The sequence below is a fragment of the Dipodomys merriami genome, unplaced genomic scaffold, assembly GCF_024711535.1.
Source record: "Dipodomys merriami isolate MVZ:Mamm:240054 unplaced genomic scaffold, mDipMer1.0.p SCAF_35, whole genome shotgun sequence".
Taxonomy (NCBI): domain Eukaryota; kingdom Metazoa; phylum Chordata; class Mammalia; order Rodentia; family Heteromyidae; genus Dipodomys; species Dipodomys merriami.
The window spans coordinates 3,310,504-3,454,682 of record NW_027205048.1 but is presented as its reverse complement, the minus strand read 5'-3'; the positions used below and the strand labels follow the sequence as shown (position 1 = coordinate 3,454,682).

At 40.4% G+C, this 144,179-nt stretch overlaps 1 protein-coding gene and 1 long non-coding RNA gene across 15 annotated transcripts; one reads left to right on the top strand and one right to left on the bottom strand.

Annotated features, from left to right (window-relative positions):
- Positions 1-31,837: 31,837 nt before the first annotated feature.
- Positions 31,838-121,138, bottom strand: Add3 (adducin 3). 14 transcript variants are annotated; one of them, XM_069987953.1, is made up of 15 exons: positions 120,824-121,138; positions 62,783-63,006; positions 52,146-52,284; positions 49,036-49,187; positions 48,070-48,150; positions 46,394-46,543; positions 45,823-45,966; positions 45,607-45,705; positions 43,861-44,043; positions 42,957-43,214; positions 41,813-41,932; positions 41,304-41,390; positions 37,237-37,351; positions 34,706-34,801; positions 31,838-34,030 (listed from the first exon to the last, which is right to left on the bottom strand). In XM_069987953.1, exons 2-15 carry the CDS (start codon positions 62,975-62,977, stop codon positions 33,738-33,740), a joined length of 2,112 nt encoding a protein of 703 aa, XP_069844054.1. In that variant the 5' UTR covers positions 62,978-63,006; positions 120,824-121,138; the 3' UTR covers positions 31,838-33,737. The 14 variants fall into 14 exon arrangements, with proteins under 14 accessions (XP_069844054.1, XP_069844041.1, XP_069844053.1 ...); XM_069987940.1 differs by having other exon boundaries at positions 37,228-37,351; positions 120,824-121,137; XM_069987952.1 differs by lacking the exon at positions 120,824-121,138 and adding an exon at positions 120,191-120,208 and having other exon boundaries at positions 37,228-37,351.
- LOC138803864 (uncharacterized) lies at positions 50,092-59,766 on the top strand. The gene is made up of 3 exons (XR_011365079.1): positions 50,092-50,339; positions 58,863-58,915; positions 59,625-59,766. It is a non-coding gene; the product is annotated as an uncharacterized lncRNA (long non-coding RNA).
- Positions 121,139-144,179: the final 23,041 nt, after the last annotated feature.

Genomic DNA, 144,179 nt, shown 5'->3' with positions numbered 1-144,179 from the left:
GTTATCTTCTTTATTTCACAAAGTAACTGCGTGGGACGGGCACTGATGACGAATGTTCCTTTGCCACAGACAAACGGAGACTTAAAGAGATGCACCCCCACTTCTGTGGACCCAGGACCTGAGCTCCTAGCCCTGTCACTGAGAGGACACGGTGAGTCCCAGAGGTGTGAACTCTCCTGTCCTTTATCCTGCCATCCTCTGTAAATGGAGGTTTTCAGGGCCTCATTTCCTCCTGAGTAAAGAGAGAGCAGTTACTCCCACCAATGCAAGAGTAGGGGAGTGGGGAAGGCCCAACTGCCAAGCTGAAGAACACAAACGCTAAAGAGCTGGCCACAAAACTGGGTTCTGTGTACAGCACTGAGTTCTCTGGGCTTGAAAATTCAACCCACCAACCAACAAAACCAGAAACTAGCCAGGTGCTAGTTAACAGGCTCCAGCTTGTAATTCCAAGCTACTCGGGAGGCAAAGAGCTAGAGAATTGTGGTTGGGGGCCAGTAGCAAGCAGGTGGTCCTGAGTTCAAAATCTAGTACTACCACAAAGTCAGATCGAAAGGCCAGGCACCTGTGGCTCATGCCTGTAATCCTATCTACTCAGGAGGCTGAGATCTGAGAATTGAGGTTCAAAGCCTCCGATCTCCAATTAACCACCAGAAAAGCCAGAAGTGGCGCTATGGCTCAAATGGTAGAGCGCTCGCCTTGAGCTGAAGAGCTGAGGGACAGCGCCCAGGCCCAGAGTTCAAGCCCCACAACTGACAAAACAAAACAGACAACAAATAAAAAGCAAAAGTGATATTTCAAGTTCTTCCTATTGTACCTGAGAGGCTGAAGGGAACAAACAGCCGCTCTTGGAGAGGGTGGGGTGGGCTGGGTGGGGTGAAGGGGCCATCACAAAAGATGGTAGGAAGTAGGGGTGTGCCCTAGAGCCGGGGAGGCCAGCACAAGACTGCTTTCTTCTTGTTAGTACTCCTCCGGCAGCAGACATTAATGGCAGACAATGTCCAATACCATGCTAAGCACTTTCATCTACACTGCATAAGGACACCACCCCCCACCTTGACCACCTGGGAAGTAGATGCCTGCGATTAATTACTGTCCCCACATGACAGCTAGGAAGTGAAGTTGAGTGATGTTGAGTAACTGGTGGGGTGCGGCAGAGCCAGCGGCTGGAAGGACTTAGGTCCCCCTCTACCCAACATCTGGCTCCCCAGTTGACACTCTTAGCCTGAACCCCAGCTACTCAGCAGCTCTGGAGAGGCAATGGCGAATTCCCCATCCCAAGAGGATTCAAGAGGTGCTGTAACTGCTCTGGCCATAGGCACGGGCCTGGGATGCGCCCCCCACTTCTGCTTCCTCAAGCCCTGCCCCTCCACAGCGGTGGCCGAGTCTCCACCCAGGACCCCAGGGTCTGCGAGCCAGCCTGGGCACCCTGGCTCCAGGGAGTCCTTCCCAGAGAGGATGGGTGCCCCATGTCCCTGTCAGGGCTCTCCCAACTCCTGTGTGGCCTGAGATCTGGAGATTCTATTTTTAGGCAGATCTGTCCTGAGCCACTGTGTCAGACTTTCTGGCACCTTCTGACGGCTCCGGGGCACCTGAGCTGTCTTTAGAACCGCCCCGATGCCCCAGAGATACCTGGATGGTGCTGGGAGAAGCCCAGGGAGAGGGTGGGGAGCGCCGGGGTAATGAGTGGAAGGGGAGGGGCTGTGTTTATTGCTGCCGAGGGGTGGGGTTCATTCTTCCACTCTGAGGCCCACATCTGGAGAGGGAGGGCTGTTCCCTGACTGCTAGGTGGATGGTGGATGGAAGGGAGGCGTCACGGGGCTTGAGGGGAGCAGGTGGAGAAGCAGGTGGAGGTCTTGTTTACTAGCTTGACAGGGAACACATGCTGAGCCTTTGCTGAGGGTGGTTTGTGCCAGACACCAAACCCAGCACTCCGGATGGAGCCCCTCCATCAATCCTCGTGCCTGTGCCATGAACTTTGTACCCCGTGGCTCTCAGTCCACAAATGAGTTCACAGGCTTCTGCAGGTGACATTGACTTGTCCCATGTCAGTGCAAGAAGCATCAGATATCATTCATTGATGGTGATGCTAATCGCAGCAACCACATTACACTGCTCTGAGGGAGGTCAGCCTTTCCTTAACCTTATTTTAGATTAGTGTGTGTGTGTGTGTGTGTGTGTGTGCGCGCGCGCGCATGCATGCGCGCGCACATGCCAGTCCTGGGTCTTGAACTCAGGGCCTAGGAACTGTCCCCTAGCCTCTTTGTGCTCAAAGCTAGCACTCTACCACTTGCGCCACAGTGCCACTTGTGGCTTTTTCTGAGTAGTTTATTAGAGATAAGAGTCTCACAAGCTGGGTGCTGGTAGCTCACACCTGTAATCCTAGCTACTCAGAAGGCTGAGATCTGAGGATCACGATTCAAAGCCAACCCTGGCAGGAAAGTTTATGAGACACATCTCCAAGTAATCACCAGAAAACCAGAAGTGGCACCATGGCTCAAAGTGGTAGAGCACTAGCCTTGAGCAAAACAGCTCAGGGACAGCTCCCAGGCCCTGTGTTCAAGCCCTATGATTAAATTAAAAAAAAAAAAAAAAAAAGAGTCTCTCAGACTTTTTTGCCCATGTTGGCTTTGAACTGCAATCCTCAGCTCTCAGCCTCTTGAGTAGCTAGGATTATAGGCATGAGCATTGGCACCTGGCTTATTGACTAGGTCTGAAGTAGGGTTGATTGCACTACAGAGCCCAGGCTAGCTACAGATCAAATTCTATCTCAGTTTCTGAGTTCTGGGATTACAGGCATGTGCCCTCACATGGCTCTGGATCATTGACTTTTGGGGTGGTTTTTGTTTGTTTTAGCTTTGGGGTACTGGTACCAGGATTTGAACTCAGGATCTCATGCTTTTGCGCAGCTTTTTGCCTGCAGCTGGCCCTCTATCACCAGAGCCACACCTTCAGTCTTAGATCATAGACCTATGATCTGTTGACCTATGTATATCAATTCACTGAAAGCTAGCCACAACAATTTACCCTATAGGGAAGTATTTATCAGGGTCACCGGTTCCAAAGCCACCTCTCCCCCACCCGGTACCCCTCTGGAGGAACCAGCAGCTGGCGTTGTAAGTAAAAGTCACAAAGTTCCTGATCATGTGGTCCACGGACCAACACTGCTGCCCTTCCAGCTGACGGTTTTCATCAGAAGAGCTTGGTCAGTCCTCCTGTTTGGCATGCAGAGGTGTGAGCATGGGGGCCTAGGTGGGGTCAGGGCCTCTGGCTGTGTGTGGAGCAGGAAGGCAAGGAGAGGCAGGCCTGGGGGTAGAGGGTGGGGAGCGATGCTCCTGTCTGTGGCCCCTGGTTCTGAGCAAATCCCCAGCACTCAGGAGCTGGCGCTTCCTCTCTGCCTTCACCCAGTGTTCTGAGCCTCAACTTTGAACCTGAGAGCTCTGGAGGGATATGACGTGGACTCTGATCGGAAGGACACAGACCCTGGCCCCAAGTGAACGACAGTCCAGTTGAAAAGATGGACAAGTCAACTGAGACATGTCAGTGAACCTGAGGCATTTGAACCCAGGAAATAAGGAAGCAAGGGGCAGGAAGACAGAACACCCAGGAGGGCTATGGCAAGTACCAGCCTGGGGGAACGGGGTAGGGCATAAGGTCCAGGGGGTGGGGGGAAACCTGGGAAGGAAGGGATTAACAAACCTGGGTTTCCTGGATGGAGGCATTGCCTAAGATGCAGGACTTGAAACCAGGGGAAAGCCAGGACAACATCTCTATCAGGTCAGGGCACAGGAGAGCCCCCCTCCTGAATGCTTTATGAACCCTCGACTCCGTCCATCAGCAGAAGGAAACCTTTGAAGACTTGGAGACTGCTGAATTCTCAAAACCTCCTCCTATACAAATCTTGGCAGGTCCCTTTGCAAGACACAAAGGGCCAAGTAAACAGATAAATGACACTATGATACTATGGTCAAATAGTGGGTGGGGTGGTGACTCAGTCCTCAATTGAGCTCTCAGTTTTCCAGGATGGTGACAAACCTTTTTTTTTTTTGGTTGGTTGTGGGTCTTGAACTCTGGGCCTGGGCACTGTCCCTCAGCTCTTCAGCCACAGCACCATTTCTGGTTTTCTGAGTGGTTTCTTGGAGATGAGAGTCTCATGGACCTTCCTGCCTGGGCTGGCTTTGAACTGCAATCCTCAGATCTCAGCCTCCTGAGTAGCTAGGATTACAAGTGTGAGCCACCAGTGCCTGGCTGGTGACACATCTTATATAGACTGTCTCACTGAATCCTCAGCACTTCCCCAAAAGGTGGGTTTTATTGATGAGAAAATAGGCAGGAAGGGAGGAGGCCACCTGGCCAAAGTCACACACGTGGCAAATGGCGGCTGCGCTGGGAGCTTTGCCAAGGAGCTTCATGGAGGAATTACGGAGGCCCAGGGACTGCAGGACTGGTCAACACGCAGCTCCCTCCAGGTTTACATAGCTCTCCTGCCCCACCGAGAATGAGAACCAGAACCACACCATGGCCATATGGCTGGCATGTTTTACAAAAGACAGGACCATTGCTAAAGAGAAATCACCAAGAGACAGAGCCAAAATGAACCTCAAGAGAAGGCATCGGAGCAGCCTTCCAAGTGTCCACGTGGAACTAAGAGGCTTGGGTCACAACTGCCCTATTCGCCCAGGCCAGGAAGAGAGGCTTGGGGTCAGGGAGGCTGAGCAACATTTGCAAAAGGATGAATTTCTGGAGCACATTGGATAACAAAAGGGGCCTCTGTCGTTCTCTGGGTCCAGTGAGGTGACACAGCTAATCCTAAAATCTATCCAGCAATAACACAGCCAAAGAGAGCCTCCTGTCCCCAAACTGTCCCCAGCCAGCCGCAAGGGTTCAGTTGAAAGAGGAAGGAAAGCTTTTCACACCGGCTTTTCCCAAGGATTGCCAGAGGAGCCGGTGGAGCAGTTTCCAAACTTCTCTGCTAATGCACTCATGTTTTCTATCACCACCCGGCCACGTGTGCCGGGCTGCGTGCTTCACAAAGCAACGCTTACTCGTGTTCAATATTGCGCCGCACCAAGTTATTTTCTCTTCCATCTGATTCATTTGTTTTAGAGCCGGTGGTAAGCCTAGAAATTGATTTCACTACCTACTCATGGTTTATGATCTGCAGGACACAAGGGGAAATGGAACAGGAGGTCTGAATACTTGGGATTTATATTGCAACTATAAATGTGCCTTTGAATAAGTGTTTGTTGTTTGCTTGTTTGTTTTTGTTTTTCAGAGCTGGGTTGGAACCCAGGGCTTTGCTCATGCTAGGAAAGCACGTCACCACTGAACTATCTTCTAGTCTATTTTTATTTTTACTTATTTATTTCTTATGGTCTCACAGTAGCCCCGGCTGGCCCTAAAACTTGTCTCCTCCTGTACTTTCCCAGTGCTGGGATAAAAGGCTGGTGCAGTCATGCCCAACTTGAACAATGTTTCATGTTGACTTTACCTAATCAGTATTTCTCAGTGTGGCCCGTGGGTTGCTTGTATTTTGGGAGATTTTTTTTTTTGGCAGGGGTGGAGGTGGGGTGGGGCAAGATTTTAATAGGTGTTTTCCTCCAAAGTGGTTCTGTGGTAGAGTAAGTTCAGGAAGTGACCACATCTGACACAACACACTGCATGTAGCATCTCCAGGGGTCTCAGAGGGACTTCCTTGACAGACTTGATGTGTGTGTGTGTGTGTGTGTGTGTGTGTGTGTGTGTGTGTGTGTGTGTGTGTGTGTGTGTGTGTGTGTGTGTGTGTGTGTGTGTGTGTGTGTGTGTGTGTGTGTGTGTGTGTGTGTGTGTGTGTGTGTGTGTGTGTGTGTGTGTGTGTGTGTGTGTGTGTGTGTGTCTTGTCCTGGGGCTTGAGCTCAGAGCCTGGGCACTGTTCCTGAGCCTTTCTTCTCAAGACTAACACTACCAGTTAAGCCACAGCTCCACTTCTGGCTTTTGGGGTACTTTATTGGAGATAAGAATCAAGGGCTTTTTGCCCAAGTTGGCTTTGAGCCTCTATCCTCAGATCTCAGCATCCTGAATAGCTAGGATTACAGGTGTGAGCCGCCAGCACCTGGATAATTTTGTATCTTTACCTAGCCTTTGCTAAACATTTGTGGGGGTTTTTTGTTTGTTTGTTTGTTTTGTTTTGTTTTGTTTTTTAACCACAGACCATTCGGGGAGCAGCTTCTTCTTCATGGAAACAGTCAAGAATGTTCAGTTACTCCAGAGTCAAGAAATTTCCCTGCAGAAAAAGGGATAGGCTTCTCTGGGTGCCAGCGGCTCACACCTGTAATCCTAGCTACTCAGGAGACTGAGATCTGAGGATCGTGGTTCAAAGCCAGCCCAGGCAGGAAAGTTTGTGAGACTCTTATCTCCAATTAACCACCAAAAAACCAAAGTGGTGCTATGGCTCCAAGTGGTAGAGTGCTTGCCTTGAACTGAAGAGCTCAGGGACAGCGCCCAGGCCTGGAGTTCAAGCCCCTCGACCAACAAAAAAATGTGATCTCAGCACTGATAGAAGCCTGAAGGTGGTGGGTCACCATAGCTGCTAGGAGGGAAGCAAGACCTTATTTGAAAACTTATCAGCAAAAAGCAGGAATGAAGTGTGGTTCAAGTGGGAGAGTACCAACCCAAGTTCAAACTCCAGTATTGAAAAAAATCAGAAAAAAGATTTCTGGAATCACATTCTTTATTATTTACCTGAAAACTTCTGTTCACACAAAACCTTGAATATGGATGCTTAGAGCAGCTTTCCAGAATTGCCCAAACCTGGAAGCAACCTAAGTAGCCCATAGTAGATGAGTTGAAAAACCAGCTGTGGCCATCAATGGAGTCCAGCACAGAGCTCACCTCCTCTCATTGCTAAGTAACATCAGATAGGTGGAGCGACCACACGGGGTTTATCCATCCATCAGCTGTTTGGGGCTGTTTCAATATGTGGATAAGGCTATTGTGACTCTTCATAAGGACACTTTTGTATGGACACATGCTTTCAATTCTCTTGAGTGGAATTGCTAGATCACTGAGTAAAGTTATGTTTAACTTTGAAGAACTGTCACACTTTGCCAAAGTGGCTGTGTAATGCCACATTCCCACTAGCAATGTCTGAGGGTTCATATTTCTCCATGTCCTCCCCCTGTCTGTATCTGTGGGGGGGTGTTGGGATTGAACCCAGGGCCCTGTGTATAGGCAGCAAGTGCTCTGACACTGAATCGTGCTCCAGCTCTGCTGTTACCTATTAATTTCATTATAGCCATCTCAGCCAATGCGCAATGGTTTTTCATTGTGGTTTTGATTTGTGTCTCCCTCATGGCTAATGATACTGATTGTCTTTTTATGTGCTTATTGACCGTTTTGCATGTCTTCTTTGCATAGCTTTGTGTTCACATCCTTTGCCTAATTTAAGATTGAATTATTTATATCTTTATTAAGTTAGAGTAATTGTGGACATATTCTGGATATAAACTCTGGATGAATAAGATACAAACTTTGCAGATTTTTTTTGGGGGGAGGTGGCATCAGTGTTTGAATTCGAGCCTTCACAAGTGGTCTACCACCTGACTCACATCTTCATCCCTGAATAATCTTTTTCTCACTTATGGACTGTCTTTTCACTTTCTCGTTGATGTTTATAGTCCTATCCCCCCTTTTGTGTGTGTGTTGGGGGGGGTTCTAGTACTAAGGCTTGAACTCAGGGCCTTGCGCTTTCACTTGTTTGTTTGTTTTAAATCACTCAAGGCTGACGCTCTACCAGTTGAGCCATACTTCTACTTCTGGCTTTTTGCTGATCATTTGGAGGTAAGACTCTCACAGATTTTTCCTGTTCAGGCTGGCTTTGAATCATGATCCTCAGATCTCAGCCTTCTGAGTAGCTAGGATTTACAGGCATGAACAACCAGCACCTGACTTTTTGTTGTTGTTACTGAGGTTTGAGCTCAGGACCTTGCATATGCTAGACAGGTACCATTTTTTGCACTATTATTTTGAGATAGAGTTTTGCTTTTAGCCTCGGTCTGCATCTGGACTGTGATTCTCTTTTAGCTTTCCATCATAGCTGGGATGATAGGCTTGTGCTGCCAAACCCAGCTATTCGTTCAAAAGGTCTCTTAAATGTTTTGCCTGGCTGGCCTTGAATCTCCATAGTCTCAGCCTCCTGAGTAACTAGGATTACAGGGATGAGCCACCATGTCCAACTAAGGCTTTTACTTTTGATATGTCCAGTTGACGTATCTTTTCCTATGGCGATCGTGTGTGTGTGTGTGTGTGTGTGTGTGTGTGTGTGTGTGTGTGTGTGTGTGTGTGTGTGTGTGTGTGTGTGTGTGTGAAACCAAAGCCAAGTCCAAGATCACAAATACGGATTCCTATGTTTTCTTAGTGATAGCTTTTTTTTTTTTTGGTCCTGGGGCTTGAACTCTGGGCCTGGGCACTGCCCTTGAGCTCTTTAGCTCAAGACAAGCGTTTACCACTTGAACCACAGTGCCACTTCAGGTTTTCTGGTGGTTAATTGGAGATAAGAGTCTTATGGACTTTCCTGCCTGGGCTGGCTTTAAAACTCGATCCTCAGATTTCAGCCTCCTGAGTATCTAGGATTATAGGCATGAGCCACCAGCACCCGGCTGTGATAACTCTTATATTTGGGTCTCGAGTTAATTTTTATATGTGGTGAAAAGTGACAGGTCTAGTTCCATTCTTTTGCATTTGGCTTTCTATTTATCCCAAATCATTTGCTGAAATAACTCTTCTTTTCCTTCATAACCATCGATTGAGCAAGAGTTTGAGGGCTACCTCTGGCTCTTTCAATTCAACTCCCCTGACCTTTATGTTTACCCATAAGCCAGTACTACGCTGCCTAGTTGCTGTCATTTTAATAAGGTTGTTTTTTATTTTGTTGGTGGTGGTGGTTGTGGGGCTTGAACTTTGGGTGCTGTCTCTGAGCTTTTCTGCTCAAGGCTAGCACTCTACCACTTCTGGTTTTCTGGTGGTTAATTGAAGATAAGAGTCTCATGGACTTTCCTGCCATCCTGCCTGGATGTCTTTGAACTGCAATCCTCAGATCTTAGCCTCCTGAGTAGCTAGGATTACAGATGTTATACCTGTGCCCAGCCCATTTCGATAAGTTTTAAAGTTGGGAAACTGAATCATCTGACTTTTCTCTTTAAAGTTGTTTTAGCTATTCTGGCTTCTTTGTATTTCTATGTTAATTTTTAGGAAGAGTTTAATAACTTTTGTAAATAATCCCATGGAAATTTTGGTAGATACTGCATTGAATCTGTAGATCAACTGGGGAAAACATAAGTGTTTTTCCATTTATTGACATCTTCTTTAATTTCTTCCATTATGACTATGCCAACATTTTCTAGTTTTCAATGTGCAAATCATGTACCTTTTGCTAAAATAATTCCTTAGTATTCTATCTTTTTCATACTATTTAAATGAAATTGTTTTGTGCAATTCTATTTTTGGACATGTTATTGCTTATGTATGGAAATACAATTGATTTTTGTATATAGATTTTGTTTGCTGAAACTTTGCTGAGCTCAGTTACCAGTTCTAAGAGACTTTTTTTGTTTGTTTGTTTGGTGGGTGAGGGGGAACTTCTTAAAATTTTCTATGTAAAAGAACATCTATCAATAGAAAGATACTTCTTCCTTTTTTATCTGAATGCCTTTTATTTTCCTTTTGCTGTTTAATATACCTCTTTCCAATCTCCAACACAATATTGCATAGAAGTGACAAGAGTAAACATCATGATTTTAAGGGAAAGGCTTTCAATTTTTTTAACCATTATTTATTATTTTAGCTGTTTATTAGATACTTCTAAGTTTTCTAGGAGCCATAATAAAAAAGGAAAAATAAAAATATGATTTTACTAAGAGATTAAACTTAACCCAATATGTAAAACACCATCACTTAAACATATAATTATTATCAACATTATTATTATTTTTATTATTTTCCTAGTCCTGGGGATTGAACTCAGGGCGTGGGAACTGTCCCTGAGCTTCTTTTGCTCAAGGCTAGCACTATACCACTTGAGCCACAGCACCACTTCTGGCTTTATCTGCTTATGTAGTACTGAGGAATCAAACCCAGGGCTTCATGCATGCTGGGCAAGCACTCTACTACTAAGCCACATTCCCAGCTCAACCATTATTAATAATATTTTGCTTTGTTTACATGCTAAGCCTTTGGAATCTGGTATGTATTTTATATTTTTCAGCATATCTCAATTCAGAGTAACCTAATGTTAAGTTGCCACTAAATTGGACAGCAGAGATCAAGAATATGTATGGCTTAAAGCAGTAAGAGCTAATATTTACTGAGCACTTAACCACAGGCAAGCTCTCTTCTAAGGTTTTTGCATCTATTTACTCAATCTTAACAACAAACATGAGGAAACTAAGGCATGAGGAAGTGGCATTACTTGTCCCAATTGCTCAGGTGACAGATTCCAGAGCTCTAACTCAATTTCAGTCTACTTTATTTCTACAGATTGTCCTATTCAGGACATTTCATATACATGGAATCATAGAATATACTCCTTTGTGACATCTTTTCATTTAGCATAATACTTTCAAGGCTCCCCCTGTTTTAGAATATATCTGTACTTATTTACTGTCATTGCCAAATAATATTCCATAGATGCACATTTATTTTTAATTTTCAGTGGTTGGACATCTGGGTCATTTTTACTTTTTTCTGGCATTGTGTATAATGCTACTAGGACCATTTCTGAGCAATTTATTTATTTTTATCTATTTTTGTTGTGGTGATACTGGTGCTGTACCACTTGAGCCATGTTTCCAACACTATTTTTTGCTGGATGATTGGAGATGGAACCTATTAAACTTTTCTGTCCTGAGTAGCCTTGAATCAATATCCTTCAGATCTTCCTGAGTAGATTTAGATTACAAGCCTGGGCCACCAGCACTCAGTTATATATACTATATGTCTCACACACACACACACACACACACACACACACACACACACACACACACATATTATATATATATATATATATATATATATATATATACATATGTATTTTTAAGGTGGAGTCTCATTATGTTATCTAGGCTAGCCTTGAACTTGAGAACCTCTTGTCTCAGCCCCCAAGTGTTGGAATTACAGGTGTGTAATCATGGGTGTAATTATAGTGCCACCACACCTGGCACTGGAACAAGGTTTTATGTGGACATAAATTTCCATGCATCTTGGGCAGATAAGCAGTAGAACTCCTAGCTCGTAGAGTATCCCATAGTTAACAACTTGAGGAACTGCTTCACTATTTTCCAAAGTGGCTGTTCCCACTCCCACTGCCACGAGCAGTGTGTGAGGTTTCCGCTCATCCATATCACTGTCAACAGTCATTACTGTCTGTCATTTTCTTCACAGCCATCCTAGGTAATGGCTGTGAACCCTCCCACAGCTTGAACTTTTAACTGTTATTCAACGCAGAAGGCACTGAATGAATGAATGAATGACAACATTCCCTTCTTGTCTGTCAGATGGGGGTTCTGGATAATAGAACAAAATAGCCCCTGGGCCACTGAAGCAGAAGAGGAGGGTGCTTTCTCTCTGCTCTCCTGGCTGTTGGAGGCACATGAGTTGGTGTGTAAGCAGTCAGTCTTTGGAGAACTGCTCTAGAAAGGCCAGGCTACGGTGTGGGAGGGCACAGTCTTTCTTGGCACTGATGCCAAGTGGATTGAACAAAAATGAGCAAGACTTTTGGAGCCCTCACCCCTTGTGTCTGAACTCTCACAGGCCATACCTCGCTCAGTCTTCATACCCAGGCCATGAGAAGGTGGCTCTTATTACCTCTCCTTGACAGGTGAAGAAATGGAGTCTGAAGAGAGGAAGTCAAACAGAGGGAAAGGTTGATGGTGGCAGGGCTGTTGGGACAGTTCTGAGTTGGCAGCTGACCTGACTCTTGCTGTATCATGAGATACTGTCTTCAGCGTGCCTCTGCCCAGTCTGGTACCCAGTCTGGCATGCTCGCACCGCACCGAGGAGCTTGCCGGCCCTCCCAGGGACTCAGAATCAGCGAATGGCCTGAGCACCTGAGGAGCAGCAGTAGAAGCTTCCAGGTGCAGGACCTCATTTTAATGCATTTGCAATGAGGAAACCAAAGCTCCAAGACATTCACTTGCCTAAAATCACACAGCAAATAATTGCAAGGCTGAATTTTGTTTTTGACTCCCTACTAGGCTGTGAATGATTGCATTCCCTCAGAACACTCCCCTGCCAAAGTGATGATCTTGGGGGGTGGGGGGAGAGGAATACAGGGCTAGTGCTTCTTCTAATAGAAAGCATGAGAGCCCCTGTACATTCCATTATATGAGGACACTGAAAACAGCTATCTCCCAGGTAGGAGACCAGCCCCCACCAGACACTGTATCTTGGGCTTAGATTCTCCCAGCCTCCAGTCATAATCTTCTGGGGTTGAGTGAGGGGCTCCGTGAAGTGAGGCCTTGGGTCCAATTCCCAGCACCACAAAAATAAACCAAATAAAATGATCAGCCAGGCTCTGGTAGCTCATGCCTGGAATCCTAGCTACTTAGGAGGCTGAGAGTTCAGGATCATGGTTCAAAGCCAGCCAGGGCAGGAAAGTCCATGAGACTCTTATTTCCAACAAACTACCAAAAAAGAAAAAATACTGGAAATATTACTGTGGCTCAGTTGGTAGAGTGCTAGCTCAGGGACCGTGGCCAGGACCTGAGGTCAAGCCCCAGGACCAGCACCATAATAAAAAATCTATCTCAACAAAGAAGGGGATTTCTATGGGTTACTCAGTGTATAGTATTTTGTTATGGCAGCCAGAGCAGATTCAGGTTCTCCCTCTTTATCTTCTGTCAGTGATCATTCATTTGGTGCCCAATTTGGTGGGTTCCTTTGAGGGTCTGATGAAAGCTGTCTCAGCTTATATGGGATCATCCAGGGAGGGGGGCAGGAGGCTCATTCCCAGTGCTCCTCATTTATGGGCACCCTCTGCCCCTGGCCATGACCTTCTTTCTTCTTCTTCCTTCTTTCCTCCTCCTCTTCCTCCTTCTTCTCTTTCCTTTTCCTCCCCCTCCTTCTTCTTTTCTTTTTCCTCCTCTTCCCCTTCCTCCTTTTTGTTCTTCTTCTTCCTCCTCCTCCTCCTCCTTTTCCATCTCCTCTTCCTCCTCCTCCTCCACCCTGACCTCTCAGAGGAGCAGTAGTTTCTTAAGATCAGAGATATAGGCATCCTAGAAGAGCTGGTTCATGGCAGGCCCAGGACCTTTTTTTATTCACAGTCCCCAGGAGACCCGGAAACCATCAAAAGCCCAGGCTAGAGAACCTGGTTTCCTGCTTCTCGCCTCAATTCCCCACCACTATCACCACCATGACCACTAAAACTAAGACCAAACCCAAAGTCATTCTCCTTGTGATTTATCTCCCAGCTTCCTGTTGATCTCCAAGGTTGTTTTATTTCACAGCCCCTGACTTCTGTTCACAGCCCACAGGGCACTTCCCCAGCTTGAGAGAAAAGAGCACTGAAGAATGAAAGGCAAAGGAAAGGTGGAAGGTGCAAAACACCTCAGTGCTGACTGACCCCATCTCTTATCCTCCACCCCAAAGAACTCTGGTCCAGAGCCTTTTCACATACAGCTGGGCTCACCCAAATGACCATGTGGTTATGGTCTGAACAAACATAGCTAGCTCCTCTCCCACAATGGCAGCGGTGGGTTCAGAGGCATATTCCCCATCTAGGGGAAGGCTGGATCTTTGGGGACAGTTGAAGCGACATACCTTTTGCCTTTCTCCCTTTGCTCGCTGGCCATCCAGGGTCACAGGCACAGTTTTTTGGTTCTGCGCTCAAAGGCCTATTCTAGTAACTTCCAACTCCATCCCCTGAAGGGCTGTCCCTGGAGCTGCTTAGCAAGACCCAGCAGCGTCTCCCCTCCCAGTGTTTGCATGTGACTTCCTGGCTAGACTGAACACTTGGAGAGGCGTGGGCAATCTTCCATTCTTTTTTTAAGAAATCATATAACCAATACATGTTTGCTGTATGAAATATTAGAAAATGCAGATTGCATTCACCTCACTCCCCAAAAGGATAAAACTTAGCCATAGCATTCTCAGGCTGGGATTTGTAATTTTGAGTGACAGTTGCATTTCTGTTTTGGGAACATACACACACACACACACACACACTTGAAAACAGGATCCATTGCTGTAACTGGAATTTTGTAACTTTTTTTAACTTACTCAACGACTTCAGATGCTTTCATATCAACATTCATTTTATTAAAAATCACTGCAGAGTACTCCATCATTACTCAGTTTTCTTAGCCACTCTCCTAATTTGGGGTCTTTAGTAAACATCTAGGTTTTTTTTTCCCCCAAAGCTTTATTGAGATATAACTCATAGGCTAATTCTTCCTCCTCTTCCTCTTCCTCCTTCTCCTCATCCTCTTCCTCCTCTTACTACTCCTCCTTCTCTTCTTCCTCCTCCTTTTTTTTGGTGGTACTGGGGTTTGAACTTGCTTAGCTAGAACTCTACCACTTGAGCCATGTCTCCAGTTCTGCTTTTTGCTGGTTATTTTGGAGATGAAGTCTTACAGACTTTTCTGCAAGGGGCTGGCCTTGAATCATGAGTCTCTGGATCTCAATCTTCTGAATAGCTAGAAATACAGGCATGAGCCACTGGAGTCCAGCAATACTCATTATTGTTCACTAGATTCTCTCTTTCATTCAAGACTGGGACTTGAACTATGTATCTGATGTTTTTGCTCATGGGCTGGCACTCTTATCAGCTGAGCCATACCTCCTCCAACCCCAGTCACTAATTTTTAACCCTATATAGCACCCTTGAGTATAAATCTGTTTGATCATGCACTTACCCAAACATACCTTTTGTTTCTCTGAGATTCATCTACATTTTCTTCCCCCAAGCTCCGAGCCACACTTGGAGTGGAGTAGGAAGTGATGGAGCTGAATGACAGTGATGACTACAGAAGAGCCTGGGTTTGGGGACAGGATGGATCTAGGGGTTAATCACCTAGATGCAGTTTTATCACCCAAGGGGGGACGATCATGAGATTGTGCAAGTAAACTGCCTACACATGCATGCCTGGAACATACCAGGTTCCCTCTGAGCTAGGAAGCCAGAAAGCTGGCTCCTGGATGAAGCTGGGTGAGGACTTGCAAACCCAGAAATGAACTACAACAATGGACCTGGACGAGGGAGAGCATGCAGCACGCGCAGCCCAGGTGAAGTCAAACCCAGGAGCAGACGGGGCCCTGATCACCAATGGACTCCTTGCCTGCAAAAGGAAGTTGAATTTCACCTGCCTTTGAAGTCACAGGCCATGCAGCTGCAGTGACAGAGCCACTATGTGCATTTTAAAGAGCTCCCTCTCTTTGTGGAGAGGCTCCACAGAAAGGCCAGACAGGGAGCAGGCCAGCCAGTGAGGGGGTCAATGGTGGAAATGAATTCAGGGGGAAAATGCACTTAGACTAAAGTGGTGCCAATGCAGTTGGGAAAAGCTAAGACGCAGGATGTGAGCTCAGTGAGGGAGTTCTGGTCTGCTATGCTCCGGGAGCTCCACTCTGGGAAGGGAGGGCAGGTCCTCCTTCATTCAACCCTTGCAACTCTGTGAGCAGGTATCCACTTTCTCAGATACAGATCGCAGAAAGTGACTTGTCCAAAGTCATCAACGGCAGGGTAAAAGCTGGAAACCAGGTCCACCTGCACTCTTTGATCTTGCTTGCTCTCTGGGAAGGATTTAGCTGCACCATAAAGTCGGGGCCTACATTTGGAAACACACAGAGAGTAGGTGGAAATACAGAGCATCGACTCTTGCATCCGTGCTTGCTGGGTAAGTTCTCTACCACTTGAGCCCCAATCCTTTTGCTATTAGATTGTTTTTGTTTTTCAGACAAAAGAGTCTCAGACTAACTTTGCCTTGGGCTGGCCTGGAACCATGATCCTCCTGAGTACCTAGAATTACAGGCATGTAGCACCATGCCCCGGCATGGTGATACAAGGCAACTGTTTTTCAGGGAAAAGAGCCTTGGCATGCTAGGTCAGGCTGCAACTGAGAAGGCCTTGCCAAAGAACCAAGGAAGAAGAGTGGAGAAGACTTTGCCAACAGGAATTGGTGTGCTGCTGGTCCTTTCTCTTCCTCAGAGCACTGGGCATGATAAGAAACTTTGAAACCAGGAGCAGGTTGACCAGTTGGCCATGTTAGGGGAGAAGATGGTCCCTACACATCTTCTGGGGGTTCAGAGGCCCTCCTGTGCCCGGAGCCTGTATATGTCCCCCAGGCTTGGGGCCAGGCTGGCGGAGATCTAGCTCCCCAAGCAGCCTCGGGCTCTCCTTGAGCTCTGGGACCAGCAGGGCAGTGGAAAACAACAACAAACAAACCAAGACAAAAACCCTTAGGAGCTGGTTGGCTGATAAGTCTACCTCTCCCCCAGAGCACACTGGGAGTTCTCTCCTAGAGCCTGGGGGTGGGGGACACTGGGCCCCAGCTGCCAAGCTCACACAGAAGGGGGAACCCCATTTCCAGTCGCCCCCCTTCCCTCCCTCCTTCCCCAGGCCTCACCTCCCAAAGCTCCTCACATGGGCAGAGCTTTTTGTCCACAAGCCCCTGCTCACAGATGGGGACATGGCGGGGAGCCATCTGGTCTTCTTCCATAGACCCTCACCCGCCCCCACATTCCCAGGGCCTCAATCCGCCTTGTCCCCAGGACCCCCCCCCCCACTTCTTCTCTGCGCAGTCTTTATCTGTCAATACCCTGCACGTAGCTAGCCAAGCATGCGAGGCCCCTGCCCCAGGCCCCCAGGTCCCCCAGGTCCCCAGGTCCCCAGGTCCCCCAGTCCCCCGAGGCCCCCAGGCCCCCAGGTCCCCCAGGCCCCCAGGTCCCCCAGCCCCCCAGGCCCCCCAGGTCCCTCAGGCCCCCCAGGTCCCCCAGGCCCCCCAGATCCCCAGGCCCCCAGGCCCCCAGGTCCCCCAGGCCCCCAGATCCCCAGGCCCCCCAGATCCCCAGGTCCCCAGGCCCCCCAGGGCCCCAGCTCCCCCAGGCCCCCCAGGTCCCCCAGGCCCCCCAGGTCCCCCAGGCCCCCCAGGTCCCCAGGACCCCAGGTCCCCCAGGTCCCCAGGCCCCGAGGTCCCCGCGGCCTGTGGTGACCTCCCGGCCGCAGGTGGAGGCCCCGCGGGGCGGCCAGCGGCGTGGCCCCGGGTGTCCCGGGCACACACCTTCCCCTCGCTCGGGCAGGTCGCCCGGGTCGGCCTCGGAGAAGGAAGAGGGAGGAAAGGGTGGAAGTGGAAGAGGAAGGAGAAGGGGCGGAGGTGCGGCCAACGGAGGGGGGGGGGGGACGGGGGGGATGGGTGGGGACGCGGGGGTGGGGACGGGGGGGGACGGGGTCCCCCTCCCGCAGGGCCCCACGGACCCCTCCCTGAGAAGCTCCTGCTTCCGGGAGTGACGCAGCCCCAGGCCCTTGGCACCCACCTGCTCCATCCCCGGCCTCCCACGCCGGCGGGTCTGGAGGCTGGCCCCTCTCCACCTGAGCTCGGAGACCACCGCGTTGCCCCGGCCCCGGGCCACACCGCCCGTCCACGGCAGGGCCAGTGGCTCCAAAGTTCACCGCTTTCTCGTCCGCCTCCGCAGGGCCTCCCCGCTCCGCTCCGGGGCAGGGCCTGAGCCCGCTCGCCCGGCGCCGCGCGCCCTCTCCCCAGGCCCGGCTCTGCCGTCCCGGCGCGCGCGATGCACGCGGCCCCGGAGCTCTTCGGGACGCCGGGCTCGCGGCGGGGTCACGTGACAGCAGCTGCCAGGGCCTCGAGCCAGGCCGGCGGCCGTGGTCAGGGGAGGAGGGCGCGGGCGGGGTGCGGTGGTCAGAGGGAGGAGGGCGCGGGCGGGGTGCGGTGGTCAGAGGGAGGAGGGCGCGGGTAGGGGTGCGGGCGGCCGTGGTCAGGGCGCGGGTGGAGTGCGGGGGCCATGGTCAGGGCGCAGGCGGGGTGCGGGGGCTATGGTCAGGTCGCAGATGGGGTGCGGGGGGCCATGGTCAGGTCGCAGGTGGGGTGCGGGGGGCCGTGGTCAGGTCGCAGATGGGGTGCGGGGGGTCGTGGTCAGGTCGCAGATGGGGTGCGGGGGCTGTGGTCAGGTCGCAGATGGGGTGCGGGGGGCCGTGGTCAGGTCGCAGATGGGGTGCGGGGGGGCCGTGATCAGGTCGTAGATGGGGTGCGGGGGGCCCGTGGTCAGGTCGCAGGTGGGGTGCGGGGGGGCCGTGATCAGGTCGCAGATGGGGTGCGGGGGGCCGTGGTCATGGCGCAGGTGGGGTGCGGGGGGCCGTGGTCATGGCGCGGGTGGGGTGTGGGGGGCCGTGGTCAGGGGGAGGAGGGCAGGGGGAGGAGGGCGCGGGTAGGGTGCGGGAGCCCGTGGTCAGGGGGCAGTAGGGTGCAGGCGAGGGCGCAGGCGGGGTGCGGGGGGCCGTGGTCAGGTCGCAGATGGGGTGCGGGGGTCCGTGGTCAGGTCGAAGATGGGGTGCGGGGGTCGTGGTCAGGGGAGGAGGGCGCGGGCGAGGGTGCGGGGGTCCGTGGTCAGGGCGCAGGTGGGATGCGGGGTCCGTGGTCAGGGCGCGGGCGGGCCGTGGTCAGGGGGGAGGAGGGTGCGGGCGGGGTGCGGGGGGGCCGTGGTCAGGGGGAGGAGGGCTCATGGGGAGGAGGGCGCGGGTGGGGGTGCGGGGGGCTGTGGTCAGGGCGTAGGTGGGGTGCGGGGGGGCCGTGGTCAGGGGGAGGAGGGCGCAGGGGGAGGAGGGCGCGGTGGGGGTGCGGGGGGGCCGTGGTCAGGGGGAGAAGGGCGCAGGGGGAGGAGGGCGCAGGGGGAGGAGGGCACAGGGGGAGGATGGCGCAGGCGGGGTGCGGGGGGGGGGGGCCGTGGTCAGGGGGAGGAGGGCGCAGGGGGAGGAGGGTGCGGGCGAGCTACATGCTGGTCCCAAGTCCTGCGGGGACTTTTCTCGGAGACACAGGGCTCAGAACGCTGACTCCGACTTGCCAGTTACAGCAGTGGGGTGGGTTGCGCAGCCTCCACACACACAGGGAAACGGGGGCAGTTTTGTGTGTGTGAAGGGGGCGCAGAGACAGAGTGCGAGTATGGGGCTTGAACTGACATGGCCCTGAACGCGGATGCTCGAGGCCAGCGCTCTAGCGCTTGAGCCGCAGTTCCACTTCCAGCTTTTTGGTGTTTTATTGGAGGTAGGAATCTCACAGCCTTTCTGGCCGGGGCTCCCTTCAAACTGCGATCTTCAGATCTCAGCCTCCTGAGAAGCTAGGATTACAGGCGTGGGCCCCAGTGCCTGGCTAGGGGTAGGCAGTTTGGGCATCCTGCATGCTGCCTTCACCATGGCAGGTGCACCGTATGTGCTGGGAGACATAATCATTCTCATACTCACCACCATTAGGCTAGCTTCTCCAGGATCCACACATCACACTCCTGGAGACCCAGGGAGCCATGCAGTGGGGTCATGAGGCAAGCGTTTCCACCTGCTCATGACAGGGGCTGGCACCGACTCACACTGCTCTCCAGGCAGGAGGTGGACCATCTTTGCTCTGTTCATCACTGTCAAATGTCCTGGGGGCTTAAACCTGCACACAGGCACAACTTGGAGATTCACCTCCAGATGTTGGCCTTAAAACCAGCCAGCAGGGCTGGGAATGTGGCTTAGTGGTAGAGCGCTTGCCTAGCATGCATGAAACCCTGGGTTTGATTCCTCAGTACCACATAAACAGGAAAAAAAAAAAGCCGGAAGTGGCGCTGTGGCTCAAGTGATAGAGTGCTAGCCTTGAGCAAAAGAAGCTCAGGCACAGTGCCCAAGCCCTGAGTTCAAGCCCCAGGACTGGCAAAAAAGAAAAAGAAAAACCCAGCAAGCAGGTCTGAAGGGAAGGTGTGCAGCCAGCAAAGCATTCATGGGCTTGGTCCCTCCCAGAGTCCCCCTCCTTACAAGTTCTGGTGTGTGAGATGCTGTCTAAAACACATATTTCTCTAACTTGGCCAAAAATGATCCAGACCTCCTAGAGGAGGTGGCCCTGCTTGTTGATAACCTAGTATGTGTTACTCCGACAAGGTTGATGAGCACTGAGAGAAGAGTGGAGGACCAAGCAGAGTGGGGGCAGAGGCAGCAATGAATGGGCTCCAAACTCACAAACCACACCCAGAAAAAACTCCAGGCTGTTAACTAGATCTTCGTCTTTGGCAAACCTTGGGATGCCAGAAGTCTCGATACTTACCCCAAGTATTTCATCATTCTGGTTTTTCAACCACAAATGGCGAGTTTCCCTGAAAGGGATTCCAGTAAGCTGACCTCCACCATTTCCATTTTCACCAAGATGGTTTTACTGTGCTTCTAGACAAGACCCCTCACCAAGTGGCTCATCCAGCTCAAGGTTTGACAATAACTCTAGACCCTCAAACTGGTAAACCAAGGAGAATTCTCAGGGTAAGGAAATGGGCCTCAGGACCTGAGACTGCCAGTGGAGAATTCTAGTGATTTTTTTTTCCTAGATAGGAGCACCCAGCAGAACGAACAGGATTGGCCAAAGAATCTATCAGAAAAGTTGGTTTCAAGAGGAATGGCTCTGCCAGTGCCAAGGAAGGAAGTAGGGGAAGGAGAGGAGGAAATTCACACACTTGGCCCATAGCCATCGGCTACTCAACCTGCCACTTCCAAAAGCTGACCTGTCCTAGGTCAGGTTCCATAGCCCAGTGAGACACCTCCGGAGGAAGGCATTCAAGTGACACTGGACATCAGGAAGAACAGTGGAGGGAGAAATCTATATTTGGAAGAGGACACAGAGTTGGGCGGGTGGTTCCCTGGCCTTATCAGGTGCCCACAGTCTAGCATAGCACCGGGCAGATGGGCTGTCCTGTCTCCACCCTGCTGGACTTGGCTCAGTCCCCATGAAGAGGGAGGACTTTGCCTTACATACCCCTGGGTTTCGTGTCATTCTGATCAGTTGACCCCATTGGCGTCCATGCCATGGTCAGTTGGCTGGTTTTCAAAGGCAGGGCCTCTGAAAGGCTTTGAAAGGGGAAAGGCTGTTTGACTGGGCAAGCATGGGCCCTGGCAGAAGGCCCTGGAGGAGAACCTGAAGGGGAGCTCACACCTGTGTGATCCCAGCGTGTTTAAGACAAATGAAACAGCTCTGCTAGAATCCCTTCAACTTGGGAGTGTTAATCACATTTCTCCCTGGTGACAAAATGGCCTTGGCTTAAATAAGTCAAGGTACCAATACTTGGAAATGCCTTCCATTTCCCACTGGGTGGGCGGGGAGGGCACAGCTGGGCCCTCAGCCGGAAGCATGCTTGACATTACTGTGTGACCTGGGCAACTGCTTTCTCTTAAAGCTCCACTTTTTTTTGAAAACAGTGCTTTTATGAGATGCAGTGCAACCGTGTTTGTCAAATACTACAAGTAGGACATAGAAGGCATTCGCTCCGAAGCAGTGTCTCCTCTTTATTCATTCACGCTCATTATGTATTCCTTTGACTAGTTTCATCTCAACAGACTCAATTTCAGACCCAAAAGCAACAATGACACACTCTGATGTACATTCTTTTAAGCATCTGCGTTTTGGAGTCACTTGTTACCTAGCAATAGGTGACTAATACATGCCCTATCACCTTCCAAAGAGATTTTGAATTTGTATATAGGTAAAGAAAAAACTGTTATAAAATGGAAGGCTAGTGCAAAACTTGCAAGTTGAGAGTGAAGTAATAAATAGTTGAGAGGGGAACCTGACCAGAAAACCTAGAGCAAGACAGCATAGCTGTGAGCTCCTTGGAAGCTGGGCAAAAATAGGAAGCAACATGATGGGCCATACTAACCTGTTTTTGGGGTGTGTGTGTATGTGTATTTAGCTCTGCACAAGGACAGACACTTGACATGTGGGCCTGTAGATAAACAGTGTCACACAGCATGGTGGATGGTATCTTGCAGACAGACATTCTACCCACTGTGGGCCACACTTGCATGTGTGGAAAGGTAACCACAGCCTTACACAAGGCTGGCTTATAACGATGCACCTCCTGATAGTTTTCAGGAACTCTTAGTATCATAACAATGCAAGCATGCCCTGCATTAAAGTTGTTAAGCTTTTAACGTAGATTCTAGATAAGAAAAAAAGTTCAAAAGGCTATAGTGAAGTCTCCATGCCACCCACAGGCTGCTTTTCTTTCCCTGTGTTCATAACCCTGTGTGACTGACTTCTGCAATATATTTCCAGTGCTATACTGTATGTGTGCAAGCAAGTTAACAAACCTGTGTCCCCCTTCATTACACCAAAGGGCATTTCCTTGCACAATGCCATTTATTATTCAATATTAATGTGACTTAAAACATCTTCCTTTAGGGATCATATCTTTTACGTTTTTGAAATTATTTTTTTTTAATATTGAGGATTTAACCTAGGACCTTGCACATGTTGGCTAAGTACTTTAGTGCTTGAGTCACAATCCCCGGACGGTTTGCATTTTGCTTTTGAGGATAGGGTTTCATTAAGGTTTCCTGGGCTGGCCTCGAGTTTGAGATCACCTCTTGCCTCTGCCTCCCAAGTAGCTGTGATTGCAGGCATGTACCACCAAGCCTGGCTCATAATTTTCGGTTTTCTGAATTTCTAGTATTTTATTGTTCAGTGTGAGTCAAGTAAATTAAAAACACTTGTAATAGCACCACCAAGAAATTGTCATTGTTCAAATACACGCTGTTTGGGTGTGTTTACGTTTTGCCTCTCCTTTGTAAGTGTGGCTGTGTATAATATGATTAATTTTTCAAAATAAAATTGGCACTGAACTGTAGGAAAAAGTTTACATTTTTTTCTGCCCACTTACTTTTACATACTCCACCCTTGCCTGTATGTATTATATTGTGAATATACGCAGAGTTTTCTTAAGAAGCCCATTTATTTGCAGAGTGTCCCGTGCAGCCCAGGACTGATACTGAATCCTCCTTACTACCTTTTCTGAGAACATTTCGCTCAAACCTGTCACCAGTGCATGTTCAAGATGGATCCCTGAAATCATGAAGCATCACTTAAGATTTTCTTAGATTTCCAACGTGAAAAGGCTGGGGTCACTAAGCTCCCTGATGTCCAACTCTTATGTGACAATGTTCAGCCTTCCAGAAGGCAAAGAGCCAGGAAATTAGTCCTTTCCAGCAAGAACCCCAAGGTGGCTCCGATAGGAAGCATGCCAGGCTCCATGACTCCATGAAGACCTCCAATGGGAAGTATCTTAGAGCCTCCTCCCCTCCCTCGTTCCTTTGCAGTGTCCTTGGGAAGATTCAGCACGAGCCATTGTCTCATCTACCCCACAAACACGCCAAACCTCTTAACAAGGAAAAGGGGAAGTACAGCAATCTGTTCATCACTCCTCTTCTGTCCTTCTTTTCCAAAGACGGGAGAACTTGTCACAGTTGTACAAATATGTTTAGAAAGAATAGGAATGATAGCATTGTAAATGGGCCACAGCAAAAATGATGAGCCACCCATAGTTTAATTCTTTCCTGGCAGATCAAAGTGGTAAAACTAACAATACCAATGCCAAGGGCTATGGAGACAGCTCCCTGCTAAGTTTGTGTATATTATCATCTTGCTTAATTCTTATAGCTGCTCTAAAATGTTAGTACAATTATAACCATTTTCTAGAAAAACGAAGGGCAAGGAATTAATGCTCAGATCTCTAGGACTCCAGACAATAAATTCCTAACTTTTGAACTATGATGATGCTTTATTATTGACCAAAGGAAAAGTAATGGAATAATTTCAGATGTAGAGATTTCAGGCTACGATTGGTAACATTGCTTGATAGTAGATAGCATACCAGGTGCCATGGTTAGAGTATCCTATCACCAAATTGACTGAGTAGGGAAGAAAACGTTAACTCAGTATAGTGGGATGCTTTATTCAACTTATGCCAGCCATCCCCAGAAATCCATGGTGAATTAAGATGATGAGTAACATAGCTGATATCCTAGGGAATCAAAGACAGTATAAAGATAAGCTCACATTCTAATGCTTGATTTTGTTTATTTATTTATTTTTGGGTCCGGTCCTGGGGCCTGAACTCTGGGCCTGGGCACTATCCCTCAGCTCTTCAGCTCAAGGCTAGCTCTCTACCACTTAAGCCACAGCACCACTTACGGCTTTTTTCTTTTTGCTTATGTGGTGCTGAGGAATCAAACCCAGGGCCTCATGCATTCAAGGCAAGCGCTCTACCCCTGAGCCACCTTCCCAGCCCCTAATGCTTGATTTTGAACCCTAGTAGCTTTGCTACTTACTAAATTGTGTTTCCTTGGATGACTTCACTATGTTTCAGTTTTCTCCTCTAAAACATGATGATAGCATCTCTACTGGAGGTTTGTTGTATTGAATTCATACATCCACTTAAGGTACTTGGTGCTCAGTATTAATTCTAGCTACCACATTTTACCCATAGAGTTACAGTATGCCAATGATCACAATCAACAGGAGCAGTTAAATAACTATTCAAGCCCTCAGTTAAATAATTATTGAAGATCCAAATGGACAACGTGTGAGTAAAACCCCACAATGTAGATCAGGATGTAGGCCGCACATCACTCTTCTGTAGGAGACTCAAGACCAGTCAGTACCTAATCTATCCTTTGCACACTTCCAAATTGTCTTTGGCTATTGGAGAGTACATTGTATACTTGACCAATAATCTCTCCACTCTGGATGAGTGAATGGCAGTGAGGTGCTCAGGCAGGTTGTCCTGGGCAAGTGTTTATTCACCCACCTAGAAAACGAGAGAGAGGAGCAAGAGAGAGAGAGAGAGAGAGAGAGAGAGAGAGAGAGAGAGAGAGAGAGAGAGAGAGAGAGAGAGAGAGAGAGAGAGAGACAGAGACAGAGACAGAGAGACAGAGAGACAGAGAGACAGAGAGACAGAGAGACAGACAGAGACAGAGACAGAGACAGAGACAGAGACAGAGACAGAGACAGAGACAGAGAGACAGAGAGTGAGCATGGTTGAGGACAAAGGATGAACAAGGTACAGTCTCTGTTTTCCCAGAGTGTGCAGTCATGGAGAGGAGGTAGAATCACAATCAATAATGTGAAGTGCGATCCTGAAGGGCTATTGGAGTTGGGCAAAGGAAGTCATTTCACTGGAAGGAAATATCCCCCACAAGTCAGGTAAGGTAGAAAAACGTGTCTGGAGGGCTGGGAAGGAGTTTGGTAGGTTTCCAGCCTCTGTGGTTAGGGGCAGATGGGTGTAAGGGAGGTCCTGCTTGCCAAGGATAGGCTCTGTTTTGGGCACTCAATTGATGGTGACAGATTGGAGCTCCTCCAAGGTACCATTTCAAGGGGGCCCAGTCTCTGCTAACAGGCTGGAGGAGGGAATGGAGAGATCATTATCTGGCAAACATAGCAAGACATTTCAGAAGCCTCTGACTCAGTAGCCGAGGCTATTACTGCCACTAGAGGGTCGTAGAAGCCAAATCACATGGAATCTAAGCTGTTCTGATGGGATAAAACCATAGGCCCACCCCTTCCATGGAGGGAGGTCTTCCTCTATTCATTGGTCTTCCTCTATTCAACCAGTGCTCTTTAGGGGCTGCAGGGAAGAACCATCACTAGAGCTTAAGCTGCTTGCAGCAGGCCAAAGTAGGCTGCAAGGAGCACAGGACCATGCTCACAGCCAAGGTTTTGGTAGGGCTTGGCCCTTGCCTGTTAGTCTTTGCTAGTTCTTCTAGGTAGGTGGCACTGTAGCACTCTTATGTGGCTAGGCCTATCACACAGGCTGCTTCCATTGTGAAAGGCAGGACTGGCCCTTCCTGTCTTTGCAGAACTCTTCTCCAATGGCTTGATCACTTGACCTGCTCATCTGGCTGTGGTCTCCAGAACCAGTCCTGATGAAGTTATAAGACCGAAGGCAGATCTAACTTCTGGCCCGAAGACTCACATCAAGCCAAGTCTGGCAGTAGGCCTGTCAGGACTTTGTCATGCCCCTGAGCACTGCTTCTTGTGTCCTAGACTCTCGGCAGTATCGTACACCTCAGTTCTGACGACAAGATCCCCACGTGCCACATTCCTCATGTGAGCCCTTCCTTGAGTAACTGCTAGACTTAGGCCCCTTGAGCCTGAGGTTCTGCTTGATCTTGCCATCAGCCCACAGGAAGCAGAGGAAACGCTGCTCTTGAAGCTTGGTCTGTGGCTGGGGCTCCTCCATATCCTACATGAATCCTACCTGGCTTCTGCAGTCCAGCTTTCTTGTTGCACTTTCCTCCTCGGGACTTGTGCTTCCCCTCTCCATACAGCACTTTCCTGGACTGCTTTCTCTGGACTTCCACATTCTCTGGGTTCCATGCTTGGTTCACTTGAGCCCTGTACTAACCTGCTAACCTCTTCAGCTCAAGCGGTTCCCCAACACCTGACTTTGCTCAGTGAGTGGGAAGAATTCCAGAGCTTGCCCCACCCAGCTTGCCCTGCTCTGCGGTTAACCTAGCCATGCTCATCCTGGCTTTGGCAAGTATACGTGCAAGGACTCTTGCTCAATATTAATCTGAAAGGTCAAAGTGGACTTAGAACCCAATGCACAATGCTTTCTTATACATAATGCTAAAGTATAGAGCTACTTGAGGTATTTTAAAGCAATATATTTTAAAAGGAATATATTTTAAACTAAAACAGCCTCAAAGGCTTACCCATAGGAAAAATCATGCAATAAGGGCTTCACCCCTCCCTAAAACCCCACTCTCCCCAGTAGAGAATAGTTGGGATGCACTGTTGGGTGTCTTAGCCTCAGATGACCTTCACTGCAGTTGAAACTATTGAAGCCAGCCCTTCCAAAATAGAAACCACATAGGAAGTAATGTTTAACCTTACTTGTTAGTCTAGTAAACACCTTTGGAAGAGTTCTCCTGTGCTTGCCAACGAGTTGTCTGCATCCACATGTTCTCTCATAAAACTGGGGCGGCCATCTATTCTGAAGTCAAAGTCTACCATGCCAGTCACACGGCAGTCCCCCCTCCCTGCATTACTCAACAGGAAAAGGGTGAGTTATTGCGTGCAGCAACTACTTCCTCCATAGCTCCTGCTTGGTGAGAACCTTCAGAAACGATTGCTGTAGGAAAAAAATAGCACTAGTTCAGATCCTTACCAACTAGAAAGGAAAATGCTCCTATTTCAACGAATAGAGCCTGGCAGTACTGTAGCTCCAGGCGGGGGACTGTCACTACTTTTTTCTTTCTTTCTTTCTTAAAGCCAGAAAAGATAATTAAGTTAAGAGTACCCAAGGGAAATCCTCAGAGCCTACCTCTTAACTCCTGTATTTTATAACATAACCCCTCCTCATTTCCATCCCCATCTGTCAGGGTATCTGTTACAAGTGCTTTGGGAAACGTGGGATTTTTTTCCTTAAAAATTTCACGTTAACGGGGCTGGGAGGGTGGCCCAGTGGTAAGAGTGCTTGCCCCTCATGCATGAGGCCCTGGGTTTGATCCTCAGCACCACATAAACAGAAAAGGCCGGAAGTGGCACAAGTGGTAGACTACTAGCCTTGAGCTGAAGAGCTCAAGGACAGTGCCCAGGCATACAGTTCAAGCCCCAAGACAAAAAAAAAAAAAAAAAAAATCACGTTATCAACCTGAGGGACACTGTTAGGTCCAAGAAATTCAACTGTTAACACTCCAAAGTGTATGTATGTATTTTTAATTTCCATATGGCTCACATATTTACTGGCTTTATTGGCCTTTTGAGGGGCAGAGTTTAATGATGCCATTTCAAAAACCATTTTAACAAATCATAGAATCATTTCATTGAGATTTAGTATTCACCAGCATATATCCAATTCAATAACTAGAACCAACACTGATTTTAAGGCATAGTATTTTGCCTAGTGACATTTCATTATTTGGGACTGAAAAGAAGGGATTTTCCTACCACTATGAGCAAAGTCAAGGCTGGCTCTGAAGAATGACAAAATCTAGGAAGAAAACCTAGAAGCAAAAACTGTCTTAATTACCTTTACTGCAGCTTCAGTATTAAGACTTAATCAGAAATTATATAGGCCTTAAAAATAATTGTGAATAGCTGGGCCTTGTTGCTCACGCCTGTAATCCTAGCTACTCAGGAGGCTGAGATCTGAGGATCTCGGTTCAAAGCCAGCTCCAGCAGGAAAAGCCATAAAACTCTTTATCTCCATTAAACCACCAGAAAACCAGAAGTGGTGCTGTTGCTCAAGTGGTAGATTGCTCGCCTTGAGCTGAAGAGCTGAGGGAAAGCGCCCAGGCCCAGAGTTCAAGCCCCATGACCGACAAAAAAAAAAAAAAAAAAAGTGGATGGTATACACACACACACACACACACACACACACACACAATCTACACACACACACACACACAATCTACACACACACACACACACACACAATCTATTTTCCTGCCAGGTACAAGATTTCTTTTTTGGAACCAGAATACCAAAATGTGCCACTTTGTCATTTAAAAATTTTGTTACAAGAGTACAGAAATCATCATCATGATTAACTTGAGAGAATATTCAAAAGACTCTTATGGAAAGTCTAACAATTATTAAAAATAACATTGTCTTGCTCTTGCAATGAGTTTCTCTTCTATCTTCTCATTGTAAAGTTCAAAGTGTTCATTTGCAGGAAAACAACTAATATTTAGAAAACTGTACTTATTCCTAGGGTTCTGATATAGTGTATTTTCAAGAGAAACAATAGTACAATAGAAAACTGTATGATGCTTGAATTCTGGCTCAGCTCCTACTGACGGTTGGTCAAGTCATCCTTTCTGAAAGATTCTTTACAAGTGGGAACAAGATAACTTTGCTGTAAGGACCAAATAAAATAATTTAGTATCTAAATGGGTGCCAATGACTCATAAGTTTAATCTTATCTACTTGGGAGGCTAAGAATGGAGTATCACAGTTCCATGACAGCCCAGGAAAGTTTTCAAGATCCCTTCTCAATCATAGGTATAAGGCTGCATACCTGGCGTCCTAAGGTATTTGGGAGGCTGAGAATGCAGGGATCAGGGTTCCAGGCCAACCAAGTCCTTGAGACCCTATCTTCAGAGGCACTCTGGATGCAGTAGCACACAATGGAAGTGTAGCTCCTGCCTAGCAAGTGCAAGGCCCCACGATCAAACCCCAGTAATGAAAAACAAATCAACGACATTCAACTGGCAACTTTAGACTGCACCTAACAATGGGTAATCAGAATAAAGCTCTAAATCCAAACTCAGATATTCTGAAGTTCCCTCAATTAACTAAAATTAAACTGCATCCACTATTGCCCCCTAATGGTCATTCCTTAGAAGTGAAACCCTTTTGGTAAATGTTTATAGTTTTTTTCTACTTGAAGTTACTCCAAACTTGTTCTTGTTCTGCTTATTCTAGCCTATACATTTGGTTTTTCTCCAAGAACAACTAGTCTAATTACATTCATTTTAAAAAGGTAGCTCCAGTCATTATTTTAAAACTACTTGTATGACTGGACAGGTGAAATGGCTGCCTTTTCGGGCTTTAAAAACTCCCTTGCTTCTAATATGGGAAGTCAAAAAGACAAAGAGCTTCTTCTGTCTCATAAGCAAGGGCACAAACACCTTGCTCTCCAGATACATGGTACAGTCAAGAGCTAGTTCTCCAACCAAAAAGACTTTTTGTCACCATAGCTTATCATGGCTTCTCAACTTCTTCATGTGATTTGTTGGGGAAAATTCTTTCAAATCAGCCAATGCTTTATCCCAGATATACTTATATGAAAATGTCAGTTCACCATGGCTAGACAAACTCAGGGAATTGCTTCTGCCTAAAGTTAACCACCCTTTCTCCCCCCCAAAACCCCAAACCATATACTGGAACCATACCAAGACTAGCACAGATGGGTACTAGTAATTTTGAATCTATGGGAAGAACACTAGCACGTCCCTTTCCATCTTCTATAAACTTTAGTTGCATCATTTACAAAATGGGGACACTCTGTTGGCACGATGGGGATGCCAAATGAGTAATATATGAGAGTACTTAGCTGAGAAGTATTTAGCATAATCTCTGCTACAGAAACCATCAAAAAAGATCGTCATTACCAACTAGCTCCTTAGTCAAAAAGAAGTCAAGGAGGCCTTTTATTACCACTCTCAGACATGAAACTTCTGTGGACTCAAGTCTATAAGTTTCTGAGACCACAATTTTCAGTGTGTTCTTTCTCCAGAGGTACTGTGGCAGTCACACAGGTGATATTTGTATTGTGAAATGGGACCCACTAGAACCACAAAGAGGAGAATAATCCACAGTGAGGAGACTAAGCAACAAATGAAATGTCTTCCATGTTCTGGTTATTTCACAAAAATGGTACCAACAGTCTAAGAAATGAATACAAGTACTGGAAGCACATTGGATTGTTAGCCTCTCATGCCCTCTAGTGGCTAAAAGACATTTTACAAAATTCCAGTACACACACACACACACACACACACACACACACACACACACACACACACACACACACACACACACACACACACACACACACACACACACACACACACACACACACACACCACCTCTTAGTTAAAAAAATTAATCACATTGCTTTTATGTGTGTTTGTTTTCAGCCTATGTTTAAAAAAGAGGAGCCAGTGTTAAAAGAAATAGATGCTGTCATAATTTTGTACATTTAGTTCTATTTCCTGTTGAATGACAATACTGATCTATAAAGAAAAAGGTAACAGCAGCTTCTCTTCAAGCTATATTAACTCTCAAATGAGAAACTGAGGGCAAGGGTCATTGTTGCTTTAGAGAACTGGATTTTCACATGAGCATCTTTCTGACACAACAATTTTTTTTTCAACCACAGGCTTATTTACAAGCCAAGGTAACAATGGATGGTGCCCAAAACTATGAATCTATTCTTCTCTGCCCAGGTCCTTCATTTCTGTAATAGGTAACTTTAGTTGACTAACCAGAACCCTCAATTAACACGATTTCCTCCTCTTGTACTCTAACCATCTATTTTTAGGACAAAACGAAAAAAAAATCACAAGAAATTATTCATGTGAGGGAGTTAGTTTGAAAATTCCCTGAGTTATTTTAAGCATAAACAACAGAATATAAATTGCATTCACACCACGACAATCAACATATAGAAAATACATAAATAATCAGGCAAGAGCTAAAAGAAAATGAAATACTTGAAATGTTAATGTGGTGGAATGGTGAATGGTTTCTGATTCTGTTGTAATTTGTATTACTAAACTGAAACTTAAAGAGGGGACAATATAAAAACTCAGTTCATGAGCTGGGAAGGTGGCTCAGTGGTAGAACGCTTGCCTTGCATGCTTAAGGCCCTGGGTTCGATTCCTCAGCACCACATAAGCAAAAAGAAAAAAGCCGTAAGTGGTGCTGTGACTCAAGTGGTAGAGCGCTAGCCTTGAGCTGAAGAGCTGAGGGACAGTGCCCAGGCCCAGAGTTCAGGCCCACGACTGGACGCACCCCTCCAAAAAAAAAAAAAAACCTCAGTTCATATCTTCATCGGAAGCCCATACCCTATCAAGACAAAAACAGTTCTATTAGAAAGCATTTCTTCCAGTATGAACTGATCAAGAAAAGTTTCATTACACACCTATATATTATATATGTTAATATGATTAAAAATTTTAAAATATGATTTTAACTTGAGAACACATTTATAAAAATATTCCTTGTTTAGTAACATTAATCTTACTCATGTATAAGATGTACATTTCATCTAATTGAGATATAAAACAAACCATAGGCTAAGGAACCTCTCCAAAATGGAAACTATAGGATACCAATTTCGTATATTTAAAATACTGTTTATTTGTGATTTAACATTAATTAGCATAACATCTAAGAGCAATATCTGATAACATTTATACATTTCTTTTTCCACAGGACACAAAGGTTCATTGGCTCATTCATTATGCCAAAGCAAGTAAATAGAGGCATTAGCAAAAGGTGCAATAGTTTACTGTTGCATTTAAAAAATATTTATGCACATTGCATTCATTTAAGATATATATATATTTTAAAAGTTATGGAAAAGCATAGTTCACAGGTTACTGTTTCTTCATACATTGTAATACAACATAAATGATGTAGAATACAAAGCAATCCTCAAATACACAGTTAAGCAACTGAAAGTTTCCACTAAGAGAATAAAACACAGATTGCAGTAGTTAGTGAGATCTAGACCGACGTTTCCAGGATCTGTTTCAACTCTGTATCATATGCACACAGTCAAACAGACCCAGCCTGGAATACACTACAATTAATGTAAGTTTTGCATGCCAACTCACTGTCCAGAACACTTTGGATTTACCCACTGACCATTTCGGATCATCGATTTTACATTGATTTATGACATCACTTGGGAAAAGGGAAAATAACTATATTAAGTCTAGGTTTAAATTTGTATTTACATTAGGAAAAAAGTTAAAAGAAAAAGAAAACTTCGTAAGAATCAAGAAGTGGTAGTTTTCTCACTTGGTGGGATTGACATTCTGATTTTTTTTTTTAGTGCTGACTTGTAAAAATACACAAATAGAAGGATTTGACCCTCTTGAAACTCAAATAACAACTAAGACACTAGTTTTGGCAGATAAGCAGGATTTTAGAAATCTGGATGTGCTTTCAGTAAGTCACACTACATATCCTATTGTATCAAACTAGAATTCTTCTCACATCTCATCTTTTGTTCCCTTAATTACTCTCTTTCCCTTTCATTCTTTTCCTTTTCATTATGAGATGTTCTTCATTCATTAGCAATACTAAGAGAAAAATACATTGTAAGGTCCAAATATTAAGCTAGATATGCCCTTTTGATACGAAATCCCTGGATTCTTGAATTCTATTGAAGTATGCTCAGTACCAAGCAGCTTCAAATATGCTCTACTCTTTAATGATTGGCTAATATGCACATAACACTTTTATACTGAATGGTATACAAACATCTCAACATACAAAAGTTGTTTTTGCCAGAGTTAAACTAAATAACCTATGTTATGTGTACAAAATCCCCTCTTTGAAAAATAAGGGGCTTTCTAAACTAATTAAAAAAGGAAGTCCTCAAAAATTATAGTTTATTAAAATGACTTTTCTTGGCAAATAAAGTTACTTCAGGTGAGGGAATTTTATACTATGAATAAAATTCCAAACGAATCTTTTCTTAAAACTTTTTAAAAAATTATGTGCCAGTGTACACTAATGCTATAGATTCTTGACTTAAATGCTTTTAAAGCATTCTGTTAATAACCCATTAAAACAATGGGGACCCACAGGATACAGTCAAAAATCATGGTAAAAAATTATAATCTGATTACCAAGTGAAGCAGGTGTTGAGAAATAACAATTCTCAGTTGTTCACTGGCAATTTCTTTCCAGCAGTTATTATGGAGAAGGCCTGAAGTAATTCAGACAGATATCTGTTAGTGGTGAACTATATTATACTTTATGAGGATAGAGCTAACTAAAACTAGAAAATGCTTTAAAATTCAAAGCCATTTTGGAAATATAAAAAGAGATGAATTTGAAAGATTTTTCATGTTTTTCTTTTAGTAAAACCTCTTTCCAGTTCTTGAAGTCCAGTTTGCTACATACCCCAAATCTGATCTACCACTGTATATTAATGATCAACTTAAATGTTGTATTTAAATGTGCAATGTCACATTGTAGAATAATAATTACAAAAAAACTTTAGGCTTCAACTTTCTCCTTTTTTTTGTTCTTTTTCAGAAAAGAAGGAGTGCGGAATTTCTTCTTTTTCTTGGATGGTGATTTTGATGGTGAACCATCGGGTGACAGAACTTCCTCAATCTTCTCTGGTGACTTAATGGTAATTTCGATGTTCTCTATGGTCGTGCTTGTAGTTAATCTACTCACTCGCTTAGCAAGCTCATCGTCAACATCATGTAGGTCATCCTTGCCGTTTACTACCATGACAGGTACATCCATGGAGATGAAGCTCTTGGAAAACAGCTCATGGTTTTCTACAAAAGGGGAGGTATTTTTTTTTGGGGGGGGGTGGTTATTTTACTTGGTTAACGTTTTTTTGCTAATTTTAAAAACAAAAAGGTTTATTAGCAATGTACTAAGGCATTGCTTTTATTCTAATGAAATCATTATTTCAATAAACTGAATCTATCAGCATGAAGCTACCTTTCTTAAATGATATCAAGGAGAAGAAAACAAAGTTTCTATGTCTAAAAGTCAAGGCTAGATAATTCTGGTTTGATGGTATGACAGTTTAATTGTAAACCAAGTCACTATAAGTAAGAAAAGATAATATATACTTTTGTTTCGTTTTGGGCTCATTTGACAATCAAAACTGAAAACAATTTCATGCTCCTGATTGAAAGATGCATATCATAACTCATTAATTTTAATTCCACAAATTCTTATGAACTATAGAATATGCATTGTACTCATAACTGTCAGGTTGAATTTCAACCTCTTTGTACAACTAATTAAATACTAATTTAAAAGAACTATTGGTTGATGAAATCCAGATTAAAGTAAATCTATACATGTTGAGCAAAAGTAGCACCACATTAATAAAATCCATGGTATGCTTACTGTGAGTAATCATTTAGTGTCTTATATAAATACAAATAATGGGGCAGGCTCTCAAAAACACTGAACTTGACAAAAATTTCATTGAATACCTTCAAATTTTTCAGGGGCATTTTGCGGTGACTGAGTTTGAGAATGAATTTGTGAAACAGATGAAGCGTCATCTGAGAGTAATTCCTGCTCAGCGTCTGTAGGATAAGAGTTTAGTTATAAGCCATGCAAAACAAAGAAGCATGAGATTTCAGGGAGGTTAGTGAATATATCAAATGACTATATACAGAGATGATAAATTCCTCAGCTAGGATCTGAGCATGCTAATAGTTATTACATAGACCAATAATTATACATCAAAAGGAGATTAGTGTATTAAGACTCTGGCTGTTAACAGTCATTATATACATACAGGGTTAAAAAGGAAACACAGCTGTTGGCAGTCCAGGCAAATTCTATGTGTGTATTTAGCTAGTGTTAGGAAACCAAAATCAACTGAGCAATCCAACAAAGAGAATTCTGAAGCCTCATCAATGCTGCCATATTAACAAGGCAGAATGGTTCGCTAAAGTTTTGAAAATACCAAATTAATAATTGCCGTTAGAGCAATATTAGTGAGTTAATTCAGGAGGTCAGTAAATATAAAAAGAAACTACTTAAAAATTATATAAAAAAGAAGATAGTTCTAGAATACAATATTTGTTTTACCTGGCATCATTAGGCTTTCAAAAAGTAAAAATAAAAAGGGACATTTAACAAAACACCAAGTAACACAGAAAACTTCCTATTTATGTCAGAAAAGTTCAATAAGCAACTCAGAACATTTAGTGTAAGTACATTAATTTGTTAAGATGACTTGTTTTTGTGACAAAGGCACTAACACATGGATAAAAATTCTTTTTTGGTCAGTGGTGGGGCTTGAACTCTGGGCCTGGGCGCTGTCCCTCAGCTCTTCAGCTCAAGGCGAGTGCTCTACCACTTGAGCCACAATGCCACTTCTGGTTTCTGGAGTCTCACAGACTTTCCTGCCTGGGCTGGTTTTGAATCGTGATCCTCAGATCTCAGCCTCCTGAGTAGCTAGGATTACAGGTGTGAGCCACTGGCACCCAGCATGGATAAAAGTTCTTTAATGGCTTCTGCTTTATTTTGTGTAAAAATTCTAACTGTATGTTGCAGATGAACTAAAGCAGAAGCTCACACCTTCTTTTAGGGTCTCTAAAGCCATTCATTTCCACATGTATATCATATACAATTCATCTATATTTTTCATGTGATTCATGGACTGTCTGAAACTTATTCAAAGTTTCCAATTAGTATCCAATTAGCAAGGACATTTTATTAACAAGACAGTTAAAAAAAATTCAGCATCTTGTTAAATAGCCTACTCTGGTCTTGAATTTGTGATTCTCTTGCCAAGTGCAGGGTTACAAATATGTGCCACTAAGTCTAGTTCTTTATGAACAATCCTTAACTAAAATACTAATAAACTACTTATTAAGCGTTTCAAAGTCATAACAACTCAACTGCATTAGAATGCACATGCTTAAGAAAAGTCAAATCAAAATTCTGAAAGTTTGTTTTAAATGTTGACTTTGAAATTAACATACTGGTTGGTAGCTTAAGATACAAGGGATGAAGATTTTTTTTTTCATGTTAAAATCACACTTGTGAATCCGTGACAATTTCAAAATAACATGTCTGGAAGAAGCTACATATCATGAAATGTTTAAATCTATTAGTACATATGTATCTAGTTTGGCTAGTACTTCTTTGCTCATCTGGGACCTTCCTTCCTTCCTTTGCTCATCTGGGACCTTCCTTCCTTCCTTCCTTCCTTCCCTTCCCTCCCTCCCTCCCTCCCTCCCTTCCTCCTTCCTTCCTTCCTTTCTTCCTTCCTTCCTGCCTCCTCCCCCCTCTCTTTCTGTCTTGTTGTGGGGCTTGAACTCAGGGCCTGGGTGCTATCCATGAGCTTTTTACATTCAAGGCTAGCACTCTACTACTTTTTTTTTTTTTTTGGTCGGCCGTGGGGCTCGAACTCTGGGCCTGGGCACTGTCCCTCAGCTCTTCAGCTCAAGGCGAGCGCTCTACCACTTGAGCTACAGCGCCACTTCCGGTTTTCTGGTGGTTTATTGGAGATAGGAGTCTCACGGTCTCTCCTGCCCGGGTTGGCTTTGAACCGAGATCCTCAGATCTCAGCCTCCTGAGTAGCTAGGATTACAGGCGTGAGCCACCAGCGCCCGGCTAGCACTCTACTACTTTGAGTCACATCTCCACTTCCGTTTTCTGGTGGTTAACTGGAGATAAGTCTCATGAACTTTTCTGCCTGGCCTGGCTTTGAACCATAATTCTCAGACCTTAGCCTCCTGAGTTGCTAGGATTACAGGCATGAACTACCAGCACCTGGTTTAGGGTTTCCATTTTAGAAATAGCCAGCATTTAAACTGCTTTTTGAAGTTTTCTCTCCCTGTTATGTGGTAGCTCTTTGCATTTCAGCCTGACTTGAATTTGGTGATGAAATAGAACAAGTATAAAAAGGTAGTTTAAAACTCATGAATGCCTTTTATCATCCAACTTGAGGTATTCTAATGTGGTTATCCCAGAGTTAATCTAATAATTAACTAACCTTCCAGACCTTGCTGTTTCCTTTCGATTGTCTTCTTATATTCTTCAAGTTCTCCTTCTGTGAGATGACTGAATGGGTTAGGAGGAGCTGGTGGGCCATTATCATCATCTTCAAAGTGCATAGTCTTACAAAGAAAAAAACTAGATTATCCAGTTTTCTACCCATTTGCCCATCCATGCATCCATTCATCCATGCAAATACAGATACAGAGAAACATATATATATATAAAGTATGTATATATATATATATATATATATATATAAATGTTTACATGTTTGTGACTCCCTAATTCAAAGCAATTATAAGAAATGACAAAACAACATTCTTTGTTTAAATACTCAGATTTAACATTCTTGGAATCTACAGATCCAATGAATTAAAATTGCTAATTTCTCTATAAAGATGAATATGAAGATTTTATTATTTTCTGTGGTGCTGTGAATCCCAGGGCCTTCTATTCAATAAGTGATCTACATTCCCAGTCTAGTAACATTTTTGTTGTTGTTGGTGGTGGTGGAGCTTGAACTCAGAGCCTGGGAACTGTTTCTGACCCTTTTTTGCTCAAGGCTAGTGATCTACCACTTTGAGCCACAGCTCCACTTCTGGTTTTCTGGTGGTTAATTGGAGGTAAGTCACATGGACTTTCGGGCCTGGCCTGGCATTGAACCATGATCCTCAGATCTCAATCTCCTGAGTAGTTAGGAGTATAGGCGTGAGCCAACCAGTGTGTAGCTATTTATAACTTAAAAAAAGTAAGATAAGCTCTAATAAACTTCACATAAGAAATATTTTGAAAAACCAAGAACTGCTTCACTTCACCAACCTTTGTAAGACTTAGAAAAAATAAAAACTGCATTAAAAGAACATCTTTAAATTCATTTTGAAAATAAAATAGAAAATATACTAATGAGACTTTGTTATACTTGGTAGATAGAATTTATGTTCTATCTATCTTTTTGTGAGTGTGTGTCAGTCATGGGGCCTGAACTCTGGGCCTGGGGGTTGTCCCTCAGCTCTTCAGCTCAAGGAGAGAGCTGTATCACTTAAGCCACTGCGCCACTTCATTTTTTTCTGCTTATGTGGTGCTGAGGAATCAAACCAGGGCCTCATGCAAGGCAAGCACTCTACCACTAAGCCACCTTCCCAGCCCAGAATTTATGTATTTTTTATCCTTCCCCAAACTCCACTTAAATGATAATAAACACAAATTTTTATCAGCATAAATCAATTGTATAAAATGATGGTTGTGAATGATACTTTTGTGCATGCATATAACACATTTTCCTAATAGTTCCTGTCTACTTTAATTTTTCATGATCTTACATTCTTCCTTATATGGGAAGGTTTATTTCACTTAACATTATAAATGATCTTCATGAAGTTCCATCTATTCTTATAATATCATTTTTTTTCCCCCAGTCCTGGGCTCTGTCCCTGAGCTTCTTTGCTCAAGGCTAGTGCTCTATCACTTGAGTCACAGCGCTACTTCCAGCTTTTTCTGAGTAGTTTAATGGAGATAAATGTCACATGGACTTTCCTGCTAAGGCTGGCTTCCAACTGTGATGTTCCAATCTCAGCCTCCTGAGTAGCTAGAATTACAGCTGTGAGCCACCAGTGCCCCGCTTTTTCACTTTTATACCACATATTCTTCATTTATTTATTACTTGTTTAGGGGGACCTAATCTGATCTTATGACTTGGCTATAGAGAAAAGTGCTGTAATAAACATGGACATGCTGGGATCTCAATTAGTAGCTTTGTAGAAAGAGCGAAACTGTTTCTTTTCTATTTTTTATAAAATAGTTTGAGGAATTATTGAGGTACTGAGGTATTATTCTTCTTTAAAGATCTTATACAATTCAGCAGTGAATCTATCCAGTATGTTTTCTTTGATGGCAGTTTATCACTACTTTTGACTTGTTGTATATTATTGTCTTCTTGATTCAATTTTGATAGATCATATGTATCTAGAAATTTATCCATTTCCCCCAAGATTTTAATTTATTGGAATATGATTTTTCAACATATTGTTCAATGATCTGAATTTCATTGGTATCTACAGTATGATTCCCTTTTTATCTTTTACTAATTTGTGTCTTTGCTCTCTTTTAGTTTTGTTAAGGGTTTGTTGATCTTACTTCCAAAGAACAATTCTTTATTTTACTGATCATATCTATATAAATATATTAGTATAATATATATATGTATATATATATGTGTATATACACACACACACACACACACACACACACACACACACACACACACACACACACACACACACACACACACACACACACACACACACACACACACACACACACACACACACACACACACACACACACACATTAGTTTTTTGTTTGTTTGTTTTTTTGGTCCAGTCGTGGGGTCTGAACTCTGGGCCTGGGCGCTGTCCCTCAGCTCTTCAGCTCAAGGCTAGCGTGCTACCACTTGAGCCATAGCACCACTTCTGGTTTTTTCTTTTTCTGCTTATGTGGTGCTGAGGAATCGAATCCAGGGCCTCATGCATGCAAGGCAAGCGCTCTACCACTGAGCCACCTTCCCAGCCCATATATTAGTTTTAATTACAGCTTTTACCTTCCTTCTACTAGTTTTAGGGCTGTTTTTTTATTTTTCTGTAACTTTGAGATAGATCATTATTTAATCTCTCTCCCCTCTTTCTCTTTTTCCTGAAGTACTAGGGGTTGAAGCCATAGATTGGCACATAGTATCTGATTATTTTTTCAGTGTAGGAACATAGAATTATAAACTTTCCTCTTAGAAATACAGTCAGGCCGGGTGCCCATGGCTCACGCCTGTAATTCTAGCTACTCAGGAGGCTGAGATCTGAGGGTCATGGTTCATAGCCAGCCTGGGCAGGAAAATCTGTGAGATCTCCAATAAACCACCAGAAAACTGGAAGTGGCACTGTGGCTCAAGTAGTAGAATGCTAGCCTTGAGCTGAAGAGCTGAGGGAGAGAGCTCAGGCCCAGAGATAAGATCCATGACCAAAAAAGAGAGAAATACTTAACAGTCAGAAGACAAGAGTATAATACACTTCATATTTCACGGGAAAATTATTTGCACACACCCACAAATTTTTTTTTTGGTTCAGTCGTGGATCTCTGGGCCTGGGAACTGTCCCTGCATTCTTCAGCTCAAGGTGAGCGCTCTACCACTTGAGCCACAGTGTCACTTCTGGTTTTTGGTGGTTAATTGGAGATTGCCCAGGCTGGCTTTGAACTGCAATCCTTAGATCTCAGCCTCCTGAGTACCTAAGATTACAGGTATGAGCCATTAATGCCCAGCTATTATTTATTTTAAATAAACTCTTCCTTGTATTTTCTCTTTTCTGAAATTGGAAATCAATTCATAATTTATGGTTTCCTACAATATAATTTGCAGTGTTTTTCCTTTAGTGATATATAAAGTAATGATAATGAGGAGGTCTGAAATTGATAAATAACAAGAAAATGCTGTGTGTGTGTGTGTGTGTGTGTGTGTGTGTGTGTGTGTGTGTGTGAGAGAGAGAGAGAGAGAGAGAGAGAGAGAGAGAGAGAGAGAGAGAGAGAGAGAGAGAGAGAGAGAGAGAGAGAGAGACACTGTACTGGGGCTTTAATTCAGAACCTCACAATAGTACTTCTATCATTTGAGTTATACCTGGTTGGAAGTATAACTCTACATAACAAGATTCATTATGTAGCCCTGGCTGGCCTCAAATTTGCAGTCCTCCTGCTTTAGCCTCCAAAGTAGCTGAGATTACAAGTATGCATTCCTATCTCATAAAGATATAGAAACATGAAGACAATTGGTAGAAGCATTTTTTAATTGCTAGAAGCAATTTAAAAAGTGGAAAGTTCTTACCCCTAGAATTTGAGGGTGTTATTTGAAGTTTTGTGGACTATTTATTTATTTATTTTTTGGTGGTACTAGGGTTTGAATTGGGACCTCAAGCTTGCTAGTCCGGTACTTGGATTATTAATTCATTTTAATTTTAAAATAAAAAAATTCCTATTTAAAAGGAAAGAAAAGTTATGTGGCAGATAAAAAAGATGATGTTGCTTCAGACTTACAGAAGGAGGTTTATCCACAACAATTCCAGCAAGCAGCTGAGACTGTGGTCCTGCTGTTTTCAAGTCATACCTGTTTTGTTCCCGAATCTGAATTGAAACACAGTAACAAGTTCTTGGGTACAACTGTATAGATAACTTGCCTCCTTTTTGACTGAAAGCTTATTATTTGACACTTCCAAGTAAGAGTCTAATCAACTTCCACCTTTATAAAGACCCCTTTCACCATCTGTAACTCTCATTAATCCCCATTCTTCCTGGTATGTAATTTTCTGTTGTCTTACACTGTTAGTAATACCAGGACTCTTCAAGGCAAAAATCTGTTTAACACTTTTCTTTCATGTACCTTGTTCACCAAGAACAGGACTAGAATTATTTGATATAAACTAATATTACTGAATTAAGTTTTTCTGTATTCAAACTAAACTTGTTAGTAATCATATTTCATCACTAGTGATTTAAACATGCAAGAGAATAAAATGTCTCATTTGGCCACAGAGACTTTGCCTTACCTTATTTCTCTTTTCTAGAACCTCATTCGGGTTTGTATTTAAAGGAACAAACTGATTGGGATCTTCAATTTTAATAGGTGTTCCACTACTAACTTTAGAGGAGTCCTCTGCTTTCATCCACTAAAGAATAAAACATTTATTAGAATGAAGCTCTGCATCAAGGAAAGATGATTAGGTATTGAGCAAGTACAATCTCCAGGGGGACATATATTGTCAATCTTTCAAAGAATCTCGCTAAACAATATATTAGTGGTCATTTTGTATCTCACACTTGTTAGAAAATGCATTATAAAAGCATTCACTTAAAAATTATCAAATGCAGTTACAGTTCACTTGTATACTCAGTCACACTGTTAAACTTTTTCCTCTTGATAACTGAAAGTATGATGAGGAAACTATTTCAAATACAGCCTGATCTGTATGCACTCACATCCAGAGTTCTGCTTTCTGCATTGAATTACATCAGATGGCTAAGAAGTCAATGAAAAGGATTCAACTGTATCAGAGAGACTGTTTTCTAGCCTATTTTTTGTAACTTATTTACTCCACATTACAACCCTTAGAGAAGATTAACATTTAGACTAAGGAAAAACATTCTGATGCCTAAGGAATTTCTACTGATGTTACTGATTTTGAATAACTAATTTTGAATACTTAGAGAACACTTGGTATATATAGTTCTCTAAAACCAAACAAATGTGAAACAATTCTAAAGAAGGTAAAATAACCTGTTTCTATAAGATCTTGTTTGGCACAACTTCATATTGGTAGTTTTAACAGTTCTAACTCACTGCTGCAATAAGCTATATTTTAATATCATGTAGTGAACAAGAACAAAGCTTGAGTTAGACTACTGGCATTCAAAGTCTGACTCTATCATCAAAAAAGATTAGTTAGCTTTCCTGCCTGTTTTCTCATTGGTAAAGTAGGGAGAAAATAACATCTATTTTATGTTATGAGAATTAAGTAATCTAATTCATGTATAACACTTTAAACAGAGAATAAAATACAGTGGGTTTAGAACCTTGTAAATGATACCAATATTATATTCTTCTTCCCCAATAACTGAAACACAGAATATTCAGTTCATGAGTAACCAGGCAAAATATTTAGAAATAGCAAATGATGTAAAATAGTGGCATACTGTGATTTTGGTCCTGGGACTTGTTTCCCCATTCCGAGACTCCTCAGGCACATTCACTTTCATGTAAGTATTTGGGGAATTCAGCCATCTTGTTTTTTCACGCTGCTGTCTCTGTGCCATGTATTTGAGAGGAGAGAGTGGTACTGTATCATCTTCAAAGGAAAAAGCAGTCACAGTTGCTGGGATTTCCACATCACTTTTGTGTCTGGGCTTCTCTCGAATGAGAGGATGCCTATAAGCATAGCCTGTTCTGTACCCCTAAAGGAGGGAGAAACGACATTCAAAGCTATTAAACCTGTACAGCATTTGAAGTCTATTTCTTTAAACAAATGATTAAAATGATGTTTTCATTGAAAAACAAAGGTGAAAACATTCTCTTACACCCGATATAACCTCCACATAATACTGAATTTGAAATTAAGCAAATTTCAAGATCTAAGTAAAACTGACTTCAGATGGCACTGCAGCTTCCAATCACACTATTTATTGTCCCTGACAAAAGTGATTTCTATTTTGTGTTGTTGTTGATCATGGGGCCTGAACTCTGGGCCTGGGGGCTGTCCTTCAGCTCTTCAGCTTAAAGCTAGAGCTCCACCACTTGAGCCACAGCATCACTTCAGGCTTTTTCTGCTTATGTGGTGCTGAGGAATTAAACCCAGGGCCTCAAGCATGCAAGGCAAGCACTCTACCACTGAGCCACCTTCCCAGCTCCTGATTTCTACATTTCTGATCAGAAACATTACCTTCCTAAAAAAGTGTTTAAATTATATCAAAATACCTTGCTAGAGTCAAGCTCTAGTCTTGAAAGAGTAAGGAGCATGTTCTAAAACCAAAAGGAGACAGAAGTGACGTCTCTTGAATCTGAAGACATAAAACTTAAGTTTATGTTTAATTTTTTACCTACCAAATTGTCCAAAGTCCTCATCAGTCCTTCAAACTCAATCTCGCCAACCTTCCACTTCTGATGGGAACCCATATTAACACCTCCTCCTCCAGATGCTGCGATATTATGAGTGCAAGCTTTATACTTCTGAAGATCCAGTATAAGAAGATTATCTATTCCACCTGCTCCTGCTATTGCCCGTACCTGTAACCAATGGTAAAACATATAATAAAGATTCAAAATAATAAAGACTGTCATGAGTACTTTACTGTCAAAAAGGCACAATCTCAATTTGGCAAATACCCATAATGCTCGTTCTGTCTACTATCAACAAAAACAAAGTAACACTACTGTGCAAATTGGCAGCCAAGTGTCTTTTTCCTGAATGTAAAAAAGTTGCTTTCTAAAATTCTGATTCTCTTGCTGGAAAACATATTCAGATAGAGCCATACCTTAACATATTTCAAACTGAGTCACTCCCCAAATTTCAAAGTTCTTTTCTTGAAGATTTCTATGGATATCTATTTAAAGCCTTTATCGAAAGGTATAATTTGAAAGGAATAGAGATATTGCACTTCACATTTAAGAACATTTTGGCAGATGTTACAGTTTATTGTGTTAATTAAGCTTTCCATAGTCTCATTTGAAAAAAAGAACCATTATCAGAAAGAAGAAGCTAACTAAGTTAAAGTTCGTAGAAAGAGGCTGGGTATTGTGGTTCAGGCTTGTAATTCTAACACTAAGGAAGCAAAGGCAAGGCCAGCCTGGCTATATAGTGAGACCCTGTCTAGGAAAAACAAAAAACGAAAACAAAAACAAAACAAAAAAAAACCTAAAACACCTAAAAAAGATTTTTTGCTGTGCTCTTTCAAATAAATTAGTATTTGTTTCAAGAGAATCTGCTTGATTTTAAGAGGGAAATTAGGGTCTATATACCCTCACCTTCTCTGAGAAAAAAATAAAAATAAACATCCAAGCTACTATAATAAAAATACTAAGGAATTGTTGGGAACTCTATGAGTTCAAAAAACTTATATTAGCTGGGCGCCATTGGCTCATGCCTACAATCCTAGCTACTCAGGAGGCTGAAATCTGAGGATCATGGTTTGAAGCAGGAAAAGTGTTTGAGACTCTTATATCACCAAAGAAAGTACAGAAGTGAAGCTTGGTTCAAATGGTAGCGTACTAGCCTTCAGCAGAAAAGTGCAGGACAGCACTCAGGCCCCGAGTTCAAGCTCTAGGATCAGCATAAAAACAAAATCAAATACTTATGAAATTAATCCTAGCTTTAAAAAATGGCTACAACACATGTCTTTTCATGATTTGCAGCTGTTTTTATCTATTAGTACCAGTACTAGAGTGAGAAAATGGAGAAATGGAGAAAGTAAGATTAGTGGGAAAATTACATTTATAAGGTTTCAGGGTGTGTGTGTGTGTGTGTGTGTGTGTGTGTGTGTGTGTGTGTGTGTGTGTGTGTGTGTGTGTGTGTGTGTGTGTGTGTGTGTGTGTGTGTGTGTGTGTGTGTGTGTGTGTGTGTGTGTGTGTGTGTGTGTGTGTGTGTGTGTGTGTGTGTGTGTGTGTAATGCAATGCACATTTTCTTATTTTCAATTCCATACATGACTAAGTTCATGTCCCTTTTTTACTTGGATAAAGTAGAACTTTTAAAACAAAATGCTACTGATCAATAGAGCTTTGGAAATAAACATAAAATCCAACTGAATAAGCAAATAATAAAGCAGTAAGAAAGGGAGAATCATTTCTCCTACCTGAATCTCACAGGCCATCTGTACACAAAAAATATAATGAAAAGCTTCTTCAACTGTTTCTCCAAGTGCTACTACTCCATGATTTCTGAGTACCAGCACCTAAAATAGAATCCCCAGGGCAGTCACTTTACATAACTGGCATAGCTCTCATACTGTATTCATTACCAGTAGCAGCAACAAAAATTAACTCCTTAGGGTAGTAAATTTACTACGTACCTTACAACTTGGACCCAGAACTTTCTGCAGTTGAATTCTCTCCTCCTGCTCATCAAGTGACCCTTGGTAGTCATAATAAGCCACATCTCCCAGAATAAGGGATTCCTGAGAAATTGGGAGGATTCCACACTTCATCGAGGACACCTATTTGATTAGGTATATACCACAGATAACACATTTAGCTATTGCATACACTTTTATAGGAAGCTGATTCTTTACACAACTTAGGGAGCACTGCCCTGGTTAATCATATTCAACATGCAGCACACCTCCCACTTTTAATTTCTTCACTTATTCCAAGAAAAACAAAAACAAAAACAAAACTTAGGGGATGCAACACAATTTAAATGCTGTGCCAAATATTATAAAAACAAAAACTTTGCTCTAAAAATGCTGTTTTTCCAGTTGTTGCCGAGAATAGTAGCATTTGATCCCCAAAGCTATTGTACTTTTTGGGTATGCAGCAAATTTCAAACAATTCTGAATGGCAAATCTATGCCACAAATAAATGCCACAAAAACAGTATTTTCCAGAATCATTATTAATTGGTTCTGGTCCTCTGTGGACTTACAGCTGCTGTAGCAAGGGTGTGGATGTGTATCACACATTTAACATCCGGACGCATTGAATAGATTGCAGCATGGGGACTGAATCCTGTATGGTCAACTTTCAAATTAGTACTTCCCTGGTCAACCACTTCTCCTATTATGTTGACTTTCACCTGGAAAAATCAAAAACATACTCAATTGGTTCACACGTGTCAATGTTTTTTTGTGTTCTACAAGCCAATCCACAGAATTCTGGTAAAGTTTGTGTGTAAAAGGCCAGATAGTAAATATTTTAAACACAACTACCCAATTTACCACTATAGTACAAAGGCAGCCAAAAACAATTTGTAAGATAAAAGGTATAGCTTTAATCCTATAAAACTATTTACAAAATAGGACATATAAAATAAAAATACTTAGCAAGAAGTAGTTTCTACGGAACAGAATAATGTAAGCGCTTCACTGGAGGTGTGGACAAGTATACTGGCACTTGTTGAAGTGACTAGAAAACTTTCACTCCCTAACCATGAAGCAACCAGAACAATGTCTCTCCAACTGTTTTATGACATGACAGTGGCTAGGAATAGTTACGCAAAAAAGAAAATGCTAGGTCAGATTCTATGCTCGTACCAACTAAGTGATAACTACAAAATACACATAGATGGTACGTGCATGTTTTAAAAAACGTTTTAGTGCGTACAGAGTGGACATAATTCAAAAAGCTCTTTTCAAAACATGAATAGGAAGCCAGGTACTGGTGGCTCATGCCTCTAACTCTAGCTGAGAAGGCTGTTACCTAGAAGATCATGGTTTGAGGTCAGCCTGAGCAGAAACGTCCATGAGATTCAGACTCCATCTCTAAAATAACCAGCGCAAAATGAAGCCCTAAGTTCAAACCCCAGTACTAAAACAGAAATCCCAATAAACAAAAATAACAAAACAAAATCAAAACATGAACAAATTAACTGACAATTTCAAATCATTTATTAGTCTCTTCAACCATCATATTTTTCTTTTCTTTTCTTTTTTTTTCTGCTCAGTCATGGGTCTTGAACTCTGGACCTGGGCACTCACGATCCCTCAGCTCTTCATCTCAAGGTGAGCGCTCACCACTTGAGCAACAGCACCACTTCCAGTTTTCTGAATGGTTTATTGAAGGTAAGAGTCTCACAGACTTTCTTGCCTGGGCTAGCTTTGAACCGCAATCCTCAGATCTCAGCCTCCTGAGTAGCTAGGATTATAGGCGTGAGCCACTAGCGCCTGGCCCATCTTATTTTTCTTGAACGCTAAGTTTTCTTAAAAAGAAATATTATTTCCTAAACTTAATCATTTTTCTTAGTATATGTTTTTTCCATGTATGGTTTTTTTCTTGTTCCATCCTGTGCTAAAAGCTGAAAACTGAAGCTGGGCACTGGTGGCTTACAACTGTAATCCCAGCTATTCAGGAGGCTGAGATCTGAGGATCATAGTTCAAAGCCAGCCCAGGCAGGAAAGTCCCTGTGAGACTCTTATTGCAAATTAACCACTCAAAAACCAGAAGTGGAGCTGTGGCTCCAAGTGGTAGAGTGCTGGCTTCGAGCAAAGGCTGAGTTCAAGCCCCACAACTGACCAAAAAGAAAACAAAAACAAAAAAACAAAAAACCTGTCAGAAAAACACAAGGGAGGCTCAGGGAAAGTAATATAGGAATGAAAATTATACCAAATTGGAGGCTGTGGCTTCAGAAAAAGATAGGCCTCTGGGAATTATTATAATGTGGTCTTGTTCTTTACTTATTCTTACCTGGAAGAAAGAAAAAACAAGAGGGATTTACTTTAAAGCATTCATATTTGCAACGTAAGTGTAACTATAAATATATTATGATTATAGGGCATTTGGGAAAAAACAACCAAGGAAAAACTCCAGATCTACAACACGAATCTGTCCTTAAAAGTTTCCACTAACTCCTAAGTACTTACTCAAAATTTTTGATGTATTTCCCATCTATTATACTTACTTAGTGTTATTTTAGGATTTTAAGGCTGCTGTAGGATCAGCTACATTCATGAAAAACAAAGGCCAATATCAGTCAATCCAATTTGGCAATGAAATTAATGGCGATTGTCAGGAAAGAAAACAAAATTTCTTCCTAGGAAGGTATTAGGGTGGAGATGTAAAGGAAACTTAAGAAATGGGAAATAAAGGAAGACTGCTAGTCTATCATACCAGCTATTATCACATAGTATTTTAATACTTTTTCATTTTAAATAGTGTCTTGGTTCCAAGTGTGGAAAGGCAAAAACAAAATGGTAAACAGAAAAAGCATATTTAAAAGATTTAAGACCAGGGAGGAAGTTTTCCTGACTCTCTTATTTTTCTTGCCCCAAATGCTTTTTAATGCACTGTGGCTCAGAAATTTTTAACATGGAGAGAGACAATTTTGTTATAGATTTCTTCCAATATAGGTCTTACAACTGTTCTATATCACAAGAACAATACAGACTGTAAGGGGAGTAGAAAGTTGGGGCAATTGTAGCCTCTTTCTTGGAGACAAGACGAAAATTAGCAATGATCCTGGATGCTTGATTCAAGGAATGAAGTCTGAAAACTGAACTTCCAAGTAAAGGTAAGCGCACATTTGTCATTTAGTTGGGATTTTAGTAAGAAATGAGAAGCTAAAGAACTCACTGAAATATATGTATTTGCCAGGTGTGCCCATCCAAACAAATCTGCAATTCTGTACAGACTGGCAAGTTTACAACGAGTAAGTTTTTCTCCTTTCACATAGGAGGATGTATCTGCACCATGAAGGTCATTGATAGGTGTGACCATGCCAAGACCTAAAAGGGAAAAATTGTACAGAGAAATTCAAATCAAGCAATCTTTCACCTGGAAAGTAGACATCAGGAAATAAGTAGCTTGTGTTTGAAAGTATCCCAGCCTTGTAATATGATTTGAAAGTTCTTAGTGCATATTATGTTTTATTAGCTTGTCTTCTTCCAGAAAAGTTTAATGAGAGTAAAAATAAGTTTAGCTTTTCCCAATTTATACTTCTTCCTTCCTTCAAGTTCTCTTTCCCCTCCTTTCTCCACCTGGAGCTCCCTACAAAGCTCAGGCCTCCACTATGATTCTCATTTTACTTTTCTTCATGAAAATATTATGTATTCTCAGTCTCCTCACTATTATTTCTGTGTAAATTACATCTGTTCTTTATTTTGAACTAAGTACACCACTAATTACTTTGTCTGCAATTTGTCATTATGTTCTATCACTTGTTTTTTTTTTCCCCCACAAGGTCTCTCATTTTTCATAACTGAGTTCAGGACTATCTCATACACTGACCTCTGCAATATGCCCTCTCATTCTGGACTCTGTCAGTCTTCTCCGAAAAACCATCTGCATAAAGCCATAGTTGGCTAAAGTACTGCTATTAACATGAGAACATGAGTCCAGTAAGAACTTTTAAATGTGTGATCTTCTAATTTTGAAATGTTGCAAACTAATTTCAAAGGAATAATTTTAATTAAATGTAAGTCATACAAAGAAGTATAACTTCTAACACAATTTTAGAGTCAGCCATTACCCTTTTTCTTAACTCTCCCATACCCTTTGTCCAGGGACAAAGGGTAATTTCTACTTCCTGACCTCTGAACACTGAGACATAGCTTCTCTGCTGCCATTCTTTGTACAAATCCCTGCAGCTTCACATTCTTGCCCTGGAATCTAGGACACTCACAGGATAGCTTCACTTATTATTTGTTTTCTGACACGACTTCTAGAAATGTTCTCTTTGGACTTTCTTTTCTGCCTATGCCTTCTCATGTAACTATTTAATCAATGCCCACAGCTTCGAGTAGTCCTTTTCTATGTCCATCTGCCAAGTCCCTCTCTTAAGTACTCAGAGTTGCATTGCTAACTACTGCAAAGACTTGGAAACTCAAATCAAATGGAGGAAACTGAACTTTCTCTATTTCTCAAGTCAAACCAGATTGGTAAGTCTGGACTTTCTAATTTAATTTTAATTTTTTTGTGTGCCAGTTGTGGGGCTTTAACTCAGGGCCTAGCTGCTGTCCCTGAACAAGATCTTTCACTCAAGGATAGCACTCTCCCACTGTGAGCCACAGCTCCACTTCTGGTTTTCTGCTGGTTAAGTGGATATGAGAGTCTCACAGATTTTCCTGCCAGGACTGGCTTTGAATTGAGAAACTCCGATTTCAGCCTCCTGAGTAGCTAGGATTACAGGCATGAGCCACCAGGCATGGTTTCACTTTTCTTAATTTTGTAGGCTATCCATTGAATTCTTGACTGCGTTCTCCCTCCTCCTCATCTCTTCATTGGTCTACCCGTCTCTCCTTGACCTTACCCCACCACTTTTAAGTACACATTTCCTGATGTTTATTTATTTATTTTTTTGTTAGTTATGGGGCTTGAACTCGGCCTGGGCGCTGTCCCTCAGCTCTTCAGCTCAAGGCAAGTGCTCTACCACTTTAGCCACAGCGCCACTTCTGGTTTTCTAGTGGTTTATTGGAGATAAGAGTCTCACGGAGTTTCCTGCCCTGGCTGGCTTTGAACCATGATCCTCAGATCTCAGCTTCCTGAGTAGCTAGGATTACAGGTGTGAGCCACTGGTGCCCAGCTTGGTATTTATTTTTTGACCTTTGACTTTGCCTTCCTAAGGGATTACACTATTTGAGTTCTCCCTTGAATCTATAGCATTTCAGTTAATATATTTGCATTCACTTGCATACTACCCAGGGTAGTTCTACCCAGACTTCTACCCAGGACTCAGATGTACCAACATGATGGTTTCCTTCATCTTATGTATTCTTACCATTATGTCTCAAGTTCTTGGAAACTACTTAAATTAATTAAAAATCCTACATGCCGGAGCTGGGAAGGTGGCTCAGTGGTAGAGCGCTGCCTTGCAGGCCTGAGGCCCTGGGTTCAATTCCCCAGCACCACATAAGCAAAAAGAAAAAGCTGGAAGTGGCACTATGGCTCAAGTGCGCTAGCCTTGAGCTGAAGAGCTGAAGGACAGCGCCCAGGCCCAGAGTTCAGGCCCCATGACCGGACCCCTTCCCCCACCCACACCAAAAAAAAAAAAAAAATCCTACTTGCCAATCTCTTACAAAAAGGGCACAAGTGAAAGGAAAGGAAAAACCCTCACCCCTTGAATATGACCTAAAGTTGTCTCTGGCATTCTGACCTGTCTCTGCACAGGTTTCTGTAGATATCTGTATAGACTTCTGTATATATCTCATAGCAGAGGTAAGAACTTAAGATCTCTGCATCTGTAGAATGTTTAGCTCTAATTGGTACATTCACAAAAGAATGGTTGACTGAATATAACATCCAAACCCATTTTTTTTCAACAAGCTCTAATTATTCCATCCTTCAAAGCCTGAAGGAAGGAAGGCCTTTTCCACTACATTTCCTCATTCTACTTCTGATAGTAGATAGCAATCCACTCAAATTCTAAGCTCATAGCATGATGACTGTATTCTAAGAGTAGCACAAGAAAATTTCTTATGAACTATATTGTAACATTTTTCTCTATCGTTATCTCCTCTGACTAATTAAAATATATTTATCTGAATCTGAGACCATGTTATATATGATTTCATAATCCATGCAAGGTCTAGTAAGTGCCTGTATGAAAAAGAGATGATAACACTATGCTACTATGTTAAATATTAGATGTTCTAAACCTAAGGGCTGAATTTAAGCAAAATATGCTGCTAGAGAAGTACAATATTCCAAAGTAGAAGACAAAACTATACTCTACAAAACTAACATACTGAGGGGAGATGAAGAAAAGCCTGAGAAAGAATTGGCCATGATGTAATCTGCAATCTGTTGTAATGCTAGTAATCCAGTTGGGTTGTGGCCTTTCTTCATCTGTTCTTGAATAAGGCATTCCAAGTCTTCCCGAAAGGCCTGCAATACAACAAAAATAACCAATGAATACGTATATTTCACCTGGAATAGAATGGACCAAACTTGCTATGAAATAATCATTTCCTAAATATACAAATATAAAACACAAATATACAAATATAAAACACAAAAAATAGTTGGTTATCTTTTTATCACATATAACCACCATTATTTTAGTAACTTTACCATTTGTTCACCGTCATGTCAATTTCACTTCATTTCGTTTTTATTCTTTTTTGGGGGTGAGGGGGTCTAGTTGTGGGGCCTGAACTCTGGGCCTGGGCGCTGTCCCTCAGCTCTTCAGCTCAAGGCTAACGCTCTACCACTTGAGCCACAGCGCCACTTCTGGCATTTTTCTTTTTGCTTATGTGGTGCTGAGGAGTTGAACCTAGGGCCTCATGAATGCAAGGCAAGCGCTCTACCACTGAGCCACCTTCCCAGCCCTGTTTTATTCTTTTATCTATTTTTGGTTCTGGTACAAGGGCTTGAGCTCAAGACCTTGTGCTTTTGCTCAGCTTTCTTGCTTGCAGATATTGCTTAAGCCATGGCTGTAGCCAGCCAAATTTCATTTATTTTAAACACAAAGGTTCTTGTAATCTGAAAGCTAGTCAAACCCTGTTCTTCTGTTTGAGATTATAGTATGTCAGAATTTCCTGCTAGAAATTAAATTAAAAATTCCCCCCTTCACCTAAAAAGGGAGAAGGCAGAAAAATGTTTTGAAATCACTACTGGAAAGAGGTATAGATATGAACACATTGGAAATCACTGGAGAAACCTCCCTAAGAAAGGAGAAAGGAGAATCTCTTTTGAGAAAATGACAGTAGTCTTCTTTCCAAGAGTGGAAATAAGATCTATTGGGGTCCTTATTTAGATGTACTTGCAATATCTCAGAGGTCCAGAACTTTCTTTGTTTGATAACGGCCTAGGATCCCAGGATGGAAAGGGGAAATATTGTCAAGGCTAGAAAGCAACAGATGTTAGGATCAGACCTGACTTGTGCTACTCTGAGAATACAGTTGAGAGGTATCTGTGACGGTGAATGAATGAGCTTGGTGCTAAAGTTCAACTACCAGATTTCATGGAACATCCTAACTGAGCTTATTAACAAAGGAAGACTATATCCTTTCTGATGTACCATGGTGGCCTGAACTATGAGGCAAGAAAGTACAATGGTATGGATAGGTTGAATAGACTGTAGTCTCTCCCTGTGCCCCCCGCCCTAACTTTTTTGGCTGGTCCTGAGGCTTGAACTTGGCCTGGGCACTGTCCCTGTCTTTTGCTCAAGGTGAGTGCTCTATGACTTGAGCCACAGTGCCACTACTCTTTTGAGTAGTTTGTTGGAGGTAAGAGTCTCATGGACTTTCTTGCCCAGGCTGGCTTCGAATCGCAATCTTCAGATCTCAGCCTCCTGAGTAGCTAGGATTACAGGCATGAGCCACTAGCACCCAGCATTGTAGTGTATCTCTTTGTTGCAAACATAGGTGTTATGTACACAGATCATATACCACATCTTAGACATGAAAGCCACTGATAAGCTCTCAGGAAATGTATAAGCTTCTGGAGTCCTTGGGACTATTCAGGGAAAGAACATTCAAAAGGAAGATGTTATACTTTCTACTAACAAGACAGGTAGATAGTTGAGTAATTAAAAAAGTATAACGTGAACGTATTTAATTCTGAGCTCATGAGCAATTTATATGAGTTATAATTTTTGTTTCCCAAATTTAAGGTATGTTATATGTAAGTCATTAGTAACTACAGCAATTAAAAATCTAATTCTTAGAAGTATATCTAAGTCATTTACATATATGATTGAAATAGAGAAATTGTACCATAAAATATCCCCTACAAAGACATATTATATTTATCACAAAATTCCACTAATATTCAGGACCCTGTGAACATAAAAAGCTGTGTCTAAGATGGATAGATGCCTTCATGTTACAGATGAGTAACATTTATATCTTACTATGATTATGGCTAAAAGGAGAAGAATCTCCAGATATCCTCATTTTTTTTTTTATGGAAAAATTTCTGACCACATGGCAACAGGCCAATCTGTTCTTCTGAAGCTTTAGTTTCCCTTTAAAACAAAACTATTTAAATTTTCTTCAATTCAAAGAGCCTATAACCACAATTAATGATGTCTGCTATGCATAACACTCATTACATATACTACAATGGCTCTGAAAGGTAGGCACTATCTGTTTTATTAAATGCCCTGGGCTCATGTTGTTCTTCTTAGAAGAACAAGAATTTAAGGCAGCTTCCATAGGTTAAAATGATTTAAAAATAAAAATAATTAAATATAGGTAAGAAAAATCAAGCTTAAGAGAAAAGTAAGCCCAAGGAGGTAAGCTAGAGACAGAAAGAAGGTTAAGATACTAAATGACATGAATACGTATTTGTTAGACATTTGCTAAATGTGATCTTAATCTTCAAGCCAACATGAATCAAAACAACCTATGTATGGGGGGTGGAGGGGGGTATAATTGGGTGGGGGGAGGGGGGAGGCTGGGAAGGGAGGTGAAGGGTAAACAAAGGAGGAGGCTGCAATGCTTGGTAAGAAATGTATGCATTATCCTGCCCATGTAATTGTCGCCCCTCTGTACAGTATGTTCTCAAATAAAATAAAATTAAAAAAAAAGAAAAAAAAACAACCTATGTAGTGTGCTAATTTACAATGGCTTTATGATTCAAAAGCAACAGTTGCCTAAGCTAGTCACAATTATTTATTAATCAGATGAGAAATTTCCTTAGGGTGAATGACAAAGTTAAATAAGCAAAGCTGAAAATCTACTCAAGGTCATATAGCAAATGCCAGATATAAGGATACAGGTCAATTATTTTTTGTTAGTAAAAAATGCTTTTACCTCTCTATATTCTATAATATAGTAAGGACTACCCTGAAGCTTTGGGATATCTATTGTGTCATAGAGAAACAAGAAAGCCCTTCCAAAATCAATTATGAACATACTCGTGAAGACTAGGTGGCCCCTATGCAGAAATAAAAAATAATTTTCAAAGTAAATGAATTTTCCCCAGCCTTTTAAGACAATGCTTTAACTGTTAATAATAATTCTTTTTTTTTTTCTTTTGTCGGTCATGGGGCTTGAACTCTGGGCCTGGGCCCTGTCCCTCATCTCTTCAGCTCAAGGCAAGCGCTCTACCACTTGAGCCATAGCACCACTTCCAGTTTTCTGAGTGGTTTACTGGAGATAAAGAGTCTCACGGAGTTTCCTGTCCAGGCTGGCTTTGAACCGAAATCCTCTGATTTCAGCCTCCTGAGTAGCTGGGATTACAGGCGTGAGCCAGGCTTGTTAGTAATTCTTGTAGTGCAAAAGATTTAATTTTAAGAACATTTATAACTCATATTTTGTTTTACATATTTTTGAAATATTGTTCAGGTTAAGTATCCAAATAAAGAAGAATAAACTAATATAAATTCCTTCAGATGGCTTAAAAATTGTCAGTAAATTTACTAAGCTTTAAAGTATTAATAAACACTTATCTTTGTGATGAATAATCACATTTCTATAAAAATCTAGTGTTAAAACACTGTAGTTGATTCATTTGAATCTCACAACTAAGTCTTGAAACAGGCAATAATTTACTCAAGGCTGCAAAGCTATAAGTAAATGGAATAAAGATTCTAATCTAGCTTTCAATTGGGCACAAAAATTTTCCTTAGTTTTATGAGTTGAAATAAAATATAAGGCAGTAGCTATGTTGTGATCAGAAATATTGAGTAAAATTTTCGGCTACATTATAGCATTTGGTTGTTTGGTAGATAAAGCAAATACAATTATACAGCAGCAGATTATGGATAAATATGTAGCAGGCTAAATATGTGCCCTCTTGCTGGGTGGTGGCGGCTTATGACTACAATCCTTCGCTACTCAAGGGGTTGAGATCTTAGGATAGTGGTTCAAAGCCAGCCGGGGCAGAAAAGTCTGTGCAACTCTTACCCAATAAACTGCTTAGAAAAAGCCAGAAGTGGTGCTGTGTGGCTCAAGTGGTAGAGTGTTAGCCTTGAGCACAAAGAGGCTCAGGGACAGCGCCCAATCCCTGAGTTCAAGTCCCAGTACTGGCAAAAAAAAAAAAAAAAAGCTAAAAAGAGAAGTAATTTATAAGCAGGATGGTAAAATCACATGCTGAAGTTTATAAGCAGGATGGTAAAATCACATGCTGCAGTTATATTAGTCAGTAGTTTTCTGGAGTCGCCACTACAGTAGGATCAAGTTAAAGATACACAAATACATATACAAAACTGTACGAAAAACCAGGTCTTCCTTCTCTGAGAGAGAAGAGCACAGAAGAGCAAGTACATGTACAAGACACTGCTGAAAACGAACTTTACAACTTGGGGGCGGGGAGTTGGGGAGATGTGGAGGAAAGGGATTGTAGGGGATAAACAAAGGAGGAGGTAACAACGCTTGATAGGAAATGTACTCATTACCGTACTCATGTAACTGTAACCCCTCTCTACACTATTTTTAAAATAAAAAACATTAAATTATTACATTTTATGAATAACATGACAAGCTGTGTGCTACTGGGATGACATGTTCTTTAAACTCTTTAAAAAGCAAAATACAGTCTATGGAATTACAATTTTAATCTTCTAAGTATTGCCATGAAAGCATATCCTTTTTTTTTTGGTCCATCTTGGAGCTTGAACTCAGGACCTGGGTACTTTCTCTAAACTTTTTCTGCTCAGATCTCAGCCTCTTGAGTTGTTAGGATTACAGACGTGAGCTACCGGTGCCTAGTGGCTAAATACCTAAATTGGCAATTTAGATATACAGTTCTCATGAAGTAGTTGCCTATTGTGTGCTAGGCACATGCTTTATGTTATTTCATTTTATTGCCACAGGAGTGTGAAGCAAGTTTCCTATCTCACAAATAGGAAACTGATGTGCAACTTACATAATTTCCTAATGTCAAGGAGGTAATAAGTGGCAGATGAGGCAAGATTTGAATTTATATTCAAAATAAGCTCTGCATATCAATGTGTATTAAAACTTTTTTGTGTGTTGTAATGGGTTTGAATTCAGGGCCTGGGTGCTGTCCTTGAGCTTTTTTGCTCAAGGCTAGCATCTACTACTTAAGCCACAGTTGTTTCCAGGTTTTTAGGAGATAAAGAACCTCATGGACTTTCCTGCCAGGGCTGGCTTTGCATCACAATCCTTAGATCTCAGCCTCCTGAGTAGTAAGAATTACAGGCGTGAGCCACTGGCACTGGGTTCTTTTTTTTTTTTTGCTGGTCCTGGGGCTCAGCCTGGGCACTGACCCTGAGATTCTTTGTACTCAAGGCTAGTACTCTATCACTTGAGCTACAGCACCACTTCTGGCATTTTCTAAGTAGTTTATTGGAAATAAGAGTCCCATGGACTTTTCTGGCTGGCTTTGAACCACAATCCTCAGTAACTTACAGTAGGAGTACAGGTGTGAGCTACCAGAGCTACCAGCTTTATATATTTTAATACAAAATTTAAACTGAAAAATAATGGTAAAATGGGTTGAGCCTTAATTTACATCAAAATAATTTAGCATTAGGGGTCTCTATCACCTTTGTTACATAATTTTGAGGTTTTATCAGCATTACTACCCCATGCCTTTCTGCCCTACAAAGTTACCCAGCATTCTTTTTTTTTTTTTTTTTGGTCAGTTGTGGGGCTTGAACTTGGGGCCTAAGGGTTGTCCCTGAGCAATTTTTGTTCAAGATTAGCACTCTACTACTTTGAGCTACAGCACCATTTCTGGTTTTCTGATGGTTAACTGGAGATAAGAGTCTCACAGACTTTCCTGCCTAGGCTGGCTTTAAACCATGGTCCTCAGATCTCAGCCTCCTGAGTGGCTAAGATTACAGGTATGATTTAATCCTAGCTACTCAGGAGGCTGAGATCTGAGGATCGCGGTTCAAAGCCAGCCCGGGCAGGAGAGACCGTGAGACTCCTATCTCCAATAAACCACAAGAAAACCGGAAGTGGCACTGTAGCTCCAGTGGTAGAGCGCTCGCCTTGAGCTGAAGAGCTGAGGGACAGTGCCCAGGCCCAGAGTTCAAGCCCCACGACCGACAAAAAAAAAAAAAAAAAAAAAAAAAAAAAAAGATTACAGGTATGAGCCACCAGTGTCCAGCATTTGTTAATCACAACCTGTACTTCTCTCTGCTTGCTCATTCTATTTAATATAACGAAGGCAATGGCTTCTACTGTTCTCCTTCCTCCTTTTAACACCTGTCTTAAATACCACTTCTTTTTGAAGTTTCTCTTAATTACTCCAGTTACTCTTACACATCCAATTATGAACTTGTTTCACATTTTACTGAATACACTTAGGATATCTGTCATATAATTGTCATTGATAATCTATTTGTTCTTCATTGATAATCTATTTGTTCTACATGTAATATTTGATGACTGACACTATATCTTTTACATTTCCAAATTTTTCTTCAGTGTATACTTAAATTTAAGCAAAGTTCTCTCATAAGACATACAGTAAAATATAAAAATATACAATAAAATATAATACAAATGATAATAATATATAACAATAATTCTTTTTTTTGTCAGTCATAGGCTTGAACTCTGGGCCTGAGTGCTGTCCCTCAGCTCTTCAGATCAAGGTGAGTGCTCTGCCACTTGAGCCACAGCGCCACTTCCATAATAAAAATTCTGTAAGTGAAAAAATGTTTTAGGTTGGAGGCAAGATGCCTCAAAAGCCTTATTTGAATCTTTCATCCTTTCATTTTATATATTTTGTTCAATGCTGAGTGAGGTTATCAACTTTGAATTCATAAGGTACGATAAACTTCAAGTCTTAAACTCTCTATCTAAGATCAGAATTTTCAGGAGAAAGTCACAGAAAGAGGGCCAATTTGATAAAAATAAGCTAACCTGATAGAATTATTTCAGCTAATAAAATTTTTAAAAAATCAGTCATATTTTAATGTCTACCATAGGAAATTTGAGTAATACTGATCAATATCAGAAATAAATTTTAGGTATCACATCTGGATGCTCTATTTCATACTTACTAGAGAAGAAAATTGGGGCAAAAAGAAAAAAAAAAGGATTATAAGCTTGCTGCTCCCAAGGCACTCTGCAATAGTGTTATTAGATCTCTCCTAAAGTGGGATTCCGAGCATAACAAACTTACTTAGAATTTCTCCATTAAGAAATGTATTCATATCTAGTATAGGTATGAGTCAAGCGGAAAAGGTCAGATAATGTCATGTTAGGAAAATGAACCCTTAAATATGTATTTTAATGCATGTGTTTCTAACGCATTTATAAGATTATTTCTTTGTTGCTTTGTATGTCCCTCCCCCACAGTGTAACCCCCGCTTTCACTATATTTGATGTCAGTATAACATGTGGAGGAGATGGGGACAAACAAGTCGTTTAAGGATTCAGGTGGACCTGTTGCAACAATGAGAAGTACAAAATGTCATGTCAAAACCAGCTTTACAATGTCGGTGTGGGGGGGGGGTATGATTGGGTGGGGGGGAGGGGGGAGGCTGGGAAGGGAGGTAAAGGGTAAACAAAGGAGGAGGTTGCAATGCTTGGTAAGAAATGTACGCATTATCCTGCCCATGTAATTGTAACCCCTCTGTACAGTATGTTCTCAAATAAAATAAAATAAAATTAAAAAAAAAAAGAAAGCTAAAGACCTTCAGAGATTACAGCATCTAGCAATAAATTAAATCTCTTACTTTGAAAAAAAAAACAAACAACTGCCATTTATTAAAGGCTAGTCATGTCCTAAAAAAAAAAAAAAAAAGAAATGTATTCATTTGGATATACATTACAACTGGCCCTGTTGAAAGGAGAAAAAACAAATAAACCAAATTTTCTTCAGGATGGTCTTTCTTCTGTATTCAAATCTAAATATGAAGGTACAGGTTAGAATAGAACTTTTCCTGAAACTGGCATATAATAAAAATAAAAACAGAGTTATTAAAGAATATTTATATCTTAAACTTTGTAAGTGGCCAAACTGATCATGTTGATTTTGACTAATTTTTTAAAATAATTTTTTATTGAGATTAAGTGATTATATAAATTTCACAGTATTGTGGGATAGTCATACTTAAAGTCACAAAACACATTTTAACCATTACAAGGCAAAATTTTGACTAATGTTCTAATTAAGGCATGTATCACTGAGGCCTTAATTACAATTATATCTTAAAATGTTTATAACTTGAAGTCCCCCTTACTTTTGAAATAAGTTTATGGCATTAAATATTGTTCTGGTACTTAAAATGCTAGTGTGTCAAATGGCTGACGAATACTTCCTATGCCTATTCCTATGTGTCAACAAGACAGATCATTTCCTATTGTGGTAAGGTATAAGAAATCCATCAGCCATTTTCCATTTGAAGCAGTAAAGTTCAGTAGAAGCTTGTTGAATCACACTACACTGCTTGAATATTCGAAGTCCACTCAAGTTATTCATATATCTGTCCATGCATTCACATTTTGCTAAACTTCTACTATGTTCAATATTTTCTTCCAGTTATATAATTTTTAACTTTGATTAACCATCATATAATTCCAACAGCTTGTCCTGAATAATTCATTTAGAGAAAAGGTGGTAAATTATAATCTAGGGTCTCCACAGGCATTAGAAGAATACATTGATCAAAGACAATTTATGAATTCTGTCTACTGAATCCATAATCATAAGCTAGACTGGTTTATCCCATAGTACTTGATTTCTAAGAAAATTCTTTTATAAGAATTTTAACATGAAAAGAGCTGTGATTAATAGAAAGAATAAGTAATACTTCTTGCGGAAGGGCCAATAAGACAAATTACTTTTTACTTTTTTTTGGTCAGTCATGGGGCTTGAACTCTGGGCATGGGCGCTGTCCCTCAGCTCTTCAGCTCAAGGTTAGCACTCTAACACTAGTGCCACAGCACCACTTCCAGTTTTCTGAGTGGTTTATTTGAGGTAAGAGTCTAACAGCCTTTCCTGCCCGTGCTGGCTTTAAACCACGATCCTCAGATCTCAGCCTCTTGAGTAGCTAGGATTACATGTGTGAGCCATGGGTACCCAGCTTTTTTTACTTTTATTTTTAAGGTCAAAGTATAAAATATTTTGTTATCCAAATTCGTATTGAAATAAAAGTGTCTTGTGATGAGAAACTCTTCATGGGGTCTGTTGAATTAACTTGAGTAACAGAATTTGATGAATGTAAAATTTTTGTCACTGTTATTGAATAATATAAGTGGTTGAGAATGTGTGTTCTGACTTTTGTGGGGGGGAAGGGGGGGAGGATATGAAGGGGTGGGAAGGGGAAACAAAGGAGGCTGCAATGCTTGATAAGAAATGTGCTCATTATCTTACCCATGTAATTGTAACCCTTCTGTACAGTATTTTCACAATTAAAAAAAAAACAGAGCCAGTATTCAAAGTGACATTATATTAACTTAAAGTTAAATTAATGTTAAAACAAAGTTAATAAATGTTCCAAACTCACCTCCAAAAAAAAAAAGACTGTGTGTTCTGGAGTTAAAATTCTAACCCTATCATTTAACAAAGCTGCAAAACATTTAGCAAGTTATTTAATGTGTCTAAGGTTCAGTTTATTCATCTGTAAAGTAGGGCTCATCATATATGTGTAATAGGTTCCTGTCACACAGTAACTGTTTAATAAAAAATGCACTTTGCTTTTACTAGTTCCTGATTTCCTTTCTTTTCAAATAATTGAGATTTTAAATAGATGGCCTAAATTTGTAACTTATGAACATGAACTAGCAATATTTTTATGTTAATCTTTACTGTTACAGATTTGTCTAATAAAGTAGCTCCAAAATTTATAGCAGATCTACAAAATTTTAAAGAGAATTTTATTGACAGGCACACTGAAAAGTTGGGCTAAAAAGAACAAAGTCATTACAAAAGCAAAAAGAAGACTTTGGACTTTTAAAACCCTATATAAGAAGAAGGCAGATCATTACAAAGACTGGACTTCTAAAACCCTCTATAAGAAGTAGGCAGAGAGAACTGCAGAGAAAAATGAGTCTGAAAACAGACTACCTTTCAGGAAAAGGAAGGATAATTTAGACAGTAGAACTAAGAATCTGAGGCAAATCCAAAATCTTTGTTTTTCTAAGCTTCTCAGAGTAAAAAGCTACTCAAAGAAAGAAGAAAATACTCCCATGGAATATGCCTTAGTTCTTGGTTTCTATGATGTAAGCCTTTCTTCCTTTCATAGATATCAATCTGAATTGGGTATCCTTAAGTTCAGTGAAACTATCTTCTTTAATGAAACATTATATCCAGAAAACACACAAAGATGAATATTATTTAACATAAGTGTTATAAATCTTTGCAAAACAAATATATAAATTAGGTACCAATTTACCCATTAAGCAAATAGTTCACTCACTTTTTTATTTTAACCCACATAGTTGCAGGTAGCTCCCACTTCATAACCAACTTTCCATAGAAAAATTATAGGTTTATAATTATTTCAACTCACAGGACTCTGAAGAATCTGAGTAACTCGTTTCCTCTGCTCCATCATATTGAAGTCTTGTCGTAGATCAGGAGACATGTTCCTCTCTCGTATGTATTCTGGGTCATTTTCATTAATTCGATCAAAGTATCTCTCTTTGTGAGGCATGCTGGGAGGAGGAGGAGTAGTGATCACACCTTCACTGGTATCTGAACTCATGTTTCAAGTGTGTGGATTCCCCTTATTCTCTACATAATAAACACAAAGACAGGAGGATATTCATTTTAAACTCAAATTTCAAAGAAGTCATGAAGAATTCTTTTAAATTTGCTGATCAGAGTAACATGTGTAACTTATCTTTATAAAAAGTAGCTTCTAGGCCAGGCACCCCTGCGACCCTCATGCCCCTAATCCTAGGAGGATGAGATCTAGGAATTGTGGTTCAATGCCAGTTTAGAAAAGTCTGTGAAATTCTTTATCTCCAAATAACTAGCAAAAGGCTGGAAGTAGAGCTCTGACTGCTCTGCTCAAGTGATAGAGAGCCAGCGGAAAAGCTAAGGGACAGTATCCAGGCCTAAGCTCTACTACTGGCATGTACACACACACACACACACACACACACACACACACACACACACACAACTAGGCACTGGCACACACACACACACACAACTAGGCACTGGCACACACACACACACACACACACAACTAGGCACTGGCACACACACACACACACACACACACACACACACACACACACACACACACACACACACACACACACACACACACACACACACACACACACACACACACACACACACACACACACACACACACACACACGGCACTGGCTCACATCTGTAATCCTAGCTATTCAGCAGGCTAAAATGTAAGGATCACAGTTTGAAGCCAGCTGGGGCAGGAAAGTCTGTGAGACTTATCTCTAGTTAACTACTCTTCTTTCCCTTCCCCATCCCCAACCAAAAGCTGGAAACAGAGCTCAAGTGGTAGAGTGCTGGCCTTGAGCAAAAAGAAGCTCTGGGACAGCACCACCCAGGTGAGCTCCCCCGTGCCCCAGCCCCAAAAAAACACACCCAACCAATAAAGAGTATACTTTAAATGGAAAATTGTATGGTATGTGAGTTACATCTCAATAAAGCTGTAAATCCCACATGAGAAGCTCCTGAACACCCTGTACATCTGGAAATGGAGACCTTTTGTATAATCCCCACAGTGGCTGGGTGTTCCATAAATGAGGTTGATTGGATTCTTTTACTACATCTTAACTCCTTCCCAAACCAACCTGGTTTATATTATATCTACATTAGAAATGTTATAAACAATCTTTTGAAAAGTTATTACTTATAAAATGTCATTTCGAACTTAAAATTCTTGCCAGTTTTAATAGCTTTCTCTAGAGTAAGCAAAGACATGGCTATACTTTCAAGTACCAGGCCTATTGTTCACACTTAAAATAATAATCAGAGATATAATAAAACATCAAAGCAATACATCTGTTTAAAAGAAAACAAGTCCTGTTTACTAGGTTAGAGATTTTCTTCATGGAAGTTACTATAAAATTGTGAAGGTTTTTAAAGTTGTAGAAAATAGCTTAGATGGAATTTTAAGTTCTTATTCAAGTTCTAAAAGACATGCACTATCTTCTACTGCTAGCCAAAATTTTGTAATTGACACAGAGATTGACAGATATGGAAAACTGAAGTAGACATAGATAAAAGTCAAGAAAAACAGAAACAAATCCGACATTGAGTAATATAAATGGCACATCTAAATGCTCAAACGGAGGAAGTTTAATTATCCTACAATCACTGGGATTTCAGTACTATAATGTCTACTGAAGCTACACTTTATTCTTATAATATGTCAGATTCAAGGACCACATTTTACAGATGAGAGAAAACTATACTCAGAAGAGTTGTAATTTTTATAAAAGTGAAATCTCAAGTATCACATATTGATATAAAAATCATAATATTTATTATATTTTCACTTCTTTCAGACTGCCATATGTCCAAATGTTATCTCCAAGAAATAAAACAGGCCCATCATAACACATTTATGTTTATATTGTATAAACGCCACTGACTGAGAAATAAGGGTACAAGGACTAAAATTTTAGGGCTTATTAATGGACTTAGTGTTCCATCTATCTACAATGTAGAACTAGATATATGATTAAGAGAACTGTAAATGGTGGTTTGACCAAAATACTGAGGGAACAAAATTTCCTTTACTTTTTTCTTTTTTTTGATCACAGGGCTTAAACTCTGGGCTTGGGTGCTGTCCCTTAGCTCTTCAGCTCAAGGAAAGCACTCTACCACTTGAGCCACAGTGCCACTTCCGGTTTTCTGGTGGTTTTATTGGATCTAAGAGTCTCATGGACATTTCTGCCTGGGCTGGCTTTGAACCACGATCCTGAGATCTCAGCCTTCTGACACTGGGCAAAAAGTTTTCTTTTAAGTAACCAAGTTATTAAACATTGGAAAGTACCTACTAATATTTACTAATATGTCAAGTTCTGATTTTTCACTAACATTATTTAAAGGCTTTGAGAAAAAAATTAACTACAAAACTAGTTTTTGGATCAGAGAACATTAATCCAGATTTCTGGTTTTCTACATTAGATAACTAATGAAGAGGGGTTGTTTTTTGTTTTTGGGTCGGTCGTGGTGCTTGAACTTTGGGCTCGGGTGCTGTCCCTGTGCTCTTCAGCTCAAGGCAAACACTCTATCGCATGAGCCACAGTGCCACTTTAAAGAGGTCTTAATAAAGAGATGTTCCTAAGATTATAAATCTAACTCCATCATGGTTGATCCAAGTTCTCCTAGACCATGTCTGTCTCCATTATACCATGTCACTGTTTCAGAACCCTTCATCTTAAGTACTTTTTTTCCCAATAGTAAGGCAGCTTGGTAAGGTAGGAAATGATAAACGGTGTCACAGGACATTATATAACATTTTGAATTCCAAGCAATAAGGAACTAAAAGAAGGGAAAAGGCCTTTAAATTAGGTGAAGTCCACCTGAAAAGTTCACATGGGCACAGATCAATATTTTGGAAGCTGTATTTGTTAACCTGACAGACAACAGCTGTATCTTTTTTGTATAGGCTATCAAGAAAATGACTTTATGTCCTAGGTAAAAAATTGTATTTGCCGGGCGCCGGTGGCTCATGCCTGTAATGCTCGCTACTGAGTAGGCTAAGATGTTAGGATCACAGTTCAAAGCCAGCCCGGGCAGGAAAATCTGTGAGACTCTTATCTCCAATAAACCACTAGGAAATGGGAAGTGGTGCTGTGGCTCAAGCGGTACAGCGCTTGCCTTGAGCTGAAGAGTACAGGGACAGTGCCCAAGCCCAGAGTTCAAATCACACGACCGACCAAAAAAAAAAAAAAACTAAAGGTGGAGAAAATAATAGAAATATTTTAAAATCTAGGGTGTGACTAAGTCCCATAAGTTTATTTTGTTCTAATATTTCAGTTATTATTTATAAAATACAGCTACAAAAGTCAATCCCAAAATTATATGTAATTCAATATAATTCAAAGAAGTGTGATTTAAGGGGTATGTCCAGCTTCCTATTTTGTCTGGTAAGAGGCTTTCAAGATAATCACAACTTGATCTGTTTTTCTAATATGGAGCCATGAAAATGCCACTTATTTTAGCACAGGAAATGGTATCTGAAAATTACTTTCAAGAATGCTTTTTGGTTATAACCTGGACTTTAAAAAGCTAGTAATATTTTAAATGGAAGTCCACAAAAAAAGATGTATATATGAGCCTCAGAAATTTGTGTTACAAAAAGTTTTTTTTTTCTTTTCCAAAACCTGCCTTCCTCCACCAAATTATCCTTTAGCTCTAAAGTCTAATATGACATGCTATACAAATGGTCCCCAGATGCTAAGTGATCTGCATCTCCCAAGTCAGCCATACAATCATGACATGGAGATAAGAACTTGTAAACTCCAAGTATCTTTATAATGAGGTTAACATGAACTTAAAAGAATGAAACCTAGGGCTTGACATTCAGGAATTTCACCATCAAACCAATAATAAATTAAAAATTCCCTTGTTACCAATTAAATCATCTATAAAGTATAATCTAAACCATTAGTGATAAATTTTGAGCTTTTATAAAAGGGAAAGGATTCCTCTGTATCCTCATCATTCATCCAGAATATTAACTGCCTTAACAAGCTTGTTGGTTCATTTAAAGAGCTCTGAAAAACAGGATTTAACTTTGAAAAGTGGGGTTTAGCTGAAACGAATAAGAATGTGCTCATGCTTATGATACCTAGAGTTAATTCACATAAGAGAAAATGATCAAGATTCTTTTCTGACTTGTAGAGATAAGAAGACTAGAAATAATGGGTAGATAAAAAGATAACTATTCAAAATTTTAACCTTAGCTCTAAATAAGAAAATTCAGAAGATCTAAATAGTATAATATTGAATTTGAGAGAAAAAAAAGCATTAAATTGATTAATCCTTTAATTTGTGGAAACATTTATAAAAGCAACAGAAACACAGATTTTAAAAGCACAAAGAATATAACATTTATATCTTTTTTTTTTTTGGTTGGTTGTGGGGCTTGAACTCTGGGCCTGGTTGCTGTCCTTCAGCTCTTCAGCTCAAGGCTAGCGCTCTACTACTTGAGCTACAGGCGCCACTAACATTTATATCTTAAATAAAGTCTGTCTAAAAAAAAAGAGAATATCCTTGGATTTAAAGATGTCAGAGCTAAAAAAATATGATATAAGATATTGATTTATTATACTTGGTCCTTTTTCCATATGATGAAACAAATTTCAAAAGAGGATATACCTTGCCCAAGTCAATTTATCTTACTTTACATTTTTCACATGATCTAGATGTATATAATATGGAATGTAGACTGTCAATGTAAGAAAGATCTAAATTTGAACTGCACTAAAAATGTTTCCTTTAAAGAAAGATTTTGGTAATAAATTCATTTTTAGAAGTTACTGTACAGTAAATAAAATTTTAAACTTTTTTGAAAACAAATACCTCAAGCTTCAATTTCTTGATTTTAAGGGGTCTGTAGATATGCATTTAGGGCTAACAACACATTAAACAGTAATAGGATGTTATTTCCTAAGAATTTAAATCAATGTATAATATTTTAAATAATGAGAATGGTTTTCTTTCAAGCTTACAAGGAGATTTACTAGAGAATAAGCTTTATGACTGAGCTTTTCTATGCCCACTCACACTGAAGAGTCCACTTAAATTGCTTGCTATATTTTAAATTCAGGCATGAAGTAGGATTCTTGTTCTTCTGAGGCTCACAAAGACTAGACTCACAGCTTAGTTCTATAGTGCCTATTTAGCCTGACTTAAAGCCTACATAAAGTACTTTATTGTCAAATGTAAAGTACCTTCATAGAGAGCAGAAACGTAAGTAATTCTAGAGTTTGGAAAATTTTTTCAATCTACTTAGTATCTATTGTCAAGGAATAGTTCCATAGCCTGGCAAAGAGCTGACAGAGTTATTTATTTCATTTTGTCATTTGTTGGGCTTGAACTCAAGGCCTAGGCATTGTCCCTAAGCTTTTTGTGCTCAAGGCTAACACTCTACCACTTGAGTCACAGTTCCACTTCAGGTTTTGGGGTGGTTAACTGGAGATGAGAGTCTCACAGACTTTCCTGTCTGGGCTGGCTTCAAATTGTGATCCTCAGAGCTCAGTTTCTTGAAAAGGTTATTTTAAATATCTAAAAGATAGTATGAGTGCTAACAACTCCAGGGTCCTTGGTTGCAATTCAAAAGCATAGAGTCTCATACTATTTTAACCTCTATTTGAAATGCCTTTACCAGGCTAAAGAAACACACACACACACACACACACACACACACACACACACACACACACACACACACACACACACACACACACACACACACACACACACACACACACACACACACACACACACACACACACAAAGAAAAAAGACAATAAAAAAGAAAAAAGAAAAGGGTGAAGGTACAATAAATAAATCTATACTTACTGCTATGTTCTAAGACAAGATATAAATAATACTACAAAATGTAATCTTCCAAAAAACCAAAAACACTCTGATTTAACCAGCCAACATTAATTAGTTGTCAGGGAAAGGGTATAAAGAAACAAGAGGCACAGGTCTACTTCTTTACCTTAAGAATTTTCTAATTTAATCCTAGTACAGAACTAGGACCTGACTGTTTGAAAAAGTTACTGGCAGTGTAAAGCAGTTTATGACAACTTCCAGAAGGTAGTATATGTATTTATCATATATACACATACACATAATGATTTCCAATAGTTAAGGATTACTGATAGAAAGAATTTGGATTAAGATAGTGAGGTAAAATTACAAAGGTAAAGATCCAAATTTCTTCACATACAAAATAAGGTTTGGCCACATGTTCTCTAGTATTCCCTTTCAGCTCTGAAATTTTATTACATTCTTGTCATATACAGTAGTGACTTGGTATTAACTGACCATCCATTCATTTGGACTTTCCTAGTTTATAGTTCTATGAAAATAATGGAGCTTTAAAATAGTTATCAACTCCCAAATAAACAGCATTACCAAATATATTTTAAAATATAAATACTGAATATGGTAGTTCACAAAGGGTTTAATATTTCAAAGAGGAACCTTAGTTTTAAGCTTTTTTCTTTATATAAATTTCGTGGAATGGTTCTCAGTACTCAAAATAGCTTTTAAATGAACATTTTTCATATCTCAAGATGGGCTTGAAATAACCCATAATGTCTCTATGCACAGGAAGTGAGAAAGGCTGAAAAAGTTCTGCACTTTTCTCTCCAATCTTTTAAATTATAATGGTTTTTGTATCTAGCAGCTATTGATAGTCCAATGTATTCTGAAGCCCAATCAAAACTTTTCTTTAGAGTAATACTCAAAACAAAGCAAATATTGGCTTAGTTATGACACTTGTTGTTCTAAAACATTAATAGCCCATTGTTCACTGTGGTTGCCTCAACAAGATAATACATTGAAAATCAGCATTTCCTGATAGGAAATGAATTCCCACTGTGTGTCATAGGACTCTAACCAAACACAGAGCTACAAAACAGAAACAGCAATTCCTTTTGGGAATGTGTAAGAGATCAGAGTAATGTGAGAAAGATAATCCTCCCCCCCCCCCCAACATCATTTAAAATAGCTTTTTCCTTCAACTCAACCTGCAATTTGCCTGATTTTGCTATCACAGGAATGTTTTCTTAAAATGGCTTCAAATGTTTCAGACAAAGTTTGTTCATTCAACATCCTGTAGATAGCAGCATCCTGTATATTCCTAACTATGGAGAATTTCCTTAGTTGTAAATGCTACAATGGATGGTGTAGTTTGACAAAGAAACTATCAGTAGGTGCCACCAAAACAATATAAGACCACTTCCAAGCTTAGTTTCATAAAGCTATTGTTGAAAAGCATCAATATATGAAGCACAGTGATTTTAAAAGGCTTTTATCTCTAACATTTTAGTAGGCAAAAACTGAGGCACAGTTACTTCTCCAAGTATGTAACATTGATTTATATACAGAAGAATCTTATAACAATTGATAACTGCCCCAACAAGACATTTAAGACTCCTGTTAAAACACTGAAAGTTCACATTGTTTTCCTTATTTTTTCAGACTCGAATTTAAAGAACTTTTTCTGCCAACTTCCTTTCACTGGTGGGTATTAGAAAACTCCAACAAATGAAAAAATTAGTAAGTTACTTTAAGAGATTCAAATGATAATCTCAGTCACCTTGGTACTCTGGTCCATTTAATGCCTGGTTTCTAGGCCTTGAATAATACCTTATGCTAAACGGAACCAAATTTCACATAATTTGTATATACATTCACATGAAATGCCATTATCTAGTATTATTTTTAAAAACAGATAATCTCAGATTTTTTAAAAGACGTGTACTTATTTAAGGTCTGTCAAGTCTTCTGTCAAGAAACTAGGGTAGGGCTGGGAAGATGGCTTAGTGGTAGAGAGCTTGCCTCCCATGCTCAAGGCCCTGGGTTCGATTCCTCAGCACCACATAAGCAGAAAGAAAAAAGCCGGAAGTGGCGCTGTGGCTCAAGTGGTAGAGTGCTAGCCTTGAGCTGAAGAGCTGAGGGACAGCGCCCATGCCCAGAGTTCAGGCCCCACGACCGGACAAAAAAAAAAAAAAAAAGAAACTAGGGTAATCAGCACACAAACACACAGACCTCACCTATCTCCAGGCCAAGAAAATGTCTTTTTATATTCCAGTTATAATCACAAAATGCAAATAATGACGTTCTCATGCCACTTGCTTTTAGGACAGCTGTCATTTGACTAAATTTTGAGATTAAAATTGTGAAAAAGGTAATGCCAAACATGCAATCTATGATTCAGCAAAAATTCCTTCTTTTGTTACTTTATAACTTTGCTGTGTAACTTTATAACTCTGCTGGCAGGATAAAGGTAAAGGGTACAAGTCATTTCTAAGGCTGCTTAGTCCTCAGAATAATGTCAAGTAACATCAATTTCAGCATTCAAAGAAACAAGAAATGGATTAGAGAGCTAAACTATGAAAATATTTTAAACACAAAAGTTACAGCCAAATTTCAAAGCCTTAGGATTAGCACTGAATAGCCTGGACTCTGAAAATTACAAGGATCCATTTTAAAAGCAAACATCACAATTTTCTCCTGAACAAAACAGTAGCTTTTATTTCTTGGACTGTGTTTTATACTGTTGAGTATTATTTTTTTTAAAGGTTAGTTTCTGTAAAATAAAGGTTAAATAAATTGCAGACCATGCCATATGTTCTTAATTGAAACAACATAAATTTCATATAATTTGGGTTATATAGCTTAAATAAATATTCCCACAAAAATACTATATAAATGTTCAGCTGAAAGGAACATCAGAATTAATCTATTTCAAAATCTACGCTGTAGATAGTAAACTGAGGATGAAGGTTAGATGACCTGCTTACAATACTATCTCACACAGGCAACTCAAGTTGCCTGACTTTGAAACCAACATTCTTTCACTATTGTTCCGAGCAATATTCCCTTCCAGAGAAGTTCTTATCCACTAACCATGACTATAACACTGAGGCCTACTATGCATGGCCTAATCAGATAAAGACAAGTAGGTGAGAAAGATCCCCATTTCCACACAGCACTATCATCCCAAGAGCCTTTGCCTCCTGGGTTCTGTCCTAAAATAGGACTGAAAGCAAAAGTATATTTGATAGAATGGGCATGGAAATAAACTTGAAAATAATCCAGATTGTCATCAAAAAAGGAATGATCAATTTATAGTATACATATCCATACTTACTGAAGTACTGTTTGGTATTAAACATTCTCTTAGAATGAGGTAGGCCTTCTGGGTAAGGTGGCAGATTAGAAGCTTCTTTTGTGTGACTATAAATGAGAAGAGCTTGGGTAACAAAGAACATAAACAGATTCATATAGCTTTAGGCACTTGATTCTTGACAAGGTGCTGAAAACATACACTGAAAAAAAGACAGCCTTTTCAAGCAATGGTCCTAGAAAGACTGGATATCTGCATGTAGAAGAGGGAAGCTAGATTACATCTCTTACCAATTGAAAAAGGATACAAAATTTTAATGTAAGACTTGAAACTTTGGAACTACTGAAATGAAACACAGGAGAAGCACATGCATCACACAATGACTTTCTGAATGGGACCACAATAGCTTAGGAAACACAAGCAAGAATCTATAAATCCAAGTACATAAAATTAGAAAACTTTTGCATAGGAAATAATTATCAGCGTAAAGAGGACAGTTTATAAAATGGGACAAATTGCCAACAGGTGCTTCATATCCAGAATATTTTAAGAGCTAAAAATTTTAACACCAAAAGAAATATCAATCAAAAAATGCTCAAATGAATTGAACAAACACTTTTTCAAAAGAAGTTCAAATAAGTCAAAACATGAAAAAAGGTCCATGGAAGTGGCGCTGTGGCTCAAGTGGTAAGAATGCTAGCCTTGAGCTGAAGAGCTGAGGGACAGTACCCAGGCCCAGAGTTCAAGCCCCATGACCAACAAAAAATAAAATAAATAAATAAAAGAGAAAAACAGAAGGAGGGAATTTGTAAAAAAAAAAAAAAGGTCCAATGACTTTAGCCACTACAGGAATGTAAATCAAAACCCACTTGCTTTCCAATTGTAGATGAAAATATAATTTAATCTCACACTAGTCAGAATGGCTATCAGAAAGACTATCAAAAAAAAAGGGCAACAATGTCAGAATTCCTAGAGCTGATAAGCACCTTCAACAAAGTAGAGGATTAAAAAAAAAAAAAACACAAAAATCAGTAGCTTTTCTGTGATACCCCAAATAGGCAGATGGAGAGGTAGACTAGTTCCATTCATAATAGGCTCAAAACAAAAACAAAAACAAAAACAAAAAACAAAAAACAAAAAGGAGGGGTAGCGATGAGAGAGGTGGGGAAGAACATGAAAGGAGTAATATTAATCAAGATGCATTGTATTCATAAATGGATCTGTTGAATGGTTAATTCCTTTGTACAACTAAAGATGATACAAAGTTCAGGGATAATACCAGGCCCTAAACCAACACAAAACAAACAAACAAAAATCAAATCAAAATGAAACAAAGAAAAACAACCAAACCCCTGGGAATCAACTTTAACTAACAAGATGAATGACTTCTACAATGAAATTTATCAAGTTTAGAAGAAAGTAATTGAAGACAGCACCAGGAGATGGAAACATCTCCCATATTCATGGATTGGCAGAATATCATGAAAATGGCCATTCTGCCAAAGGTGATTTACAAATTAAATGCAATATTATTCAACAAAATACCAATATAATTCTCCAGAGATGAGAATCAATTTAAAAGTTCATATGGAAGAACAAAAGGACTTGAACAGCCAAAGCAATTCTGAACAAAAAACAAGATAAAACAAACCCCCAAACAATGAAGGAGGTATCACATTCCAGGCTTCAAATTAAATTACACTACAAAGTCATAATAACAAAAACTATTTGGTACTGGCATAAAAACAGATCTTAAGACCAACAGAACAGATTAGAAGATCTAGAAATGAACCTACACACCTATAGCCATCTGATTGTTTTTTTTACAAAGGAGTCAAGAATACACGTTAGAATAAAGAATAGTCTTTTCAACATATAGTGGTGGGAAAAAAGAGATACCCACCTGCAGATTTCTGAAATTGGATCCCTGTCTCTCATCCTGTACTAATTCATTTACTCAAAGTAGATCAATGACTTTAAGACCTAAAAACTCTGAAACTACTAGAGAAAATAGTAGAGGAAAAAAAATAGAATTTATTGGTATAGGCAGGAACTTCCTGATTAAAATTCCAGAGGCTCAGCAAATATGAGAGTTGACAAATGGGATGACATCAAGCTGTAATGCTTCTGCACAGTGAGGGATATAGTCACTAAGCTAAAGACCCCCCAGAAGCAGAAATCTTTGCTAGCTATTGTAAGGTCTGCTCCTGGCTGGCAAGCAGACTCCACCCTCCTGGAAGCAGTCTCCACCCAGTACCTGCATTACCTAGGCAACTGGCACACCTGGAAGAGGTCACATCTGCATCCGCTGAGGTCACATCTGGATTCAATGTGGCCACACCTTTTCCTGCCTCTACCCTAGATAAGGCCTAGACCAGGGCCAGCCGCCTAGAGTGCTAACATGGCCTGGTGCCAGCCAGAACGATGAATAAACCTACCCCTTACCTGAATACCACGTGGGTGGTGTGGTTCTTACTCAGCACTCTCTTCTTTAAAACCTAACAGCTATATACTAAAAAGGGTCTAGTAACAGAATATACACGGGGCTAAAAAATTAAAACCCTAAAGAATCAATAACTCAATTAATAAATGGGCAAAGGAGATAAACAGACACTTCTCAGAAGAAATACAAATGACCCAAAAATATATGAAGAAATAAATGTTCAACATCCCTGGCCATAAAGGAAATGCAAAATAAAAAAACCATTCCATTCACTCTACTTAGAATGGCCATCTTCAAGAATATGAACAACAAATACTAACAAAGATATAGGGGAAAAAGAACCCTAATACACCACTGTTGGGAATGTTTCTAGTACAATCACAATGAAAGGCAGTATTCAGATACATTAAATAAACAACAGTGTCCAGGCCCTGAGTTTAAGCCCTATGACTGAACCCACACCCCCCCTAAAAAGGTAAACAAATTTCTTGCCAGGCACCAGTGGCTCACTCACAGCTGTAATCCTAGCTACTCAGGAGGCTGAGATCTGAGGATCATGGTTCAAAGCCAGCCTGGCAGGAAAGTCCATGAGACTTATCTCCAGTTAACAAGAGAAAACCGGAAGTGGCACTGCAGCTCAAAGTGGTAGACTACTACCTTTGAACAAAAAAGCTCAGAGACAGCATCCAAGCATTGAGTTCAAGCCTTACAACCAACAAAAACTAAACTAAACACAAAACTACATTATAATCCAGTAATGCCATTCTTAGGAATTTAATCAGAAGATTCCAAGTCAGGACACCTGGAGACATATGATCAATAAAGCATTATTCACAAAAGTAAGTTATGGAAACAGCCCAGAAACCCTACAACCAATAAAAAGATTTAAAAAATGTGATTATATATATATATATATATATATAAAATCACATTATATATATATATATATATATATATATATATATATATATATATATATATATCCACTAGAAGAGTATTGTTATTTGTAGGGAAATGGATGGACTTGGAAAAAAATTCTCTCAGGCTCTGAGAGAAAAAGGGTTCATGTTTTCCCTTATATGTGAAAGTTAGACTAAAATATATACCTACATGAAAAGATACAGGGCTATATGCATATATACATGATCAAACATATATATGCAGGGGTAGGTTTCCGTATTGTAACTCCTTTGAACAACTGAAAAAAACTTGAACAAAATGAATAGCAGGATGCTGAAACACATCTTCTTGTCTGTTTTCTAGGAGAACTTATTTCAGAGACTCAATGGTACATGTCTGTATTGGATCTTGATTTAACATACATTATATTGAAAAAGAGTCTGAAAGCTACTTATCCAAAGTTAAATAATTAAAAACTTCATTGAGCAAGTAATGGAAGTAGAGACTGGCTTCATTTTAATCTGGAGGCTTTGGGATGAGAAGATTAACAGCCAGATTTACTCCTCAAATATGAAAAAAATAAAAAAAAACTCAGATACACAACTTATTTAAATTAAAGCTTTAATTTTTATACCATTTGTAAGAGTTAACTCTGAGTTATCACCTAAACTTCTTAGTTTTAATACATTTCCTTTAAAGTTTCTGAAATAAATGTATATTTTTTTTTCCCCAGGGCTGAGGCCCGAACCCAAGGCCTTAGGCACACCAGGCAGGCGCCCTTCCACTGAGCTAAACCCCCAGCCCCTAAATGTATACTTTCTTGAAGAGGTTTAGGACCTTCTCAATTGGAAAAGGTTCAATTTTAACTAAGTACAGAGAAGTAAACCAGTCTCTTGATTCCCTGGCTAGAGCTTTTCTCTGTGATCCTAATTTGTACTTCATTCTTACCAACTTGTGAAGTTAGAAGATTATAAATAACATTATAACTAAGTTACAAAGAGGAAACCAAAGCAAACAATTTCAGAAAATCTGAGACCAAAAAGGATGAAACAAATGTCACCTGGCAATCAGAACAGAAACCTGCCATTTTCAACATTCACGTTTGAATGCAAGTCAACTTGTGCAAATTGCACTGGATGGGTATATCTACTCTTTTAAAAGAGTGTACGATAAACACAAAACAGAGAGAGACAACATTCAATACAAATGTCACAAAACTCAGCCTTCTCTGTACATGCCCATTTTGGTACTGAATAATCAAACATTTCACAGGCATTTAAAACCTAGTTACAGCCCCAGTATGTGAGAAGGGAAAATCAGACTCCTTTGCAAAGAAAAAATTGTTGAACATTGACCTCACTGAACAATAATTCTCCTATAGTTTGACTTACCATTCATGTCACAAACTCTAGAGAGAAAACAGTCACGGAACTGCAGGAACTGCCGAGGCATGGAACAGAACTTTGGGCTACAGCCTGCTCCAACTCTTCTGACAAATACTCAACAGCAACAGGACAAAGCATCATTATGACAGAAATAAAGGCTCTTTAGATGCTGCCTTTTTTAATTCAATGAACCCACTCTTACACACAAAGTTCATGCCACGATGTCTCGAAATGCAGTATTACCAGATTATGTTATAAAAGGGTCCAAAAAGCTCAGCGCAAAACACTACCTCAAACACTTTTATGTTAAAAATTAGCAGTTGTGAGACTGCTAGTATTTTCCTTCTTGTAAACTATTAATGTCATCATCAGACAGTTAAAAATAATCTTAAGAAAAAAAACCCAGATAATTAAAGAAAATAATTAGTTGAGTAAGAAAGCCACAGGTTTCTTCCAAAGAATACTGCATGCTACTAGCAGCTGGTACAAAATTAACCATCTATTTTCTCTATGCTTCTCCCCTAGTTATCAGTAATACAACAGACAATCCATTACTTACAGAAAAAAAATGAAGCTGCTGTACATTTCTTAAGCTGGTTTTTGTGTGGCAATTCTGATGCAATGCTGCCCTAAAAGTGAACTTTGTTTTAAACAGCAAGATATCCTCACTGGTGTGGTTGGAGCAAGGGTGGAGCCCGCTCTGGGGGAAACAACACACCCAGTCAGATTTCAGTGAGTGCAAACTGCACATCAACATCACCACAACATTGTCCAGGGCCTCAGAGTCAAAATTAATTGGTTAATCCTGCTCAAAGAAATAGGGCAAGTTCTTGTTTGTACATCAGCTTTCCTGCTTATAGACACATTTCTCTTTTTTTTTTTTTGTACAAAATAAATAGATAAAACACAAGAATAATTCTTGTAGTTCAACCAATACAATGTTAGGTGGAAGTTAGACTACTATAAAGGAAGTGCCAACTTCTAAGTTTAGCAACAGCAGTTTATACATTTCTCAGTGTCAGAAATACTCCTCATTCTGTACATTTCTTTGGACTCTATTGGAGACAAATATGAAGACAAACAAATTACCTACTTTTCTCTTAATGTTCTGCTTCTAGTAATGAAATAAATGGTAATTTGAGCTATAGAATTATTGTTTGATGAAGTCCATGTTCAATGATTTTTATTACCAACTAACAATTACCATTGCCTTCAAACGCAAGGGCTGTTGGCTTACAAATTTTCAATGAAAATCACTAATATGCATATTATATACTTTAAATTTTAATAGTACTTTCAATACAAGACACTATGTTGAAAATGAATTTACAACTGGGGGGGGAGGGAGGAGCTGAGGAGGTGAAGAGGAAAGGGATGGTAGAGGAAAAAACAAAGGAGGGGGTAACAATACTCAATAGGAAATGTACTCATTACCTCACTCATGTAATTGTAACCCCTTTGTACAGTACCTTTACAATAAAAATATATATTAAAAATACTTTCAAATCATTTGGTAAGAATCTTAAAGTCTGATAGCTTACATACAAAATATTTTATAGAACACATGCACAAAGTCTATCTAAAAATCTTTGTCAGTATTGAAACTATCTTAAAGCATTTGATAATTGCTTAAAGTGATTTTAGCCAATATTACCACTTTATGTATATGTACATTCAAAGATATAGTTATTTTTCATTTGAGTCACATAATCATGAAACAAAGATAAATTTATTTGATTAAAATATCCTAGCAGGTACAAAAAGAAATGTAATTATTTACAGGGGATTTAAAACAAGCAATGGAAAAGGTTTTTGGGAGAAAACCAAGAAAATATTATTTTTAGAGAAGAATGTTGTTACATTACTCTTACCAAATGTTATGCCCTCATACTGAAAGAATAAATCAGTCTGCAGTATTGGGCATTTAGTATTTTTGATAGAGGGCCTAGAACATTCTCTTTCAGGGTCCCAGGAAAGGAGTGCTGATTGATATAGCCTTTGTTGGATTATGAGGCCACTCCTGCCATGTGCTTAATTAGCCATTCAAAAACACTCCTTTCATAGTCCAAGTGCTTAGTTTAATTATTTTTCTAACCATATATGTAATCATAAATCACCTGCTGCTATCTTTTGCTCTTCCTCATCTCACACTTAATCTGAACAACTCTAAGGCACTGGTTGGACATTTATTAGAAGAATCTCATCTCATCTTTGTATTTGCACTGTTGGAAATAGCTGTTTTCAAGTCAAACTTCACTTTCACAGCTGCAAAGGAAATGACAAGAGAAGAAAAACACAGCCAATATATATCAGCAATTAATTCCATCCACAACTGTCCAGCTGTTTGTGCATGGAAGAACTAGTCTGTTTCCTTTTGGGGCTTTCACCACTGAAAATTGATACTGAACATTCAGAGACACAAGCTGTTTGTAACATGTCAGGAATGTGCACAAGATCACACAGAGTTGAAGAGACAAAATGAAATCCAGATTCAGCTTTCTTGGGACTTTCCAGTACCAGAGCTTTACAAACTCATAAAAACACCCAGGTCACTAGAGAAAAATACATTTAAAAATTCTCCCTTCTGCATATCATCCTTCCAATAAAGAGGAAAGTCTGCCAGTGACATCAGATTTAGTATTAAGAACATTTACTCTGATATACTGGCATAAAGGAGGTGTGACATTCTTAAGAACCCACATGCCCTCAGCATGTTAAATCCAACCAGTACTTTTTTGATTACACACACAGCTGCTTGCCCAATGTGTACCTAGTACCTTAAAAAAAAAATCCTTATAAATGTGAAGGTTGTTGGAAACTAATGCTTTCCTCTCAGTTAGTTATGTAGTAAAGCAAGTTTTTCTTGGTTAGTGCAGATATTATTTGGTATCCATACACCTGGTACTCATATATATCTATGTCTGTATCTATCCACAGAATTTCTTTTGAGGTAACTCTTCCTTCTCTCTCCTTTATCATCAGGTTTGTGAATTTTAACTAAAAATACTTTTCTTTTTATGCAGGTTCTGGGCCTTGAACTCGGGGCCTGGGTGCTGTTCTTAAGCTCTTATGCTCAAGATAGCACCCTACTTCTTGAGCCACAACTCCACTTCTGCTGGTTAGTCTCACAGATTTTTCCTACCTGGACTGGCTTCCAACTGTGATCCTCAGATATCAGTTTCCTGTGAGGCTGGGCTTACAGTTGTGAGCCACTGGTGCCTAGTTTTAAAGTACTTTCTAAATAAGCACCACAAGGCTTACCAATGATAGTATGAATTCATGTCATTCAGGAAGTATTCTTTTTTTTTTTTTTTTTTTTTTTTTTGCCGGTTGTGGACCTGAACTCTGGGCCTACGCGCTGTCCCTCAGATCTTCAGCTCAAGGCGAGCACTCTACCACTTGACACAGCACCACTTCCGGCTTTTTCTGTTTATGTGGTGCTGAGGAATTGAACCCAGGGCCTCATGCATGCAAGGCAAGCACTCTACCACTGAGCCACCTTCCCAGCCCTTCAGGAAGTATCCTATCCACCTCTTTCACTGTCCTCTAATTTCAATTCCATTTTAAACATTTCTTTCACTTAAATCTTACAAAACAGTCACTTTGTCTTACTGTACTTTCAGTATGTAAAATTACATCAATTTTCAGTACACAAAATGAATTTGATTCATTATACTGTCACAAAAGTTAAGAGAAAAAAGGAAAAAAAAATTTTGGGTGCTGGTCCTGGAATTTGAACTCAGGGCCTGAGTGCTGTCTTTGAGGTTTGTACTCAAGGATAGTACTCTACCACTTGGGCTACAGCTTTACTTCTGGAAAAATGGTATTTTTAAAACAAGTAATTCCAAACAGTTGGTCTCTAGTGGATCAAACCTGCAATCTTGGCTATTCAGGAGGCTGAAAGCTGAGGATCTAGGTTCAAGAAAAGCTGGGGTAGGAAAGTTTAAGAGACTCTTATTTGAAATTAACCACAAAAAAGTTGCAAGTATAGTGCCAGCATTCAAGGAAAAAGCTAAGGGACAGCACCTATACTCTGAGTTCAAGCCCCAGTACCAATACACACACACAAATAAAAACAGTTTAGCTTTCTTATTTTTCTTTTAAAATGGAACAGCAAAATAGGTAGCTTTATGATTGAACTCTTTGTCCTAAAGGTTATTTCCCCTTCTGTTCACCAATCAACATCAGCTACATAAGAGTTTATATATTCTCAAACACAACACAGATGTGGCATTCATTGTGGGCACCTCTAGGGTTTAGGGCTTACCAAATATAAGACAAACCATTTGAAATTCAAGAGGGAAGAAGGGAAGTCATACAGTGGGAGGGAGAGAGGAAGAAGGGATTAGAAGAGAGAGGAAGAGGTACAGAAAAGAGAAAAAAGAGGAGGTGAGAGAAAGAGGGGATGGGAGAAAGGGAGGGAAGAAAAAGTGATAGAAGAGTGATAGAAACAGAGAATTCAATCCAGGATGAGAAATTGTTAGCATGACATTCTGTTTGTCAAATACATACAGGTATAATAGCTGGAAGGACCATGGCTTGAGGCAGGCCAGGGCTAAAAGTTATGAGATCCCATCGTAACTAAAAAATCTGGGTATGGTGACCTGGTGTGAAGTATAAATAGGAGGATTATAGTCCAGGATGGACATGGTAGAAGGCAAGACTATCTTAAAAATAACCAAAGCAAGAAGAGGTAGAGACATGGCTCAAATGGTATGGTACTTGCCTAGCAACTACAAAACCCCGAATTCAAATCTCAGTTTTAAATAAAAAGGATATACATGTTAAATATTTAAATATGTGGTAGAATGAAAGCCAAGTACACTACCATAAAAGGGCCTTTTCTTTTATAGCAATCATTGCCTGGTCAAGGATATACCAAGGGAGGGGGAAGAGAAGTTTAATCTTTAGCTAATGGTGACATTATATCTAGAAGTGTAGTAGAACCATCAATGAGTAAAATAGCTTGGCTTGGTAAGCTTTAATTCTGTGGAACATTCAGTAAAAAAAGACTACTATTTTTACTCTTTTACTATGTCAGAACTGGAGGAGGAGGGAGGGAGGCACATATTTGTGTCTGTACAGTGACTTATATACTTACATCTTTTCCTGTTATTGTAATAAAAAGATCTTTTTGCTTAGCACACTATTCCTTCTCTTTGTTAAGTGAAGATACAAGGCCTAGCCAGGTGCTGGTGGCTTACTCCAGTAATTCTAGCTAGGCTGGGATCTGAGGATCTGGTTCAAAGCCAGCCTAGGCAAGAAAGCCTGTGAATCTCTTATCTTCAATTAATAACCAAGAGCCAAAGTGGAACTGTGGTTCAAGGAGCAGAGTGCTAGCCTTGAGCAAAAAATCAGGACCAAGGCCCTGAGTTCCAGCCACAGGACTGGTGTGTGTGCGTGCATGCTTAGAAGGCCTAATTAAAATCTAATCTACTTCCTTCATACACTCAGAAGTTTAAAGCTCCTTCATCTTTGTTTCTGTAAGATTTTGTCTATATAATTGTATTACAGAACTCCTCATAGTTGCTAGCTGCACCTCCATATCATTAGAAGGAGCTATCCATGTCTGCTCTATGCCTAGATAACAGGTGTACAGTTATAATCAAAGTAGGAAAAACCCATAAGATGAACATGTATAAAAAAGAAAAGCAAATTTCAGAAAAATGGGGGGTAAGGGGATGTACAGGGTGTAATGACAGTAAAAGCCAACTGTGCAAACTTATGAGTAATCAGATAAATGACCATTGCAAAATGGTTGAAGTGCCACTGGATTCAATTACTTTATATACTTAACTCTACATAATCTCCATAATAATCTTGCAGACATAAAGGCTAAAACTGAAAGAGGGTAAGCCAGTAAGGTCATAGTGTTTACTAGTGATAATGAAGTAGAAAAGTGATTTTTTAAAAAATCACAAGTGATTTTCATAATAGTTAATTTTACAAACAATAAAGGGGATGTGTATTTTAGAGCAAATTTGGACAGTCATGGGGATAATCAAACTGTATGAGAACTTTATTTGAGAGAGCAAAATCCAAGGAGAAGATCAAGAGGACCATGGCTCAAGGCCAGATTGGGCAGAAAGGTCTGTGAGACTCTGTAAAATATCCGGAAAAAGCAGGATGGGAGATATGGCTCAAGTGGCAGACCAAGCAAGCCTAAGGAGCGTCAGGATCTGAGTTCAAACCCCATTACTATAGGATACTGGCTTTTATTTCTAAAGCAATTCTCAGAGGTATAATAACTTGCTAAAAGCACGAATCCTGTATTTACTGCGTCAGGACGTAAGGTCTTTCTAGGTTGGTGAAATCCAACACTTGTTTGGCAGCATCTCTGGCAGTTGCTATAACTTCCCACTTGAAGAATACTCTCGTTCTGCTTCCCTTACAAAGATAGATTTGTGAAGGAGAGGTTTCTAAAAGCTTTCACCTTGAAATTTAACTTGTCACGTCTCACTCATAACCCTCTACTAACTTCTAACAAACTGTTCCTTACTCCTACCTATGCTTGTCTGTCACTGGTATAGCTGATACACAGGTGGTGAGCAACTTGAAGCTAGAGCCCCTCTGGACCTAGCATAGGCCACACCCAGAAAGAGTTAAAAATATTATGAATGTTAAATGAATAGTCTCCGTTGCCTACTTAATGTTTGATAGTCATTTGTTAAAAAGGAATCGATTATAGAAAATGCAAGATAGCCGGGCGCCAGTGGCTCACGCCTGTAATCCTAGCTACTCAGGAGGCTAAGATCTGAGGATTGCAGTTCAAAGCCAGCCCGGGCAGGAAAGTCCGTGAAACTCTTATCTCCAATAAACCACCAGAAAACCGGAAGTGGCACTGTGGCTCAAATGGTACAGCGCTAGCCTTGAGCTGAAGAGCTGAGGGACAGCTCCCAGGCCCAGAGTTCAAGCCCCATGGCTGACAAAAAAAGAAAAAGAAAAGAAAAGAAAAAAAAAAAGAAAATGCAAGATAGGGTGTAAATGAAAGGTGATTAATGTTCAAAATAGTTTTTCCTTGGCAGTCATAATCTACAATGACTGATAAGTTAAGACTATTGAGACAGAAAATGAAATTTTGGTTAGATATCCCCATTTGAAACGAAAATTAAGCCAGACACCAGTGTTTTGTGCTTATAATCCCAACTACTCAGGAGGCTGAGATCTGAAGAGCACAGTTCAAAGCTAGCCTAGGCAGCAAAGTCTGTGAGACTCTTATCTCCAGTAAACAACTCAAAAAAGCCATGAGTTACGCTGTGGCTCAAGTGGTAGAGCATTATTAGCCTTGAGCAAAAAGAAGTTCAGGGACAGCACCTAGTTCCAGAGTTCAAGCCCCAGGACTGGCATAAATAAATAAAGTAAGTAAGTAAGTAAATAAGTAAGTAAGTAAGTAAGTTTAAGCACACTGGTAAGACTGTATTGTATCCTCAAGGTTATGAAATCTGCAGTGGAAATACAAAAGATGGCTTTATCTGTGCCATATAACAAGCATTCTGAAAATAATTACTTCTTAGAAAATAAAGTCTACATAGAAAAATATAGAATAAAAAGAGGAATAACACATATTTTAAAATGCTATTAAAAAATCTACAGATGCTGAGTGCTGATGGCTCATACCTTAAAATCCTAACTACTCAGGATGCTGAGATCTGAGAATCACAATTTATAGCCAGCCTGTTTAGGTGTTGAGGAAAGTACATGAGACTCTTATCTCTCCAATTAACTATCTTTGTTAATCAACAAAGATGTCAATAACACACATTGAAGATAGCCTCTTTAACAAATGGTGCTGGGAAAATAATATCAACATGTAGAACACTGAAACCTGTCCCCTATCTTTCACCTTGTACAAAAATCAATTCAAAAAAGACCAAAGACCTTAATGTCAGCCAGGCACCTGTGGCTCACACCTGTAATCCTAGCTACTCAGGAGGCTAGGTGGTGAAAAAAAAATCTATTTACTTAGCAAAACTTATTTTACATTTAAAATACTTTGTTTCATAAAAGCCATAGCCAAGTATCTTTCAGTCTTGAGAAATTTAAGTATGACTACAGGCCTACTAAATGATTTTAGTTTTTACAAGATTAAGCTCTACAACATGAATTACCTTTCCATGACAAAGACCCACAACCTATCCTCTAAAGCTGGAATTTTTAAAGTTTCCCCCAAACAATCATATGGCTTTTCCAACACATGGCAGGAAAGAGGGTTAAGCATTTTCCTTACATCTCCATTCCCATCCTTTAATCCCTGTAAAACTCTGCTGCTTTCTATGTATTCTGATGTTTAAATTCCTTGGCTGATAGGTTTGCCATTCACTCAGGCAAAGGAGGTTTAACTAAAACAAAAACAAAACTGATTTGTAAATGCAGCCATTTCTTTGCTTTCTAAGTATTACTAACAAAAGTATTGCTAAAAAAATATCAATGTCTACATTTTAATAATCATGTACCCTATTGTGATTTCAGATTTTTAAGATTTTAATTTAAAATTTTAAGTTAATAAATCAATTCATTAATAGTTATTTTTTACTTTTGGCTTAAATTCTTTTTTTTTCCTGGTGCCAGTCTGGGGCTTGAACTCAGGTCCTGTGTGCTGTCCCTGAGCTTTTGTGCTCAAGGCTAGCACTCCACCACTCGAGCCACAGCTCTACTTCTGGCTCTTTTGATGGTTAATTGAAGATAGAGACTCACAGGCTTTACTGCCTGAGTTAGCTTCAAACCTTGATCTTCAGATCTCAACTTTATGAGTAGCTAGGATTACAGGCTTGAGCCACTTGTGCCCTGTTTCATTTATCTTTATTAACAATCATTTCACACCTATTAAGTGCTACAATTAAGCAGGTATTAGACTGCAAGAAACAGAATCCCTAGCCCTAAAATATTAGCAATTTAGTAGTTGTAAGAGGGGGTGAGGGTCAAATAACTTACTAAATAATTATAGTACAGTGTATTACTGTGTTATAATAGATGTATTGCACACTCAAGGAGCCCATGTGAAAACTTCTGGGGAAGCTATCTTAGAGTTTGGTCTAGGGAATGAAAAGGCAAAGGCAAAGGCAAAGGCAACAGGCTGAATAAAATTGTTTTTATCATATGGCCTTATTTTAAACAAAAGTTATTAGATACTACAGATGATCTAATAAGTCAAAATTGTCACTGGTTAACAGTGTATAGAATTTGTAGAATAGGAAGGGGAAACAAAAGAGGAGGCAACAATGCTTGATAAGAAATGTACTCATTAGGGCTGGGAAGGTGGATCGGTGGTTGAGCGCTTGCCTTGCATTTATGAGGCCCTGGGTTCGATTCCTCAGCACCACATAAGCAAAAAGAAAAAAGCTGGAAGTGGCGCTGTGGCTCAAGTGGTAGTTCGCTAGCCTTGAGCTGAAGAGCTGAGGGACAGCGCTCAGGCCCAGAGTTCAGGCCCCATGACCCAAAAAAAAAAAAAAAAAAAAAAGAAAGAAAGAAATGTACTCATTAGCTTGCCCATGTAATTGTAACTCCCTGTATGGTATTTTCATAATAAAAAAAAAAGAAATTTGTAGAATTTAAGTTAAAGGAAATCTACACTCTAATATTAGTGTGTAGAGTATCATGTGCTTTTGCTTTTACTTATATCTTTTGACTAGCATGCTAAGAAACGATTATATCCTTCCTGAAGACAATATTTCTGAGGTAACCAATGACTTAGAAGTAATTAAGACCAATTATCTCGCAAGTCAGTCAAACTGTTATATGCCAAAATAGCAACAAGGGCTAAGAATGTTCTAGGGTAATACCAAAGTCCCAAAACAAGACTTGGTCAATGTGGCAGATGTTCACCAAATTCTATGGGTGTAAACTCTTAAAGGCATCAAGTATGTTAGATTTAATAGGAGGGAGTGGGAAAATTAAAAAAAAAAAAAGCTGACCACAAAGATTGTTTAATAAGATTAAAGTTCACTGGCCCCAAAGATGTTTCTCATATGTTGGTATATGAGAAAGGAGACTGTGCATTGGAAAAAGGGCTAAAGTGGACTTGAAACACAGTTCAGTGGTAGATTATCTATGTAACATGTGCAAAGGCCTTGATTTGATTGCCAGCACTGGAGAAGAGAGAGAGAGTGCACTAAAGGGATAGAAATATAAACTTATGGGGGGAAAGACAGATTAAATTGCTGACAATAGATCTCCCATGTTTATCAAGTGACAAAAGATGTGAAAATTCTGCTATATTGTTCATGCTCTGAAGTACAAACAGATCTCCTATGTTTATGTATTAGAATTGCAATGTCTGTTTATAGCATGTATTACCATAAAAACCTGAGACAAGAAAACTCCTAAAACAAGGAAATTAAGACAGTATTATTTATATTGTGTGAATTCTTTAAAGACTATGCCAGGTTTAGGTAAATATTAATCTCTCCTGCAGTTAATCATATTAACTATGCTACGGCCAACTTCGGGGAACAACTGTTTTATACAGAGCACCATATGTGATTTATATTCATGAATTCACACATGTAATATCTAAGTTTGACAAAGGGTAAACAACTGTCTTATCTTTCAGCATGTTCATACTGGTAAGTTTAATTTTGAAGTAGAAATTCTTCAATGAAATATGTATCTTTGGACAGTGTGCAAGTAACCTACTCAGAATATTTAGAAGGGAAATAAAATGCTCATGAGAACTTTTGAGACATAGAGTAGTATAAATACTAGACGGAAGGGAAAAAGGAGGAGCTAAGATTGAAGAAAAGCCGTAAGAAGCCCAGGGTGATGGGAGATAAGGAGATCAAGTAACTGTGGTCAGGCCACACCCAAGCCACACCCACAGCTATGTGGCTTATTTCAAGGAGGTGGAACAATGAGCAAGTGAACAATTTTGGTTTTGTTTAACTGAAAGGTTACGCAATCCTTCAAAAGGAGGAAGGAAAAAGAAGGGATGTTTTTCCAGTATAGAAAAGGTGGATGTAGCAAATGGCTGTCACATTAAAACATTAAAGAAGTAATCAGTAAATCAAAGAGATATGAAAAACAAAAGGAGAAAGGCAATATGTATAACTTACATGTGAAAATGAAAGCTGAGAACTTTCAGCAACAGTATAAACTCCATGTAAATTCAGGGCATTATTACTATCATAATAAAGATTTTTTTAATCCTGTGGGCCATGCTATCCTTCAAATAAAACACCTATAAAGTATATTGATAATAATTTTGGAGTATGAGGGTCCGTGTAAATATTTTTATTTTGGGAGCTTACAGGAACAATCCTTAAGTATTGGGCTTTCAAAATTTATTAAAAGATCAGCAGGACCTGACTCCCATGGGCTCTTTCTAAATTGCTAAGACATTTATCTGAAACAGCTCTCAAACCCTTTAAACTGATTCCTGCTAGTCTAATATTAATATGATGTGATACTTTAAATAAAAAGGGAGGTGAAGGAGGGAAACAAAGTCCAAGCTAGTATTAGTTAAGTTGCTTCTAAAGCTTTAGGCAAAGTGCCTACTGAGCACACACAAAAGGGCCTGGGTTTGATCACCAATGAGAACATAAATCATACACAACCACCACCACCAATAACAACAAAAATGTTTGACTGGGAAACAGATATATACTTACTGCTAAAAGCTACAAAAAGAAATTTGGAAAGGCCTTTTGAGAAAAGAGAATTTTCCTTTCTTCAATCTCAAATATAATAGTAATTCTTCTGAATTCTCAGAAATGAAAGTTCAGTACAAATGAACAATTTTGGTTTTACTTAACTGGGTTAAAAACACAAAAATAATGTAGCTAGGGCATAAAGAAGAATTTAAACATGTAAGTCTCTTTCAATATAGTCATTATACAGATGATAACATTAATAAGTACTCATGAAAATATCCTTACTTCAGTAATTTATAAAAATTCTTGTCTTAATTAGACCTCAAAGCATAATAAGCACCTTAAAACATACAGAAGAAGTTCTGAATCATAGTTGATAATTTAAAAATCATGTTATCTTCAAGTCACAAGTTTGGGTTAAGTAAAAAGAAGGCTTTTCTATAAGGTAGGGAGTTCTTAAAAAGACTGTTATAAGAACCCAGAAACTTTAAGGATTATAGCCTTAACAATACATAAAACATTCAGGAAGGTGAATTGGGAGGATTACAAGTACTAGCCAGCTTGAACTACATAGCAAAACCATGCTCTTAGTGGTGCTGTGTCTCAAGTGGTAGAGTGGTAGCCTTGAGCTAAAGAGCTGAGGGACAGCACCCAGGCCCAGAGTTAGGGCCCCATGGCTGACAAAAAAACAAACAAGCAAACAAAAAACCCATGCTCTAAAAACGAAATCACGTACACAAAAGTAGACAAAAACATAATCTGTCCACTATCAGAAGCAATTAAAAACAAAATGGAGTCCCTAGCTCAGAATAATCAGTCAAAAAATATTAGAGGCATGACTCAGTGGTATAGCACCTGTCTAGCAAATTCAGAGCGCTGAGTTCAAAACCCTAGAACCACCAAAAAAAAAAAAAAAAAAAAAAAAAATCCAGCAATAACAAACTGAAAAGTGTATCTGTTTTTCCAAAGTGCTAATTAGAAAAAATTCTAGGAAGTTTGGAAGAATAGGTCTAGTCTTACAAGGACTTGGATTTGGAATTAACACACCAGATGGTCAAAAAAAAGTCTAAGCCAAGAGAGGGTATGAGGTGGTCTTAAGCTGGTAGTAACTTGAGACATCTGGGCAAAAGGAACCATATACCTTATCCAGAGAAAGACACCTGCAAGATAGACTGCTTCTTATGGGGGTATACTCTGGGGGCAACAACTGCACTGCCTAGCATGTATAAGGCCCTGAGTTCCATTCCTGGCATGAAGAAGACAGACAGACAGACAGACAGACAGACAGACAGACAGACAGACACACACACACACACACACACACACACACACACACACACACACACACAACACACACACAAGTAAAACTACAGATTCTTAACGATTCTAAGAAATAAAATCCTGTCAACTCATAGGCCACGTGCTGGTAATTCATGCCTGTAATCCTAGCTACTCAGGAGGCTGAGATCTGAGAATAGTTGTTCAAAGCCAAGCTGGGCAGCAAAATCTGTGAGACTCTTATCTGCAATTACCCATCAGAAAACTGGAAGTGGAGCTATGGCTCAAAGTGGTAGAGATCCAGTCTTGAGCAAAAGAGTCACAAATCCCCCTACCTCCCAAAAAATGCTGTCAACTCAAAACTCAGAATTACAAAGCACATAAAAGTCAGCAGAAACTTTAAACGAAAGTCAGCAGAAACAACAAAGAGCAGAATTTGACACCCTTTCTTTAAGAACTAAAGACAACAGAATAATTAAACAGAATATAAAGTATGTATTATAAATTCTAAAAGAAATAGAATGGGGGTAAAGGTTATATTCAAGGAGATCACTAATAACCTTTCAGAGTTATCCAGTGACTTATCAAAAAATATTTGGAATTAACTTCAAAAGAAAAACAGAAGCAGTAACAATTGTAAACTGTTGGATAAAGGTAACTTTCAGCATAGAACTAACAAAACTATCCATCAAAGGTAAATGTTACATAAACTCACTAAAAAAATATCCTTAAAGACTGAAATCCAAGAAGAAAAAAAACCTGGAAGGAGGTGCTGAGATAAAGAGTAAAAAAAACTTATAAACATGTGTTTGTTCATGTCACTCCTTGCCATAAACATTAGTTTTTGGTTTTACTCCAGGTTTAATCATTCTGATAGCATTTTGCAGAAAGTAGGGACACTTAATGGGGAAAGTTCCCTACACTTAACTTGAGTTACTAGCTTGAGGACTTATGGCAGGATGGAGAACATTTCCTGGTAAAAGGTCAAGTTTCTACCTATTTGGAACACAATCTAATTCCTGCCAAAGAATCTGCTCTTTTCCTGCCCCTGCCCAATGCTAAGTGCTTCACCTGATCCTTGGGGTTCTGGAGTTAGACAAGAAGGAATGATCCTGTGCCAGGAACTTACAAAAAAACTTGAAAATTATTATCTTTAAGTAGTTGTACTAAGAAGTTCCCATTCTACAAAACAGGATATGAATACAAGATGTCTGACAACATAGTACCCATCCCTCCTAACCCATCCCTTCTTCCACTTAAAAAAAAATTGAGATAGGTGATTACATAAATGTCACATATTTCACAGTATTGCAGAATAGTGATACTTAGTTAAAGTCACAAACACATTTTAACCTTCACAAGGTGAATTGTCAATATCATGGTCTATAAAGTTTGTGAATTCTATGAGCTTTGACAATACAAATTATTTCTTCAACATCAGGTGATATTTACATTTCTTTCCTTTTGCTCAGTGCATGTTATTCCCTCTTTCCCTCTCATTCCTCCCTTCCCACCGTCTTTGGGTTGCTTAGTTCTTGTGCCAGGAACTTTCTTATCTAACCCTTACAAAGACCCACAAAAGTAGGGAGAATCAGAAACACAGAGGGAGGAAAGTGTGTGAGGATAGGTTTTACTGTTAAAAGAGGTCAGGTACCAGGAAAGGTGGCTCATATTCATAATCCCAGAGACTTAGGACTGCAGTTCAAGGCTAGCTTTGGCAAAATGATACCAAGATCTCATCTCAACAAACATAGTTTCCTTACTTTTCACTTTTCATTTTGTATAGTGGGTCTTCTGGAGCAATGGGAACTAGAATAACTGGAGAAACAACTGCTTTATCTTAGCAGAAAGCTCAGGCTCACTGAACATCAAATACAGTTGAAAGGACCTTAAAGGTCATCTAGTCCAGTTCTTTCCCTGTGAGAATTCAGTGGTGCCCTGGGTCACCATCTAAGATCACAAAGAATATGCATCTCCAAACCTATAGTCTCTTTCTCTACCAATGATAAACCTGCCTCTCAGGAAAGAATGCTCAAATTTAATTTTCCTTCCTTGGAACATGTCAGACATTCCACATCGACTGCGATACTGAAAGACCTTATCAACTACTCTATCTGTCAAAATGGTAAGAAGTTTGTGTTGATTTGAACAATCTACTAGTATTTTAGGCTGAAATAGATATCAGAGAATAAAAGGTTAAGAAAATGTTTTTTCTATGACAAAGATTTTTAGGATTGTGAGCTAAAAGGCTCACTCTAAAATTTTCTGAGAATAAACTAGTGGGATAGTAACAATATAGATCCAGAATTTGATTCTTTATTAAAAAATACCTGTAATATTTTGAATTAACTGTGTAGTTTTGTGAACAGGAACACTAGTTCAGTTACAGTACTAGTCTAAAATACTCAAGTGCTAATGGAACTTCCTTCTAAAATTCATTTGGAGGGGTTCTCTTTGTCATTCAATTTGTGCAAAATATATACCTCATATTTAATTCACTCACTGCCTACAATTTAATATTTAGCTATTGTTCATATTCTCATCTAGGCATATATCCAATCTCTTATTCATGAAACACTGAAATAAAATTTTACTAGGAAAGTAAAAGAACAGTAGGGAAAAATTAAAAGAGCAGTAGGGAACGTAATGTATGTTCACACAAAGTACAGGATGATACAGCTGTGATCCGTCCATTTACAGGACTCTCTTTTTTAGCTAACAAGTTACAGGGCTATCTCCTCAGCTGAACAGGAAGCAGCAATCTAAAAAACACAAATGTCCCCAAGCCCCAACTCTACTGCCTTCACTTCTAGCACACATTTACCTTCTGATCAGGCCTGTATAACACACCCCTGCAAGCTGTCTTGATCAAGTGTTAGCAAGTCTATGGATGACAAGTATTTTGGAAGTCCACAGAATAATCTTTAATCCTAATGTTCCCAAATAGAAAACTATTAGGAACGACAAGTTGTAGCAAGAATGAAAAAACTACCCTTGGTCCTTAAGAAATTCCTATCTGTATGGATGATCTTAGTTTCTGGAAGCTGATTGCATGGCATCAGAATATACCTTAAAATTCAGAATTTCCAGGACTGAGGAGGTAGAGTGCTTGCTTTGCATGCATGAGGCCCTGGGTTCGATTCCTCAGCACCACATAAGCAGAAAAAGCCCAAAGTGGCACCATGGCTCAAGTGGTATAGCACTACCCTTGAGCTGAGGGACAGCACCCAGGCCCAGAGTTCAGGCCCCATGACCGACAAAAATAAAATAAATAAATAAATTCAGAATTTCCTTTTTTATGCTCACAGACAAGGTACCTAACCCAGGCTTAAGGCAATGGAGGTGTAATGGAAGAATTTCACAATAAAAATTAATACATGATTTATAAATCATATATATCTTATAAACTGTAATTTAAAAGGATAAGTTAATCAAGTAAGGAAGTAGTGAGATAGTGCTCTCGGCACTTGGAACAACATATGTAAAAGCAATGGTGTAAAGTCGTTATGTCGAAAACGAACTTTACAACTTTGGTGGGGGGGGCAGGGGGAGGATGGGAAGGGATGGAAAGGGGAAACAAAGGAGAAGGCTACAATGCTTGATAAGAAATGTACTCATTATCTTGCCCATGTAACTGTAACCCCTCTGTACAGTATTTTCACAATAAAAAATAAATAAAATTTTAAAAAAAAGCAATGGTGTATTTTAGGATCAATGATAAGTGAACAGTATCATGCTAGATCCCTCCTACTGCTGCCCTTTAGAATGAATGGGCTTATGGGGGCTGGGCATAGCACAAGTACTTGCTTAGTAAGTATAAGCTGCTCTGTTCAAACCCCAGTAAGGAAAAAAAAAAAAAAAAGAATGGGTCTATGATATTGAAAAAAAATCAGCTATGAGTACTTGGATACTGATTAAATGTACTGAGGTACATAAACAAGAATTTTATATTCCAAATACTGGAATAGTGACTTACTAATAGACCTTGAGAGATCAATGAACATGTATTTGAATTTATTTGGTTACAATAAGTAGAAAAATAAATTTATAAGGGGCATCAAGGAACCTTCTTCAAGAGATGTGTCCTATTGTGAGTGCTTATACAAATGAACTTGTCATTCATTTGAAACTGGTAAATTCATTTGCATATGAATCTATATTGCATATCTTAATTACATACCTATAAAGCTAATACATACATAAATAAGAAGGGCTTGAGACATATGAAACAGTTACATAAGTTAAACGCTCAAATGAGTGTGTTTAGAAAAGGAAGTGGTCAAAATTTTTACAAAGAAAATTGCTATAGAATTACTTACAAAATAATACCCCTTTCTTTTCAGTATGTTTTAATTTCCCAACTTACATTTTCCATCAGAGGAAAGCACACCAGTGTTGCTTGAGCCCTCACAAAGTACTATCACCATGGGGCTAACATACAAAACAGAGCTCTCTCTGAAACAGGAGCCACCAACTTGTCAGTTAGGCGAAACACATAAGAAATGAAAATATCAGCAGTATGGAAAAAGCAACAAAAGAACATGGCAGAGAAATGGACCCTTTCTGAGATTTTGCTCTTTACCCACAGTAAGCTCCACAATTTATGAACAGCTGGGAAATTTCCTTCTTTTCATAGGAAAAGCGTAACTATATAGTTCACATTAAAGTGGAAATGCCAAAAACACACAGCAAAAAGGTGTTTCCTAAAGGAAGGAGGCAGAATACTGACTCCCCTTTAAAAACATGTATACTCTGAGTGTGTGTGTGTGACTTTAAAACATGGAGAGAAAATAACTAAATCTAGACAATGGTGAGTTAGCTTCACTGTGACCATCATTTTGTCCCAGTGGATTACCTTAAGTGCAACTATCTTTTTGTGGAATAATAACATATTTCTACTTTATATTTATGCAGGATATAATTTTTTTTTTTTTTTTTTTGTCGGTCGTGGGGCTTGAACTTTGGGCCTGAGTGCTGTCCCTCAGCTCTTCAGCTCAAGGCGAGCGCTCTACCACTTGAGCTACAGCGCCACTTCCAGGATATAAAATTTTTTAAAATAGCATTTAGCTTCAACTTTTCCTTCTCTTTCTTTTTCTCTCTCTCCACATTTCCTCCCTACTTTAACACTTTCTTACAAATTAAGATTTTTTTTTTTTTTTTTTTTGGGTCCAGTCGTGGGGCCTGAACTCTGGGCCTGGGCGCTGTCCCTCTGCTCTTCAGCTCAAGGCTAGCGCTCTACCACTTGAGCCACAGCACCACTTCCGGCTTTTTTCTTTTTGCTTATGTGGTGCTGAGGAATCGAACCCAGGGCCTCAAGCATGCAAGGCAAGCGCTCTACCACTGAGCCACCTTCCAGCCCCTACAAATTAAGATTATTTCAAAAGGTGTAAGTGGTTCATTTTTAAGTTTTACTGATTCTCAATATATTCCTTTAACAAAAATTATTCTTTGAGTGCCTAGAATGTACTATTTTATGTACAGAAATATCTATTAGAGGGCTGGGAAGGTGGCTCAGAGGTAGAGCACTTGCCTTGTATGCATGAGGCCCTGGGTTCGATTCCTCAGCACCACATAAGCAAAAAGAAAAAAGCAGGAGGTGGTGCTGTGGCTCAAGTGGTAGAGCACTAGCCTTGAGCTGAAGAGCTGAGGAACAATGCCCAGACCCAGGGTTCAGGCCCCATGACCGGATCCCCCCCCCTAAAAAAAGTATCTATTAGTAATAGTAGCTTCCTGTACCTTTTCAGAAGGATTTTCCAGAACAATTTAGGGAAATGTACTAGTAATTACTTCAGCAATTGAATACATTTAGTCTAGTAAAAGATTAGCTTCCACAGAATACCTAATTTTAAAAATGTGGGGTATGATTAAGAGTATGATTAGAAGAGGACTGAGAATATAAAGGAAGAATATAAATATCACAATTTTTTTAAAGAGATGCACTCTGTCACTAAACTACAAAGAAATAAAAAAGATTCTGCAACAACAAAGGGACACTTGAGGAAATAATTGGAAAGTGACAATAACCTAACACTTCCTTCTACCACTGACCAAAGAAATCCAAACAGAGCTGGGCTCTGGTAGCTCTGTAATCCTAGCTATTCAGGAGGCTGAGATTTGAGGATTGTAGTTTGAAGCCAGCCTGGGCAGGAAAGTCCATGAGACTGTCTCCTAAACTACTCATACAAAGCTGGAAGGGCACTGTGGCAGAAGTGGTAGAGTGCTAGCCTTGAGCAAAAGCAGCTCAGGGACAGTGTCCAGGCTCAGAATTCAAACCACAGGACTGACCAATAATAATAGTAATAACCTTGCTCATGTGATTGTAACTCCTCTGTACAGTATTTTCAACAATAAAAATCTTATTTAAAAAATAATAGTAATAGGGCTGGGAAGGTGGCTCAGTGGTAGAGCACTTGCCTTGCATGCATGAGGTCCTGGGTTCGATTCCTGAGCACCACATAAGCAAAAAGAAAAAAGCCGGAAGTGGCACTGTGGCTCAAGTGGTAGAGTGCTAGCCTTGAGCTGAAGAGCTGAGTGACAGCGCCCAGAGTTCAAGTGCCATGACTGACAAAAAAAAAAAAAAAAAGAATTTATTCAGTGCTGACCAGAACCCATTAGCCCCCAAAATCTGATGTATATTTCTTCTTTTTCCCTCTGTTTACCCTTGGTTGAAATGAATAAGCTAAGCCATGAAACTAATGTTCTTTTCCAAATCCTGTAATTATTTTACAACCCGTCCTCAAGCCTAAGGAGAAGCATACTAACAGATATCTATCCATCTATCCATTCATCCATAGGTAGATAAATATATTATTAAAATTTTTAAATTTTATTTTAATTTTAAATTCTTTTAAATTTAATTCTATTAAAATATTACCCAATATCAATATTAATTCCTTTAATTCTTGCTAGTTCACACTTAGTTTTATTTTTTAAAAAAACTGTTCATGTCCAAAACTAATCACTAAAACAATCAAATGATTAGAGAATCTACCAAATCAATCCAAGAAGAATCTGCACATGCCAAGTGGAAGTGAGTAACCTTTATGCAATTTATTCATGGAACAAAAGAGTACATATACCAGATGGTGCTGGTGGCTCATGCCTTTAATCCTAGCTACTCAGGAGGCTGAGTTCTGAGGATTACAGTTGGAAGCCAGCGAGGGCAGAAAAGTCCCCATGAGACTCTTATCTCCAATTAACCACTCAAAAACCAGAAGTGGAGCTGTGACTCAAATTGGTAGAATGCTAGCTAGCCTTGAGCAAAAAAACTCAGGGACAATGCCCAGGCCCTGAGTTCAAGCTACACACACACACACACACACACACACACACACACACACACACACACACACACACACACACACACACACACACACACACACACACACACACACACACACACACACACACACACACACACACACACACACACACACACGTAGATAATCAGAATGCTGAACTGTGTCAATTTAAGTATTAAAACTCAGGGACAATGCCCAGGCCCTGAGTTCAAGCTACACACACACACACACACACACACACACACACACACACACACACACACACACACACACACACACACACACACACACACACACACACACACACACACACACACACACACACACACACACACACACGTAGATAATCAGAATGCTGAACTGTGTCAATTTAAGTATTAAGTCTTCCCCTAAACCTTGGAGCAAAGAGAGGTGGCAGTGATACAGCTAATCTCAGTAAGAATGCTTGGAAGGTAGGCTGAGGTAGGAAGATGTAGAATCTGAGGCCAACCTAGGCCATAAAGAAAAATTGTCCCAAGAAGCAAGTACCAACCACCACCACTAACAACAACAACAACAAAAAACATAAAAAAACCCCAATAATTTGGAATTGTGAGGTGATTTTGGAGCAATGTCTTTTCAGACTTAGGGGAAAAAAAATCTGTTTGCAATTCAATAGCCTTAGTTTGTCTTGCCTTTTTTCCTATTACTTCAAAGAACTTACATGAAGTAAAGCTGTGGCCCAAGTGGTTCAGTGTTAGCTTTGAGCAAAAAAGCTGAGACAGTGCCTGGGACCTGGGTTAAAGCCTTAGGACCAAACCAGCACAGACATGATGATCTTATACTGTAGCACTGACAAAGCTCCAATTGCAGTGTCATTCTGCAACCTCATCTGTCTCCCACAGATAATCTATAACAAAGCACAGCTCACCTCTGACCAGCAGCATTAAACTTGTCAAGAAGCAAATTGCTAGGCTTTACTCCAGACTTAAGGAACCAGAAAGGGGGGGGGGCAGCGAAGGGGTTAATATAACAAGTACTCCACACTATCACTAATTGAAGAGAGGGGCAAAGAGAGGGGCCTGCAATGAATGCAGATTCATTGCAGATGCCTGCAAATGAATCTTTTGTTTAGATAGTCAGATATAAAGCTTCTGATCCCACTTGTTGGAGAGTTCCTACCCAGTGGGGTTTGTTGTTACCCTCATATTTAGATTCCCTCATCAAATAATATTCTTCAGAATAAAAATTGTTCTCATCTTTAAAACATGGGATGCTGGAAGGTGAATTTGGGAATGGAAGTGGAAAGGAAGTATGCGTAAAGAAAGACAGAGCAGCAAGGGGGCACTGAGTGTGGAGAGTATGGATGAGATGATGACCTCAAGGCCCATCTAGCAGAACACTAAGGAAAAAAGCGTTTATCTTATGTTTAAATATAAAGGAATCCCTTCCTCAAAATTTGACTTGGTATTTGATGTTGAGTCAAAAATACTACCAACCATAAAACATAACATTTTTAGTTATTCCGCAAATGCTGAACCAGAGTTATATATAAAGTTTTCTAAATATAACTGAAAATAAAACATTATCTCATGATTTGGTTTGGTGGTTAATGGCAAGAAAACTATTTTTTTTTTCTGGTAGGTTACATTTATAAAACCACACTTTGAAAATATGAAACTTTTTTGGTTTAATTTACGTAGTTTATGCACTGACTTACACTTAGAAGTCTATCTATTCTTAGGTTTTTCTATTACAAAATGGCATAACTTCCAAGCTAGGGATGATTTAGGGCCATATTTAGCTGCAACATTTAAAAAACACATTCTCAGGTGTTATTTTTAAGTAATTCATGGAAAGCAAAGAAATGCTTAAAAACCCTTGATGTATACTCAGGTTCAAGTTAGACTTAAATATCAGGCTTTGGTAAAGTTGAATGTTCTTAGAGTATCATTGTATAGTTTGAATGAAAAACTTCATTTAATATATCTGACTGTATATTTGGGATTATATATTTGAGATTACTAAAATATTTGGATTTATTTTTAGTTCTGTTCAAGAGAAAACAATTACAGACTAGTTTACCATTAAACATCTCTCTAATATTAGTTTAATTACCATTAAACATCTCTTTAAGAGTTAAATTTAACTGGGTGAGGTGGTATCTCAGTGTTGTTTTGATTTATATTTCTTTTAAGTCTAGAAAGGTTGAGTACCACCTTACTCCAGATAGAATGGCTATAATCAAGAACTTTAACAACAACAGACACTGGAGGGGATGTGGACAGAAGGGAACCTTACTGCATTGTTGGTGGGAGTGTAAACTTGTTCAACCACTTTGGAAAGTAGTATAGAGGTTCCTCAAAAGACCCCACATAGAGCTCCCCTATGACCCAGCAATCCCACTTTTGGACATTTACCCAAATGATCACAAACAAGACCATACTAAAGCTACCAGCACAACTATGTTTATTGCAGCATTATTTATAATCGCCAAGATATGGAACCAACGCTGTGCCCCTCAGTAGATGAATGGATCAAGAAAATGTGGTATATATACACAATGGAATTCTATGCCTCCATCAGAAAGAATAACATTGCCCCATTTGTTAGGAAATGGAAAGACTTGGAAAAAACTATATTAAGTTTACAAGTAAGCCAGGCCCAAAGAAATATAATAGGTCTCATGGTTTCCCTTATTTGCAATAACTAGGATATGTCTGAGACAAGCAGAAACGGTCAGTTAAGTTGATGTCAGGCAAAATGAACCCCAACGTTAGGACTCAAATGGTTTTTCTTTCTTGCTATTGTTTCTAATATATTTATAAGGTGATTGTTTTGTTGCATGGTATGTCCCTCCCCCACGGTATAATCCCCGTTTTCACTGTATTTGATGTTGGTATAATTTGTGGAGGGGAAGGGAACAAATTGTTTAAATAGGGATACAGATGGACCCATTGCAACAATGAAATGTACAAGATGCTATGTCAAAAAACAAACTTTACAACTTTGGGGGGGAGGGCAGAGATGGTAAGGGGAAACAAAAGGGGCAACAATGCTTGATAAGAAATGTACTCATTACCTTGCTCATGTAATTGTAACTCCTCTGTATTTTCACAATAAAAAAACTTATTAAAAGTTAAATTTAATATAAGTGTAGTTTGGTCAGGCATGGTATTGCATACCTGTCAGGAGGGAGAGTCTGGGAGGATTATGATTAGAGACAGAAAATTAGCAAGAATTCATCTCACCAAAAAAGACAGGTGTAGTGCTTCATTTCTGTAATTCTAGCTATGAAGAAGGTATAGATGGAAGGATTATGATCCAGGATCAGTCATAGGCAAAAAATGACACACAATCCAAAATGCCTAAATTAGCACAAAAGGATGGATGGTATGGCACAAGTGGTAGAACACCTGCCTAACAAACCTGAGATCAATTTTCAAAACTCAATACCAAATACCACATATAAACATATATATATATACGTATATACATACACACATACATAATTGCAGTTTATCCTTGAGAAAACATATAACTTAATTTACAACGTAGCTTGGAAGGAAAATATTTGTCCTATCAGATATAAATGTAAGGTTTTCTTTAAACAAAAGGAAAATTAAAATGTTCCCGAATGATATGTCAATATTAATTCAAACATATCCTACAGAAGTAATTATATGTAAAATAACCTTATAAATGCTCATTTTAAAATATAATCTTTAAGCAGGGTGTGACTCATGCCTGTAATCATGTGTAAAAGGTTGATATTACTAAAAAAATTTTTGTCTCTGTGACATAGTGATATATCAAAGTGGAGACAACTGAATTTTATTTTATTTTATTTATTTATTTTGGTCAGTCACAGGGCTTGAACTCTGGGCTTGGTTGCTGTCCCTACGCTCTTCAGTTCAAGACAAGTGCTCTACCACTTGAACTACAGCGCCATTTCCGGTTTTCTCGTGGTTTACCGGAGATAAGAGTCTCACAGACTTTCCTGTCCAGGCTGGCTTTGAACAGCAATCCTCAGATCTCAGCCTCCTGAGTAGCTAGGATTACAGGCATGAGCCACCGGCGCCAAATGGGGGGAAAAAAGGTAAACCTAGTACTTAACAGCAGTACTTTACAGGGTTTGCTGTGCTACAGTGTGTTATGAAGCTTTAAGAAAGAGGATACTGAAGGTAGTTTCTCCATGTGAAAAGACAATATATTGGACTTATAGTATATATGGTTGATCTCAAGGTTAAAAAGGACCATGTTTGTTCTTTGGGTCCAGTCCTCATCTGTAATCTTTATCATTTGTACCAAGTCTTGTCTGACTAACCCAACCCACCTGCTTATCCTAGAAGAGTAAAAGTGCACAGCTTTCTGAACAGATTACTGCCTATACAATTTCTCCAGTTTAATCCACCTGCATCTCATTCTCTTTTTTTGTTCAGTGATTAATGGAAGCAATTTGTCATCAAGAACTCAACAAAGAAGCAAAACGATTATATATGGTCCAATAAATTTATTGTCCCTGTTATTTGTGTCCAACAACAATATAAGCACAAAAGTATTCCACTATGTTTTTACCATATACATTTTAATATAGTATAATTTCTAAATTAAAAATTAACAGATTTTTAAAGTAACTCTTTAAAGTAACCCACTATGAAATCCTATTGCCATCTGATTAGCACAACTGATCTACTAGCTGAATGCATTCCAAGTAAATTTGAAACCAGCACTTGGCAAAATACCCCATGCCTAGCATTTTACATGGAACACAAATTAAAGATATATTCTAGGGTAGTCCTGAGAACCAAACACTTCAATAGTAATGGTAATATGCTATATTCATTCTTGGTATAAAATTTGATATATGAGCAGTTTAACATTACAAATATGCTGTACTTTTCCATACATCTATTCTGTAGTCTTCTGGCATTCTAGCACTGGATTAGGAAAGCCTGCCATCTGGTAGTTATAGAGACCCTTTACTTATTTAGAAGACCAAGAAATGCCCAGAAATGCAAACTAAAATTATTACTATGAACATACAAAATATTTTTAAAATATTAAAAAAAAACCTGGGGTTTTCACTTAAATATCCTGCATACAGATAAACTTGACTTATGAATGTCTTTTATTATTAAGTGGTTGTACAGCTGGGTGCCAGTGGCTCACGTCTATAATCCTGGCTGACTACTCAGGAGGCTAAGATCTGATGATCAAGGTTTGAAACCAGTCCAGTCAGAAAAGTCCATGAGATTCTTACTTCCAATTAACTACCAGAAGAGGGGTAAATGGAGTTGTGGCTCAAGTGGTAGAGCACTAGCTTTGAGCAACAAGAGCTCAGGGACAGTACACAGGCCCTGAGGTCAAGCCCCAGGACTATCACAAAAAGAAAAGGAAGGAAGGAAAGAAAGAGGAAGAGTAGTTGTACAAAGAGTGCAATTCTGTATGTCAGGTTATGAGTAAAATGCATCTTGATCAATGTGATACCTCCCCCATTGTTCTCTCTCATTTTTCTCCCTCCCATCCCTACCCTCGAGTTATGAGGCTGCAGTTTTCATATAATGCACAATGAATATGATTCCATTTGTCACCCTTCCTCTCTCCTTCCATGTGCCTCTCCCCGCCCCCCCCACCCCAAACATATGCAAGTCAATTCTTAAAAGGTGTTAAAGGGATAAATGACAAAATTAGGTCCACATTCTCCAGTTTCCTTTATAAAACCTAGACATGAGAGCCAAATTGGCCCTATTTAAGTTGACCATTTAATTTGTGTGTGTGTGTTGGTCAGGGGGCTTGAACTCTGGGCCTGGGCGCTGTTCCTCAGCTCTTCAGCTCAAGGCGAGCACTCTACCGCTTGAGCCACAGTGCTACTGACTTTCCTGCCCAGGCTGGCTTTGAACCATGATCCTCAGTTCTCAGCCTTCTGAGTAGCTAGGATTACAGGCGTGTGCCACCAGCACCCAGCTTTGACCATTTAATTTAACTCTCACTTCTCTTAGTCAAAATGTAAGCATTCTTGGGTATACAATTTTTTCCTCTCAAAGCTTCAGGTAGGCAATATTCAGAGTTAATGACAGTATAAAAACAGTAATAACAGGCATATGAGTATAAACAAAATGTTTTTAAGCTGGAGATTGCAATTTTTTATTGTAAAGATACTGTACAGAAGGATTACAGTTACATGAGTAAGGAGATGAGTACATTTCCTATTGAGCATTGTTACCCCCTCCTTTGTTTTTTCTCTACCATCCCTTCCCTCCCCACCTCCCCAACTCCTCCCTGCCCACCCCCCCCCTCCCCTTGCCCCGCCAAGTTGTAAAGTTCGTTTTCAACATGGTGTCTTGTACATCTCATTGTTACAATGGGTCAACCTGTATCCTTGTTTCAGCATTTTGTTATTTACCAACTGTTTCTATAGCTAAGCTATTACAAAAGAGGAGCTGAACATGGATCAAGTGGTAATAAGAGGCCTTGAGTTCAAATCCTAGCATGCGTGTGTATATGTGTGTGCACACACACACAAAATTAGAGGAGCCCTATCTTTATTAGTTTCATCATGCAAATGTGCAGTCTTCCTAGTCTTTTCTACTAAACTTACACAGCAAAAATCATTTTCACATTTCACTATGCTTAATCATTTTGTCAGTACTGGGGCTTGAACTCAAGACCAAGTGCTCTGTGTTTTGACTCCACTAGTCCTTTTTGCTTTGTTTATCTGGTAGTCTTGAACTTTTGTCCTTGGCAGGCCTCACTCAGATGGAAGTCCTCCTACCTCCACCTCCTATATATAGTTGGGATTACAGAGGTACATCACTATGGCCAGCTTGTTTTTTTCAAAACAGGACTTCACTAATAATGCCTGGTCTTAAATTGTAATGCTCCTATCTCTCCCTCTGGTCCTCAGAGTAAACTCTGGTCCTCAGCGTTTACTCTGGAAGTTCTGAGATAAACGATTACATTTTATTAAAGAAAAACAATTCAAGATGATATGACTTCCTGCAATAATACACTTTATAATGTAATACCAATGCCTTCAATTATTCCTTGTTCTTCCACTGAACAAAAATTTAAAATCAAGCACAAAACAGGGATGCAGCTTTATCTGGAAGCAAAATGATTAATCTTTAACCAAAATGATGACTACTTGCCCATTTCCAAATACACAAATGAAAACAAGCCAGATTAGACAATTAGGTAATAGTTGACAAGCACTAAAACAATTTAAGAAATAATTAAGTTTGTAAAAATCTTAACATATGGGGAAGACGTGATACCTTCAAGATTTGCAGAAGTGATTTAAGGACTGGTCTCACCTTTATCACAAATCAAAGTAGTGAAGACAGAATAAAATGAATGTTTACATTTTCACCCACAACAGGATACACAACATGAGGGGAAAAACAGTGAGAAAGTGCAGTAGTGGCACTCACTGAACACTGATGAAAGGAAACTATACAACTTTTAGGCAACTTATAGGAGGAGGGAGGGTCAGGAAGAGAATGAGGTAAGGGAAGACACCGTATGAAAGTAACTGTACTCATTAGCTGTAAATCACCTTTATAATAACCATAAATAATTTTTAAAAAACATACGGAGAAAACAAATAAATTGAAATAAAAAAATTTTACCAACGACAATCTTCAACTTCTCTTTTGCTCAGCAAATTCTATGAACTTTTGCCTTCAAAGTGTTCTATTCCTCCTGGTCTTACCTATTTAAGCTGCTACAATATAAGAGGGAGGAACATTCTGCATGAAAGGCCATATAGGACCCACAAAATTGTTTGGTACATGACAGAATAACAAGTATGCTTCTCATCTGCCTGTACTGACAATTTTGTATGGCCTACAAATCATCTTATAAATATCCAAACAGTCCTTGGCAGAAAAAAAGGTTCCCCACCCCTGATCAGACAAGAGGGCTTACAAACTATTTCTCATAGTTCTGGGAAGTCCAAGATCAAGAAATCAACAGATTTTGTGTCTGATGGATTCCTTGTTTACAGCATGGTCATCTTAGTAAGTACTCCATGGAGGAACAGGGAAGGGATCTTTCCAGTGTTTCTTTTATATGGCACTAGTCTCATTTATGACGGCTCAGTCCAAAGTCTCCCTCTCAAAATGTTCTCACAGGGGGAGAGAGGGATTAAGTTCCAACACTAAGATTTTGGAAGGAGATAAAACTTTTAGTCAGTTTATCACTCCCTTTCTATCTCAAAGCCATTGCCTTAGTTCATCTGCATCCTATCTTGACAACACTTATTCCCTTATCATGACATTTTCACTACCAAATCTCAGACACTTTTGATTATGCCTCTCACTAATTAAAACAGGTGTTGCAAAATAATATCTCTGTTTCTTAAAAGAGCACTCAAGGCCTACACTATCTGGTACTTAGCTAAACCTTACTGCTCCTACTGCCTTTTCCATCACATCCACCCCCGCAGACCTACGTGGCTTTATGCAATATACCCTCCTGGCCTGTAATTCACCTTCATTGCCAACAGTTAAAATTCTGTTGGATGCTCTCAAATCCAATGCCACCTGCTTCCTCTTTGATCCCAACAGGCCAAATCTCCCTTCTGTGTGCCATCTGCACTTCCTTTAAATTGTTGTTATAGTATAGCTCTTGAGTATCAGTTACATGCCCATCTTCATACTATAATTCCTGTCAAGTTCAAATATAGTCTTGAAATGATAAAAACATATTAAGTCAAGCATATAACCATCAAATAATATACACCTTTGCCTTCTAGAAGTTTCCACTATAATAAAGATTCTCTTACAATCGAGGGAGAGAATTTTAGGCTATACAAATATCTTAGTAAAATAACATTAAGATAAGTGGTATATGAAAACTAATATTCTTTTATGTACTTTCATTACTTTCTAGTCAAGTAAATTTGACAGAAATACTTTAAGAAAGTATTAATCTTCTGGGTTGGTGCATTTTTTGTCAAGCTGAGTGTTCCATATTTCAAAATTGTAGGTATGGAGGAAGTGGCGCTGTGGCTCAAGTGGTAGAGTGCTAGCCTTGAGCTGAAGAGCTGAGGGACAGTGCCCAGGCCCAGAGTTCAAGCCCCACGACCGACAAAAAACAAAACAAAACAACAACAACAACAAAATCAAAATTGTAGGTATGGAGAAAAATAGACCAAGATATCATAAACTTATATAAGCTGGTTCTTGCTTTATGAAAACCATAGAAATAATAAACATAGAGCTTTCTTTAATCCATCTAATTATGCCCTTGAAAATAGGTATTAAAAATATTAGACATATCATGACTTATCAAGGAACACAATTACCTTTTGATTTACATCAGGACAGGTTAAGAATCTTAACATCTTTAAACAAATGAAGTTAAATCTGGTTTGGTGTGCTAATTTTTGCTTCATCTAACTTTCTCCTGGAAAGCAGTTGTTTCTGATATCTGGTTTACCTTGATTTTCAGTTGCTCCCATGTATACATATATATACTATTACCTTTAAAAAATGAGATATAATCCATGTATTTTAATTGCACAATTTAGTACTTTTTAGTATATTCAAAGTTATGAGTCCCGTGCCAGTGGCTCATGTCCGTAATCCAAGCTACTCGAGGCTGGGATTTGAGGATTGTGGTTTGAAGCCAGCCTGGGCAATGAAGTCCATGAGATTTTTACTTCCAATTAACTACCAAAAAAGCCAAAAGTGGGGCTGTGGCTCAGTGGCAGAGTGCAAGCTTTGAGAAACAAACAAACCCAAAACCAAAAAACAACCTCAGGGACAGTGTGCAGGCCCTGAGCCCAAGACCTAGGAAAGGCACCAAAAAATAAAGTAAATTGTGAATCCATCACCACTATTTCTAGAATCTTTTTATCAGTGAAAAAATACAAATCAGGCAGTCACTTCCTAGTCCTCTCTGCCCAGTTCTTGGCATACATTAATCTCCTGTGTGACTCTATGGATTTGCCTACTCTGCACTTTTCATTCATTCAATATGTGCCCTTTTAAAAGTGTTTGATTTTTGTCACTTAATATAATGTGTAGTCTGTATCAGAACTTCATTACCTTTTTATGATTGAATAATATTTTTTTGAGTTTACCACATTTAGCCATTTGTTAATTACTAGACATATGGGCAGTTTCTATTTTTTTTTGCTATTGTGAATAGTGCTGCTATGGACATTGGTTTACAATTTTTTTTGTTTTTTTTTGGGAGGTCCGGTCGTGGGGCCTGAACTCGGCCTGGGCGCTGTCCCTCAGCTCTTCAGCTCAAGGCTAGCGCTCTACCACTTGAGCCACAGCACCACTTTCAGCTTTTTCTTTTTGCTTATGTGGTGCTGAGGAATCAAACCCAGGGCCTCAGGCACGCAAGGCAAGCGCTCTACCACTGAGCCACCTTCCCAGCCCCTCGTTTACAAGTTTTAACAGGAATATAAAATTGTGGGATTATAATGATAACTCTATGATACTGTTTTTCACCATGTTAACTGAGGAGCATCCGACTATTTCATTGCAGAATAAACATTTTTTTTTGGGGGGGGGTCCAGTCCTGGGGTCTGAACTCTGGGCCTGGGCACTGTCCCTCAGCTCTTCAGCTCAAGGCTAGTGCTCTACCACTTGAGCCACAGCACCACTTACGGCTTTTTTCTTTTTGCTTATGTGGTGCTGAGGAATCAAACCCAGGGGCTCAGGCATGCAAGGCAAGCGCTCTATCACTGAGCCACCTTCCCAGCCCCAGAATAAACATTTTTAAAGAGTAGTTATCTTGCTCTTTTTATTTTCACACTTAAAAGCAAAGTGTTCTACCTCAAAGGAAAATACTTTCTTTAGGATCCAGTGTTTATAAGCTGACCTATGAAATCTGTTTTCTGTGTCTGTCATCACATATTGGCAAATAACCTCTTTGTACTGTTGTCTTAACTGTTGCTGTACTTTCTGATGTTTGACAAAAGCATCAGACCTCCAAGAAGCTATGTATTTTATTTCCTATGGGAAATTTTTTGGAAACAACATGGTAAAGTATAATTCCCTGAAAAGCCAGAAGATCTGAAAGAATGACTGGACTTAGAATAGATTTCATAAACCAGGTGCTGATGGCTCATGCCTGTAAACCTAGCTACAGGAGGCTGAGATCTGAGGATGGTGGCACAAAGCCAATCCAGGCAGCAAAGTCCTTGACATTCTCACCTCCAATGAACTTCCAAAAAAAATCGGAAGTGGGGGCTGGGAAGGTGGCTCAGTTTCTTCATTAAACTTCAGATAATTTATGTAGTGCTCAACATAATCCTTAGCAGATTTTAAGGACTAGAAAAAAGGTTACTAATTAATTACATATAACAGACATGTAACAACAACCATGGTGCTCTTACTTTAACAATTTCAATGCTTTCTTTCAATTCTTATTGTCAAAGTTCCCTTTTGTCTGGCTCTGACAGGCCTATTTGAGCTACCTCAAACCTCTACTGAGCTGTAACAAATGGATATACTACCTCCAGTTCTATCCCTGGGTACTACTACAAGCAGTCTGGAAGACAGGAAAAAGGAAAAACAGGAGACAACTAAATCCACCAAAATAAAGTTCTCTTTAAAAGAGTGAATTCATTCAAGTAGGAATCACTACCTTAGAAACTGAGACAAACCAAAAAAAAGCAAAGGAAAAATAAAGTATTCAAGTACTGTCTGTAGGAGCCATCAGCAACCAGACCTACTGATTTAAAAAAAAAAAAAAAGCCTCATTAAAGTATTTTTCTTAACAATAATTATTTCATCATTGCTAGACTGTTTTTAAAATAAGTCCCAACTTCTTAAGGTTTCTCCTTTCCCATGCATTCCAATAAGTACAGAATTAGTTCTTCATCATGCATTTAGGCCTCCTGCTGGGAAACATAATTAAAATTAAGCAGGCAACAATTCCACTTGGTACTAAGATCCTTTCAAATCCTCCAAATGAGGCAGGAATTGTCTGAAAGTTCTGTAAGGAAAACTGAGAGGTTGCTCAACTTGATACTGGCCATTCAGTAGATGGCACTCTTCCCTCAGAGCCCAAATTAAACAAACTCTCAGGTGCATGATATACTATGACTTTGAGTTGTGATATAAAGCAGGATTCCCTTTTCGAAGTACTTAACTGACAGTCAAAATTCCTCTAGCATTTGCATTCATCTAAAATTGATGTCTTTTACAGACACTAAAAAAAAAAAGAGCCTAGGGAAGTTGACATTATTGTAAGATATCAAATATATTGTAAGATATCAAATAAATTCATAATTCTAATATACCTAATTCAAGGGATTACTAAATAATCTGTATCTTGGAGCCATAACTACGGAAAACAAATAGTTTTTATCTAAGCTTAAAAACATTCCTTCCGCCGGGCGCTGGTGGCTCACGCCTGTAATCCTAGCTACTCAGGAGGCTGAGATCTGAGGATCGCGGTTCAAAGCCAGCCCGGGCAGGAGAGACCGTGAGACTCCTATCTCCAATAAACCACCAGAAAACCGGAAGTGGCGCTGTAGCTCAAGTGGTAGAGTGCTCGCCTTGAGCTGAAGAGCTGAGGGACAGCGCTCAGGCCCAGAGTTCAAGCCCCATGACCGACAAAAAAAAAAAAAACATTCCTTCCCTCCTCCTTCTGGGACAACTTTCCAGAGACTTGTGACCAGATCCTTGTCTAGTAATAGCAAAGTATTTAGAGAAACTATGATTTTACTATTATCAACACTCACTAAAACAAAGGATTATTTTCAATATCTTGGCTGAAAATTGTTTTTGATTTGTTGGTCATGGGCCTTGAACTCAGGGGCTGGGCACTGTCCTTGGGCTTTTTTGTTCAAATCTAGTCTAGTGTTCTACAACTTTAAACATAACTCCACTTCCCATTTTCTTTGGGTTAACTGAAGATAAAGAGTTTCACGGACTTTCCTGGCTTTGAAAATGGATCTTCAGATCTCAGCCTCAGCCACCAATGCCTGGCCCTGAAAATAATTTTTGATATCCACATAATAGATCAAGTATATTTGAAAAAAAATCACTGCAGATCTGGTTTTGAATAAAAAATTCATGGATGAATATTGGGTTATGAATAATTTTTCACATTTCTTTTTTCAGATCTTCCTTCAAAATTGAAAAGGCAGACAGCTTTGGAAATTCCTTCTAGTATAATATACTGTTGATAGTGAGCTTTCCAGCAATCAGATGGAAACCACGTTAAAATTTTCTACCTTTCTGGTTAAGTTTGGTGATGCATCTGCAATTCCTTTTCTTGGGAAATTGGGGAATTGGAAGGATCTTAGTTTGAAGCCAGGCAGGGCAAAAAGTTGAGACTTCATCTCAACAAACAATCTGTGTGCTTGTAATCCCAATTCCAAGGGAGAAGTAGGTAGGAGGAATGCAGTTTCAGGCTAGCCTGGGCAAAAGAACAAGACTTTATCTGGTAGATAACCAGAACAAAAATGTCGGGAGGCATGACTCAAGTGAAAAATTCTGCCTTTGTCTAGAAGAAACAGTATACTGTCTTTGATTTTTTTGTAAAAGTCATAAGCAAGGGTTGGGAAGGTGGCTCAGTGGTAGAGTGCTTGCCTTGCATGCATGAGACCCTGGGCTCGATTCCTCAGCACCACATAAGCAAAAAAAAAGCTGGAAGTGGCGCTGTGGCTCAAGTGGTAGAGCTCTCTCCTTGAGTTGAAGAGCTGAGAGTGGCAGCGCCCAGGCCCAGAGTTCAGACCCCACAACCAACCGACCAAAAAAGAAGTCATAAGCAAAAGCAAAAGGAATACACTATTTTAGAGTTTTAAGTTAGTAATAGGAGTATGGTATAAGAACAATGTATCAACTTCATTACTAGTCTCTTTCCTCTTTCCACCATCAATCTGTGCCACTCTTTCCCAGCACTCCACTATCCAAGATTCTTGTGCACATCCCCAATGCTACTTTAGCTCTCACCATAAACCTTTCTTCTCTAGTTACTTACATGGATATTAAAAGACCTTACAGAATCTTTATCCCATTCACTAAGCAAGTAAGTGATGATGCAGTTAACAGTTGCTGACTCTTAACTAATAAAGAAATAAAAGCAGTGCTTCTTAAAAGTCCCTGGGGAGACTTTGAGTACATCCCCCCCATATATTTTTAGACATGAAATATGCCTAATTATTTACTGAAATAAGCCTAATTATCTTCTCTATGAGGAGACTGAGTAAATCCATCTCTCTGCTACAGCATTTAGTCACTGCAACATATCAAAAATGACAAGATGAGTATATGGTATAGAAAAGGAAAATGGAAATGCTGTCCTAGTGCAGGAAGAGTTGAGCCATTGTGGAAGACCACAACAGAAACATTGCCGACAGTAGCAAATTAAAGCTATAAACCAGTCCCTGAAACATTTAGTACTTCTTTAACCTGCTTGTTTTCTATATTGTTGGAATTCTAGTTCCTTGATAGGCAACCAACTAACAACCACAGGGCTTAAAACAGGCTGACTCATACCTGTACTTCTTTTGCCTTCCATCCAAAGAGGTAGTAATTCTTGGTAGGAAAAAGAGGAGGGAATAATATAAGGGGATTGGGAGTCAGATAAAGAGAATGGGAGTTAAATAGTAGAATAATGATTTCATGTGTCTTACAGGGAAGCTAGGTTTTAATCTTGTTCAATCCAATGCTTGCCTTGATATTGCTTTACCTTAAAATATGAGCCTTAAAATTATCTTAAAAGTTTTACACACACACACAAACTTCCTGAGAAACTGATTTTTTTTTGTACCAGTACTTGGGCTTGAACTTCATCAGGACACTGCACCACCTTCAGCATTTTCGCTCAAGCTGGCACTCTCCCACTTCAGCCATAACTCCATTTCTGGCTTTTTGCTGGTTAAGACTTTTTTGCCTGGGTTGACTTAGAAACCTAGATCCTCAGATATCCCCCCAAGTAGCTAGGATTATAGGTGCAAGTAACCAGTAACCCAAGAAAAAGTGTTTTAAGAACATTTTATTACTTCCCCTAAATTGCTCATATTTTTACCCTCAACAGTTGCATGCGCGCGCGCGCGCGCACACACACACACACACACACACACACGAATTTCATAACTTGAAACTGAAACTATAGTTTTGTTTGAGGAAGTAGCAAACTTAAAATGCTAGTTGATGTGATGCATACACATACCAGTATCTTCAGTCTTAGTTTTGGGAAATTTGAAACAAAGAAGTTTCAAAGTTCATCTGATAACAGTGAATCTTAGCACTACCAACTAAGGTTTAACTAAAGCCAATTTGAAAACAAGAGAGGAAGGAAGGAAGGAAGGAAGGAAGGAAGGAAGGAAGGAAGGAAGGAAGGAAGGAAGGAAGGAAGGAAGGAAGGAAGGAAGGAAGGAAAGGAGGGAGGGAGGGAGGGAGGGGGGAAGGGGGGAAGGGAGGGAAGGAAAGAAAAGTGCAATGTATTGGGAGATGAATTGGACCAGTCTGATTGACTTCAGGTAAAAGCTCCATTTGTATCTAATGTCATTATAAAGGTAAAACCATATACTTAAGAGTTCAGCTTTCACTATAGTTAAGACTCATAATCTACACTGTATTCTCAAGATGCAAATTTAAAAGAATTAAAAGCCAAAGGTATCTTGATTTTATTCCTTTTGGATTATGTTAGACAATTCTGAAAAACACTTTCTTCCTTTAAGTTTCCTAGAATATTCTTCATTAAGTATAGTACATAATGTCCTAGAAATTTGAAAAAGATAGTTAATGCAGCTTTTCAAAGAAAACCAAAAATACTTCAAGGAAACAAGGGCCTCTGATTCTCATCTATGGCAACATCTAAGGCTTTAAGGTAAGTCGAGCAGTACCTTCCTACCATTTAACTATCTTTTCAACTGCAATAAATTTAATTTTAAACCTTATTTTGAATTTGTTTGGCTATTAAGAGCAACATTATTAAAGCACACATGAAATGAACAAAATATCCACAAACCTCTTTTCTTCTTCAACACTTCACTTTTTTAAACTCTAAATAAACTAAGTAAACATGTACTGAAATGGTGAATAATTTTTATTTTTTCCCTATGTATATCTGTGATTAAGTTTAATTTATAAATTAGGCCCTGTAGGAGAAAAACAATAATAAAACAATTATAACAATATACTGGAATAAAACATCATTTATTTCTGGAATTTCCCATTTATAAATTTTGGGACTACGGTTGACAACTAGTAACTGAAACTTCAAAGGCAAAACTGAAGAGGTAACTACTACAAATTCATCAAAGTAATGGCAAACATTTTCTTTCAAGCTACATTCAGTGAAAGAATCAATTTGTGTTGTTAGAGAGACTTCCTGATATATACAACCCATTACAGTAAAATTTTGAGATTGTCTGGCTTTGAGCCAAGAAATTTAATCTCTGGCAGAACTCAAAAGACCAAATAGCTTTCTTCCCTATAAATACTGTGGCACAGACCCTAAGTTCAAATGATAGAGAATTAACAGGAGAAATGAAATAAAGTATTAAGCTCTCTGAATTTCAATGACATGACAGTCTGTGATTGTTCAACTAATTTCAAATTAAATTTGAATAATTTAAAATAAGCCTATGTTTAAAAGGAAAGAGTATTATAAACTAGACATTTAAAGGTTTTTTTCTAGTCTAATTCTATATAGTTAACACTTTTGAAGGAATATGAAATAGCACTATTAATTATAGCAGAAAGTATTAACAAGCTGTATCTTTAAGACAGCTTGCATTTTATTTATTCAATATATATTTGTTTTTAGGCATTGTTTTCTAACATCACATTTCACTAAATTATTAGCAAAGGACGTATCAGGTAGTTACAATAATTGTAGACATAGCTTTAAACAGCTACTAACTTCATAATTAATTTGCTTGACATCAACTGTGTGACACAACAATACACTGTTCCTTGAGGAATGAAAAAGTGTAAAACCACAGAAATGTATAAATACCTTTTCATTTATAGTTATTTTAGGAAGCAACTCAGGGGAGGTATTTAGAGCAAGCTTCAGTTAAAGATCTACCTCTGATTGATATGGTTTTAGTAATCAGAACAAAGGTCAGGCTAATATAGTAAAGAACCAAATGGCATCACTGTCCCATTAAGAGTCTTATCTACTCATCTAGTAAGATTTAAAAAAAAAAAAAAAGAGTAACATCATTAGTAATTAAATACTCCAGCCCCAAACTTAGTCTAAACACACACTTAGCTGGGCAACAGTAGCTCATGCTTCTAATCCTAGCCACTCAGGTGACTGAGATATGGAGGATCACAGTTCAGTGCTAGCCCTGACAGAAAAGTTTACTAGAGACCATCTCTTAAAAAAAGCAAAAAGCCAGGCTGGAGGTATGGTCCAAGTGGTAGAGTACCAGAAGTCCAGTAAGCAGTAGGCCCTGAGATTTGACCCCCAGTACTTCCAAGTATGTATTCATGTATGTTTACACATTAAAAAAAAATGACAGGACTACAAAGTAGGTCCTGTCTAGGATTTGGGCACTAGTGGGAGAAAGGAAGGTAAACAGAAAGGGCGAAACAAGATAAATATGATCAAAATGATTTATATACATGTGTGAAAGTGGAACAATGAAAGTTCTTGAGATTGGTTTGGGAAGGGAGAGAGAGGATGAACAGAGAGTGAGAAGATGAATCTGATCGAAGTACACTGTATGCATACATGGACTTGTCAAGATAAAATCCCTTTGGACAAGTAACTAATGCTAATAAAAAATGTGGGAAAATAAACCCTTTCCCAAAGTCAAAAGGAGACTTACTCTGTACGGGTTAATCATTATCCTTCAGGCTTAAGCACAGCCTGATGATAGTATTAACACAAGAGGATATATAGATGTGGTTAAACTCTAAACCAGACATACACAGCCCATAATTTTAGGAATACAGTAAAGTTGGTTTTTTTTTTTTTTGGTTGGTCATGGGGCTTGAACTCAGGGCCTGGGTGCTGTGGCTGAGCTCTTTTGCTCAAGGCTAGAACTCTACCACTTTGAGCCACAGCCACTTCCAATTTTCTGGTAGTTAAGTGGAGATAAGAATTGCATGGGGGCTGGGAAGGTGGCTCAGTGGTAGAGCGCTTGCCTTGCAAGCCTGAGGCCCTGGGTTCGATTCCTCAGCACCATATAAGCAAAAAGAAAAAAAGCCGGAAGTGGCGCTGTGACTCAAGTGGTAGAGCGCTAGCCTTGAGCTGAAGAGCTGAGGGACAGTGCCCAGGCCCAGAGTTCAGGCCCCACAACCGGACCCCCAAAAAAAAAAAAAAAAAAAAAAAGAATTGCATGGAATGGGCTGGGAAGGTGGCTCAGTGGTAGAGCGCTTGCCTTGCAAGCCTGAGGCCCTGGGTTCGATTCCTCAGCACCACATAAGCAAAAAGAAAAAAGCCGGAAGTGGCGCTGTGGCTCAAGTGGTAGAGCGCTAGCCTTGAGCTGAAGAGCTGAGGGTCAGCGCCCAGGTCCAGAGTTCAGGCCCCATGACCGGACCCCCCCCCCCCAAAAAAAAAAAAAAAAGAATTGCATGGACTGCTGGGAAGGTGGCTCAGTGGTAGAGCGCTTGCCTTGCATGCATGAGGCCCTGGGTTTGATTCCTCAACACCACATAAGCAAAAAAAGAAAAAAGCTGGAAGTGGTGCTGTGGCTTAAGTGGTAGAGTGCTAGCCTTGAGCTGAAGAGCTGAGGGACAGCGCCCAGGCCCAGAGTTCAGGCCCCACGACCGGACCCCCTTCCCCCCCCAAAAAAAAGAATTGCTTTGAACCATGATCCTCAGATCTCAGCCTCTTGAGTAGCTATGATTAGAGGCATAAATCACTAGCGCCCAGCTTCAGTGAAAATTTCTTTATTAATTTGCAACTATTACCATGAATGAAATAGCAGCAGGGTTATATGGGCTTACTCTTCAGTCTGAGTCCAGAACCAGCAAGGTAGTCTCTCTGTGCCTCTGTTTAGTTACTAGGCTGTTGGGAAGATTAAATAAATTAAATCATGTACAATACCTAGAAGAGTGCCTGGCAGAGGGATAAAACAAATAAATACTGGCTGTTTCAAATATTTGCAAAGTCCCATCAGTCCAACGTAGCATGATATAACTGCCTTCAAAAGATGTCATTTTAGCTGGGTGCCAGTCGCTCATACCTGTAATCCTAGCTACTCAGGAAGCTGAGATTTCGAGGATCATGGTTTGAAGCCAGTAGAGGTAAGAAAGTCTTTAAGACTTTTTAGAAGTGGAGCTGTGGCTCAAGTGGTAGAGTACAAGCCTTGATCACAAAAACCCAGGGACAGTGACCAGGTCCTGAGTTCAAACCCCAGAACTCAGACATATGCACACAACACAAGATGTCATTTTATACACTCATGAGGATGAAGACATAAAGCACTTAACTTACTGAGTCTAGGTTCCAGTCTGATTACTTTATGTGTAACAATTAGGGGAAACCAAGACTCTGGCAGGATCACTGCCCAACATTCTACAAACAGATGTTTCAGAGTTGGGTTTCCATGTTTTCACCTGATTTCTTTCCTCAGCAGAAAGGCTGTATGACATTCATACATGTTGCTCAGTACTGTGAACAAACTACTTTGAGACAGGATTAATAAACTAACCACCTGTGGGCAGGTGATAAAATAACTCAGACTGGCCTATTTCAAGAAAATCAGGAAGTTTAGACTCAGAAGTTGAACACCAATGTCTATTTAGGATTTACTATAGGAGGTAGACTGTTTGCTAATCTTATACTATTAGACTGCCCCCCACCCCACCCAGCCATTCTATTAGACCAAATGTATCACTGAGCAGATCCCAGAACAATATACTGGGGGTAAAGGAGGGGGGCTAGAGATAGTAAAGTGTATAATGTAATTTTCTCATTTTGAAAATGAATAAGAAACTTGCACTCAAAAAATATTATCCTATCATGCAAAATAAATATTTTCAGGTGTGATTCGATTCTGTGTCTTATGCTAAGTGTTTACCAGACATTTCCTTGTATCATACATGTAAAAAGCTGCAACATATTACATGTCTCAGAGCCAAATCTCAAGAATTCCTTAAATTATGTTTAACATTCAAAATAAATATAGCTTTCTTTCTTTAAAAGCTACCATTACTAATGACCTTCCCAGGTCCTCCCTCCATAAAGTTAATCTCATTTTAAGCAAAAGAAAATTAGCTGCAGATCAAGTAACATGTAATGGAGTTTTAGACATAAAATATTTCTACAAACGCTCCAAAAGTAACAATTCTATAAATGAATCAGTCTTCTACCTTAATTACACAAATCTATTCACCAGTCAATTGCCTTAATTTTAAAACGACAAATTACACTTTACACTTATTCTCTTTAACAACTCTCACTAGGAGACTTCTATAACCCCGAACAGGATGTTTCCAGCAGATGGAGATGAAATCCATCCCAAGAAAGGCAACCATTTTCATACTGCTAAATATAAAATTTGCATAATTCCATGTGAACAACTCATCCACATGTTTAGGTCGCTGATTCCAAGCTCCAGGATCTTATCTGTTTCTTCACCAACCTTATACACACATAATCCTCAAAGCCTCAAAGCCTCTTGGTCGAGTTAAATCCCACCCCAACTCTTAGCAGGTCATCCGACAGAGCACACGTGCCAAGGGTATTTAGTGGTTTCCCTTGCGCTCCCATTCCAAACGGGCACCCACTTGACATTAAATCTCTGCAACGGACAACAACAACAAAAAGTGCACTTGAGGCCATTCTTGTCGATTGAATATAGGTCCAATTTATTGTACCTGTCTGTGGCCTTTAACAGCAGCATACCTCCAAAGGGCAGGGCTCATGCCCCAAACACCAGCCGACTAGACCCCGGCCAACTCTGCTGGTGACCCAGGGCGGAGGAGGGCGTGTGTGTGTGTGTGTGTGTGTGCGCGCGTGCGGGAGGAGGGCGGGTGTGTGTGTGTGTGTGTGTGCGCGCGTGCGGGAGGGGGGCGGGTGTGTGTGTGTGTGTGTGCGCGCGTGCGGGAGGAGGGCGGGTGTGTGTGTGTGTGTGTGTATGGTGTGTGTGTGTATGGTGTGTGTGTGTATGCGTGCGTGCCCGCGCTTCCAAAATGGGGCCGGGGGCCAGACGAGAACAGTGGTTGAAAACTTTCACCTCGTAAAAAGTTTTGTTATTATTTGTCGTAATTGGGGAACAAAAACCAAGCCGCGGAACGATCGTGCCCGGCCACCTCCGCCAAGCGCGGGAAGCCGCCCTCCTCCCGCGGCGCACCTCCGGGCTAACAGTCTGCGAGTCACCGAAGCCTCCCGCAGCGCCGGGTTTTAAAGTTCCCCCCCCCCCCGCGCCCGCCCCTCCGCCGGCGCAGGCCGGAGCGCGTCCCGGACGGCCGGGCCCGCCCCGCGGGGCCCCAGGCCGCGCCCCGCGACCCCTCCCCGCCGCGTCCGCCTCCCGGAGCCCACGCGGAGCTCCGCTCCCGCCCGGGAGAGAGGTTCACCTGAGGCCGCGGGGACAGCCAATGGCGAGTCCCCTCCCCGAGCGCGCCCGGCGGGGCAGGGGCCCGGCGCCTCCGCTCCCCGCAGGATTACCTCGCAGCAGCGCGGCCGGCCTGGTGCTCCCCGCCCTCCTTCGCCGCGGCCGCCGGGCTGCAGCGGCCGCCGAGCCCCGCTCCGGAGGGCAGGGCCGGGGAAGGGGAGGGGGACTGAGGAGGGAAGGACTGCGACGCCGAGCCTCGGGCGGCAGGAAGCGGCCACGCCGGGTCGCCGAGGCTTCTAGCTTTTGCTCTCCGTTTTTTCAAAGCGATAGAACTTAAATCCACTCCTTTCACCCCCGCCCCTCGCCCGGGCGACCGTTACCGCCGGGCCGCTCGCGCTCCGGCGGAGACTGGCCGGGCTCCTCCAAGAGCGTCCTAAGCCACGCCCCCAGAAGCCACGCCCCAAACGCTCTTGACTCCGCCCTCTACAAGCAGACACCCCCCCCCCCACCACCAAACACACACACACACACAGCCCTGCCTCGCAGACCTCTGAGCGCCTCTGGCTCCGCCCTACAGTCCTTCTGGTCCCGCCTTCCACAGGCCCAGCCCACAGCAGGTTGGCCCACCCTCGGGCCCCGCCCCCCACGACCCCCTCTCCTGGGCTGCGTGCCTCTGGCTCCACCCAACGAACTCGCGGCGTTGTGGCCCCGCCTTCCACAGGCCCCGCCCCCAACGGGCCCTCGCGCTCTCTAGCCCCGCCCCGGGTGGCCCTCCAGTGTCCTGGCCCCGCCCCTGGCGACCCCCTCTCCGGATCCGCGCGCTCCGCGGCTGCAGCGGCCGCTGCGCGGGGGCCTACGTGCTCCCGGGGCGGGAGGGTTTGCTGCGGGGCGGCTGCCTGGCGCCGCTACTCCGTCTCCTTCCCGCTGAGCAGCTCCGATCCGCAGCCGCAGGGGAAAACGACCCCCACGGAAACACGACCGCGAAGGGGAGGAGGGGCGCCTCGGAAACGTCTCCCCTAGCCTGGACGACCCCTCCCTTCCCCCCGCGAGGTTGCGCCTCGGCGGCCCACACGGGCTGCCGGGTTTTCGGGAGGGGGGGGGTGAGGCCAGCGCCGCGAGGAGGCCCGCGCCGAGGTCTGACCTCCTCACCCCCGCCCGGGCCTCGCGGTGCGTCTCCGCGCGCTTGCGTGTGGGGGCGCCCTCCTCCACGCGTACCCTCCCCGCGGCCGAGGTGCGGGTCGGGGGCCGCCAGCCCCGCCTCCCTCGGATCCCCCTCCCCCCGTCGGCGCTCCTCCTTGGGCCCGGGGGGGGGCCCCGGGGTAACCTCGGGGGATCCGGAGGCCGGGCGCGGCCGGCAGCCTTCGGAGTGCCACCCGAGGCCCGGCAAACTTTGCCACACTGGACCGCAGGTCTGCGGATCCCTCCACAGGTGACACCGGGCCGCCACGCGCGGGGCGGCGGATCCCTCCCCCGGGCCCGCCGCGCAGACCTCCCAGCCAGAGCCGGGCTCTCCGGCCACCCCAGGCTCTTTGCACACACGCCCTCCGCCCCGGCGAAGGCACCCGCCAGCACACCCCTCGGAGCGCCATTGTAGTGATTCACGGCCCCTCGGGTCAACCCCACCCTGAGACACAACCAGAAACTTCTCTCCCCATCCTTATCTCCCCGTCGTTTTTCCAAGGCGCGGTGGCGACAGTCCATTTCCGTCCTCATCTGCAGACTCCTCTTCCCCCGCAGAGGCTTCACACGAGCCCCCTCCTCTTCATCCTCCCTCCCCTCTTACCTAAAAACGGGCCCATTAACATGTAGTTTCCTCTCCCCACGTAGGAAGTGTGGAAAATGAATTTTGTGTCTTGGCACCAGTCGTGATTCATGGATAGCCTTGTTCTCCCTCTCTCCTGGACGAAGGCTGGGGAAATCCGAGTCCACCACCATCTCCCATTTGTCCAAAAATAACGTAACCATGCCACATATATTTCCAAATATTCCTGAACAATCATGACCTGGACCTACTTGGCTTGGGGGAAGGAGGAGGTGAGGAAGCGACATTTAGAAAATGCTTGGCCCGGTATTTTATTTGGCATTTAAAAATATCTGCAGTATTTGAGTGAGAGAGAGACTGGGAGTGGCTGGATGTTTTCTTGCATTTGAAAAGCAAAAAAAAAAATGTTTTTTAAGAAAGCTTTTCATACATCAGGCTTAACTCTTATGAATAGCAAGCAAAAAAAAAAAAAGTACCCTAAGATACACATCATCTCCACTACACAGGGCATTTGCTGGTCTCAAATTTAGACCCCATCACCAACCGAGCGAAAGCAAATTGACGGGATTATTTTAAGCATGTCTGATGAACAGCCTTTCCACGATTATTCCCTTTCCCACGGTTTCTGAACAAAATGGGTAAAGGATCACTTACTCGCCGACGATCCGGAGCTTCCCGGCTGCAGGGTGGTAGATGTGTCTGTGCAGCTCGTAGGTGTGGATCCTGCAGTGTGGCTGCTGCACCGGAGCGCTCTGCAGGCTGGGACAGCAGCAGCAGCAGCAGCAGCAGCAGCAGCTTCTCTCAATGCTGAGTAGTAAAGTGTATGTATGACTTAGAGACTCCACAATTACCATTAGGCGCTCTGCCTTTTCAGAGGGGAGGCGGAATCTTTCTTAAAGGAGTGGGTTTTGTTTTTCTTTTCCACGCTATTGCTTCATCAGAGGCAGAAAAAGGGTGGAAACGGAGTTTTTTTAGACCTAGCAGAGCCAGTAGAGCTGTGGGAGGTCAAGGTTAAAATTAACTGGGTGACAAGGGGGAGGGACTAGGGACCGAAATTAGTGTGAGTCAATGAAATGCTTAGAAGCAACTCGTTTTAAAGAGCCCTGCTTCCTTCAGATATGGGGGTTAATGGCCAAAAAATAAATAAAGCTATGTGTCTTGAAGGCAACTAGCAATTCGTGGTAATATTTAATTTCCAATCACTGTAGTAAAATGATCCTAGAGAGGGAAGCTACTTAGCAACTAGTGCAAGAATGAAATGGAATAATAAAGTTCATATATGCAAATAAGGGCAATGGGTTCTAATCCTAACACCTGTAAGCATATCTGGCTAATGCCACTATTAGAATGCATGATTGACATATTTTAATGTGTAACATGTTCTAAAAAGTATTTATTTATAGAAAAATCGCCGAAAGGGGGAAGATAAGTAAGAGGAGATAAGGGAATATAATTGAGGGATGAAGTGATTCAGGTTATACTATGGACTGAAAACCCCTTGCATTGTTGATGTATGCCAATAAAATTTATTTATTATTTTGTGCCACTTGGGGCTTGAACTCAGGACCTAGGCACTGTCCCTGAGCATTTCTACTCCATTCTCAACACTTTAACCACTTGAGCCATAGCTCCACTTTTGGATTTTTGGTGGTTAATTGGAGATAGTAGTCTCATGGACTTTGGTACCAGGGCTGGTTTTGAACCATGATCTTCAAATCTCAGCCTCTTGAGTAGGTAGGATTACAGGTGTGACCAGCTGGCTAAAAGTTTATATTAAAGAAAACAACACCATGGGCTGGGAAGGTGACTCAGTGGTAGAGCGCTTGCCTTGCATGCATGAGGCCCTGGGTTCGATTACTCAGCACCACATAAGCAGAAAAAAAAAAGCTGGAAGTGGCGCCGTGGCTCAAGTGGTAGAGAGCTAGCCTTGAGCTGAAGAGTTGAGGGACAGTGCCCAGGCCCAGAGTTCAGGCCCCGTGACCGACCGGACTCCAACAAAAACAAAAACAAAGCAAAACAACGCCGGGCACTGGTGCTCATGCCTGTCATCCTAGCTACTCAGGAGGCTGAGATCTGAGGATCGCTGTTCAAAGCCAGCCCAGACAGGAAAGTCAGTGAGACTCTTATCTCCAATAAACCACGAGAAAACCGGAAGTGGCACTGTGGCTCAAGCGATAGAGCGCTAGCCTTGAGCTGAAGAGCTGAGCCACAGAGTTCAAGCCCCATGACCGACCAAAAAACAAAAACAAAAAAACACAAAAGAAAACCCACATGAGACATAATGTGTAAAATAATCTTAGAAAATAATAGCAAAATATTATGTGATTTCAAATGTCAGAAAAGTTTAGAAATTCAAGTGGCTTAGTTTACTACAGTGAATCTACTATTTAAAGTATTAAAATGTACTCATACAAGTCTGCATTATAACCTCAAATTTTATTTTTAATAATGTTCTTTGATTGAACATCTTTGAGCTGTGAAAGTATAGTCTCCAAATATGAACAGAGAAAAATATGGAAAATATTCTGTCATTGATTTTCTTTGCACATGCCTCCTTAATTAATGTACGGTCTTGAGCAAGTAACTAATCTTATTTGGATCTTAGTTCCTATATTTTAAAATGTGAAGTGGAATTGAGACATCAGGATTCCTTGGCATTACAAAAATACTGTGATTTTTGTGACATTCAGATATTTATATTTTGTTATTTAATGTCTATCTGTCCCACTCTAAATTCCTTTTCCTGAAAATATGTATTAATTCTTTATTTTTAATTCACATCTGGAGTTTGTTATTTGCAGTTCTGAAATTATTTTGCAAATCAAAAAATGATTCTATAAAGCAAATAAACATAGTTTTCTTGGAATTATGGTTCTATATTGAACTCTGACAAATTTCCCTGAGGCAGAACCCTACCTGCGTGCTAAAGGTGCTGATTGGAGTGCTTTGATGTAGGTTAACTATAACTGGAGTATTTAAAAGCTGGAGCCTCATTGGACGGTAGAGTTGGAACAAAGTTTACAGCTCACCTACTGTGAACCTGTAATTTTACAAGTGGAGACTATAGAAACCCAGAGAACCAAAGTGGGGACAAAATCAGGGATAGAGCTGGTTAATGCTGAGTCTTTATTCTTGGACATATAAGGCAAATGAACAATACATATTATGGATAGGGTGGATTAAGTCTATAATCCTAGCTATTTGTGAGGCAGAGATCAGAGGACCATGGTCTGAGGCCAGCCTGTGCGTAAATGTTGAGGAAGACTACCTTACATCAAATGTCTGGGTACAGTGGCATGGGGAGGCACAAGTAGGAGGGCTGCAGTCTAGGCTGGCTGGGGAGAAGTCAGGACTCTATTTCAAAAAATACCCAATGAGAAAAAAAGATTGGCAGGGTGGATCAAGTGGTAGAGCACCTGCCTGACACCCTGAGTTCAATCCTTACTATCACCACCACCACCACTACCTCCACCACCACCACTACTACTACTACTAGTAGTAGTAATAATAACAATAATGTGTATGAACATAGACATTATTTCAAGGCCTAAGTGGGTCCTATCACATCAACAACAAAAATAGCCTCAATGACACTGTATGCACATAGTATAAACTAAAGAAATATATTAACTGAGAAATTTTAGTATATATATATATATATAAACACAAGGAAAGAAATTTGTCCAGAGGACTGTTTGAACAACAACAACAACAACAACAACAACAAACAAACAAATCCCCTGGGGAATCCTCACCACCCATTAGCAAATTTATCTTCCACCCAAATGACAAGGCCTTCAACCACTTCTGTGGGTTGTTTCCAGGCTCCTATTGGAGCCTCTTTCCTTTGTCTACATCCTCAAACATGCCTACTGAGAGAAAAAGTTCTTTTTGGAGAGGAAACTCTAGTAGAGACTTATCTCCGGCCTTCAGAGATGCTTTCTGGAACTTCGCAGCAGTCTAAGCCAGTCAGTCTCCCTAGGTTCAGGGAAGCATTGGGGTTCAAATATGTGCTATGTTAGATGCCATAGCAAACTCACTTGGTGTTGTGCATACCTGCAGGGTAGTTTATCACCTTGATTTTAAAAGAAAAAAAAAGAAGTCTTCTACAGGGAGAGAATTGAAGGAAATTAGTTACCCAGTGTCTTTCATCTGTTTCTGTTTATTTTTCTTCACAATTTGGAAGGTTTTCATCTAGGTGGTAATGAGCAATGAATAAAATGGCAATTATCTATATAGTTCAAAACAACTCTACAAAGAATAAGTTAAACGCATGGAGCAGACTCATACAGATAAAAGGCATTTAATAAATACTTTTAAAAAAATAGCGGATCTAATGAATGAGTTGCCCCCCAACTACCCTGAAACTGATTACAAAGTGTTTTTGTTTGTTTTTAATTTGCATTGTGGAAAACAACTGACTCCATTCTCTACGACCCTTTTGCTAAAGCAGTCATGATGTAAAAGACACAATCTCTGTTCTGTAGAGCTCTTTAGGCTTGCCTGATTTGTATTCTCCAATTAAATTGTAGCCACAAATCTCTGCATGAACTCTGGGTAGATCAAACAGTGTCAGAGTCACTTTCTGCCAAGAAAACACTGGCTGGAGTTTTCAAATCCTGATGTGTTGGTTTCTGATTGTGAGACCATCTGGTTATGTGACTCAAACAAGTTTCTGGACATCCTGTACTTTAAACCATCTTTTAAGTGGCAGTGGTGGGTTATAACACCTGTTTTACCTACTTCATGGCATTGTTGTGAAATTCAAGGGAGATACATAAATGTAAAAACCACTTTGAACTTTTCAAAGCAGTACATAAATATATAAGGTAATACTCATTCAATATTAATTATCTAGCTCAAAGGACTTTACCCTAAACAACTTGTTTGACTACTTATTGTTTCAGAAAGCAAACAGGTTTCTCGGTCTCTGTGTCTCTGTGTCTCTGTCTGTCTGCCTTTCTCTCTCTCCCCACTCTCTCTCCCTGCTGCTCCCAATTAATTAACTTTTCAGCTTTTGGTAATTTACCCCTGGATTGGCAAATATGTATCTGTAGTTGAGTATGAAAAGCCAAGAATTTCAGAGAATGCTCACCCTGTCCCACTCCCCCAAATGTAAAGTTCTCAGCCAGAAAAGTAAACTGAATGAAGCATAGCAGCCTTCTCATAGTTCACAGTGTCATGTGTTTAATCAGTGTGGTAGATGAGCCATTCATTTGAAACTTGGCTGTGCTGCATACATTTTGATCACTTTCTTTATGCCAAACCTGTCTGGAAAGTACTTGGGGAACAAGGCAGGGAGGACTGACAAGGAACTCAAGCTAATGAATTCTCCATTCCCAAAGGAGATAAAATCAGGGCAAAATATTCAAGGATTCATCAACATATTTTATTAGTACTGTGTGACCTATATGGCTTATTTTAAAGGAATTACCTCAGCCAAATACCAGACAGATCCTTATACAACTGTTTAAGTAATCAGACTTAGTAAGTTCCAGTAACTTTAGTGGAATATCACCCTCAGGATTCTCTTTTTCTTAAGTATTCATTTCAATGTATTCACTTTCTATTTAGTGACTTTTAATCACCCTGCCTACATAAATAAGTAAACAACTGAGACAAATACTATACTCCTAATGAGAGGCCCACTTACAGGCTACACAAAAATTCATGTGAACTTAAGAGTCATAAAGAAACTATAAAACAAATTCAAGCAATGCAATTGATTGTATTATACACACACATATGTATATACACACCAGTTGTAAATACAGAAGGCACCTTTTTACACATGGTCCTGTAGGTCTTAACACTTCAGCCACTAATTTTCAGTATGCACATTAGATGATCTTAAAACAGGTGTTTTGACTCTTATGATTGAATTTCTAGGTGATTAGGAACCACCTAAAACAGAATCACTTGGAATGTTTCCTAAAATGTTAATTCCTGGCCATACTCCAGAATCTTTCAGGATAAATTAAAATTAGAATCTTTGTGCTGTGCACAGGTAGTTTATGCCTACAGTCCTACCTACTCAGAGGATCAAGTTTTTTTTTTTTTTTTTTTGTCAGTCGTGGGGCTTGAACTCTGGGCTTGGGCACTGTCCCTCAGCTCTTCAGCTCAAGGCGAGCGCTCTACCACTTGAGCTACAGCGCCACTTCCGGTTTTCTGGTGGTTTATTGGAGATAGGAGTCTCACGGTCTCTCCTGCCCGGGCTGGCTTTGAACCGCAATCCTCAGATCTCAGCCTCCTGAGTAGCTAGGATTACAGGCGTGAGCCACCAGCGCCCGGCAGAGGATCAAGTTTTAAAGCAAGTCTGGGAAGAATATTCTATGAGATTCCATCTCCAATTTGCCAGCAAAAAGCAGGGCTGGAAACAAGGCTCAAATGGTAGAGCACTGGCCAAACAAGCAAGCTGAGCAAGCATGAGATCTTGAGTTCAAAACCCAGTTACATACATATTCTCTCTATCTCGCTCTCTCTTTCCCTCTCTCTCTTTCTCTCTCATACACACATACACACATACATACACTCAGAGAGAGAGAGAGAGAGCTAGAGAGAGCGAGAGAATTAGAATCTTTGAGGATGGAGCATTGGTCTGAAGACTTTTGAAGCACTACAGAAGATATTCACAAATACCAGTTTGATCACTGCTATCCTAGGAAACAGTGCAGTCTGAAGAAATCATAAATGAATCGCAAATGGCTTCCTTTTTTTTAGTAAGAGGAATTCAAATGAGGATGGATTGGGCTATGGAAACTTGGACAAGATAGCCTTTCTCAGCCCTAATGTCCTCGCAAGTAAGATAATACCTGTTGGACAGCATTGTTGTGAATGATCCACAAAATATCATATGTAGAGTGTCTGCCCTAATGCTGAAACATAATGGAATTGAAATATGTGTTCATTCCCTTTTTCCTTGTTCAAAAATTTGTTTCCAAGTGTATTATTTTTGTCCAGTGCTCTTGGTATGCTTGGTAAGTAATATGAACTAGTCAGGATACTCTGCTAGCTAATATTTTGAGCTTTTAAAACACATTAGCACCGGGGTGGGCATATAGCTTAATGGTAGAACACCAGCTTAGCATGAGAACTCCCCAGCACACCTCCCCCAACCAAAAATAACCCCACTGAATGGTTTTAAAAATTATATTTTTAATACCTTTAAGTCGTTGCACAAAAAGGTGATTGTTCAACAAATCAGTTTATAAGTACTATGTATCTTGAGACACTGAATGTTTCATGTGTATTATTTAATTTCATACCTTCAATAACTCTTAAAGATAGGCACTATTATTTTCATAGCACAGATGAAAGAACTGAGGCCAGGGCCTTCATGTTACTTATGTAATTTGCTCAGAGTCTCACTGCAAAAAATAATTAGCGGTTGAATTCAAACTCAGGCTTTCTGACTCTAGAATGTAAGTGAGCATTATGCTGCGTGTTCTGCCTATTCTCTAAGTGTCTTAGGTTCCAACATATAAGCCAATCTCTTGGGAGAAATAAGCAACTGAAAAGTAGAGTTTATAAACATGTCAGAAATACTGACAAGTTAATACCATAATTTCCTTATTTATTTATTTGAGGAGGGGTTGCTGAGGATTGAACCTAGGCCTTACACGTGCTTAACATGTGTTCTACTACTGGGCTACATCTCTGACCTCCTAATTTCCTTGTTTTAGAAACCTTTACAGTTGCCTATAACATAATGCAGTGCATAGTAGGTGTTCAAAGGCCTACATTGGATGAATAGAAGGCAGAGGTTATGCCAGCTCACTATTTAAGCATCTGGCTTGTCCAGACCTAAGTTTATAAAATGTAAACTACAGACCAAATGGATCTGATTTTCCAGATCAGCTTATAGTTTGACAGCATGCAAGTCTTTAAATCTTAGAGCTATACATAATTGCATGGTTTGCAACAGATAGTTCTTGAGCCCTAGATAGGAACAATAAACACAGGGAGGATTATACAAAGAAATTTAAAATATAAACTCATGCCCTAACCATTAAGTTGAGAAGTGAAACACAGATGCATGAAGTAACTTGATTGCAAAGTCATCTCATCTGAGCTAATATATATGAAGCTTCTAGAGAATGGTACATATGGAATAAAAACTTGCCTTTATTAGCAATGTTATTTTCAACTTTAATAATTGTTAAAATCCAATCAGAATTTCACTAGGAATAGGAAGAAATAATAGTTGGTACAGCCACCATTTAATGACATACCCCACCATTGTGGTGGGGGTATGTCATATTGACTCATTATGTCAATATTGTTAAGTCAGTATCCTTAATCCTTTTTTTTTTTTTTTCAGATGAAGAAACTGAAGCCAAGAGTGGTTAAAGAACTTGTTCCAGACACGTACTTTAGGATTATTCCCCCAGTCAGAGAATATAAAAATGGAGTCAAGGAAGAGAGATCTGTTTCTGCTGAGAAGGCAGGGCTGGCTGCTCTTGAGTGGGAAGAGTAGATTTTTCGTGAGGAGAAGATGGGGGAGCGAGGCCTTTGCATGGTGGAAGTGGCAGCATCACCTTCTGTGCTCCAGGCTATGCTCACCAGGTGTGCAGGCCTCCGTTCTTTTCCTTGAATGAAGACAGGAAGGTCTGCGTTCTTTTGTTAGAACAGCGAGTAAACCTGTTTGCCTGGGGTAGAGTGTGTGTAGGGCAAAGTTAGAATTTATGTATTTTCCAAGCCTGTAATCCTGCACTTGATCTTAGCCAAAAGGCCCAGAAGCGATTAAATCTATAACCCTGAAACTCTCAGCCTTCATTTACCAAGAGCCTGTTTAAGTGACTCCATCTCCAGTTACCTCCCATTAACCATTTATTTTCACAACCATATTGGTTGAATTCTTGTTATGTGCTGGCTACTTTTCTGATGGCTAGGTATAGAGCAGTGAACAAAATACACACGCACACACACACACACACACGTGAAACACTCATGAAGCTTTTATGGGGAAAACACAGATGTTGATATGGAAATACACTGATGAATAAGGTCATTTCAGACATTAAAATACCTTGCACAATAACTGCAGTCAGGGATGGCTGGATGCCCCTTTTGTTAGGATGAGCTGAAACCCAAATGATCTATACTTGGCGCCTGAGGGACAAAGTCTTAAGGCTGGCCCAAGCTTGATGTCCCTGGGAGACTGAGGGGAAGCACGGTGAAGGAGCGCTGAGTTAAAGGGGAGGGGAGCTGGAGATGAGGCCAGAGAGCTAGGTGGGAGCTGGGTCATGTAGGTCTGGGAGATGAGGAAGGGTGAGGGGCTTGACTTTAGAAGACTTTAAGCCAAGGGGGAGGAAGGGCAGGTGTACAGAGTGCCATTTATATGTTTGAAATTTCCCTGGGGCTGCTCTGTGGAGAATGAACTCTAGATGGTTAGAGACTGGAAAGCCAGTTAGGAAGCCATTAAGGTCCCACCTACAAGATAACAGGTGGTCATTCTGGAAAAGAGAAGGGTTAGATAGATTGGATCTCTTGAAGGCAGAGCCCCATGAGACTTGCTGAAATTAGTGCATGGAGTGTGTGAAAGGAGAGGGATGGAGCTGAAGTGATCTCCAAGCCTGAAGGCAGTGTGTGCTGGCATCGACGCTTGGGACAGAGAACACGAGAAATAATAGTATGGCAGGTAAAAGCGAACACTTCCATTAAGCTTGAGATTCTGCTCTTTCCTTCCTTTCCCTCTTTGCATGTATGTATAAATTATAGTGGCCCCTATAAATTACCTTTCATTACTTATTCATTAGTAATTTCTTCCACATGAGACTTAGGAAGGCAAGAACCTTATCTTATAGCCCTTCTCTTAATCCAGAACACTGAGGGGATATATAGTAAATGTTCAGTAAATGTTGAGATGTGTTGAGTCTGCGCTTTAAAAGCATCAGCGTATTGGATGTTTGGACTCAGAGCTAGCCAGTCCCCGCCAAAACTTCTTCAGCGCTGCAGTTAGGAAATGGCATGCCTAGTCAGCACTGTCGATGGGCGGGGGACCCCACGATAAAACAGTGTTGTAGAGGTATTAGTGCTCACCCAAATATTTACCTTAGAAACCACATTTCATGGTACAGTTAATGCACACTAAAAGAAATGAGCCACAGGGAAGTAAAATTGGTTCTGTTGAGGGAGTGGGTACCAGAGGGAGGGCATTGGGTTAACGAGAGGATAAATGGAGATGACTGTGGAGAAAGTCGTTTGCTTGTGTGTATGAAAATAGAACAAGGAAACCTGTTGAAATTGCTTTAAGAAATGGGGAAGGGACTAAAGAGGATGATAGAGGGTGTGAGGTTTGATTGGGATATATTCTATACATGTCTGAACGTGTCACAATGAACTACCTCTCTTGTAAAACTAATGTATGCTAACATGTATAGGTATGTGTGCCTTAAGAATTCAATGAGTAGGTCATAGTAGTATATGCCTGTAATCTTCGCCCTTAGAGGCTAAGGCAGGAGGATTGGAAGTTTAAGGTCGGCCTGAGTTACACAGTGAGACCTGGTGTCAGAAAATCAAGGGCTAGAGACAGCTCAGGAGTGAACATTTGTGTAGCATACGCAAGACCTCAGGTTAGATCCCCAATACTGCACACATAAAAAAAATCAATAATGCCGGGCGCTGGTGGCTCACGCCTGTAATCCTAGCTACTCAGAAGGCTGAGATCTGAGGATCGCGGTTCAAAGCCAGCCCTGGCAGGAAAGACCGTGAGACTCCTATCTCCAATAAACCACCAGAAAACCAGAAGTGGCGCTGTAGCTCAAGTGGTAGAGCGTTCACCTTGAGCTGAAGAGCTGAGGGACAGCGCCCAGGCCCAGAGTTCAAGTCCCACGACCGACAAAAAAAAAAAAAAAAAATCAATAATTTTCCAATCAAGTGAAATAAAATTATTTATTATATATATATTTTTTGTCGGTCGTGGGGCTTGAACTCTGGGCCTGGGAGCTGTCCCTCAGCTCTTCAGCTCAAGGCGAGTGCTCTACCACTTGAGCTACAGCGCCACTTCCATCAAGTGAAATAAAATTATAGGGTGTTCATTTTAAAAGCGTTTGATGCTTGGCACACTGGCTACTCAAGGCTGTAATCCTAGCTACTCAGGAATCTGAAATCTGAGGATTGAGGTTCAGTTAGAACCCAGACTGGGCAGAAAAGTCTGTTAGATTTTTATTTCTAATTAAACTAGCAAAAAGCCAGAAGTGGAAGGGTGGTTCAAGTGGTAAAGCACCAGCCTTGAGCAATAAAGCCAAATGAGAGTGAGAAACTTTGAATTCAAGCCTCAGAATTGGTACTCCAAACAAACAAACAAAAAGCCTTTCTACCTTACTTGACTCACTGTCATGAGAGATCAGGAAAGAGTCTCTCAGAAAGATCCAACACGGGAAGGAAAAATGGCAAAATGCTAGTATTTCACGGGCAGAAAAACATTCCTCTTATTTTATGGTTCCTATATGTTCTATTTGTAATTTTGTAAGATTCCTTTAGCTTAGTGATGATAGTAAATTATGCTTTTATTTGTTTTATTTATTTATTTTTGCACAACATCCTTTTTTTTTTTTCCTGTAAGAGTATCCCTGTTTCCTCAGTGGGACCTTTTTCACCCCATTGCTATAGTCTTGGCATCCTGCCCTCCCCAGAGATAGGGGTTGACCCCAAACTGGACCAACCAGATGTCTCCCCCTCCCCCCAGCATTTGAATCTTGAGTAGAGAGACACAAAGACTTAAGATCAGAGTTCTGCTCAGGGGAGGTCCCTGCAGAGAATGTGATTAGATACTACTTCAAAGATCTCACAGAACTCATTGGGCGTTTGTGCTTTCCCAGGCCAGATTCTTCAGCTTTTCCTTCAATATGAGCTGTGAGAGTCTTACTCTTTCAATAAATTTCTATCTTATTTAAGTTAGAATGTTCTCAGTTGCTTGCAATATAATCTAAGACCCAGTGATAAAACCTTACAATCTACAATTCGAGATAAAGCTTTTGAAACAAATTCTTTCAGGGAGCAGTAACACGTTGACCTAACTTTTCACTAATGTGTGAATGTCTGATATCAGAGGCAGAAGAGAGTAAAGGACTCGAAGGCTTGCTATCAGGCCTACTAATAGAGTGGGAAGAAAAAGAATGGCTGATTCTCCATTCTTGAATCCCACTTTACAAATTACCCTGTGTTTGTTTACACTTAGGATAAATTCCTTGCTGGAAACTCTCTTTTTGTTTTATAGCTCCTATGCAGTACTCTGAGCTAGTGAATTTCTACTTCCAAAGCAGGGCATAATTACTAGGACACAAAAACCCAAAGACATCAATTTGTGAACAGGAGAGCGCCTAACATTAAATTTAGTTCTCATTTCCTCCTGCGGTCCCCAGGGGGGAGAAAGTACATCCTGTCCTTTTAATCATTTGGGTTAAATCTTTGTCATTTGTTGACCTCCCTTTTCTCTGTTGTTTTTTTTTTCCTTTTAAAATATAGTTGTGTGGTGGAGTTTTAATTCTCTTGAAGAATCTAGAAAATCGATCACTTCACTGGTGTTTTGTGAAATAATATCCTGGGAACAAGAAACTTGCTCCCAATCTTGTTCATCATGAGAGGATGCTGAACAAGACCAACAGCTTCTGCATGTCAGCCACACCCAAGGAAAGATACCACGCATGTTATAGTTTAACAAGAGTCATAAAAATGAAATCTAATCACTTGCAGATTATATGTAGTATAAATAGAGACCAAATGTAAAAGCGAGTCTAATTAACTTTTTATTTTATATTTTTTAAATGGTAGTTGCTATTTGTAAAAAACTAAAACTAACAACAAGTTCCGGATATAAAACTATATTGATTCTGTGTGGCCAATAGTTCCATTTCAAATGCAGAATCAAGGGGACAGGAGTCATTGCTCTGATGCTTCAAACATATGACATTATTAGCAACCTTTACTGAGAACTGAATGTGTTTCAGGTAAGTCCTGTAAATACTTGATTTTATTATTTCACTTAGTCCTCATAACTACGTCAGGTATAACACGAATGTACCTGTTTAGAAACCATGGAATAGAGGCACTGAGAACCTAAGTAACTTGTCCCAAGTCAAAGAGCCAATGAATGACAGAAGCTGGAGTTTGAATTCCAGCAACAGAATAGCTCCAGTATCCTGTCTCTCAACCTTCTTGTCTTTCTACTTTAACATGTCTTCTAGTGAGACACCTGGTCTTGAGGTCCTTCTAACCCCCTCTTTGAATATTTAGAACTCCACATAACAAGCCTGTCAGAATCAGGGAGTCAAAACAAATAGACTTTCTGGGAATCAAATTGCTCTTGTGTTAATTGTTAACTCCATAGTAAGCCTCACTAGCAGCTTTTTACAGCAGTTGATTTTCCTAAGTTTTACATTAAGATGAACGACATCTAACCTAAATCAAGCCTTCAGACACACAAGTAAGGTCCCGTTTTCAACTTCAGTGTGTACTTCGGTATAGAGAATTAGGAGTACACCTGGGATCAGGGCAATTTCACTCAGAAAGGTTAGGCCTTCTGATGCATGGTTTCATTTGTCTGCCAGGGAAATAACTGACAGAGCAGCCTGGGTCTCACATCTGGGAGTGACCAAGCAATGGAAGGAGGGCAGTGTACACAACACAAGGCCTCCTCTCAAACATGCAGCTGTTCTTCAACTACAGCCTGGATTTTCTGAGCCAAGTCTTCCTGAAGTCTGGTTGTCATACAACATGCTTCAAGCCCAGATAATGGTGGTTTCTGAAAGACTCTCTTCCCCCCTTTTCTTTTCTTTTCTTTTCTTTTCTTTTCTTTTCTTTTCTTTTCTTTTCTTTTCTTTTCTTTTCTCTTCTTTTCTCTTCTCTTCTCTTCTCTTCTCTTCTCTTCTCTTCTTTTCTTTTCTTTTCTTTTCTCTGTCTTTTCCTTTTCTTTCTACCCACATGGGACATTAGAATTGATACAACCCTGCTTGTTTTTCAGAAGATTGCCAGAGATTTTGCAGGATGCACCTGTGTTTGGGCTTGGCTGTTGTATTTTTCTGGGAGTACTTCAGCCTCCTTTTCTTATTCTCTCTATATTTATGTATTAATGTATAATCAAGACTTTTGTTACAGTGCCAGATTAGGAACCTGAACCATTAAAAAAGTAGGATGAAGTAGGGTGACATCGAACGGTCCCCAATGCTGCACTTTGTGCCCTTGTTTTAGGGAGGCAGGAACAGGACACAAGAGCATGGCCATTTCATTGTAGACTGTCAAGGTGGAGCTGCAAACCTAGTACAAGGCAATTTTGCAGGCAAGAGGATAGAAAGTCTACACACTTGAAAGTCACTGTTGTCTGGTGAACAGACCAATCGGGGGTCACCACGTTCTGTATTTATTATCTGTGTACTTGAATAAATCTGTTAATTATCATGCACTTATCTTTCCTTATCTTTAAAATGAGCAAGGCAGTCAAACTGTACAATTATCTGAACTATTGAGGAGGATTCACAAGTCATTTGATCCAGCTTGATACACTGCAGGAATTTCATCTTCTTTTGTGTGGATGGGGGGTGGCGGGGAAGGGGAGATATTAGATCTTGAACTCAGGACCTTTCACTCTTACAGGACTTTTTTACCCTACCAGTTAAGCCATACTTCTAATTGTGTTTTTTTGCTGATTATTCAGAGACAAGAGTCTTGAAGATTTGTCTACCTGTGCTGGCTTCTGAACTACAATGATCTAATCTCAGCCTGCTTCATCTCCAATACTCTTGACAGATGACCTGTCACTCGTCCCCTCATGAAAGGACACCCCATCTCCTTGTGTTCTTCCTGTTGAGCCAAGCCCTGCCCCTCAGCACCACCATTCATAGGTCTCCATTCTCTTCATCAAGCTCTGAGTGGGCATCTTCGGTGGTAAGAGAGCCCATGCAGAAGAACTAGCCACCAACTTAAGCATTTTGCTAGTTGCAAAATCTTGATCGAATTGCAGCTGTTCTAATGAGCCTTGGTTTCTTTACTTGTCTGATGGAAACATGATAAACTCTACAGAAAATCTGCTCGAGAGGATTAGCAATAATTTCCATGAAGTATCTTGACCTAAAGAGCACTTAATAAAATGAGTAAAAGGATTCTTTTTCTTAGAATACGACAAAATCAATATGTATTGAGGCCTGAGTTGTTTATGGCATGATTTCAGGTGCTTGTTCCAGTGGTTCATTCTGCAAACGTTTTTTCAACTACAGTATTCCTTTTGCTCTCTTTCTAAATAATTAATCACTCCCTATACATTTCCAGCATTTCCTTTACTAATCAATCTGCACGTTCTTTTGCATGTGCATTTTAAAAAAAGAGAACAAAACTTGTATTTTTCGGGTTTAAGTATTTTGTTACCTGCTTCTCCATTTCAGGAGTCTTTAGTTTGGAGAATACCTTTCTAAGGAAAAATGAATAAACTTGATCTGCTTCCTGTGGTGAAAAAGAATCTCAGAACTGAAAGAGTCTGGTTTAGTTCCCTGTAGAGACAGATACTTATGCAAGCCCTCAAGACCAGAGAGGATTCTGGGATTCCTGAGATTCCAGGAATCCTTCACACCTTCTCACTGCCTCCTTTGGATCTCAGAGAGGGCAAAAAGTCATGAGTGGAGTGTTACTCTTATCAGTGAGTATTTTCCTTGAAAGGAGGAGAGATATATTAATCAGATCATCCACAAATAACAGGACCTGTGCCCTGGGAGCTAAGTATGGGTGACTGTGAATTAAGTTTAGCACTTGAACACCTGACAAATAATGTTAGAAGAATGCTCATTCTGTTCATTAAAGAATATTGGTAATGAGCATGTGGGTTTACCGAAAACATTTTTTTAACAAGGTGTCAAATTTCCTCACACAAATCATTTTCAACAACCAGACTATACCTCGAATGTCAGCCAATTGCTCCTTGAAATTGTTCCACTAATTGTAAAAACTAATGGAATAGGCAGTGCCATTGGTCAAATTTATTCATTTATGCATGAGTCTCTCCATGCACCTGTCAACAGTAAAGCACAGCCCTTGTCAGTCAGCTGAAGGTTGGGGTCCAGAAATGTTTCAGTGTGAATCTCTGGCCTGACACAGACTGACTATAAAATCTTGACAAGTTCTATAATTTATCAAAGTCTCTGATTCTGCATCAATAAACTGGAGACAATAATGGAAAGTTTCCTGAAGATTTAAGGATATTTAAAGCACTTAGACTGCCCAACATGTGCAAAACCCTGGGCTCCATTCTCAGTGCTGTAAGAAAATCAGACACTTAACACCATACCTGGAACATACTATAAGCTCAATACAATTTAGCCATCATTACTCAAAAGTTTGGCATTCAAAAAAAATCGGTATTGGGCACCTATTATATGTTGTTTTGTATCATATCATCAATTTTACTGTAGTTAAAATATAACCTTTGCTTTTTAAAGAGGTTATGTTTAGATTAGAAGTCCTTAACCAAATAGAATTTTCACCATTCTACCCTTGGATTGGGGGCTAGGGAGAAACACATTTTTCACTAATCTCTTAACAAGCTGGTTGTGGTGGTGCAGCTTTTAGTTCAAGAACTCAGGAGCTGAAGAAGGATCAAAATGCAAGTCTCTGCAGTCTGGATACAAGGTACATACAAGGTCCTATTCCAAACATACAAGGTCCTATTCCAAAATCAGAAACCCAAACCAAATCAAGTGACAACAACAAAACCCTAACCCCTGACCCATTTAACATTTCCTTCTACGATGAATGTGTTCAACAAATCATAATGCTATCATGATATGTATGGCTTGGTCACCGCCAGAAGGTACATGTATTTTTTAAAATGACATATTGAAGTTTGGCAAAATTTTTGAAAATTTCATTTATGTACATCATTATTTCAAAATTTTCATTGTTATTAGATTTTCTGTTGGATCTAGGAATTCTAATAATGAAGAACACAAATAACTATATATCAACTTGTGTTTTCATTTAGAAAACTGTGTTATGTCCTTCTTTGCACATGTGTAACTTTATTTTAGGAATCTAAAAAATTTTCTGAAACATGCAGGTGCATGTATTAGCAGCATAGACTATTTGCCACAGCCTGCTTCCTTAAAATACAACCTGAAGAAAAGTGAAATGTTCATCAGTGCAGAGTGAATAAATTGGCAGTGAAATAGTGGTACCTTGAAATAACACCAAGAGATGATAATCAATAGATAATTGTTACATTCAGAAACATGGATGAATCTCAATGCTAAGGTTCAACAAAGAAACCAGAGACAAAAAGAAACATACAACATCATACTATTTATGTGTTTAAAAATAGATCCAATAACCTCTGAGGTTGGAAGTAAGGAAAATTTATTTTTCTATGGAGTGGGGGCTGGGAAGAGATGGGTGGGGCTTTCGGTTATTTATTGATCCAGATGCTGCAAAGATGAATGTGTTCACTTTGCACAAGTTCTCTGAGCTGTGTAACTATGATTTGTTCACTTACAGTCACACACCAGTAAAAATTTACTCTAAATGGGAGGCAGTGGCTCATAGGCTTCTCTAGTTTGCCAGAAGGGTTCATGGCACAGAAACAATGAAGATGGAGAAACCAATTCAGAAGTATTACTGCGTGAGTAACACAATGTGTTATTCATATTCAGGCCACCTTGACTCCAGTATTCTCTCCTATTGCTCCCTGAAGTATAACTGATACTTTTCAGACGATATGTTCTGGTTTTATTATTTTTTTTATATGAGAAGCATGATCTCTGCAGCCATAGAAAAGAGATTGCAGAGTACTGTGCAAGTGCAGAGAAGGGAACCATTAAATTCGCTGGAGGTGGTCAGGAAGAACTCTCCTGGAGGAGGTGATATTAGAGGGGGACCCCAAAGGATAAGCCAACTTGTAGCTGAAGAGCTTGCTGTCAGAGTAAGCAGCACGGAGAAAACCCAGGTTTGGAGAACATCAAGCCATCTGGTGTGGCTAGTGATTGGTGGAGGAACAGATGAGGTGGGGTCCATGTAAAAGGTGAAGTAACCAGATGCTGTTTGGTTTTATATTTTATTTCAGGACTAGACATAGAGAAGAGGGCCTCAAACTTAAACTGGATGGATGTTTACACAAATGGAGTATATCTCCTTTCTTACCACCTAGATGGAGAAATAAGACATTGACTGATTAAAAGCCCAAGTCATGCAGGGAGCCAGTGGCTCATACCTGTAATCCTAGCTACTAAGGATTCTCAGATCTGAGGATTGCCGTTCAAAGGCAGCCCAGGCAGAAAAGTCTCCTGTGAGAACTGAATCTTCAATTAACCACTCTAAAACCAGAAGTGGAGCTGTGGCTTAAAGTGGTAGAATGCTGGCCTTGAGCCAAAGAGGTCAATGCCAGCTCCCAGGCCCCTAGTTCAAGCCCAGTCATGTTCTCTGCCATTCCCCATTCCCCACACCTGACAGTAGAGCCACTATCTTGACTTCTAACACCATAGATTGGGTTTGTGTTTCATTTAACATGTGTCTTTTTTGTGGGTGTGGTTTTTTTCACTGAGGTAAATAAGTAAGACATAATGCTTTTGGATGTAGTTGTGGATCATTGCTGTCTAAGTCATAGAAAGAGGAGAGGTATGGGCTGATCTCTGTGTTAGAAAAACTACTCTTGCAGTTTTAAGCAGAGTGCAGTGGAAAGACAAGACTCACAGAAGGAGCTAGAGCAATAATCTAAGCAAGAGACTTTAAGGCTCTAGCCCAGAGCACAAGTAGTGGGGAGGGAAAAGAGATGGAAAGATTGGAGCTCCGGAGAAGCAATTCAAAACATGTGTTCCATGTACAATGTCCTTCAAACGCAGAGGAGGAACACTGAACTCGAGCTACATTAATGGACCACAGCATTAGTTTGGGCACTTTTCAAATTTTAAACTAAAACAAGCTACATCCCTCCAAGGGTCCATTGTTATAGAATGGCAAAGATGAAACAGACCAAGAAGCCATCAACAATGTGGAGAAATGAAGGGTATCCCTGGAGACCTTAATGACCTTAAATGTTATTGGAAACGTTTTGTTGTTATTCTTCCTAAACATTTCTTGTGTTGTGAAGTTTTACCATAAAATTTAGATTAGTTAGAAAAACAAAACCAGGATTGAGAAGATGATAGGGTTTGAGGGGAACATGTTTTTAAGCAGGAAGTTGGGAGGGATGAGGCTGTGAGGTGGGTGTACAAGACACAGGGATGAAGTGAGAATTCTCTCAGCATCTATATTCTCCTCACATTTCTCACATTCAAGCACATACATCTTTGGAAGCATTCCAGGAGCAACTCAAGCTACTTGATAAATAGGGTACAGATTGTTGAAGGATTCATCTAACCCCAGGATTGGGGAGAAAGAGCCATTTATATGGAAGCAAACTGTATGTTATAGAGTAAAATACAAATTGGATATGAAGTTTCAAGAGAAAACATTCAAGTTCAAGTTTATTTGGAGCCAACTGCTTTGGCCTTCAGCCCCAAGGCTCACTCTCCATTAGGTGAAAGGCAGAGAAACAGATTTGTGAATCTCCCTCTCTATCACTCATAGTGCTATGTTGCTACAATATCCTCTGAGCTCTTTTCCAGACTGCGCTGTTACTTATTCAACGTTCCTTCTTTTCTCTACTCATTCATTCCAACCATGTTAAGTAAAGGCCTACTATATACTAGGCTCTGGGAGGTGGTTTTATCCTATAAAGTATTATAAACTCCAAAATGGACAGCAAATTCCATTAGAAAAGGTACAAGTTTAGAGTCCCTTTCAGCATTTTTCAAGCCCTGAAATATTAGATGCTTTATAAATATTTGTTGACATGAAATGGGATCTTGGCCAAATCTTTGCAGAAACCCAAGATGAGAGAGAAAGGGGAGAGGAAGAAATGAGTGTGTATACATTGTTAACCACTCTAAAGTAAATATATTATTTAATCCACATCTACTTTGCAGCCAAAGAAACTGAGGCTGAGAATGAATCACACAACTTTTTTGAAGTAACATGGAGTCAGCATACAGGTTCACCCCCACTCTGTCTAGTAGGAAGGTCCATGAAAATCTCTATTGGAACGGAAAATGCATGTGCTCGGTGACCCAGTAGTTCCAGTGATTTATTCTGTGGCCATATTCAAAAATAGAACACAAAATGTCCTTGGTGCCAATTGCCATAGTAGAAAACCGGAGCCAATCTAAACATTCTTTATTGAAGAATTGGTTAATTAAAATAAAAAGCCAAAAAGAGACATACTTTTATATATTAAGATGGGAAGCTGCTTGGAATATATTGTTAACTGAATTAAGCAAGTTGCAGAACAGTATGTATTCTGAGATTGCATTTATCTTTTTGAAACAAATGTGTAATCACAAGCTGGGCACTGGTGGTTCATGGTGGCTCCTAGCTACTCAGGAGGCTGAGATATGAGGATCACAGTTGAAAGCCAGCCTAGGAAAGAAAGTCTGTGAAACTCTTATTTCCAATTAACCGCCAGAAAACCAGAAGTGGTGTCGTGGCTCAAAGTGTCCCTGAGCAAAAGAGCTCAGGGACAGTGCTGAGGCTGTGAGTTCAAGATCTACGACAGACACAAAAAAAGAGTAATCACATGTATGCCTATGCAAAAAATCTGGAGGGCTGTAGCCTCTTTTAACAGTTTACACCTTGAGAGGTATCTGGAGGGAACAATGATAGAAGTCACTTTCCTTTCACTTTATTACTTTGTGCACTTCACACAAATATACTTTAAAATGATGACATAAACTACTCTGACAATAAAATCAGACATGTTAATTAAAATACATAAAAATAAAGGTAAGTGCTAGTGGATCACACCTGTAGTCTTAAATACTCCAGAGGCTGAAATCCCGAGTATCATGTTTCAAGGTCAGCAGGGGAAAAAAAAGTTTGTAAGGCGATCTCAACTGATAGCTGGTTCAAACCTGTCATCTCAAGCCACCCAGGAGGCTGAAATCTGGAGGATCATGATGCTAGGCCACTTCCAGCAAAAATGTTTATAAGACTCCAATCTTGAGACCTTCTGAAGGAGGCAAAAATAGAAGAATCCTGGTCCAGGTAAGCTGGGGCTAAAAGCAATACTGTACCGCAAAATAACCAGAGCACAAATGGGATGGAAACATTGCTCAAGCAGTAGAGAGCCTGCTGAGCAAATATGAGGCCCTGAGTTCCACCAACAATTACATAAATAAAACCCCCAACATATTTTAATATACCATTATACCTGGAGTGATAACCTTAAGGGACAGGAAAACCTTAGATCAAAGAGAGCAGGAGTTCAGAAGCAAAAGCGTCAAGGCTAAGGGAATGGTAGGATGAGTGAAGCTCACACTGAAGGCCTTGATATTTCTTTATTTTTGGCTCAAGCAATAGAAATGTGTTGCCTCATGGTTCTGACAGTTACGAGTCCTTGGTCAAGATGTTAGTTAGGTTGGTTTCTTCCCAGAGCTCTGAGGAAGAACCTGTTCTGCGCCCCTCCCTCAGCTGCTGGTATGACAGGTAAATCTTTGTCACTCCTTGTTTTTCAGATCTCTGCCTTCACGTTCATACCATGTCTTCCTCGGTTGCTGGGTTCCTGAATCTGGATTCAAATTTGCATTTTTTTTTCCTTTTTAAAATAAGGACACAAGTCATGTTGGATTGGGCCCAACCTACTGGAGTATCTTACAACCATCTTATTATCTTTCTATAGCTACAACAATCCTGTTACTCAAAGGCCACATTGGGAGATACTGAGGATTAGGATTTCAATAGGAACCCAATAAAAAGTAGTTATACAAATCCGTTTGAACAAGGAGGATGAAGGAGGCTGAATACTACTGAACTAAATTATTTGTAATTGCGAGTATAGAACAAGGAAACGGAAATTATTTGGGGAAGGTGTGAAGGGGAAGGCAGGCAGGGTGACAGGGGGTGAGCTGAATACATTGTAAATATGGGTGGGAATACAGAGATGCAATGCTCCCCTCTTGTATAAAAACTGTAAGCTAACATTAAAAACATATTAAAGAGAAAGGACAATTGACAAATTCTTTTCAGAATGGTGTCACTTCAAGAATTGAAGTTGATCCATTATAAAGACAATTGAACATTTTCCCTGTAGATTCAAGAGACCAAATTTTGAGCCTGGGTTACAAAAAAAAAAATTAACATTTATACAAAAGAAAATGCTGGGGAGATTTACAAAACTAGAATACCTCTCTAGTTGATGGCTGGTCAGTGTGGGGCCAGAAGAAACTGAGAACAGTCGGTGAACACATATTTAAGGTTTTGACTGCTCTATCATCTGCTATGTACTTACACTGCTTCAAGCTCCTGCTTCTGGTAGACTTCCTGCCCTGAGATTTCAACAGTGAATCAAGCTACTGTGACTATCACTGAGAGGCATGATGAGACCAAAGAGATTATTTAAAATAGCTGTTCCTATGCTTAGGATCAATTGCATGGGACTTAGGTACCACTCTCCTGTCTCCTATATCTTAAAAAATTAAAATAGATTAACTGTGATAATAGACACATGGCAAAATTTACCACCAGAGGCATTTCTAAATGTACAGTTTGGTATTGTGAAATAAAGTTACATTGGTGTGAAACCAATCTCCAGAGCCTTTTCACTTCGCAAAACTGAAACTTTATACTCACGAAACAATTCCCTATTTTCCCTCTTCCGAGCCTTTCCCCAACAACCCTTGTACTTTCTATTTGCCTTTTTCCCTGTGCATTTGTGTACTCTAGATATTTCACATAACCGGAATCATACAGTACTGATCTTTTTTGTAACTGACTTACATTACTTAGCTTAATGTATTCGAAGTTCACTAATGTTATCTTGAGTCAGAATTTCCTTTCTTTTAAATCTGAATAATATTTGCTCATGGGTATCTATGTATCTTTCTATGTCTATCCCATTTGATTTACACATTCATCAGCTGAAGGGCATTTGGGCTGTTTTCTCCCTCTTGACTAGTGCAAATAATGCTTCTAGGCATGGGAGTATACACATATCTCCTCAAGACTCTGCTCTCAATTCATTTGGATACTACTCCCAATGGACTTGCTGAATCACATGGCTTCTCATGTGATTTAACTTTGTGAGATGCCCAGACTGTCTTAAGGCTTTAGCATCGTGATACACAGAAGAAAAGAATGTGGCTGTTTCTCAATACCTGAATCACACAAATCCCAGGGAAGAAGCCTTGTCAGTACAATCAAGAGGTTTAAAGAAGTGCGTGACATCCAGAGCAAATGGGAGAGCAGGCTTTAGGCTGTTTTCCTGAGAAGTCAAGAAGGGAAGGCAATTGCTGACCAAGCTGTACAAGGAGCTAAGTATTTTCTACTGGGAACTATTTATCTGCTTGGTGGAGTGACAAGTTCTGGGGAGTGTCCTCATTAGAAAACAGCTGATGATTCCAGGAAAACTTGGAAGAATCACCATGGTGATGAAGAGTGACCCATTTAAAATGTAAGGCCTATTGTGAGTGCAACTTTAAAAAGATGCTCTGTATTGGAGCTTCTCTTTCATTTTTCATTGGCCATCACATGTGAAATAAAGTAGTGTTCTTCTTATTATCTTCACCCTTCTGCATCATGGTGTACCTGGGGGGGACCCTAAGCTGCCTTGAGAGTTGAGTCTTACCTTGGTTCTCTAGCTGTGTGATGGAGGTCGCTTAATCTCATTAGCCTCAGAGGGCCGATCCTCAGAACCCCTTCAGTCTCTTGAGGAGGTAGATTTACTTCTCTGGATATATACAATGGTCTCAGCTCCCTTTTGTTTATTACTAAAGTTCTCTGCAACTTGGCTATCCAGAAAGTTCGTCATCCAGGAAGACACAACAGAGAATGAGGAAATAAGTTAAGAGGTGCCGACAGACTGGCATGTTATCAAGGTTCATGGTGCTAAATGCCCCCTCCCCTGATTTCTTTGCTAGATTTTAGGTGCAGAGGTGTGTTAACCACACTCATGCATTCACATGCGTTTCTGTCATTGGCTCATAGAAAACCTCTGTTTAATCTT

Bases quoted from the DNA above. Each gene is read 5' to 3' on its own strand.
- Add3 (XM_069987940.1), bottom strand. From the start codon at position 62,977: ATGAGTTCAGATACCAGTGAAGGTGTGATCACTACTCCTCCTCCTCCC. The intron at 52,285-62,782 runs GTGAGTTGAAAT...GTTGTATTGCAG, and splicing joins CTCAGATTCTTCAGAGTCCT to GCCTTTCGGGAAGACTTGGA. The intron at 48,151-49,035 runs GTGAGTTCTTTA...TCTTTCTTCCAG, and splicing joins TGGCAAATACATATATTTCA to GTAAGAATAAGTAAAGAACA.